The following is a 106,246-nucleotide window of genomic DNA, read 5'->3' as shown; positions in this document are numbered from 1 at the left end:
AAAACAACCAAAAACCCTCTGGCTGACCTCGAACTCCCCAAAGTAGAGTTTTTGGATAGTTACACAGACCTCCCTCTGAAATCCCAACCGGTAACTAGAACCAGAGGTAGGAACCAAGCGATGGACCCAGCAGCCCCAGGTTTCCCAGACGGTGAGAGGATGGAGGCTGAGCGCAGTGTTCTGTAGCTTCAAGCCTAAGTAACCGTTCATAATGAACAGTCTAATGGAAATGGATCAGGATATCCTGGCATAATTGTTGTGTAAATGCAAACTTCTCCTCCCCACGCAATTCCTTACTATTTCCACCTGGAGTCACTGGACATGATCTGGGGATCAGGGTTCTAATTTTACATATGAGAAAGTGGAGATTGCAACCACTGGTTTTTAATGGGGCGCATGGGTGGCTCATCCGGTTGGGTGTCTGCCTTCAGCTTGGTGGCGGTCCTGAGGTCCTGGATCGATCCCCGCCTTGGGCTCCATGTTCAGTGGAGAGGCTGCTTTTTCCCTCTCCCTCTGCCCTTCCCCACCCCCTTGCTCTTGGTCACTCTCTCAAATGAATAAATAAAATCTTAAAAAAGAGCAGCGTCACTGTAACACTCCTATTTGGAGACCAGTGTTAGAATTTCATAAATGAAGAAAATAGGACTGAATGTGCCGTTTTCCCGCGGCAGGATACTGAGTACGAAGGCCTACCTCTAACTCAACCCTGTGCTTTAACTCTTACTCTAACTCCAAATAACTTGGTATAATTCAGGAGCGGAGAGGCAATACTGTAAATTAGATTAATTTAAAAACCATGTTGTGCTTGATTCTCCTCATCCCTGTTCTGATACCTGAAAAAAGCAGGCAGGGTTTCCTCTAGAACTTGCAACCTGAACAAAATCGGTGTTCTTTTGAAAGACTTGACAGAAATAATATTGCAGAGTTGGCCCGTGGGCCGCTTTGGGGCGTGAGACCTATTATAAATCATTAAAATAACTTAGCAAGGAAGTGAAACGGTCCTTCTGTGTTAGTGATTCCCAAGGAGTGTTAGGGTCTTGTGTGGTGCGCTTTACCCAATTCCCTTGTAGCGTTCTTGGTTTCAGTGGCAAGGAAAGGTGTTACTGGAATTTAATGTGCTGGCCCAGGACAGCCCTTCGTAGGAAAGGAACGTCTACCTAAAATGTCACACGTCTCAGGGGCACCTGGGTGGCTCAGTTAAGCTTCTTCCTTTGATTCTGGCCATGATCTTGAGGTCCTGGGATGGACACCGGCCCCACATCAGGCTCCCTGCTCACAGGGGGAGCCGCCTACTCCCTCTCCCTGTGCCCCTCCCCTACTCCCCCCACTGCACACAAGCTCTCTCTCAAATCTTCAAAAAAATAAAATGACATGCATCTGGAGAATTGCTTCCAAGACTGGAGGTTGGGAAGAGGACTACAAACGAGAATACCATAATCCAGGCAGGAGTTGATAACGGGCACCATAAAAGCAATGGCCTTTTGGCTGGCGAGCCTATGGGTGAGATGGAGAGATGTAGGAGGGTCGAATCAACAGGGCCTGACAGCTCATTATCTGTCATGGGAACTTGGTGGAGTGAAGAAGGACATTCTGGGAGACCAGCCTAGGTGTGGAGCTGGGCCATGACATGGGTGGGGCCAGGAGATGATGATCAGTTTGGGAAATGTTCAATTGGGGGGGGGGGCAGGAGCTATGTGAGGGCAAGTACAGATCGGCCTCGGGGTAGGTGGGTCTTGGGAGAGTTGAGAACGAGAGCCAGGGCTTTTCCGTTCTGTGTCCTGGAAGACCCAGAGCCGGGAAATAATGGCCTAAAATCTCACACACAACCTTTGGTCAGGTGATTGAGAAGAGGAAGCTTGCTTGCTTTCCTTTTTTTCCTTCCTTCCTTCCTTTTTTCTTTCTTTCCTTTTTTTTTTTTTTTTTTAAGATTTTTACTTATTTGCCCGAGAGTGACCAGGAGAGCAGGAACACAAGCAGGGGGGGTGGCAGAGGGAGAAGCAGGCTTCCTGCTGAGCAGGGAGCCCAATGCAGGACTTGATCCCAGCACCCTGAGATATGACCCTAGCTGGAGGCAGACGTTTAACGTCGGAGCTCCCCAGGCGCCCAAGAGGCGGCTTTATCGCTTGTCACTACAGTGTCATTTCAGAATCTTCACAAGAGTCTCCTCTCGGGAATGTGCTTTAGGAACTAAGAAAGCAAAACTCGGGTGCCTGAGTGGCTCAGTGGGTTAAAGCCTCTGCCTTCAGCTCAGGTCATGATCCCAGGGTTTCGGGATCGAGCGCCGCATCAGGCGCTCTGCTCAGCGGGGTGCCTGCTTCCTCCTCTCTCTCCACCTGCCTCTACTTGTGATCTCTGCCTGTCAAATAAAGTCTTTAAAAAAAAAAAAAAGCAAAATGCACCACAATGCATTCATATTAGTAATTAGAAGGGAAAGAGAAATAGGTAAATAAATAGAAGAGGAAAAAATAAAGAGAAATACGTAAATAAAGCCGCCTACCAGAGGCCGGGACCGCTGTTGACTGCTGTGTCCTTGAAGATCTTCGTAACCTTCAGAATGACACGGATCTTCCCAAACTGTTACGAAGACCCATCTTACCCACATGCGCTCTTTCTAGAAATGAAACCTCCACTTGGGTGTCATCCACATTTCATTTCTTTCCTCCCCTTTTCCCTTTCGGCTTGGGTGGCCTGCCGCACGACTCTCCAGGGAGGCTTGACAGGGGAGACCCGTTCCATGGGGCGGAGGGCCTGTGGGAGGGGCGGTCCCCGCAGCGTTCTGGGTCCGTCCCCGCTTCCACCCCACGCCGCACCGCGCAGGCTCCGGTCCTCCCGCATTTGTCTACTCACGGGCGTCACTACCTAACTGCAAAGATAAGATTTTTTAGTTTCTTTTCTTTCGCTGACCAAAAAGGACATGGGGGCTGTGTACTTACTTCTCAGGGGTTGTGTGGCCTCAGCCGACCACCTCCGTGCCATTTTGTGTCCTCACCCAGATCCTGGCCCCTTTCCTACGGAGGAAGCTAGGTGGCCTCCCCGAAAACTACTTAGAATATTCGATTACTTTAGCTTTATCCTTTGCCGTGCTCACAGGTTACAGGTGCCTCTGGAAGGAGAGGAGGGAGGTTTAGAATAAAGCCCATTTCTTCCAAGGGCTCCTGTACCAATGTGTACAGATCATATATCTCGTTAAGGAGCACTTTGCCTCAAAGAAAGCAGAATGATAGAAATGTCGCAGGTCTCTGTGTGGCCCAACAGTAGATCCCCTGGTTATTGCAATTCTTTTTTTTTTTAGATTTTATTTATTTATTTGACAGAGAGACATCACAAGTAGGCAGAGAGGCAGAGAGAGAGGAAAGCAGGCTCCCCGCTGAGCAGAGAGCCCGATGCGGGACTCGATCCCAGGACCTTGAGATCATGACCTGAGCCGAAGGCAGCGGCTTAACCCACTGAGCCACCCAGGCGCCTGGTTATTGCAATTCTAAGGAGCAAGTAGAACCGGGGAAGGATAGGAATATAGCAGAAATGATAGAGTAATGCTGTGGTTCTCAAAATGTGGCTCCTGGGAGCACCTGGGTGGCTCGGTTGGTGAAACGTCTGCCTTTGGCCCAGGTCGTGATCCCAGGGTCGTGGGATGGAATCAGCAGGGAGTCTGCTTCTTCCTCTCCCCCTGCTCGTGCTCTCTCTTTTTCCCTCTCAAATAAATAAAAATCTTTTTAAAAAATGTGGCTCCAAGTGGGGGAGGCCTGGGTGGCTCAGTTGGTTGAGCCTCCAGCTCAGGTCATGATCCTGGAGTCCCAGGATGGAGACCCGCAATGGGCTTCCTGCTCAACGGTGGCGGGGGGTGGGGGTGGGGGTGGGTAGGGTGGGGGGGGGGATGGGGGGGTGAGGGGGTGGGGTGTGTGTGTGTGTGTGTGTGTCTGCTTCTCTCTCTGATCTTCCCCCATTCATGCTCGCTCGCTCTATCATTCTCTCTCTCAAATAAATAAAGACTTAAAAAAAAATGTGGCTTCCAGTATCATCGTCATCATCTCATCTGGGAACCTATTAGACGTGCACGTTCTTGGGCCTGACCTCAGAAGGACTGAATCGGAGACTCTGCCAGGCTGAAAGTCTGTTTCATCAAGCCCTCCGGGAGATTCTGATGTGCCTGTTTCAGGACCACTGCCGTAACATAAGGCTATAGAACGGATTCAAGTTAATTGCCTCAGTCGCAGAACAAATAGGTTAGCAGGTGAAAAAGCTTTCCCTTCCCTGCCCCTGGCACCTCTCCCCCAGCAAGTGCTTCTAGTCCACAGAAATGTTTGCACATTTGGGAATACATGTCTTTTCCCGACGCCTAATATAATTTGGACAAACCTAGGTCTGAAACCAGCCTCAAAAAAGTAGGTCAGATGAGCAAGGAAAGCTATGCCTTGTACTTCTTGCTTTTGCTGAATCAAAGGCTTGTCAATTACAGTAATACAGGACTTGCCCATTGCCAAGGGCTGGTCAAAGGTGCTTGTTAGGTGTAAGCATCCCTGGGGGAGGAGAAAGAGCATTGCTTTTTGAGGGAGCCACATGGGGTTTTAAAAGATGACTGTCTCTATTTGGCTGGATAACCTCAAAGAGGTTATTTAATTTCTTTGGGGCTCAGTCTCCTCATTTATAAAAATGGGACACATGCTTGCCAGGATGATTGGGAGTAAATGAAAGCCTCTAACACACAGACACCCTGTTGAGGATCTCACGTACCCCACTCAGCCCTTCTGTTGACAATGCCTTCTTCACAAGCAGCGATGTTCATAATGACCAGGAAATTAGGCAGGGCAGGTGATTACGTATTTTTCAGAGAGCAGCGCCAACTTCAGTCAAGAATAACCATGTTTTATGTTCAGAATTACTTTGATCTGAAGAGAATAAAACCACAGAATATCATTTCATCCTGGTCCATTTATTTTTCACATTGAAGATTCCGAGTCTACTTTTTATTTAGAGAGTTGATAACGGGTTAGCTAATACCCTTCTAGTTGTGTTTAAGGGGCTAGTTCTAGAAGAGGCAGGTTAGTTGATCTGTCTCAAGATACTTCGTTTTATATTTACTCAAAGATTTCTAAGCCTGAATCTTGCTTACCTGCCAATGATGTATGACAATGGTTTGTTCCAGACTAAAATGGAAAATTAAAGCCAAGCAAAATGCAATCTAAGTATTTTGAGGATTCTGAAAATTGTTCTAAAAATGCAGTCAATCTCAAGAACAAGTTTCATTCCATTCCAATAAACTACTCTCCATACAAGTAAGTTTGCCTCAACATTCCTTACTAGTGAATGAGTGAAGAGGGCTCCCCCTCCCCCCACCATAATTCCAACCAAGCCTTAGGGAGTACTCCTCCGCCCCACACACCGTCCTCCCCAACCATCCTCCTAAGTGCCTAGATATTTCTAAACATAGCATGACATAGCATGACCAAGGCGTGAGTGACATTTTGAACTGAAAGTCTCACTCGGCATGCCTCAGCTCTTTCCCTTTCTTGGAGGGAAATTACAAATAAGAATAGTGGCTGGTTTCTCTGACTTTTTTTTTTTTTTTTTTTTTTTTAGATTTTATTTATTTATTTGACAGAGATCACAAGCAGGCAGAGAGGCAGACAGAGAGAGAGAGGGGGAGGCAGGCTCCCTGCTGAGCAGAGAGCCCTATGCAGGGCTCCATCCCAGGACCCTGGGATCATGATCTGAGCCCAAGGCAGAGGTGGCTCAGGCTTTAAACCACTGAGTCACCCAGACGCCCCACAGGTTTCTATGACTTTTTATTTTAAGGATCTTATTTTTAAGTAATCTCTACACCCAACGTGGGGATCGAATTTACAACCCCGAGATCAAGAGCCATATGCTCCACTCACTGAGCCAGCCAGCCGCCCCCGTAATGACTTTAGAAAGGAGAATATTTGAGGTCCACTCTACTCTCCATTCTTCTATCCTTATCCAAAGCAATTTTATATATGTATGTATATATTTTCCAGTTTTATAACTGGAAAAAAATAAATAAAATCTAAAAAAAATAAATAAAAATCTAATATCCCATTACAGCCATATTTCCCAGGGTAAATCCTACACTACTTTACAGATTTTTTTTTAGCTGTATCTGTTTAATGAATGGGTCACTTTTGTTTTCCCTATGAAATGAATGGTAGTACCAGTGGTGTCAATAATGGCTAAAATGTGGAGAGTGACAGCCTAAATTAATGATGCTGGAGCTTGGGTGTTCAGACTGACATTATCAACTGAAACGTCCAAAGCGTGTTTACATTGGTACCATCAAAAATTAAGAATGAAATGTTAACTTTATAACCTCTTGTGATGAAATAGCCAGCGAGCATTCTAGGGTAGGGAGGGACTGGCAGGTCTGTCACAAGAGGAGGAGGTAGCCACAAGCCAGCATTAAGACCTCCTGCCCATAGCGAGCAGCTGACCACAGTTCCCGCTCCACCAAATTGTGGGAAGTGAGCTGGGGCCAGCTGGCATCTTCGCCTCACCCTCTCTCCTCACCCACCAGATCCCTTGGGATTCCTATGACTTTCTGCTCTTTAAGAGCCTCTGGTGTGACCCATGTGCCTTTGAGGATGCCTGGTGTGCTGCGGAGAGCAGCGGGGACCTGCCCGGGTCTCCCCTTCCACAGATACTCAGAGAACTTAATTTGGCACAAGACTCTCATTTAAATTGGGAGATGTTGAATATGATTTTTAAAAAAGATGAAATCAACGGAAAGCTCTCAGTATTTGAGAATCTAAATTTATATAGCGTGACTTCGTGTCATTTTTTTAGGTAAACACCTCTTGGAGTCTTTCCTATAAAACAAAGTTGGGTAGGATGACCTCCAGACCCCTTCCTGGCCAAGCTAGGACTGACCATGGCACCTTCATACTGTTTACTCATTTGTTTCCCACAATCTGATGATCCAGCAGTTATCACTGTCTTCATTTTTTTTTTTTTTTGGTAAGATTTTACTTATTTATTTGACAGAGATCACAAGTAGGCAGGGAGGCAGGCAGAAAGAGAGAGAGGAAGGGAAGCAGGCTTCCTGCTGAGCAGAGAACCCGATGCGGGGCTCGATCCCAGGACCCTGGTATCATGACCTGAGCCGAAGGCAGAAGCTTTAACTCACTGAGCCACCCAGGCGCCCCCACTGTCTTCATTTTATAGATGTAGAAAATGCCACTCAAGTGATGGGGCCTGCCCGAAGTTCTGCAGACAGAAAGGAGGTGCCACAAGGAGATGCCTCCTCGGGCCACGCCCCCCTCCCTGCATCTCTTTAGGTAGACAAAGTAATAACACAGATAGAATAAAATACCCATTTAATTAAATGTTTATTCAATGAAAGTATGTATAAAAACTTACAAATCTGAGAACTCAACTATACATGAAACAGGATGACGGGATATTCAGTTTTAAACATATACGTACGGCACAGCTCTGAACTGTTCTTCCCTTTTCCCTTCGGTCCTTATTTCTGGCTCCTGTTCTGTCCTGTCAGACCCATTCTGTTATTGGCCCAAGGAAAGATTAATGGACACATTTTACTGCTTTCAGGCCAGTGGAGGAAATTTCAGGTATTTAAAGGACAGGAAAAAAAAATGTGGAGATGAAACAACAAAATCGAGTTTTTTTCCCCCAAACAGCAATTAGGTTTTTTGTCGTGATTTTTCTTTGCCATTTTTGATGCTTCAATGAATGTTGCCAGTAAAGTATTAGCATTAACGTTTAAAGTCATTAAAGTTACTACATGCTTTGCCCACAGCCTTGCCTCTGAGATGCACTTTCCTGCATACATACACTGATTTAAAGCAGCTGGTCGGCGCCAAAACAAATTTACCACCGGCAGCTGCTGGAATGGCATGTCGTTTTCTATTCAGAAAGACAATCTACAGAATAACAGTACTCGCAAGTCTGATTTTTAAAACAACCAACAGATTTATCAGAAACTAAAACAGAGAATTTTTTTCTCGTTCAACTTTGAAAGAAGCCAGCAATTGGATAAGGCATGTGCGTTAATACACCTGTTTATCACAAATATCCACACATTTTCTCTTACAAACACACAAACTCACAGCTTTGTCATGTTTTATCCAAAAATTAAGATTGCCATCACATTATTACTTTTTCTCTTTTGTGTTTTTGTTCAAGTAGATTTCCTAACGAATGATTTTTCTTGACTGGACATAATCTCAAAGGACGCATTCTGAAATAAGACACCTGGAGGATAAATACTAAGAACATTTACTTGGGTTTAAAGTTTCCCCACACCTTCTAGATTTTTGCATAGTACAGAGCCCAGCGGAATCTCTAAGAAGCATGCTGTATTTTCTGCTGTTTTCCGAGAAGGAAGACTTATTACCCAGGGAAAGTCATAATTTGAGTTTACCAAATTGCATTCTAGTTGTTTTGTTTTGTTGTATACCCTTCATTAGTTGCAAGTCTGCTTTTAAATAATCTAAAACGTCTCAAAATCTATTTTGAGTTTATAAGTACTACTGCCCATTATCTCTCCAATATCCCCTGACTCGAAGTAAATATGTTCCAGGTTTATAATGCACAAAGCCTCTGCGGAGGAAGGGCTGGGGACAGGGAGGCGGTGGGGAGGACGGAAGGACCGGGGACCTGTTGGTATCATGCCACGGAGAACTACAGTTCTGAACTGGGAGGTGGGGTGGGGGGTGGGGGCAAGGGGGGCGGGAGAGGAGCCGTCTCTGTAAAAATGACAGTTTTTTTTTTTTTTTTTTAAAAAAAAGGTAAGTCACATTCAGTCTAACAACACTGTTTCCTGCTCCTTTTTGATGGAGGCTAACACTGGGTGGTCGGGTTCCGTGACTTCCGAGTCCGCGCTGCCCAGGAGAATGGACCGCCCCTCGTCCAGGGCGAAAACGTCCGAGTTCTGGTTCTGGCACGAGTGTTTCACCACCTCATTGGGAGTCGAGAAGGTTTTGTCGCACAAGTTGCACTTGTAGGGTTTGTTGGTCTGCACCAGCATGTTGTCCATCTGACTGCCCTCCTCGAACGTGCAGAGCTCCAGAGTCTGCTTGTCCACCATGGTGTAGGTGTCCATGCTCTGGTTGAGGCACACGTGCCGCGCCGCCTGGTTGGCCCTGCAGAAGCTCTTGTCGCAGGTGCTGCACTTGAAGGGCTTGCCGGTGTGTATGTACATGTGCTCCCTCCAGTGGCTCTTCTGGATGAACTTGCGGCCGCAGATGGTGCACTCGTACTTGCGCCGCTTCACCTCGCGCTCCTGGTCCGCCTGCTCCAGGTTGTCGATGTCCGCGATGTCGGAGGGCGGCGGCGTCTCCGAGTGCGGCTGCCCGTCGATGATGGGCGAGTCGGAGATGTGCTGCAGCTCGCTGTCGCTGATCATCCCGGCCTCGGGCACCTCCATGGCGTCCTTCCCCAGGTCCGGGGCGTTGCTGCAGAGAGACAGGGGCCCCCGGCTGTCGCCGGGCTGGCCGGACGTGAACGGCACGCCCGTGTGGATCTGGAGGTGCTCCCGCAGGCTGCTGCGCAGCGTGAAGCGCCGGCCGCACAGGTGGCAGGCGTAGTACTTGGGGAAGCTCCCGTTCCTCTTCATGATGCTCGGCTTCACGTGGGCGATGGTGAGGGCCGCCGGCTGTTCGTCCGAGGACGAGGCCTCCAGGTTGGTCTCCTCCCCGGGGGGCGGGGGAGGCACGGGCGTGGAAACGAGTTCCGGGGACAGCGAGGTCTGCAGCGGGTCCGAGGGAGTCAGGTGCGTCCGAGTCACCGGGGCCAGGTTGGAAGGCAGCTGGGACAGCTGGGCGGCCTCCGGCGCCTGCTCCTGGCTCACCCGGGACGGCTGCGGCCGCGCTTCCCGCCCCAGCTTCTCGGGGGCAGAGGCGATCTTGGTGGCTTGTCGCAACTGGTGGTCTGCGATCTGAATACCGTACAGGGAAGAAGCGAGCGGGAAAACTTGGTCGGGGTGAGAAAAGGCGCCCTGGCTGGCCAGGCTGGCTTCCTGGATCAGCGGGTAGGCGTGCAGAAACTTGATCCCCTGTTCCAGTCGAACGGGATCGATGAGCTGGGGTGCCATCTTGCCGGTGTACATCAGATGTAAGAGATAGCTGAAGATATCCGGCTGGATGTCGGTCGGTTTCAAACGGACACACTCACTGCAAGAGACAGGGACAGTCTGTAAGTAAGTGACAGCCCAGGTCTCCAGGGAGCACATGATCTCTGGAGAAAAAAGGGGGCAACTTTTAAAGGCAAACGAAACCAGAGCATTTCCCCTTTCTTAGGGTTAGTGTTTCATGAACAGGAATACTCAGGGGAGATAACTGGAACCCATGTAATTTCATGGTGTTAAGAACAGACAGAGACAATAAATGTATTTGCAAGGATGAGAAGGAAAAAGTTCACGTTAAGCAAATATGGTATCTTAACTCCTAGATTCTTGAAGCAGTTTTTTCTCCTCAGAGTCTACATGAACTTCTATCACATTGTATTTTTAGACAGAACTCTGAGAGTTCTATATAAAAAAACTTTTGTGTTTTGTGCGGAGGATCTATTGCTTCTCCATCTGAAAGTGGCCTGTGACCTGGACATGGTTAAGAGCCGTTGACCTGGCAGAGCTTTGGCTAAAAGTCTATGATTTTCTATTGATCCAATGCCATCCAGAGCTCAGCAGGAGATCTTTTAAGGCAAATCAAACAATCTACCTGGTGAGAAAGTTTCTTCATTTGTAAATGACACGGGGGAGCTGGGTTAATATGAACAAGTGCTAGGAGCCACACGACAAAAGTGAGAGAAAAATAAAACCTAATTCTGTTGGTGCTCTAAACTCTCTGATCTGCACCCCCCGCCCCAGGAAGGTATGTGGGAACATTCTAGCTCTAATGGGGTCAGATCACCTTCCCAGTATTGCTAGACTGCAGTAAAAAGCGGTTCCAGGACAACTCCCTTACTTACCAAATGTAAATACCACCACCACCAGAACTACTACCCCCCCCCCCCTTTACGGGCATTATCTCATTAAACTCTATTCATTCTCATTTTCCAGCTAAGGGATTGAGGCTCAAAGAGATTCATGCCTTGCTCAATATCAGAGTTCGAAGAGGGATGTAAATATTGGTCTCAATCCAAACCCATGACACCAAAATTGTTTAGAGCATGAAAATAATCCTGTGTAGTGGTTCAGGCAGAGGGGACTGTTCCTATCTGACAGATCTGGAAACTGAGAGCCCAAAAAGTTAAGTGATTTATCTGAGGTCCCTAAAGCAGCTAGTGTTTGCCTCATTCAAGAAACATCATTCTGATCAAGCAGCTTTAATCGAAGTCCCAAAAAACTCTCCTTAAACCATCACTAATGACAGCAATTATAATGCATTAAAAGCAACGATTGTATCTATAAAGGATGAGGTGTGTGCTGTATGTCCACTGAGTGAATATATTCTAGAGACGATGCATTTTCAATTTCAAGGACAGCTTCTTTGAATGCCTTTAGAATGTATAATCATTTTTTAAAAATGGAGGAGTTATTTAATCAGGTTCTTACAATGTATAATCATTTTTGATTATACCACTTCTTACTCTTGTAACTCTTTTTGTCTCCTTTAGCTGTTTATCTTATCAATATATGTTTTTCAACATGCTAAAAAAAGTCACAGTATACCTGCTCTTCCAAATTTAACATTTTATTCTATTTTTTAAAAGAGTGATTTAATAGCAATTTGTGACAGACCAGATTTGAGGAATTCCTGTCTTGCCATCAATACGTGTATATTTCAAGATGACTGCATACAAGTAATCATGTGAAAAGTGTCTGCCTACAAAGTATGGAAGTCAAAGAATAAAGATTATGCATAGAAACTAGCAGCACTTTGATGGCAGAAAGAAGAGAGTTTCTGTGACTCTTTTTTTAAAAAGATAGATCACTCATTTTCCTTTGGAGTCTTTTTATAGGTGGTCTTCCTTTCGAGCACAGGGTGAGTGCCGACAATACTGTGTGTACACTAGAATACATTTCAGGGGCTCTAGGGAAGTTCAATATTCAAAACAAAGCTTCAGGGATCATGTGTGGGGAAGAATACTTTAATCAGGTAAACAGCCACCTCCAAAACAGAGAACTGGGAAACCACAGGCCTTCGGAGATGCAAAGTACTCCCAGGAGTTCACAGGGCACCTTTGTTCTGCTGGAAGGGTATGTTCCTCCAGGCAAAAGAGAAAGCAAGCTCCCCTCTGCCTCCCAGAAAGAGAAGAGAAGGGTCTAAGTCCCAAGGAGGGATATGTTTTTTAGCATCTGTGATCGGTAAGTACCAAGTGGGGTCCCTTTCTATACAAGTTTTGTTGTCAGTTTTATGGTTCTCCCTTATTGTTACTATATAGGTTGTCCTCTGTCTACTGTCAGTGATGGGTGGTTACTGAGCAGAGCTCAGGCTTTAAAGAACTGTGTGCAATCTCTGAAGGCAAAGAATAAACTGGGCTGGGAGACCCTGCCAGGCTGGAGGCAGAAGGAATCCGAAGGGACCCCCGGGGCTGGAGAGAAACCACCACGGAGAGGGAGGCCTCTGGGATTCAACGCCAGTGCCTAGGGCCCTGGGAGGTTCCCAGAAACCAATGATCTTGATTTCTCGACTTTATTTTTTTTTCCTTAAAGCAGAAGAACACATGCACACATATACATATAGAAACACTTGAAAAAAAAAATTATTTAAAAAAGTTCCTTAGGTCACATTCCAGCAATTTCCATCCTTGACTGCTTCCCCTCCCAGCTAGACCCCTCTGCTTGCTATGGGCCAGACTTTGGTCATTTCCAAGTCCTTCTGGAAGGACACAGCTCCCCACAAGATAATTACACCTACATGGTTTGGTCTGTAGGTGTCTGCTTGAGACACTTTTACAGGAAAAATAAGGTTTTAGCACAGCCACAAGCCCTTTGTGCAAACTTCCACAGGAATTTGCATTTTTAATCTCTCCTTCACTGGAATCTCAAAGGAAAAAAGGGGCTTAAAGAACCTTAGAAATAATTAATTTTACATAATGTTCTACCTCGCTCAGGAGGTTGTGCTTAGTCAGACCTGCCTCTCTGCAGTCTGGGGAACTCGGTGTTTGCAGTCCTGTGAGATTCACAACCCAGTCACTTCCAGGGCTGCACACCAGACAGAGACATCTAGTGGTTACAGACAACAGAACACTCTTAAACCAAGTGTGAAAAACCTGTATTCTCAGTCCACCTTCTGGGTAATCAGGGGGCAGCTCACAGCACCTGACAAAGAAGGCCCTGGTTTGAAAGGCTGCCTCTGGCCTTTGCCCTCTGTTTGCTTGGTCTCAAAGAGAAAAGAACATTGGGGACTCCGGTCTACACAGGTACCACATTTCCTTTTTTACAAAGGCATTTAAACTGCTCTCCACTTAAGTTTCTTGAATCTATTTAAAATTCATTAAACTGGGGCGCCTGGGTGGCTCAGTGGGTTAAGCCTCTGCCTTTGGCTCAGGTCATGATCGCAGGATCTTGGGATTCAGCCCCACAACATCGGGCTCTCTGCTCAGCAGGGAGCCTGCTTCCGTCTGTCCTCTCTCTGCCTGCCTCTGTGCCTACTTGTGATCTCTGTCAAATAAATAAATAGAAGATCTTAAAACTCATTAAACTGTATTTTTTTACTCCTCAAAATGAAAATCTTTCCCCCTCAAGACAAGTTAACTCATTGTGTTGAAACTTCTAAGCAAGTCTCTGACGATGAGGTAAAAGGGAACGTTCTTAGTGTTGCAGGACAAAGCAACCTCTGCTCCCCATCACCCCTCTTCTTCACCCATTCTGCTCCTCCAGACACTTAACTGGTGGCCATTATGTACGAATACCCAAACTATACACTGGGCATCCACAAAGCTTGGTCAAACCCGGTCTCTGCCCTCAGGAAACTTACAAATGAAGGGGGTGGGGGGAGAGAGAAGTCCATCGAGAACAATACAAGGAAAATGTGCTGATCTTGGAAAGGGGCAGAAAGTGCTGTGAAATGTGAGAGAGGAAGAGGCGGCTTTGGATCACTGTGGGGAGGGGTCGCAGAAGAGGTGAGGGGGAGCTGGGCTCGGGGACTGGGCATGATGGCCAAGCAGGGTGCCCAAGCAGGCTGCAGCCTTCGGGCCTTGAAAGAGAAGCAGGAATCCGTGTGCTGTTTTGATGTGTGACGGACGGCCTCGAGGTTTCTGATCCAAGCAGGACACTCTGGACTAGGTTTCTGATCAAAGGTGTCCTACAGTCACGCGCTCGCTCGCTCTTCAGGAATATTCGTCTGACAGGAGTGATTAGAAATGGGAGGAGGTAGGAAGGGGAAGGAAAGGGCTAATGCAAAAGGGACTGAGAGGGAAATGTGACTGGGGGCAGGACCAAGAAAATGGCGTTTTAGAGCGATTTTAAGTGCGGTTTACTTGGAGATAAATAGGGAAGGACCTGGGAAGGTCTAACTCAGCTTCAGACACGCTGATACTCCATTCGACCCCTTGAGCAGCAGCCTCGCAGCCTTGGGAAGCAGAGTTCTGGACGCAGAGAAAGGTCAAGGCCAGAGTTGTAAACTTGTGGCTTCCACTGGAGGCCAAATCCAGAAGAAACAAGCTCCTCAGGAGAGTGTACAGGGAAAGAAGCATGGAGAGCTCCAGACTAAAACTCAGCAGGACTCTCAGAAGGCTCCTGCCCAGAGGGCAGGAAAACAGGGAACGTTCTGCATTATCAAAGTGCATCAAAGTGCGGCTGATGCAGTGCGGCCAAAGACAAGGACGCCAGAGGCTGAGAAGAGCCGCGGTTTTGATGAAGAGGTGACCTTAGAGAAATGATTTCGGTGGAGATGGAGCACAGACCACAGTGTCCCCAGAGAGGAGAGGTCAAGGGGGTAGGGGGGGAGCACCAGCAAGGCTGTGGCCCACCCTCTGAACACCTTCACCGTGAGATAAAGGAGAAGGTGCCCCACAGCACAGTCAAGGTACCCGGGATGTTGATCCTGCAGCGGCTCAGATACGGGGGCAGTGCACAGAGAAAAGGATAGAACAGAGAGTAAGAGGTCGGATCTGTAGCCTGAGAGTTGGAGGAAGCCCACTTTTCCTTAGAGGGTCCTTTTCTCCAAGATGGGAGAGATGGGAAGGAAAGATCAAACAAAGATGCTGAGACTGAGATGTGTTAAGAGAGAAAAGAAGGGAACTGGGGAATTCATGCCCTGAAGCTTCTCATTAGACTGGCAGATAAGGATAAAAATAGGGAAAGGAGTGGGCGCTGCCGGGGCGGGGCTGGAGGAGTGGGAGCGAGGGAATCAGGCTGCCACTGCCCATCCTGGGGGTCAGGCTCAGCTACCCAGGGTACTGGGCGTGGAGGGGCTGCCGGGGGGCTCCAAGGTCCATGGAAGTGTGAGTAACCAAGATGGGCAAGGGGGCAAGTGAGGTCATGAGGGAAAACTGGGTGCCCAGGGGCCTAGGATTCCAGGGAGAGGAGGTGAGCCCCATGGTCTGGATGGGCTAAGAGCAGGTGCAGAGGGGAAGAGGGCCATGAAGTTCAGCGTCTACAGTCATTAGATTATTATCAACCACGTTAGTTACCTGGTCTGATGGACAAACAACATCTTAAAGTAATTGGAGAATGAAGCAAGAACTGATTTGTGTGCCTTGAAGTACACATCGCCGATGGCAACCGTGCAGTCACACAGGAAACCAAACTCTCGCTGAGCGTTTAACTGTTGCAGAAGAATAAGTCCATGGTTGGCCAAATCCATTTTTTTAAAAATCTGCAAAGCAAACAATTTTTTTTTTTAAGAAAGGTGATTCACAAGTAAGTATGTGTCCGTTATAGTCACCAATAGTAATGACCATAGCTAAAAAGTCATGCTAACAACTTGACACCAGCTCGCTCATTTCACCTCCATGGCCGCCCTGCGAGTCAGCTGTCTTCACTCCCATTTCACAGATGATGGCATTTACAGCGAGGTGGGAGATTACGTGGTCTGCCCAAGTTTACACAGACGTGCGTGGGGGAGCCGAGCCGGGAAATGAACTCGGCTGTCTGCGCTCCAGACAGCAAATGTCCCCAGATCAGTTAGTCTTTTAGTTTACGACTCCAAATGCAAATTCTAAATGACCTGTCTACTAGAACTTGTCAAATCTTCCATAGAGATCAGTAAATTAAGGTGCTGGGCGGGGTGCGGGGGGACGGGGGGACACAGCAGAGTAGGGTGAAGATCTCACCAAACTGGGGCATTTTCCAGCTCCTGCCCTGGGGCCGGTTAGTGCCCTGGACACCTGTGCTCATGGAGGGGGGCGTGGGATGGCATCCTCTTCCCTTTTTTGTGGATGAGGAATTGGGCTTTGAGAGGTGTAAATAAGTTTGCCCAGGCCATCAAGCTAGAAGGCAGGGGAACCAACATTTAAATCCCATTGTTCTGACTCCAAGTTCTACGGTCTTCATGACCACTTCACCCTAGCAAAGCACTGGGTCTGAATCAGCTGTAGAGGAGCAGAGCTGCCTCTAAAGGAGGTAGCTCGGCACATCCGTAGGCTGCTCCTTTCCCGCCAAGAGCATTTCTAACAGCCCGCTACACACAGATCAGCGTTATATTTAACAGTAGACTCAGTGTTACCAAGAGCGAATGCCTTCTAAGATTGCGAACAAGGCAAGGATGCCCACTCTCGTTACCGAACATAGTACTGGAAGTTTGAGTTTGTGCAATAAAGCAAGAAAGGAAATAAAAGTCATACAGAGAGGAAAGAGAGAACCAAAGCTGTCCCTCTTGCCAGATGACATGGTTGTTACCTAGAAAATCCCAAGGAATCTACAAAAACAAAACAAAACAAAACAAAAAAAACCTCCTGGAACTAACAAGCGAGTCTGGCAACACCACGGGGAGGCTACAAGATAAACATGTGAAAGTTAACTATAATTCTGTATACTAAGTTTGAGCCTGTGGACACTGAAATTAGAAATATAACACCATTACAATCACTTAAAATGTTGAAATACATAGGTTGTCGATCTAACCAAACATGTATAGGACATGTATGTTGAAGAGTCTGAAACACTGAAGAAAAAAAATCAAAGAATATTTAAAGAAATGGAAAGATACACTGTATTTATGGTTAGGAAAATCCAACATAGCACAAACAAGTTTTTCCCAAGTCAGCATATCGGTTTGGCAAAATTCTTATCAAAATTCTTGCAAGGGCTTTTTGTTTTTGTTTTTGTTTTTGTAGACATAGATGAGAATATTCTGAAATGTATCATGGAAAGCCAAAGGAACCAGAAGAGCTAAAATAAGTTTTTTAAAGATTTTATTTATTTGACCGAGAGAGAGAGATCACAAGGAGGCAGAGAGGCAGACAGAGAGAGAGAGAGGAGGAAGCAGGCCCCACGCTGAGCAGAGAGCCCGATGTGGGGCTCCATCCCAGGACCCTGGGATCATGACCTGAGCCGAAGGCAGAGGCTTCACCCACTGAGCCACCCAGGTGCCCCACTAAAATAATTTCTAAAAAGAATATTAAAGTGGGACGAATCAGTCTAATTTCAAGATGCGTTGAACAGGTATAGCATTCAAGACAGCAAGGTCCTGTCGAAGGGATAAACATACAGACTAGGAAACAGACTGAGAACCCAGCAGTAGAGCCACATAAATATGCACAACTGATGCGGATGGCCCAAAAAGGGAAAAAAAATATAACTAGACAACAGGCAATGGACTAGAAGATACATTTCACCACAGGACTAGAAGATACATTTCACCACAGAGGCTATACAGATGGTGAACAAAGACTTGAAAAGAGCTTCAGCCTCATTGGTGACTGGGGAAAAGCAAATTAAGACCACGGTGAGGTTTCATTATATATCCATCAAAATGGCCTAAGTAGAAAATAACGGTAACACCAGATGCTCGCAAGGACCAAGCTGGACCGCTCGAACTCGGCGGGGAGAAGGTGAAGGGCTCAGCCACTCTGGAAAAGCGATTTCTTAAAAACTCAGTATGCAAGTACCATCCCACTCAGCAACAGGGCTCGTGGACACATCTGAGAGAACAGAAACCTACGTTCGCACTGAAACCTATGCGTGGACATCCACAGCAGCTTTACTCCTAATAGCCCAAAACTACAAACAGCCCAGATGTCCTTCGGTGGGTGAACAGTGGGTGGTATGCCCACGCCCCAGGAAACCACGCAGCCAGTTAAGGACACATGAACTACTGCTACGTGTACAGAGCAAGGCGGGTGCTTCTGCGGAGTGAAAAAAGCCAATCCCTAAAGGTCACACGCTCTATGATTCCACGGCTGTAACATTCTCGAAAATCAGAGGAGCAGAGAACAGATTAGTGACGGGAGGCGAGGGGAGCAGGAGGGAAATGGGTTTGGCTACAGAAGGGCAACACGAGGGATCCTTCGGACAGGAATGTTCTGCAGCTCAACTGTATCAGCGTCAGCACCCTGGTTGTGATGTGGACTACAGTTTAGCGAGAAGGTTCCATCAGAGGAAACTCGGCAAAGGGCTTATGCGATCTCTCTCACTTCTTGCAATTACATGTGTGTCTGTAGTTATCTCAAAATAAAAAGTAAAAGGAAAAAAAGACAATCCCACCACACATTAACTAATTAGCCAGATTTAAAAAGAAAGGGGTAGTAAACGATGACACCTAAGTGCAGAACTGGGAAAGCTACTGTGAAGGATGCATTATCAGTAAGCTTTAGAGACAAAACAGAACAAAACAAACCAGACCCGTGGCAGTTCTTACTCCTCTGGTACTGAACTCCCCACTCTCCTTCCTGTGCTAGGCATGATCTGGCAGATTCAGAATTAACAAGTGTGACCTAAAAGAAAAGAAGGAAATGGAATAATACTTTGAGAGACCTATCAGGTCACGGAGCAAGGATCAAGGATGTCCAGTGTCACGTTTTCTATCAAGAGCTGTCTCCAAGTAGGAAAGGCAGGCGGGTCCCCCAAGCTCGCAGCAGTCTGGGTACAGAGACCCGGACCGCAGGCTCATTTATATGTCCACGTCCTTGGGATGGATCAGGACCCTCGTTCCCCCAGGATTTTCGGTGCAGATCGGAGAAGTAAGAGCACTCAGAGGAGGAAGGGGAGACAGAATCAAGGTGCGAGGTTCAGGATGAAAACACGAGTCGGTGCCTGCGTGCAGGGTAACAGGGATTACACAAAAACATCACTCTAACCTGACCGCCCCCATGATAGACCATTAGAAGCCTGATGGCTGGAAAGTGCCAGCATACTTCCTTTTTCCATCTTACCAACCAGCCTTTTTCTACAAAGAAGCGTATCACCCCCTGAGAGCACCATGCGTTGAGCTGCTGCTTTTCCTGCGCTTTGTCTCTGAGCCCGTTCCCCTTATGCCTGGGCGGCTCTGGCTCTCCCTTCCCTGACAGCAGCTTTGAGTATGAGAACCCATGACTGTTCATTCCCTGATGATAATGACAAGAATGGTTCTTACTGAGGGAGTGTTTACCACTGACCATTCGTTTCCATACGGTCTTTTTTAATTGCGCACGAACTTATCTGTGGTATTGCTATGCAGATTTTATAAAGGAGGAAACAGGCTGAGAGGTCAGCTGGTCTGCGCCCCTCCCCCCCGCCCGCCCCCAGGATAGACACGGTAGGCGTTAGAAGAGAGATTTAAGCAGGGTTGTCTGGTTTGTTGGTACGCGCTATGCAGGAGTGTGTTTAAAGATCAATCGGAAACATTATTTTTATTGCTGCTTTTGAGCATACATATTTGTGATAAGACATTCGACTATCACAGACGCACAGTTGGGAGCTGTCCAGCCATCCTTCGCCCACCCCCCCAGTTTCTCCACACTCTGCCAGCACGGGGATGGGGGGGTGGGTGGGGGGTGGTAGTACCCCTTCTTAAAGAATCATTGCCAAATCCATTCTCATTTTCTTACCTTCTGTGGATTTAGTGATGAGAGGAAGTATATTTTTATGTTTATCGATCATTTACATTTCCTCTTGTATCTCTTCATGAGCTCTGCTCAGTTTTCTATCAGGTTGTCTTTTTCTTATTGATCTGTAAAACCCTTGGTATATAATAAAAATGAGCCCTTTAAACATGTAAGTCGCCAACATTTCTTGTACTTTCTTTTGATTTTGTTTTAGAGATTTGTGACATACAGTTTTACGTTGTAATGTCATCAAACTTATCTACATTTTATAGGATTTTGAAGTTTTTGTTCTTACAGTGAAAATCTCGATACAGCAAGAGGTAGAGCTCCTTCTCATTCCACAAACAGCCCAAGGTGAGTCTTTTTTTTCAGCCCGTAAGAATGGAAACAATGGAAAAAGAATGAAAAAAACAAACAAACAAACAAACAAAAAAACCAAACCGTGATATGTCTCTTTTTTAAAGGGGGTCTATCAGTTATTTTAGAATCTCAAGGGGCACCTGGGTGGCTCAGTGGGTTAAGCCTCTGCCTTCGGATCAGATCATCTTCTCAGGGTCTTGGAATCGAGCCCTGCATGGGCTCTCTGCTCAGCAGGGAGCCCGTTCCCCCTCTCTCTGCCTCTTTGCCTATTTGCGATCTCTCTCTCTGTGTCAAATAAATAAATAAAATCTTAAAAAAAAAAAATTAGAATCTCAATTTAGAGATTTCCCATTTGACCCAGAACAGGAAACATACTGAACAGGTCTTTCACACAGAGAGGGAAGAACACATGTAGAGGAGTCTCAAGGATGTGAAAAAAGCCAAACGAGAGGAGGAATCATGGAAAGCACGAGTCTTCTGTTCAAAATGTATATAGGGAAGACAAAACTTTGCATAGATAAATTTTTTTTTAAAATCTCACTTTGGACACCCAGAAAAGCTTTCTGAGGAAGAAAAATCAGAACCAACTCAGACCCCCCCTCAAGTCTGGCACATGTGAGTCTGAGAAAATGGGGTGGAGGGGTCCCCAGCCTGGGTTCCATGAGAAGGGCAGCTCGGGCATCGCCGCCTGCCCCTGCCCAGTCGACAGCACTCCCTTGTCCTAAACCTCCTTTTGTCATCACGGCCCCTTCAGAGCTGTTTCCACTCAGCCTGTGCTGCGCAGGCTGAGGCTGCAGCATCTTCATGGGGGGCTCTGCTTGAGGCCACCCCCGCTTGTGGAAATGGAAGTCCGCTCCTTGCTTCCCACCTCCCGTCCACGGCTCACACATGCACCGCTCCTGCCCTGTGCACCGAGACAGCTCAGCAAAGGTCATCGAGGACCCCTGCTCCCCAGCCCCCCAGACTGAGCCTACTCGACCTCTCTGCGGCATTTATACCCTTCCTCCTGCTCCATAAATACTGTCTCGGGCTCCGAGGCTGCTGTGCTCTGGTTTTCTCTCACCTCTGGCTGTTCTATTTTAATCTCCACCAAGGATTCCTCTTTTGCTGATGCTTCTTTGCCTTGACCACAGCCTAATTCTCCTTCTGTGGACTCTCTATGGGGATCCAGTCCACTCCCACTGGGCCATTCCAAATGACTCCTCAATTCAGAATAGGAAAAACAATTCAAATCCCCTTTCCCCTCACCCCCATTCCCTCCAAAGGACACTAAAAGCCGCAAACCCCTTCTTTCCGTACCCCTGCAGAGTGCACGGCACCGCCATCCATCTCTCGTGCAAGCCAGGAGTCTCAGTTCCCCCTTTCTTGGCCCCACTTCCCTCATTCTACAGTCGGTCACTCACGGCCCACCAACTTCAGCTTCTTATCCCACCGCCGAGCTCTGTCTCCCTACATACACATCTCTCCAGCTTCCGGCTCTAGCTCTTGAATCCATCCACACGGAATAGCCAGAAGGCTCTTTCCAAAGGGCAAATCTGATGTTACTATCCCGCTTAAAATCCTCCTGTGATTCCCTACTTCCTTTAGTGTGAAACCCAAAGTTTTCAGCACAGCTTACCAGTCCTCCATGGCCAACCCCTGCCTAACTGCACAACATGGTCTCGTGCTAATGGAAACTAATGGTCTCCAGACTTTTGGATTTTATAGGCCTACTAAAAACCAGCCAACCAACCTTGAAACTAGGGGTCCAAAAGGGTATCATTCTCTACTTTTCAAGAAAAGACATAAAATATTCACACACCCAGGGGCGCCTGGGTGGCTCAGTGGGTTAAGCGGCTGCCTTCGGCTCGGGTCATGATCTCAGGGTCCTGGGATCGAGCCCCGCATCGGGCTCTCTGCTCAGCGGGGAGCCTGCTTCCTCCTCTCTCTCTGCCTGCCTCTCTGCCTACTTGTGATCTCTCTCTGTCAAATAAATAAATAAAATCTTAAAAAAAAAATATTCACACACCCAGTAAGGATGGGGGACTTCTAAGTGTACATGGGCAGGAAGAACACAAGGTCTGAACACCTTTCTAGAGGAAGGGCTGTTGGCAGTCTATTCAGTATATGGAAGAAAAATGTTCTAATGCAAAAAAAAGTACAACATAAAATTTTACTTTATGACATTAAGTTGTGCCTAATTGTTTCCTTGATATAAGATTATCATTTGATGACCTTCATGAAATGATCAAGTAAAACTTGTTCTGAAATGCAAGCATCACTAAAAGCCCAATTTCATCTTGAGTCTATGGATGGTAATGGGGACAAAATGATGTTATTTCACTCACTTTGGAAATGCCGGATGAGCTGAGCTAAGCTGAAGAAGGGCATCTTTCTTTATAACCAGAAGGTCCTGAAGCCCAGGACATTCTTGGGCTCCCAGCCACCTGCAACACTTACTGCTCAGAGCCCGTTCTCTCCAGGCTGAGCCCAGCACGGGATCTCTACTCCCACGGTCAGGACTGGGGGCCTGTTTGAACGGGGCCTCAGAAACTCTACGCTAGACCTTCAAACATGCCACTTCCATTGGGACCCACTACTTACTGCCTCCCCTGTCCCCAACCCTACTTGTCCCCTGCAGAATTTCCCTGACCCTCAAGATTAGGAGCCCCTCCTTGCCTCTGGAACATCGGTGAACATTCTAGTTTACACGGTGTCTGCCTGATGCTTCCCGAAAACACATCACTGGGTCTGATATATCACTTATTACTTTATTTCACATACTAGCATATTGTCTGGTGTTCAGTATTTGTTAAAAAAAAATTAAGAAACTCTAGATTCAGAGAGAAGAATGTTGAGTTCTTGGCCCCCGACTAGCTGGGTGATGTGGGATAAGAGCTGGATTTCTATTTATCTTAGATTAACCTAAAAAGTTCACAGCAATTTAAAGGGAGCTATTTTTGATTTTTAAATGTCATTTTGTGTTTCTTCATGCTAACAATTAAGTTCTGAACAGTGCTTTCTATTTTACGGTAACTCTTTACACTCATCATTTATTTTTTATTTTTATTTTTATTTTTTTAAAGATTTTATTTATTTGTCAGAGAGAGAGCGAGCGAGAGCGAGCACAGGCAGACAGAGTGGAAGGTAGAGTCAGAGGGAGAAGCAGGCTCCCTGCGGAGCAAGGAGCCCGATGTGGGACTCGATCCCAGGACGCTGGGATCATGACCTGAGCCGAAGGCAGCTGCTTAACCAACTGAGCCACCCAGGTGTCCCTACACTCATCATTTAATCCTCAATAACACCACGGTGGATCATTTTGTCACTCTTCAGTATGAATTATGATATGAATAACCACAGCTTTAATAATAAATGACCCCTTACTATGTGCCAAGGACCAACCACCCTCTTTCCAGCAGAAATCTACTGGACTTAGGAAGTTAAGTGACTTGCCCACATGTAGTCCAGCTCTGAAGCTGCAGATCTGGGGAGCAGTCACACATCTGTCAAGCACTTTCAGAGCTGCCAGGTATAGTATTCACAGTGGCATGGAGAGTACAGAGTTCGAGGGTAGACTCAAAGAAGTACACAAATTTACAAAATTAAAATTTATCATGAAACTGGGGTCTAATTTGGGGGCTGGAGATCAGGGAAGGCTTTTGTGAGGAAATGCCAGTTAAGCAGGTATCTGGAGAGTAAGAAGAGTCAACTGGGCAAAGACGGGAGTGTTCCAGGCGGAGGGGAGGCATCTGCAAAGGCCCTGAGACAGGAGGGAGTAAGATGCAGCTGAGGAACTGGGACAAGGTCCCTCTGACTGAAGGTCAAAGAGCCGGCAGCGGAGGAGGTGAGGCGAAGTTGGAGACTCAGGTCCTCTTAAGGGTTTTGGTCCGTATCTAAAAAGCAATGGGAGCCACCGAGGGGCTTTCGCAGGGTGAGTGATCGGATGGCTGCCCTGCAGAGCTAAACCAAATCGGACTGAGGAGTGAAGAGGCAGGTGAGACCTGCGGGAAGTGGTGAGAGGGGAGACCTTTCTGTGGTCTAGAAGAGGTGACAAAAGTAGGTGGTGGCGATGTGGATGGGATTTGAAACGTAGCTGGAAGATCAGAACTCAACAGAGCTGGCGGTAAATTGGATGGAGGAAGGCGGGGGAAACCGATGTGTTCAAGAGAACTCCTACTAGATTTCTCGCTTGTGTAACTAGAAAGATCATGGGGACTCCGGCCAGAAGAGAGAACACGGGCAAAGACCAGCTTTGTCAGGAAGACCGTGAGGTTATGTTGGGAGGAGGTGGGACCGTGGATACTTCTGAGTCAACCAAGTGGAGGTGTGCAGTGTGCACGGTGACTGTACTGGTCTGGAGTCCTGAGTCCCCGCCAGATTTATGTCCGAGTCTTTGGAGAAGCTGGGTGTATCTGACTCCAACCTTGAATCACTACATGACAGTTCACAGAGGTCACAACTGCAAACAGGAGTCAAGTGAATTCTGGTCTAACAGGTGTAAATTTCACACGCTTTTTCCTCTGCACTACTTGGCTCCGGAGGTCAGTCCTCGGAGTTCCTAGTACTCCCAGTCACAGAAGGCTGCCATGAAATCGTGACAAGAAAATGAAGACCTACATAAAGCCCCCGATCATTTAAAACTGTACAAATAACTTAAAAAAAAAAAACAAACAAACTAAATTCAAAAAAATAATTTGTCTTTCTTAAATCAGAATGTGAGCAGAAAGGCACGGAGGGAAAAATAGAGATTGGGGGAGGGGAGGAGGCAATTCTTCTCCTTTTTTAAAGATTTTATTTTTAAGTAATCTCTACACCCAACATGGAGCTGGAACTCATAACCCAGAGAAACAAGAGTCACATGCTCTCTGGAATGAGCCAGCCAGGTGCCCTGAGGGGAAGCAATTCTTAAAAGTGGGTTTTCATTGAATGCTTTCTTTATACATGTATATGTGTACAAAGTTGTTTTTTTTTTTCTTTTTAACTTAAGCAAATTCAGAGACTGCGAGATACAAGTTGAAAACACGTCAAAAGCACTTTTCAGAGCTAAATATAAATGACCACTTGTGTAATTTAATGCTTCACCACTGTTTTCCACACTGATAAAACGGTACTGCCTAGAGGTCAAGGGCTTTTGCCTCCAGCTGGCAGCCCAGGTGGCGCTGATACTTCCGTGCAAGTTACTTATCCTTTGGAGGTGCAGCTGAATGGGACAATATCATCATAGTATATTTTGACAACCCAATTTCCTCCTACATTGTCAGTATAAGAAGAGACCAAAACAGCTTTTGGGAATTGATGACTCACTTTTTAAAGATAATAGCTCTCCTAAGATACTAAATACCACTTAGACTACCCATTTTGAGGGCACTAAAAGGGTCCTTTAAAGTCCTTAATTTTATTTAAGTGAAGCATAAATGAATACTGTAATGCACAGGACACATCAGTAACAGAAAAAGCACTACCCACAAGTAAGATTGATTCTTTCAAGTAGCTCAGACCACTTACCAGGATGAAAAAACTGCTTTTTCAATTAGTATTATTAATAATTAATATTTAGGGCCTATAAAGTAAACCTGAATGAGGCTGGCCATTTGAATTTTAATGTTTTTAAACTGTATCTCAAAGCTAGGAAATGTCTTAATCAGTTGTGGTGACAATTTGATGCATTGTTCCTAACATTAGTCAATCCTCTTCCATTGTGATTAGAAAAAGGTGGGACATAAACTAATCAATAGCACGTATTTTGACTTTGAAAACCACTGGATTTGTAAGAGATTGTCTTTTCAATTACAGGTTGCTGACGTTAACTTTGGAATTAGTTTTTAATTTCTAAGTGAAGGTCAGAAGGAGGCAGTTCCGGGACAGTTTGTGTCAAAGAGAACCAAGTCAGAGGTTTATGGCTAATGGAGTTGATATTAAAGTGAGAATTCTAAAGGCATTATGCTATAATCAACTTTAAGGAAACCTACATATGATCACATAGCAAAATTTAAAAACCTAATCTAATTTGCTATTTTTACAAATCTTTTTAACAGAAGACAATGGGATTCTGCATTTACTCTACTTCTCCATTTAGTTTGTTGTGATAACTGTTTTGGTTGAGTACTCAAGAAAATCCAACCTCACCCACAGATGTAGTTGGCAAAAGAAATATATTAATAGCTTTTCCAGGAAATTGTGGATATTTTTCTTTGATACTACACCAAAACCTGATAAGTCGTAGTTTCTTGAAGGTTAGCAGTTTGATCTAAAAATACATAACGAATGAAAATTTTCCTACTCTCTTACAGTAAAATTCATTGCTCTAGCTTGCACTTTGAACGGATCTTTTAGCCATGCATGGTTTTTGTGAACATCCCCCATGGGTCACTGGAAAATATCAGCTCGGTGAGTTATGCAGTGGATCTTTCCAACGTTGACACATTTTGTCAACAGCTAAAAAGTCCAACAACATCTTACCATTATTATAAAATTGTTTTGACTTTTTTTTTTAATTGTTTTGACTTTATGGAGCCCTGAGGGGGTCCTGGAGATTCAGAAGAGTGTGCAGACCACACTCAGACAACCCCAACCCCTGCTCAGAAGCACTGTGAGGCTCAGAGAATCTAAGAAGACCGGCATGATGTGGAACACAACCACACATTGAAACCTTTCTCAGATGACTCTGAAGGTTCTTCTTTGCTTGCTGCAGAACTTAGGCAGGTGCACAATTTAAAGGAACTGAACCTCTGGCAAAGTAAAAAGGGCAGTTTTACAAGTACTTAGATACCTAAAAATGCTTTATAAATTCCTCTCTTTGCACACTGAGCTTTCTTGAAGTGAGAAAGTCTTAGGATGTGTACCTCATTCATGGGAGCTGGGAATTATGGGTTTGAGCATAAATACAGCCTCTAACTTGGCCTTATAACATAGGAAAAAAATGGTCCTAAACTGTCTTGGACTGCCAACTTTAAGTATTCTGTGGCTACTGATTCCATCTCTTAATGGCATATTAGCGTTGTAAAACACTCTTATTTACTATTGACTGACAAAATTTTTGGTAACAAAATTGTAATTCATATACTTGGGCACAAATAAAGCCTAGAAAATGTTCTCTCTGATGCTTAGAATGTTTACAATTTACATTGTTTACAATTTACAATGTTTACAATTCTTTTTTTCCTCAGGAAAATAAAAATTCTCCATTCCCTTTTGGGTTTTTAGAGTCCTGCTTTGCAACTGCAAGGAGGTAGGAAAAGTGATAAATTCCCATTTCTGCCGTGTGCATTCTGAAATTTATGGCAGTCTCCAGCAGACCAGCAAGCTCTTCTTTCACCATGACAGGCTGGAACCACACCACTTGCTCAACGTTTCAACTTTAACTTCAGGAAAAAGTCAGTGGGACTAGGGATCAAGCACCAAGACAGGTAAGAAGAGAGGGCGGAAAAGTCTCCCAGCTCCAAAGCCATTCCTATGGCAATGCCACTTACGAGCCTTGAAGGCTTCCTTCACTTTCTACCTCCATGTCAGGGCTTCTCAAGCTGGGAACGCGTATCCGCGTACACTGGACATGCAGTGTTCACAAGGAGCATCTATCTTAGAGGATTAAGGTGAATACAATTTTATATTTTATATAATTTTTGTATTACAGAAGAGGAGATCTTTGGGGACAGTGCAAAGTTCGTATTAATCATTATGATAAAGAAGAGAATGTCATCGTGGCAGCTTTTATTCTGTGGCCTAAAAGGTGCCCCCTGTTTACTGTGCTGCTGGAGTATTTCAACGGAAGTTTGCAGAGCACCATTTACTTACACCCTCTTTGAGAGAAGCTTTAAAACTGGCAAGTGGTTGGACTATCCACTACAACAAAGCTTCAAGGGTGATTTATTTGCCACCCTTCAAAGGATTCCTTCACTACTATTTGTGGCACTTACTACCCCTGATATAAATTGTGCTTTGGGATCTTACCATGGTATCAATAAGAGGTCAATTCTTTGGCTAGAAAATAAACTTCTATAAACCACCAATTTATTAAGTGAGAAATGCCCAGCTTAAAGGAATATGGAACTTTTTCTTAATAATTACATTTTAACATTTTGAAAACACCCTGGATATACACCAAGGTTATTTAGAATGCAAAATGAAATCTAGTTTTTTAACAGTTAATGTCGGTTTTTAATAAATCACAGAAATGGGCATTTACGATGTCTTAGTTCTGATTTTCAAGTTCAGGCCTCTCCAACTAAAATGCTAATGCAGGGTTCCCTCGGGGTCTACGTGGAGGTCTGTCCTAAAAAGGACAGGGCAACCCATTTAAGGGAACCCTGAGCACCCCTAAATTCTGTATGAGCCCGTAATTCTGATCTTTTTTATGCTTTATTTTACTGAAACAATAACCTATTAAAATGAATAGAATTGACACTTAAACACTAAGTGGGCCCATTGTATTTGATGGAGAGCAAATAACACTGCAGCGAATGGGGGGGAGGGGGTTAATTCCCTAAGGCATCATTAGTTGAGCAGTTGCAAGTTCTTGCAGTAAATGGCCTAGCATTAACAATCTGCATTTCACCCTGCCCACTTTTTTGCCTGCTCAGCTACCCTTGCTTTCTTATCCCCCCCCTTTCACCACCAGAAAAGGTCCTTGCTTCCTAAGCACCTCTGTATCTTTGCAGCCTGTTTAAAAATCATTGGTTTCGGGCTTCTGTTAAACCGGAAAAACGTCTCGGGCCCGGGAAACAGCCTCCGAGCCCCCAGCCTCCCTTTCTCCGAGCCCTCCGGGGTGGGAGGGCCGTGCGGGCTCGGGGCGCAGCACCGACGCCGGCCCACGCCCCAAGGCAAAGCAGCCAGAAACCACAGCGCAGCGCCGAGCTAACCTCGGCCTCAGCCGAGGCTCACATCGGCAAGGGAGCGGAAGCCGGAGGCTGCCGGCCCAGCGTACCCACACCCGCGGCCCGGGCCGCAGCGGTCCACCCGGGCGGCGCCCAGAGATGCCTACATCTGCCGGGACCGCAGGCGAGCAGCCCAACGGCCGCCCAGTCCTGCCTCGCCCCGCCCCGCCCCGTCCCGGGGGGCGGGGGCCCGGCCGGGGGCGGGGCCGGCCAGACCGGCGGGGGCCCGGCGGGCCCCGGCGCCGCGCACCTCGGCCCCGCCCCCATCCCCGAGGGGCTGGGAGGAGGGGAGGGGAGGGGAAGGGAGGGGCGACGCACTCCGGCCGCGCCGCACGCTCTCCGCTTCCCTCAGTCCCGCGTGCGCGCGCGCGCTCGCCCCAAGTCCCGCGGAGTTTAACACAATGCCGACGCCTACGCCGTGCGCAACGCCCCGGCTGGCGCAACAGCTCCGGCGCCGGGGGCGGGGGGGGGGGGTGGTCGGACAGGGCGAGGGGAAGAGCGCGCGCGAGAGCCGAAGACAGCGCGAGACCCGAGGAGGCCGGAAGCGCGCGTGCGCGCCCCCGCCCGCGAGCGGGGAGGCGGAGCCGCAGCAGTAGCGGCAGCAGCTGTAGGAGCCGCTGCAGCTGGGAGAAGCGCCAGAGAGGCCGGGCCTGCTCCGGTCGGACCGGATCCCTCCCCTCCCCCTCCCTCTCCGCTCCCCTCCCCCAAACCCACTTCCGCAGCTCGCGGCCTTGCCGCCGAAGAAGCAGCAGCGGCAGCAGCAGGAGGCGGCGGCGAGGCGTCGGAAGGATTACGCACCTGACGGGCCCGCCTCTCAGGGCTCCAGCGCGGGACGCTCACCGGCCGCCGCCGCTCGGGACGCGCTTCGCGGTGGCGGCGAGAAGGGAGGGACCGGCAACGGGGAACGGAACGCGAATCGCCCCCCTCCCCTTCCTCCCTCCCTCCCTCCGATCCGCCGCCCGCCCTCTCGGCTTCCGTCCCCTCCCCCTCCCGCAAAGCCCCGGATGGAGCCGCCGCCGACTCGCCGCCGCCTGGCTCCGGGGGATGGTTTTGTCAGGCGGCCAGAGCCCCGGCGCCAGGCGCAGCCGCCACCGCCCCCGCGGGGCGCCCCTGCCCTCGCTTCCCAGAACTGGGTCCCCGTGTGGTCCGGGCCCTCCGCCTGCCTTCACCCGGAGCCCCGGGACGGGGGTCATTCGTCTTCTTTGTTGCCACCGTTGGTGCCGGAACCGTTTGCGAGCTCCGGTGGCCCCCGCCCCCCCTCCGCCTTCCCGGAGCCCGGGTCGGGGGCGGCACGTGGGCACCGGCCCCGGGAGGTGGAGGCGTTGCGCGCTTACCTGTCGCCGGTGCTGCTGCGGCGGGGGGTGTGGAGGAGGCACCGCTGGGCAGCCCTGGCCGTGCTCTCCCCGCCGCCGCCGCCTCTGCCTCTCGCTGCTGCTGCTGCTGCTGCTGCCGCCGCGGTCGGTGTCTCCGGCGCGGCGGCGGCGGCGGCGGCGGGGCTTTTCCTGTCCGGTTACGTTAAGGTCACATGACCGAGAGAGCGGAGCGACTAGTGCAAAGAGGCTGAGAGCGGCTCCCGCCGGGGGGGAGAGGCGGCGAGAGAGCAGTGGCGGCAAGAGCCCCCTCCGCCCCCCCAGCCGCCTCCCCTCCCCCCGCCCGCCTCCGCCTCCTGCTGCTCTGCCGCCGCCGCCGCCGCCGCCTGCAGCACTAACTACACTGCCGCTCCCACCCAGGCTCCGCTCTGCTCCAGCCAAACTTCTGCAAACCATGTGCAGCCGAGGCGAGGAAACTTCTCTCCACCTATTGGGGCTGGAGGCTTGAGTCACAAGCCCCATGTTTACATAAAGTGTTTAGGTAGGACAGTCCTGGAGATGCTCCGGGAAGGGATGCAGAACCGCTCGGATCCGTCTGCAAGCTTCTGCTTGACATCTCTTGGCCATTATCTTTGTCCCTTTATTTCCCGTGTGTTTTTAAGTTTTCATCTTAAGACTTGAAATGAGTGGACTTGAGAGCCAGGGAGAAACTTGGAAGTCACTAATACCTTTCTGTCATCAGTGGAATTGGAAAAGTCATTCCGAAGTAGATATGTCAATTTGTGCTGTGTATAGAGGTACAAGTCCTTCCTTACAGACTAGTTGAATGTAATGACAGACGTTTGTTAGTATTGAACTTGATGCTTATTTCAGTAATTGTGGTTTAGTTTATGAGGCGTTGGTCCAAGAAAAAATCAGTTTGCAAAGCATGTTTGTTACTTAAGCACAATTTACTTTCCTGGTTAAGTTTTGTTCTCTGAGGGACTGTTAGATTGGATTTAGAGTTGGCCATTCTGTTAAATTTGGAAGTCCAGAAACAGGTTCCATGGCGAGCAGGGGACTTGGATTCTCTGGTAGTCATAAACATTTGAAAGTTTATTTTTGTGTTGTTTCCATTTTGCTAGAATTTTATATCTTTGCAAGTACAACTTAATTTTTTGAGAACTGGGTTTAATGATTTTTGTATTTTACATAATCTAGGATTTTGGAGACTTAAAAAGAATGTGGCTTGATTATTAAGGAAATGGAGGTAGCAGGTTCCAGGATTCTCTTTGGTTTTAAAGTATGCAGTTTAGTTATAATTTCCTTAGTTTGATGTTGAACTCATTCTGGTTTACAGGGCCAGACTTTAGCACAGAGCTCTGGCACATAGTTCCCAAAATATTTAAGGCAAGATTAATAACTTAAGATCGTTAATTTGACATGTGTCCCCTCCTAAAAATGTGAGTTTGATTTAGTTATCTAGTTTTACCCAGGGCTACTGATTATTGATTCCTTCTTCGAAGACAAAATAAGCAGCTTTGTCACTTTAGTGGTCCGAAAGTGAGTAATAGATTTCATACATACCTGCCTTGAACTTTCTTATTCTTTGATCAGCTAGATAAATGACTTGAGTGGTTAAATGTCTACCTGCAAAACTAAATTTTGGCCCTGATAGAAGTATTTCTAATGTGCTCTCACTAACACATCAAAGTTGGCCTTCAGACAGGCATGCCAGGTTCCTTGGATTGGCTCTGCAGTTGAAGTCCGTTTCATCTTACTGGGAAACTAAATTGACTGGTTGGTAGACGTAGTTAGAGATCTTTGGGTTCTTAATTCTTTTAAACCTTGACTGTGAACTTTCAGGTTTATGGTCTGATGGACTGCTTACATGGAGAGTGAACTGACTTGAGGGAAACTTAAGGAAAATGTGGGCAAAACTGATGTTAAAGTTTTGGGTTAGTTTTAGTTAGCCATTGTGTCTAGAGTATTGGCCTTGAGTCTCAAAGTAACTGCTTATTTTTAAGACCAGTGAATAGTTTGCCAGTACTCTTAGGTAGTTGTGTAGAAATGAACCAGGGTTATTCCTGAAACTCTGGATCTCATTCCTAGAGAAAGTTGTGCCAGGAGCATCCTGGTCTTGTCTTGAGGAGCTGCTGCTCTTGAGAACAGGGCTGCTTTGCTGCCAGTTTTCTCAAGACTTAGGCATGCGCACTTGAATTTTGCCAAGTATGCAAATTATTTTGATTTTTTAGTCACCATCACAAAATAATAGCATTATAAGGAATTCTATACCAGTTCTGTGTGCTTTCTACAATTCGCTGAAGTGGAAATACTTAGGTGGATACAGATGCAAAGGCTGGGGAGAAAATAGTCATGGCAAAGAAGAACTCGTAGTGTATCTCAGGACTGGGACAAGGAAAGCTGTCAGTCTGGTTGTGGGAGAGCCACAAATGCGGTGAGTTCAGTAGTGAGAAAAATAAGAAGTTAAATCATCTGTTTAGTGCTCATGCACTGATTTATTTTGGTATTTTGAAAATGAATTTGGTAAATTAGGAGTTCAAAAATAGTTTCACACATTTACTTAAAAGAAAATCACACTGTAAGCAAATAATCTAAGTGGATTCATCAAAAGTTGAATTATGCATAAATATTCTACAGTCATGTGCTGATGAAAGTTTTGATGCATGTTGTGCTGAAATAAGAAAAGTATGCATTTGCTTGTGTTCTGAAGAGGATAATTTCCGTGAGACTTGGACATTGGGCAGAAAGCAATTTAGTAGTACTGTACTTACCCTTTTTTGGGGCAAAAATTTGTCGTGCATGTGGGCTGAAGTGGAAGATGGAATTTCCTTTAACACTGATGGTAAAGTAGTAGAGGAAATAATAGACATGGGTAGATCCCAGAGCAGCTTTTTCAGTATATGATTTTATAAGGATGTTCTCCTGGCTGACCTCTTAAATTAGGAAAATGACAAGTTTTTACGTGTTTAAGTCTACCACGTCTTCTGTGTTTTACATGAAGTTTAAAATATAAGTCAGAAAAGATGCATTTTTGAGAGTGTCTTGTATTTCATTGGTTTGGTTATAAAGTGTATAGGAAATGTTTATTTTATAGTTAATTATTGCTCAGTCCATATTCTCTGAAGGATTCCTTATATTTTAGGGAACTTTTTGTTTTAATCCTATTAGTGTTGGCTTTTGGGTTTCATACCTTTTTGGTTATAATTCTAAGATAAACATGAATTAAATGCTACCTGGTTTACACAATATATAAGATTTAAGGAAATAGTACTTGTTATTTTGAGTTATATAATTATTTTTTTCCTAACTTAAGCCTGATTATGGTGGTTTAAATTGATTTCATCAGTCACAAATGAATCAAGGTCCATTTTTTGAAAAACACTGGCAGATTACTTTTCTTGCTATTACAAATTACCCCAACACTTCATGGCTTAAAATAATAAACATTTGCTTATCTTGCATCAGGAATCTGGACTCGTTTAGCTTGGTGGTTCTGGGTCAGGGTCTTTAAGGAGGTTGCAGTCAAGATGCTGACTGGGCTTAGAGGATTTGCTTTCCAAGTGGCTCACACTGCAGGTTAATGTTGGCAATCTGCTGGTCTCAGCTCTCCAGCAGACTGCTTGAGTGTCCTCACAACATGGTGGTAGTTTGTTTCCCTAAGGGCACCACACCACTGCCACATGCTGTTAGTTAAAAGAAAGTCACTTAAGTCCAGCCTGTAGCCAAGGGCATAGGAATTAAGCTTCATGTCTTGAAGGGTGGAGTATCAGAGAATTTATGACGTATTTTAATAACTACCATAGTTTTGTATTTTTCTTGTTTATGGGTGAATTAGGATTGAACCAGAAGTCTTGTTGAAGTCAATCTGTAAGTAATTATCTTAGTTAATTATGTCAGTTTTTCCTCTGAGGGCATCTAGTCTCAAGCCCACAATCTTAAATTTGAGATGGGAGGCTCAAAGAAGTTAAGTAATTAACCAGCTCATGGCCATTCAGTCTAGGAAAACTAAACAGATTTTTCTCTGATTTTTGTTGTGAACAATCTGTGTACTGATGAAGATGTGAAAACTTGTTGGTGATTTTTAAAAATCTGAAGAAGTTCTAGTATAGAACTGTTGTTTCCTAGTCTACTGTTTGCAAACTTCTACATGATAGTAATACTTTCAACTTACTTGACCTACAGATAATGCCTTGATGTCTATGAATTTGCAGACTCCTCATAGGGCACCCCCTCCCTATTGATTTTTAGAGGAAACAAAAGTAGGAATTAAGTTAATCAAACTATGTGACTTGGTGTTAGCTCCAGATGCTGCATATATAGACTTCGAGACTGTACTGTGTAACTCTTCCAGATAGCACATTTTGGGGACCTAAAGGATGTTAAAGATAATCAGTGTTTGTGTATGAAAGAAAACGATTCCACTTTCTGCTCTGAGATTGTCGTGGAAACTTTGGATCTAGTAAGATTTGTTCTGAGAATAGTTTTGGCTCTGCGGTGTAAGAATAAGAAGTAGGATGGAACCCTGAAATGGGTAGTGTGAGTGGAGCCGGGATGAATCTTGAAGGCTTTCATTGATTTTTTTCTTTTAAATCTGGTAGACTTTCCTGAGTAATAGATTGGGTATAGAGTAAATTATCTTACACCTTTGGTATTGCAGAATTGATAATGGCTGCTCTGTTCTTAAACTGCTTTCCAGCTTCTCTTACCATCAGGCCTCCTGTCAGGTGCTGGTCTGCTCTACAGCACACACTGATGTGTTCCCTCCTGTTTACCCATATCTTGTCCCTCCCATCACCTCTCTCAGTTCTTTACAGCGACTTCCCTTTTCTGTGTGTTGCTGGTACTCAAGTGCTTGCAGAATTGAATTGGATTTGTAGTTGAAGGACCCGAGAAGATAATTTTTCCCACTAGAACTGAATGAACAAATGCTTATTATTGTGGAAAGCTTCTGGATATAGGTAGGAGGTGCTGGTGCTGTATATGTTAATATTTGTCTTAAGATGCTCAAAGTCCAGTGGGAAGAAGACAGTCTCCTATTTAATATGCAGTTCTACACTACACATACTCAAAGTGTAGTGGTAGTATAAATGAACTCGGTGTTTACACTGAATCTTGAAGGGTGAATAGGTGTGTGAGAAATAGAGTTTTGTGACATGTTTGGTGGTTGTGCATTTTTTTTTTTTTTTAAAGATTTCATTTATTTATTTGAGAGAGAGTAAGAGCGAGCACAGGGAGGAGCAGAGGGAGAGAGACAGACTCTATACTGAGCTCAGAGCCCGATGTGGGGCTCGATCTCATGATCCTCAGGTCAGGACCTGAGCTGAAATCAAGAGTCGGACTCTTTTTTTTTTTTTTTTTAAAGATTTTATTTATTTATTTGACAGAGAGAGATCACAAGTAGGCAGAGAGGCAGGCAGGCAGAGAGAGGAGGAAGCAGGCTCCCCGCTGAGCAGAGAGCCTGATGCGGGACTCGATCTCAGAACCCTGAGATCATGACCTGAGCCGAAGGCAGCGGCCCAACCCACTGAGCCATCCAGGCGCCCAAGAGTCGGACTCTTAAACAACTGAACCACCCAGGCACCCCAAGTGGTTCTGCATTTCTCAGCCTTACTCTTTCATTATACACATCTACCTTGAGTTGTTTCATTGTTGAGTTGCCTTCCTATTTTGATGTTACTTTTTTCTGTGGCATGTACTTTTTATATTATTTCTTTAGAAGTGTGCTGTCCAATTCAGTCACTGCTAGCCACATGTGGCTATGCAAATTAATGTCATGCCAGCCACATGTGGGTATAGGCTACCGTGTTGGGCAGTACAGGTATAGAACATTTATATTATTGCAGAAGGTTCTGTTGGGCCTTCCTGCTCTAGAATCATGTTTTGCTCATCAGACATTTTCATGTTAGGGTAATGCATTGAGTTAGGAATAGAATAAGTAAACTTAATAGCTTTCTGACATCATTGGAAGAGGCAGAGTGGTTGGTATTTATGAACAGAGGGGAGAGAGTATAGGATATTTACATTAGTGAAGAATACAGGCATTGGAGTCAAATCTAAGTTGGACTCATGTTCTCTCTACCTTAAATTGTTTGGCTTTGGGCATGTACTTCATTTGTGAAGCCTCAGTTTTTCGTTATACTTAATATTCTCAAGATGCTTACAGTCCAGTAGGGGAGGACACAGTCCTATATTATTTTATATATATTAAACATATAAATAAACTTACAGATTTGTGTGCGTATAAAATAAATGTAAGGGGGCTTAACACAATATCTCAGTACATGATAAGATTATTATTTTTTTTAAAGTCACTGATTATTTAAATAAATTTTAAAAATTATACAGTGAATTTTTAAAAAGATTTGATTATTCACTTGCCAGAGAGAGTAAAAGCAGGGGGAGTAGTAGGCAGAGGGAGAAGCCCTCCCAGGACCCTGGGATCCTGACCTGAGCCAAAGGCAGCTGCTTAACCGACCGAGCCACCCAGGTGTCCCGATTTTTTTTCCTTTTGGTGTTTAGTTCTTTGAACTTCGATAAGTATTTGTGTAACCACCGTCACAATTAGAATACAGATCAGTTCTCCCACTTTGAAAAAACTCGGATGCGGTCATTTTAGATACGTAACCTCCTCCCATCCTCATCTCTGCGGCAGCTACTGATCTGTTCTTCGTCATCAGTTCTGTCTGTTAGCATGCTGCGTAAATGGAGTCGTGCGGTATATACCCTTCTGAGACTGCTGCTTTTCTCAGCCAGGTTGGGTGAAGGACTCCTCCAAGGAGTCACGTGTTTCAGTAGTCACAACTGATTTTTTAAGACATTTATTTTAATTTAGAAATAGTTCTTAAAAAAGAAATCTGCATCTGGAATTTTGCTTATAGAATTGTATTTGACTTGGAATTTTTATCTTTGAAAGTGAAATCAGTGATGATTTATAAGAAAAAACTACTTTTCCTTGTATCTGTGTGTCTTTGTATGATACGGACTTGTTTTTCTTGATGAAAATGACTGATCATTGTAGGGGAGAGTCCCATTTTTGCTAGTTTACCCGTAATAGAGATCTGTGGAGTGGCAGCAGTGTCTTCATTTGAAAAAGTTGTCTGTCTAAACATTGATTTCTAAAATGTGGTCTGAAGATAGGATAACCAGCTGGCTGATTTGCACAGGCCTTTCCAGCCTAGCACTGGAAATCTGGCTGCTTCAGGAAACCCCTCAGTGCCAGGAAACCCAGGATCTGAAAGGGCCACATAAAATTCAAGGATTCTAGTTCATCAGATTCCGTTAGTGCCCCATAGGGCAAGTATTCAGACTAATCTTGCTTGCCATCAGAGTGCTTAGAGTCAGAAATCTCTAAGGTAACCAGAGCCCAAACCACATGAGGCTTTTTAGATTAAGATCAGTACTCTGCATTTAAAGACCAGGGTCTGGTGGCTGAGATTTGACCGGAATTACATCATTTTTTGTTTGTTGCCATCTGTAAGTCTTCACGTGATGAGTTCAAGAAGCGGTCTACTACATGCTTTTATATTAGTATTCAGAAAATAAGGTTGTGGTAAGCAAGTTTCTAGGACTCATGGATATTAAAAGTCCAGTTGGATATTAAAAGTCCAGTTCAAACTTAACCAGGATCTCGCCTGTTTTGGGCTTTTCAATTCAAATAGTGCTGTCTAAATCTTGCATACATTTTAGGTTCTTTAGTTGATTTAACTGTTGTGTTCACTCTTCTGATTTTGTTCATACCACCCCTCTACCGGTTCTATAGATTTCTTTGTAGAGCATTTCTGTCTGTAAGCAGATGAGTTGTTTGTTTTCCTCCTGTCTTCATTTGAATGTAAGCTTCAGGAAAGGAGGAGCCCTTTCTGTCCTGCCACTGCAGCTTGCAGTCCAGAGTAACACATCCTAACTACTTAAGTTATTTGTTGTGTTGCATGAAAGAATGAGTATCTCTGTGAGTAGGCTTTACAGTTCTATATGCTTTCCAGCCTGTTTTATCATTACAGTCTAGGACATGTTGAAACGTTTTGCTTTTATTTTTAAATCTTCAGATTTTTATTTTTTATTTTTTAAGATTTATTGTCAGAGAGCAAGCACGTGAGCACAGTCAGAGGGAGAAGGAGAAGCGGGTTTTCAACAGAGCAGGAAGCCCAACGTGGGACTCGATCCCAGAAGCCTGGGATCATGACCTGAGCTGAAGGCAGAGGCTTAACCAACTGAGCCACCCAGACGTCCCTATTTTTAAATTTTTATTTTTTAAAATATTTATTTATTTATTTATTTATTTATTTGGCAGGCAGAGAGGCAGAGGGTGGGGGGGTGGGGAAGCAGGCTCCCTGCCGAGCAGAGAGCGCGATGTGGGGCTCGATCCCAGGACCCTGAGACCACGACCTGAGCCGAAGGTAGAGGCTTTAATCCACTGAGCCACCCAGGCACCCCTATTTTTAAATTTTTAAAAGATTTATTTATCTGAGAAAGTGCACAAACACAAGCCAGGGAAGGGGCAGAGGGAGAGTATCCAAGCAGACTCCGGCTGAGCATGGAGTCTGACACAGGGCTCTGTCCCACAACATGAGGTTAGGACCTGAGCAGAAACCAAGAGTTGGACACTTAACTGACTGAGCTATCCACGTACCCTGAAACATTTTGTTTCTAAAGAACATTTAAATCCTGTGTTTTCAGATTGTGCAGAAGAAGTTTAAAAATGTGGCTTTTAAAAAGAATCCCGTTTTGTTAAGGCCTTGAGGAAAGCTCCCATGAGGAAAGGGAATTTGGAATAGTGACCTTAAATCTTTAAAAAGTGGCGATTCATAAGCAGCGGAGAGAATTGAAAGTTAGTAGATTTGAGGTTTTTGGAAAAACTTCCTTTACTCATCTTTCTCTCTCCCAGCACGGCCGTACACACGCACTTTGTAAAGGCAGGGAGAGGAGAGCACGAGGAGGTTGGGTTGGGGAAAGAAAGAATTCAGCCACCTGAGGTGGTTTAGTACTTAAGTACATTAAATGGAGCAAGAGGGTACTCCTGAATTACTGAAAGTCTGTCTCTGTAAAGTGAGGAGAAGCCAGTAAGTAGTTAACAGGACTCAGCTTGGTGAGCATGCGAATCTCTTGGAGAGTTGTAAGAAACATTCTTTAATTGCTGCCTCATAAATCCTGATTGCAAAACACAGGAATCTGTATAAATCATGGACACCCAGGTGTTTGCTGATGGGGCTGGTTTGAGCACCGCACTTAGGACACACTGCTCTAAGTGATAGACCGGAATAGTTAAAACTAGGTGAATATGATTAAGTTTTGGCAGGGATTCTAGAAATAATATATTGATTTTATATGTAAAAAACATTCCTGCTTCTTACTGTTGTGGATATGTGAGAAGGCACACAGAATGCCAGTGGCGGCTGCCTGGTACATGAAAAATGTGTTGATTTTAAAAGCCATTTCGGGCTTACACTGAATAGCCAACTCATTTTATAGAGTGGAAATACTACTTTAAGTGAACTGCTCCATCCAGTTAGGTGCAAGATTTGCTAACGTCTGTCTTTAAGTTTCCCATGATGTTTCCCAATTGGATTCAAAGTTGGGTGGGGGGTCCTGGTTTGATTGAGCCTCCATTTAATCTCAGAATCCTATGGATTTTTACTCAGATGGATTGTAGCAACAATAAACTCATAGTTTCCATTTTAATTCCATTAATCCTCACAGCAACTCTGTGAACTTGTGTACTGTTGAAACCCATTTTACAGATGAAGAAACAGACCCAGAGAGAGGTTCAGTGATTGGCCCAAGGTGATACAGCTAGTCGCTGGTGGTGAGGAATTCACGTCCAGATTGGTCTTAATCACTGACTCGCATGAGTGACAGAAATTTGATACCACTTTGAGGAGTGCTTCCAGGGCCACTGGTGAATGTACTTAAACTTGGGCTCCCCTCTGTCTTCTGCTAGGATTTCTTGGTCATTTTGATGTTACAGAAGTTGTGATCTTGAACATCTTTCTTCTGTTACATAATTTAAAATTAAAAAGAAAAAAAACCTCTTTCCTATAACTTAAGTTGAAGCTTTTATCATAAAATTTGGTTGAAAAAGATGCAATTTCTGATGAATCACATCTGTCTTTAGTGTATCCAGTGGAATGTAGGGCTGTAATGAGTTGGTGTCTACCATGATTGCTTTAATAAAAATTAACAATTCAAATTTAACATGGTTCCTTTTTTTTTTTCCTGAAGACTTTATTTATTTATTCGACGGGGAAGGAGAGATCACACAAGTAGGCAGAGAAGCAGGCAAGAGGGAGAGGGGTAGGCAGGCTCTCTGCTCAGCCCCATATAGGGCTGGATCCCAGGATCCTGAGATCATGACCCAAGCGGAAGGCAGAGGCTTAACCCCGAGCCACCCAGGCGCCCCAACACTGTTCCTTTTTCCTTCTTGAAAAACTATTACATTTCCCCCACAGAATGTTTACCTAATAAATTTTTATGCTTAGAGTTCTTACTGATCATCCTTATGTTCTTTGCAGCATATTTGTATATAAGTTGAAATGCTGGATTTTGCCATGACCAAAAGATACCAGATGTTCATATTTTGTTGTTAAAATTGTAATTAACACACAGTTGACCCAAACAGCAAATTGTGTATATTGCACTAGGAGTAAAGCTTTATTGGAAATGCCCCTCTTAAGAGGTGGGGGATTATGTGGTTCTCATTAAATTAGAAAGCTTCGTTGACCAGTATTTCAAATTGTGTTCTGGTTGGCTTCCCAACGATTTTTTTTTTTCTTTCTTTCTTTTTTTTTTTTAAGATTTTATTTATTTGACACAGAGCGATCACAAGTAACAGAGAGAAGGGGAGGCAGGCAGAGAGAGAAAGGGAAGCAGGCTCCCTGCAGAGCAGAGAGCCCGACGTGGGGCTCGATCCCAGGACCCTGGGATCATGACCTGAGCTGAAGGCAGAGGCTTTAACCCACTGAGTCTCCCAGGCGCCCCTTCCCAAAGACTTCTAAATGTAGGTTAAGTACATTTATAGGTTTTTAAATACAGGGGACCGAACTAAAATTGAAGATGGGCGAGGAGAGAAGATAGGTAAAGAGAATAGCCCTCGTGCATTGGCTGCAGGTGCATCTACAGGCACAGCAGCTTTGTGTAAGTGGTTCTGTGAACTTGAGCATCTAGAAAGCGTTCCTTGAACTCCATGCCCACATGTTCCTTGGGAAATCTTGGGATATGGGTTCCTTAGCAGACAGCAGTTCTCGAGGAGAACTCCTTGCTGTGTGCTAGAAACCGTACCAGGATGTTCACCTTTGCACTATTAGAGCACTATTTAAAAATAGTAAGGGTATATAGATAGATGTGCATTCTCTAGGGGAAATCCTGTGTGGCACTTAAAGCTGCAAAATTTAAGTATCTCGGTTTAGAACAGTTAATACTGTATTCATAGATAGAAACCTTGAATAACAGGTTTCATTGAACTTCACAGTTCCATTTATATGCGGGTGGGTTCTAGCCATAAATACAGTACATCTAGTATGTAAATGGGTTTTCTCAAATCTTTTCTCTACCTTGCCTTATTGTAAGAATACAGTAAAAAATATAACAAACATGTTAATTGACTTATTGGTAAGGCTTCTGCTCAACAGGCTATTAAGTTTTGGGGGAGTCAAAGATACACAGATCTTCAACTATGGGGGGGTGGATGTATCTAACTCCCCATTTAACTATAATATATGAAAAAAGCAACATTTAAATTCATGGTGGTGGGAAGCACATGGGACAAGTGGGGTTATGCCTAAAAATGAAGATAAAAAGGAATTTACTTTCTAAAGATTTTAGAACATGGGGTGGCGGGGAGAGGGAGAGACTCAAGCATGCTCAATCTCACAACCTGAACCAAAACCCAGCAGTTGGGACACTTAACCGACTGCTCCACCCAGGTGCCCCAAAAGGACTTTGCTTTTTAAAAATGTTTATCAGTTCAAGATGGTAAGCACATAAAGGTCAAGTTCTTTATTCATGCCATTTTTTCATTTTCCCAAAGTATGTGTGAAACTAAAAAAACGTGTGGGAAGAATATTGTTTTTTGTTTTTCTTTTTCCAAGATTTTATTTCTTTATTGGGCAGAGGGAGAGATCACAAGTAGGCAGAGAGAGAGGAGGAAGCAGGCTCCCTCTTGAGCAGAGAGCCCGATTCGGGGCTCGATCTCAGGACCCTGGGATCATGACCCAAGCTGAAGGCAGAGTCTTTAACCCACTGAGCCACCCAGGCGCCCCGGGAAGACTATTTTGACTAGATTGGTAGTAAAGGCGTGGGTAGTACTGATGAATGAAGTGCCAGTGAGCAGCCATACTGAAATTAAACCATCCAAAGTAGGTGTGTAAATTAATTCCTGTCAGCACGAACCTCTCATGTATTTATTTCATGTTTCGTGTATGGTTCTCTTAGGGCTGTGATTGGGATTTCCTGGGGACAGGTGAAGGGATAGTGTCCAAAATTTAAGACTTTTGGCTTTAATAAGTATCTTTGCCTAGTTTTCCTAGGTGTTAAGCTTTCTACAGTTCTTCTAAAATGTCTTCCTTTCAAATTCTCAGTGTTAAAGACTCAAGCACCAGATTCTTCATAATTTTTATTCAAGCAATACATACAGGAGCTGAAAAAGATCATCACATTGATTAAAAAATATTAAATACCAATTAAATAAGAGATTCCCCCAATAGTGAGCATTTATTTTTGATTGTAGAACTTGAATATCTTTTTGCACTGATATTTTCTCTGGTTATCACTTGATGAGAAAAAATACTCGTCCCAATTCAAACATGACCTTAGGGTGATAAGAAATGAGATTTGTTAGTTTCATAGCAAATCACTGATAAAAAACCTAAATAATTTTTCCAAAATTGTGATTATTGAAAATGCTCCTGAAGTTTTTCCCTCGTGGTAAGCTGTCCAGATGTGAGGCAAAGGTTCTTGCTGCTGGGTTGTACGTTACAGATGTGCAGCTAGAATATTCTCTAAATGCTATCTTCATAAAATGCAACGCCTCCAAAAATCACACTTTGCATTTGCGGGATTACCACAGTCCCTTGAAACTTGCCTCACTTCCAAATAGACTTAGTAATTAGAACAAAGCCATGCTCTTTTCCACTGTCATTTTCTGTGTCAAATTATCTTTATTTTCTTTTTTTTTTTTTAGATTTAGAATTTTTTTTTTCTAGTTACACCCCATGTGGGGCTTGAACCCACAGTCCCGAGACCAACAGTGTCCTCCCCCACTGGCTGAGCCAGCCAGGTGCCCCCGCTTTCCTTCTACATGGCCCTGTACCTCGATGGTGATGAGGATGACAATCATCCACTCCAGGCGGAGCGCCCTCTTCTCTGTCAGGTGATTCCGCATTAGATCTGTCAGCTCCATGCAGTGCTGAAGCTTCTCATTCATAACCTGCGTTAGAAAAACCTCAGGAAGCACCTGTATTTATATTCAAACGGGTTTAGGAACTAAGCAACGTCACATTTCAAAACTGTCCAGGTCTGAAATAGGTAAACAATTTATCCTCCAAGTGTCGCTCCGCTCTGTCCCCAAGGCAGTCTGCCCGTGGGAACCTGCCTCCTGGGAGTCCGCATAGAGACACTTTGATTCGCACAGACCTAACGGCAGGAAGTACTTCTTCTATTGAAACTCTTGCATTCTTAAGACTGGATGGAAGGCGTAAAAAAGGTTTTGAGTCCCAGTTTCTGGTTAGCTGCCCTTGGAAGTTTAGCCGTTAAGAAAGGCAAATTTGAAACATGTTGTGGCCAAAATGCCCGAAAAAATAAAAATGATGATTACTTTCTAAAATTGTTCAGGCTCTGTGCAAACCCCCAGACTGTACCATTTGGCTGGGGGCACACTTGCCACTAGTTGGCACTGCTTTTAGTGCTGAACTGCAGAACTTTGGGGTTCTGATGCCCCACCACGTGCTGGTTGGGGCAGGGTCACAGAAAACAGAATCTTTGGCGTGGGGGGCGTGTTTTTCTAAAAGATTTTATTTTTAAGTAACTTCTATACCCAATGTGGGGCTTGAACTCATGACCCTGAGATCAAGAGTCGCATGCTGTACAGAATGAACAGCCAGGCGCCCCAGAAAACCGTCTCTGAATTTAAGACTTGGATGTGACCACTGGTGGTTGGACCTCCTTAATCTCTGTATCTCACCTTCTTTTGAAAATTGGAAAAAGTCTGGAAACTTTTTCTAAGATAGCCTGATTCTCCCTGATTCCTTATGGGTTTGGTCTGGACATTTGAGACCATCATTCACAGATGCGTGTTTGGGGACTGACAGGTGCCGGCGTACCCTATGGACTGCGGCTGTGCACAGAGCCTTAAACTGCCCCAGGAGCGCCTGCGTGGCTCCTCAGTTAAGCATCTGCCTTCCACTCGGGTCATGATCTCAGGGTCCTGGGATCCAGCCCTGCGTCCTGCTCCCTGCTCAGCGGGAGGTCTGCTTCTCCCCCGCCCCCCCCCCCCGCCCTGCCCCCCTTGTGCTCTTTCTCTCCTCCCTCTCTCTCAAATATTAAAAAATAGTAATAATAAACTGCTTCAGTAAGGAGAACACAAGGGACCGCAGTCATAAGCATACATTCACCGTGTTTCCAGCCTTGATGGCCATCCTGTCGCTTCTCCGTCAAATGCTTACACCAGGGCCGCCCCTCCCTCCTCGCCCTCCTTCCCCGCGCGAACGGGCGGCCCCATCTTGCTCTAGAAACATGCTCATCCGCAGGCTTCATTCTCTCTTGCTGGCGACTAAACAGACACGTTCTTCCCCACTTCCTCGTCACCCGCTTTACTCTTTAGCCCTTAGCAACTGCATATTACAACTCTTCTGGATCTTGCAAATGTCTCCGAATTGGTAAATCTTAACAATTTTTCTTGGTTCTAAACCTCAGTGAACTCAGGCATTTGACAGCACCTTGAAAGGCACACTTCCTTTGGCTTTTTCTCCCCTAAGATCTAGGTTCTACCCCGGACGGCCATTTTTCCTGGGTTTTCTCTGCCCCCTCCTGCCTTTAGATGACACTTCCCAAAGTCCTGCTCTTACCCTTCTTGTCTTCTAGCTCTGTGCTCTGTACCGTCTCACCCACTTCGGTTTGTGTAGACGCTCCCGAAACTTCGGTAACCCTGCATCTCACCATCACTGCTTCTGTGAAGTGTATGTGCCACCTGGACTGTTAAGTCATTTCCAAAAGACTGTGCTTAGTATGTTCATTTAAAAGTAAACTGTCGGGGCACCTGGGTGGCTCAGTGGGTTAAAGCCTCTGCCTTCGGCTCGGGTCATGATCCCAGGGTCCTGGGATCAAGCCCCGCATCAGGCTCTCTGCTCACCTTGGAGCCTGCTTCCTCTTTTTCTGCCTCTCTGCCTACTTGTGATCTTTGTCAAATAAATAAATAAAATCTTAAAAAAAAATGCTTTAAAAAAAAAAGTAAACTGTCATCGCCATAAATGGACAACAGCGTGACGTAAAACACTGTTACCTTCAGGAAGCTGAGCCTGACTCCCGGGAAAGAGGGAGGAGCATACATTAGAGGGCCCATCAGGAGCCACTAAACCACCAAAACCAAACTCGTTCAGGGTCCAGGTGTCACCTAAATTCCGCTTTGAACAAGTGTACGAACCCCACACTTTGGGAGAGACTTAAACAATCTCTTATACTCCCAAATATAACTGTGTAATTCTGGTTTCTTCTTTGACTGAATTTCTACCTGCCTCCAGAACATCTTACGGGTTTCCTGACCATACAACTTTTAATGTTTCTCAAACTAAAACTGACATCCTGTCCAAGTCTATCCCTTGTCTTGCGTTCCCTCCTCTGATCAGGTCATGCTGTTCCCAGTCACCTGGGGTAGAGATTATTTCTTCTAAGATTATTTAGGGGCACCTGGGTGGCTCAGTGGGTTAAGCCTCTACCTTTGGCTCAGGTCATGGTCTCAGGGTCCTGGGATCGAGCCCCGCATCGGGCTCTCTGCTCAGAGGGGAGCCTGAGCTCAGAGGGGAGCCACCCCGCCTGCCTCTCTGCCTACTTGTGATCTCTCTGTCAAATAAATAAATAAAATCTTTAAAACAAAGATTATTTATTTGGCAGAGAGAGGAGAGCGCGCACAAGCAGGAGGAGTGGCAGGCAGAGGGAGAGGGAGAAGCAGACTCCTTGCCAAGCATGGAGCGTGATGTGGGACTCTGTCCGTGACCTGAGGGAGGGGAGACGCTTAATGGACCGAGCCACCCAGGCACCCCTGGGGTGGAGATCTTTGATCTCTAATTCCCACTCCCTACAGTTAGGCCCCACGGTGGACAGTCTTGAATCTACCCCTTCTTAGCACTCCTTAATACCACACAGGAGGTCTTCATGAAGTATTACTTGTTAAGAACAGACCCACTCCCCCCGCCCCCCACTGGCATCAAGGTTCTCATTCTAAGCAGCTGGATCAAGTCACTCCTCCATTCAACAGCTTTAAACATTTTAGCATCCACTGCCTTCTCGACAACATGAAACAATCCCAGATCATCTGGTCCAGTCACGCTTCTGAGGATGGCGCCCCGTGCCTTCCCAGCCCGCTCTTTCCTCGGTGCTCCTAAAGCACCGCTTCCTTATTTTAGCGCTTCCTTCATTCTGCCTCCCAGCCATCTGCTGGCTGCCCAGCCCCCCCCCCGCCCCTTTGGGGAGTGACTCTTCCACCTGATTCAGCCAACCATGATCTCAGCACCCACCTGACACCCTCGCCAGCGCTCCCCCCGAACCCCCAGGGTGGAAGGGGTGGCTAGAAGACCCAGGGGCTTAGCCAACCATAGCGCCCACTTCCTCCTCATACGGCTGGTCAAAGATGGACACATGTGCCAGTCCTCTGAAGTTGCCAGGCCGGGTGAAATGTAAACTTGGAAATTCCCTCTTCCCACACCCATTTCTCCCATGCCCACAGAGAAGGCCACAAGGAGGCCAGCTTGGCTCGGAAAGTGGCGAGGAGAGACTGACTTATGTGGATCTGTGCGACAGACATTCCCCACTCCCACACTCTAGCCTGTTCTTCTCAGCCTTTCATGGTGCTAAGTAAGTAAGCTCGTTCAAACTTTTCTGTGGTGTGCAAGCAAGACCGTCCTGGCTTCCTGCTTCATTGAGCTATAGAGTCCTGCGTGTTACCTGCACACACGTGAGGAGCACGAGGAAACAGGGATGGTACCACAGAGGCGGGAATGCGGAGTAGGCGCTCCACAGGGGAGGGGGCCCCTGGGTGGCTCCGTCAGTGCAGCGTCTGCCTTTGGCTCAGCTCATGATCCCAGAGTCCTGCGATGGGGTCCTGGGGTCCTGCACTGGCTCCCTGCTCAGTGGGGAGCCTGCTTCTCCCTCTGTCTCTCCCCATCCCCCTCCCCCACTCATGCTCGCTCGCTCTCTCCCATACACAAAAATAAATAAAATCTTAAAAGAGATAGGCAGGTGCCAGGAAGAAAAGGGTAGGGAGCCAAGGGAAGGGGGGAGCGCCCAAGACAGGAAAAAGCACAGAGGCAAAGCATGCTAGATACTTGGAAGGAAGTACTTGAAAATGAGGTTAAAAAGGTGAGTTAGTGCCAAATTGTGAGTGGAACAGTGTGACTAGGACAATGCAACAGGAATAGGATTCCATATGGAATTAACGTCGGAAATCAGCTGACCTTAAGACAGGGAGCAAAACCTAGATGACTTGGGGGGGTGTCCAGTGGAATCACAGGGGTCCCTCAAAGTGGAACTGGCAGGTACAAGAGCTTAAAGCGTTGCTACGCGAGGAGTCCGGAACTCGCCTCTGTTACAGGGAAGGGGCTGCAGGCCAAGAATTGGGCAGCCCGTAGGAACTGCGAAAGGCAAGGAAAGAGCCTTTCCCTACGCACAGCCTCCAGAAAGGAACGCGGCCCTGCCAACACCTTGATTTTGGCTCAGTGACTGTCAAGTCAGACTGCTGACCTACAGAGCCGTCATATAATACATTCATGCTAAGCCAGTTGGGATAATTTGTTAGAGCAGCAAGAGAAACTTACTGCACCACGCTGTAACACTGGAATTTTATTCTGTCGGTAATGTGGAGACCTTTGCTCAGTCTTCAAATATTGGTTGTGTTGTGACTAGGGCTGGGCAAGGAGATGGAATGGTGAACCAGACAGACACATCCCTGCCTTCCAGCTCAGGGGTGCAGTGGAGAGGTTGGGGGGGCAGTCAAGGTCTGAGAATAGTCTGGGGGAGACAAGAGGGTGAGCGACAGCAGAAGTGTCACAGGCGGGCGTCTGAAGGCAGCGGTCAGTATGGTAATCCCCCCAGTTTTACCAGCCCACAGCCCATCGTACAGACTTTCCATAAATACCTGTCAATGAACAAAGGACCCTGAGGAGAAAATGAAAGGACGGTGTGACTGGACATGGAGGGTGACGGAGGAAGAGGAAACCACGAGGCCTTTCGGCTTTCTAGTTGACGGACAGATGGAGGGACTAATGGTCCTGCCACAAGCTGAAATGGAGACTAGATGTTCAGTGTTTTCTGGGAGACTACCATGGGCTTCATTTTGAAATCTTTTTTTTTTTTTTAAACATTTTATTTATTTGACAGAGAGAGAGAGAGATCACAAGTAGGCAGAGGTAGGCAGAGAGAGAGGTGGAAGCAGGCTCCCTGCTGAGCAGAGAGTCTGATGTGGGGCTCGATCCCAGGACTCTGGGATCATGACCTGAGCCGAAGGCAGAGGCTTTAACCCACTGAGCCACCCAGGCGCCCCTCATTTTGAAATCTTAATCACTGATTAATTGTACAAATATTTACTGAGCCATGTGCTCTGTGTGAGGCCTTGCCAAGAACTGGGAAGATAACAAGGAAGAAAATAATCCTGGTCTCTGATCTCCGGAAGCTGACCTTCTAGTGTGGAGTGACACAGAGCACGGACTCTCAAAGGGACGCTAGGAGATGGGTCACTGCGGAAGGCGTGTGAGATCTGCTAGGGAACGGAAAACACCTGGAAGGCAAGCGGAGACCTGAGGTTAGAGATACTCAGCTGAAAATCATCCGGAAAACACGGGGTCGGAAGTCATGGACCCGAAGAGGAGAGCTGTTGGGGCAGGCAGGAGAAGCAGCCGGGACAGAACTTTGGAGGACACTCCCAGAGAAGGTGCGGCGAGCGACACCCCCCTGCCTGGCTCTTCCGCCCCAACTGCCCTGCTGTGCCTCCGTCTCTCTTTTTTTTTAACAAGTGGATTTTTTTTTTTAAGATTTTATTTATTTATTTGACAGAGAGATCACAAGTAGGGAGAGAGGCAGCCAGAGAGAGAGAGAGAGGGAAGCAGGCTCCCCGCTGAGCAGAGAGCCCGATGCAGGACTCGATCCCAGGACCCTGAGATCATGACCTGAGCTGAAGGCAGCAGCTTAACCCACTGAGCCACCCAGGCGCCTTCCGTCTCTTTTAATTACCAAATGAAATACTTGACCTCCACCCTCAACGTCTCGGGACTCCTTTGAGCATATCTCATGCCTCTTTATTTTTCCAGATTCCTTTCTCTGGGGAAAAAGAAAACCAACCAAATGGAACAAGGAACAGCTTTCTGCTGACATTTCCACTAACCCTCCTTGCTCCGGGCGTCGTCTTGTTAGATGGTAAAGCTTGCCGAAGGGCGGCACCAGCTCTTTTCTTTTGTATCCCCTACAACCCCAGGGTTGTTGTGTTGAGCACCCTGAGGCAGGCTAAATTCTTTTAACTTCTTCTAAATAATCTTGACAAAACCCAACTAGTCTTAACTGCCTTCAGCGTGATAAGAAAATACTCAGAGAGGCGCCTAGGTGGCTCAGTCCTACGACCATCTGCCTTTGGCTTGGGTCACGATCCCAGGGTCCTGGGATTGAGCCCTTCGTCGGGCTCCCTGCTCAGTGGGGAGTCTGCTTCTCCCCCCCGCCCCCGCCGCCCCTGCTTATGCTCTCTCTCGCTCTCAAATAAACAAAATCTTTAAAAAAAAAAAAAAAAAAGGAACATACTCTGAGAAACATAGTCTGGGAACTTCTAAGTATGCTTGGTAACTTGTGGAAGATTTAACACCAAAAAAATGGCTCAGAGTGGGCCTGGGAAATGAAAAACAATTAGCTGTAATGACTCAATCAAGCCACGAAGGTGCCGAGAGTAATGATCATGGGGCACCCTGCTACAGGGGAGGCAGATGCAGGGGGAAGTGAGAGGACTTCCATAAAAACTGTCAGTTACCCAAGGAATTCTGATGACCATAAGTTTGAGTTGCTTTGTAATGAGTTTTCAGAAACAGAATGTCCAAATCCATTAGATAAAGTGAAATGTAGTCTAAACCCATGTGGCCATCATGCCCGGCAGCTGTTTACACGCTACAGGTCCCAATCCGCATCTCTTGCCCTCTGGGCCCATGAGCCAAATAACCCCTCCACTCTGGTGTGCCCATCATATATTTAGATATTTAGGGGGAAAGTAGCTTCTATCCCTTTTGCTGCTGTGTTTTTAGGAAGGAGAGGGGGAAATCCCACGAGTGCAGGTCCAATTTCCTGTAAGTCCCTTTCCCCCTAATACATTGCTACTTCTACTTTTAGCTATCTTGCCCCAGTTCCTAACATAGAATCCAATAAAGATGTGGTAGAAATATATAATTTATAAAGATAATTAAAATCAATCTTGAATTTTAGCTCCGAAAGAAAAAATGAAGTGGAGTTTCAGGGACTGTTGGTATTATGGAATTAAAGTTTGTGTCCCCCTTAAATTCTTACAGTGAAACCCTAATCCCAAAGGTGATAGTATCTGGAGATGGGGCATTTGGGAGGCGATCAGGTGTAGGTGGGGTCATGAGGGCAGGATTAGTGTCCTACAGGAAGGGGAGGGGACACAAGACAGCATTCTTTCTCCTGTCATGCGAGGGCACAGTGAGAAGGTGGCGGTCTACGAACCGGAAGAAAAGGCCCTCACCAGGAACCCGGTCTGCACATGTCATCAGAACACGATGCAGGTTGTAAGCGCTGCATGAGAGGGATATGTACAGAAAGCTCCAGAGGCAGAGGCACAGACCAGAAGGGAAACCTTTCCAAGAACGGGACATTTGGGCTCATCTGGCAAAATGCAACCAGGGATGTCCTGGCCCAAAGGTACCAAGTGAATCGAATCACATCAACTTGAAAGAACATAAGCTACAGATTATCTGTGATGGTGTGAAATTTAAAAAGACCCTTATTTTTATCCTGATTAATGCAATGGATGCATCCTCACGCTGTACTCAGTTGAGGACTGAGGAGCCAGGAGGACTGTCCTTCAATCTAGTTCATATGAGATTTAAAAAAATAAAACTGCCACAGAACTGACTTGTTCTGGGACTTTCCTGATCTGGGGACTGACTGGACCCCACCGCACCGGCTCTTTGGACTGCACAGTCAACCTTCCAATGGCGCCTCAGCTGGAGGTGCCCCTCCTGGGTTAGCAGAGTGATGAGCCTCGGCATGGTCTCCGGTTTCCCTTCCTCCTCAGCAGTTGGTTCCCGTCCCGCTAGCTGATGATTTCATTGACTTCATCTTCACTATTGGTCCTGCTCTGACATGTCTCATCTTCAACTCTGGCTTTCCTGCTGGACGTTGCGCTCCCGTTGAGTAAGTTCTTAAAAGATGTCCTTGTCTTTATACTTCTCCTCTGAACCATACCCTCAGTCCGCCTTCAGAACTGGTCATCGTCATCTTTTATCTCCTTTCTTGTAGTCTTGTCCACGAGGGACAAGCGAAGGGCATCAGCATCATGGAACCATAACTTGAGGGAAGACAGGATGGGCTGGGGAAGCAGCTGGTTATTTGGGTTTCTGCCCAGCCACTTTCATGGACTCGATTAGGCACAGCACGCTGATTATCAGAAGAGGTAGAGAAGGTCTGCTGCTGCGTGGCGGCAATGACTTTGTATCTTGTCACATCGATCATGATTCCATCACAAGTCTCCATTCCATATGAAAAAGAGACATCCAAGAGCAGTAACTCAGAGAGCTCTCCAATCTGCCCCTAGTGAATGTGTCTCATCGACACTGATGTTTTCATTTAGTCTATTACAGAATTCTCACCAGATGCTTTATTTTCAAATTAACGTATTGAGGTGTAGTTTATGCATGATAGAATGCAGCCATTCTAAGCAGACAACTGGAAGACTTTTGACGAACAGATACCCTTGTAGCTGCCCGCAGAACATTCCTCATCATCCCCAAAAGTTCCCTGCTGCTCCATCAGAAACTACAGCCCCATCCACTCACCCCTCTCCAGCTCCAGGGAATCATGGATCTTTCTTTCTTTTTTTTAAGAGATTTTATTTATTTATTTGACAGACAGAGATCACAAGTAGGCAGAGAGGCAGGCAGAGAAGGAGGAAGCAGGCTCCCAGCTGAGCAGAGAGCCCGATGTGGGGCTCGATCCCAGGACCCTGAGATCATGACCTGAGCCGAAGGCAGAGGCTTTAACCCACTGAGCCACCCAGGCGCCCCACAGATCTTTCTGTACCTATAGATGTAATTGCCTTTCTAGATCCCATAAACACAACCGCACGTGTTTTGTGTCTGGATTTTATACCCGGCGTGACTGATATTCTCCGTGTTGAGGCAGGGACCAGTCGGGGCCTTACTGTTGCTGACTGCTAGTCCGCTCTGTGGATATGGCACAGTTCATTTACCCTCCACCTGCTGCTGGGTGCCGCACTGCTTCTCACTCTGGGCGATTTGAATAAAGCTGCTGCGAACATTTGTGTATGAAACACTAGGACATGTGTTTTCATTTCTCCTGGGTAAAACACTTAAGAAGAACTGTTGAGTCTTACAGTAAGACAATGGTTAATTTTATGAGGAACTGCCAAGCTGTGGTACCAAGTTCTAGTCCCACAGGTAATGAAGTTCTAGTGCCTTACTAACCCTTGGCATTAGTCTGTTAATTTCAGCCACTCTAAGGGGTGTGTAGTGAAATCACATTGTAGTTCTAATCGCACTTCCTTGGTGAACAAGGATGTTGAACATCTTTTCATGGTTTTTTGGCCATTTGCATTATTTTCTTTTGCGAGGTATCTGTTCAAATCTTTTGGCCGCTTATGTATTTTTACTTTAAAGATTTTATTTTATTTATTTGAGAGAGAGTACATGTAGGGGAAGGGACAAAGGGAGAAGCAGGCTCCCTGCTAAGCAAGGAGCCCAACATGGGGCTCAATCCCAGGACCCTGGGATCATGACCTGCTTAATCTTCTTTTTTTTAAGATTTTATTTATTTGACACAGAGAGAGAGAGATCACAAGCAGGCAGAGAGGCAGGCAGAGAGAGAGGAGGAAGCAGGCTCCCTGCTGAGCAGAGAGCCAGATGTGGGGCTCGATCCCAGGACTCTGGGATCATGACCCTAGCTGAAGGCAGAGGCTTTAACTCATTAAGCCACCCAGGCACCCCTCTGATCCATTTTAAAATGGTGTGAAGTAAAGGATAGAGTTCAGCTATCCAAGTGTTCCAACACCATTTGTTGAAAATATTATCCCTTCATTACTGAACTGATTTATATTGGTCAAAGATCAATCGCTTGGGGCGCCTGGGTGGCTCGTCGGTTAAGATTAAGCAGGTCAGGGGTGCCTGGGTGGCTCAGCAGGGAGCCTGCTTCCTCCTCTCTCCCTCTCTCTCTCTCTCTGCCTGCCTCTCTGCCTACTTGTGATCTCTGTCAAATAAATAAATAAAATCTTAAAAAAAATGGATCAGAGACCTAAATACTGATGTTAACACCTACTGATTGTCTTTTCTCAGTCACTCCCACCAAGTTAGTACCTCCTGTTTAAAGCTAAAATTTTAAAACTTCAAGAAGAAAATATAGCAGAAAAGTCTCATGACTTTGAGCCAGGTAAAGATTTTTTAGGACAAAGAACAAAAAAAGCATGAACCTTGGAGGAAAAACTTCACAAGTTGAACTTCACCCAAAAGAAAAGCTAATGCTCTTTGAAACAGTGGGGTGCCTGGGTGGCTCAGTCGTTAAGTGTCTGCCTTCCGCTCAGGTCATTATCCCAGGGTCCTGGGATCAAGCCCCGCATCAGCCTTCCTGCTCAGCAGCAGGCCTGCTTCTCCCTTTCCCACCCCCCTGCTTGTGTTCCTTCTCCCGCTGTCTCTCTCTCTGTGTCAAATAAATAAAATCTTTTTTTTTTTTTTTTAAAGATTTTATTTATTTATTTGACAGAGAGAAATCACAAGTAGATGGAGAGGCAGGCAGAGAGAGAGAGAGGGAAGCAGGCTCCCTGCTGAGCAGAGAGCCCGACGCGGGACTCGATCCCAAGACCTGAGATCATGACCTGAGCCGAAGGCAGCGGCTTAACCCACTGAGCCACCCAGGCGCCCCTCAAATAAATAAAATCTTAAAAAAAAAAAAAAAAAAGAAGATGAAAAGGCAAGCCACAGGCTGGGACACATTCTCCGTAGACCTCCCTGATGAAGGACTTCCCCAGCATATACGAAGAACTGTTTCTATTCAATGTTTAAGGAACAGCCGATTTTGTTAATGGGCAAAAGAGGGGCGCCTGCCTGGCTCTGTTGGGTAAGCGCCTGCCTTCGGCTCAGGTCATGATCCTGGGGTCCTGGGACTGAGCCCCGTGTTGGGGTCCTGGCTCAGCCAGAAGGTTGCGTCTCCCTCTCTCTCTGTCTGCTGCTCCCCCTGCTTGTGCTCTCTGTCCAATAAATAAATAAAATCTTTAAAAAAAAAAAAAAGTATTCCTAAGTAATCTGAGGTTTTGATGGTATTATAAATGGCATTTCAAAATTTTCATTTTCCAATTGTTCATTGGCAGTATAAAGAAAAAGAATTATTTTTTATATAGTGACCTTGGATTTTGCAACTTTGGTAAATTCACTAATTTGTTCTAGTAGCTTTTTGGTAGATGTCTTAGGACATTCTCCATACAAGATCCTGTCGTCTGTGAATAAATTTGGTTTAACTTCTTTTCATAGGAGATGTTAAATCTTGGGGCTATGATAAAACCACCTGGAGGGATTAGTGCCTTGTCTAGCTGGCACTGTATGGGGCTTTCTCCCTGGGGCCAGGGTGCCAAAGACTGGGTTAGTTAGCATCTGATTCCCCAGCTGCTGATGGGTGGTAGCGGTTACATGTCAATCCTTTCATGGAGGGACTCAATCTCAAACTGGCCCGGATACTGAAGACAGAGGGTACTCAGCATAGTACACGTGGCAGGGAGGAGCCTACACAGCCCTTTTGTTCTCACCGATGTTTGTCTTCTGTTTGCACTTGATCTTGGCCATGAAGCAGCTGACCATCTGGTCGTCAAGGTATTCTTCACGCAAGGTGTCCTCAGTTGTAGACCTGATGCCAGTAACTCCATCTTGTACAGTGAGGACAGACACATCAAGATGGCCACCTTCCAGGGCAAAGATCAGCTCATTTCTTTGGCATCAACCTTCCTGCCCAAGCCAAGTGGCAGTGGCAGTCGGCTTCCTGATGATTCAGAACACGAGACCAGTGATGCTTGCTGGCAGGGCCTTTGGTGGCGGGAAGCAGGGCGTCACTAACCTAACAGCACTGTGAGAACGACGCAGGGCACGGTGCTGACCAAGGAGGCTCCCAAAAATGTTCTCCACCTTTTTCAAAACCTGAAGTCTGCGTTAGGCAGACGCCTAACCAAGACGCCACCCAAAGGTCCTCGTCTCTGGGCATTCATACCCTTGTGCAATCCCCTCCCTGGGACTGTGGGCTGGGCCCAGTGACTTGTTTCTAACAAAAAGAATACAGCGGAAGTGACAGGCTGTAATTGCTGCGATTAGGTTACAAGAGACTGTGGGTCCATCTTGGTGGTGCTCTGCCCGCCTTCTCTCACTGCTCAGCCCGATGAAACAAGCTGCCATGCTGTGAGGTCCCGCTCCCCAGAGAAGACTATGGGGCAGGGAGCTGAGGGAGGCCTCTCTGGCCAACAGCTCGGGAGGAACTGAGGCTTTAGCCCATCACCCCGAGAGGAACTGAATCTTGTCAACAACACATGAGTGAACTAGGAAGTTCACCTTCCCAGCTGATCCCTGAGACCACAGAGAGAGAGAGAGAGAGAGAGAGAGCGCGCCAGAGGCCCTGGTTGAGCTGGACCCAGGGTCCTGACCCACAGACAGTAAGACAGCAAGTGCTGTTTTAAGCCACTCAGTTTTGGAACAGTCTGTTTCACAGTGAGAGCTAACAACACAACCACAGGGGGTCCCTCAACTCCGTAGCGTGTTTAGCATCCTTTCTAGAGCCTCTGGAACTTCAGCCCAGTCCACAACCACGCAAGTCCAAGTCCCTTCATGTCTGAGCAGATATCTGGATTATCAAACCCTGTCTAGTTAGTCATTTAATATCTAAACTCATTTTGGAAGCCAATGACATTTGAATCTTAAGAGTATCACTGATTAATCCTCTTGCATCAGCTAAAAGCAGCCCAGTTTAGGATGGGCCTCCTTCCCTGACGGCTGGCAATGACCTCTGCTCTCCTGCGCTGGAAACCGCCCATACAGGCAGTGGCGGTAACAAGGTCAGTGACAACTGCAGCGGGTACCATACAGGTCCGAGACAACTAAGGTGACTTCCATGTTGTTATTCAAGGGGAAATGTCTGGGCTGGAGGAAAATATGTAGATACCAGAGCTGCCTGATCATTCAATGAGCCATGGTGGGCTGCTGAAATTGTAAGCCTTTTTTTTTTTTAAAGATTTTATTTATTTATTTGACAGAGAGATATCACAAGTAGGCAGAGAGGCAGGCAGAGAGAGAGAGAGAAGCAGGCTCCCTGCTGAGCAGAGAGCCCGATACGGGACTCAATCCCAGGACCCTGAGATCATGACCTGAGCCGAAGGCAGCGGCTTAACCCACTGAGCCATCCAGGCACCCCTTGTAAGCCATTTTTTAAAAAAGATTTTATTTGTTTGAGAGAGAGTGCACACACTCACCATCTGGGGAAAGGAGACAGCCTCATGCAGGGCTTGATGCCATGACCCTGAGGTCATGACCTGAGCTAAAATCAAGAGGTGGATGCTCAACCAACTGAGCCCTGTAAGTCATTTATGTTTGACGGGGCATGGGATGAATGTGGGGAAACGGGAGGGAGTAAGACTAGAAAAGAGGAAAGAGCATGAAGGTCCTTGAATCGGAAGCAAAAACACTTGAACATAACCCTTGAGGCAATGAGGCAACCGTAGGGACTAACTCGGGTGGGAGCCACTGAGAAAAGACAATCAGTAGGTGTTAACATCACGATAAATCAGATGCTGAAATGATCTGACTGGAATTTTAAAGCAGTCATCATCAAACTGCTTTAATAAGCACATTATGAAAATGCTTGAAACAAATGAAAAGCAAGCAAACAAACAAACAAACAAAAAAACAAACAAACCAAAGTCCCAGCAAAGAGCTAGAAAGCATAAGAAGAATCATGGGAAAATTTTAGAATTTTATCTTTAGACAGATAAAATAAGCAAAATAAAAAACCCAATGATGGGCTCGGCAGCAAAAGAATCTGTAAACTTGAAGAAAGAATGAAGGAAGTTATCCCATATGAACACCACAGTGGAAACAGACCACAGAACAAGTGAACAGAGCCTTACATTACGTGTAAGAAAGGATGTGATGTTCACATTATCCCATCAGAAACCGAGCAGCCCAGAACTAGATGCCACAGCGTTTTTTGGGTGCTGGAAGAGAACGGTCAGCCCAGAATCCTAGAGCTGCCGGGAAGGAAGAGGAAATCAAGAGAGTCTCAGACAAAAGGACAACTAGGAGACTGTGTTTCTATGGATGTATCCTAAAGGAATAACTAAAGAATGTTCTTGAAACAGGAAGGAATCAGTAAAAGATATCATGGAACATCATTAAGGAAAAAAGAATAACAACAAAAAAATATAGGTAAAAACAATAGAATTTCCTTCTCCTCTTGAGTTTTCTAAAATTATATTCGATGGTCAAAGCAAAAATTGTAACCGTGATGGAGTTCTCAATGTTTGCAGAGCACTGTAAATACTGGCGTGTAAAGGCATGTAAAGGGTAACAGATTTTGGTACTTGATTTAACCTGGTAAAATGTCAAAATGAGTAGCCTGTGATCAGCTATGTATGTACAAGAGAATATCTAGGGAAAGCACTAAATATCTATTCAAAGAGGTTTACTAAAGATATACAGATAGATAAATCAAAATGAACTCCAAAAAATGTTTAAGTAATGCACAGGAGGGCAGGGTTGGACACGGACGACAACTTAGATGGATGGCAAGGCTATTACACTCAATGAAAAAAGTCAGTTTTAAAAGTCGCACACTGTATGACTGTATGTACAGAACATTTTATAGAGATGGAGAATAGATTAGTCATTGCCAGGGGTTAAGGATGATGGGGGAGGGGAGGCAAGGTGACTCCAAAGGGGCAGCTCAAGGAGATCTTTGTGGTGACAGAACAGTTCTACATCTCGACCGCGTGGTTACATGGACCTCAACGTAATAAAAGGTCATAGAACTACGTGCACATCATACAGCGTCCATTCTGCTTCCTACCCTACAATGTCCATTGTTTCCCTAACCCCCTATGGTTTACCTCCATCATGACCACCTCCACCCACTTTCATCATTCTCTTCATACCTACGTCACTCTTCACAATTTTGCTTTCATGCTTCTAATGAGTGATGGTTCTCACTGGATGGCTTCTTTTTTTTTTATTTTTAAAGATTTTATTTATTTATTTGACAGAGATCACAAGTAGGCAGAGAGGCAGAGGGAGAGGAGGAAGCAGGCTCCCCGCTGAGCAGAGAGCCCGATGTGGGGCTCGATCCCATGACCCTGAGATCATGACCTGAGCCAAAGGCAGAGGCTCCAACCCACTGAGCCACCCAGGCGCCCCTCAGAATATTCTTTGATGCAATAAAGAAAAGTGTTGAAAACTGTCTGTACCCAGAAGACGGGGAAGGGGAAATCCAGAGATCAGAATCAAAGTCAAACAAGGTATTTCTCCAAAACCAGTTAAACACATTTACTTAAAATTTCTCTTCACATCATCACACAAATTATAAGCAGAGTTGTTATCTTTCTCAGTAAAAGGGCAAAATACGTACCTTAACTCTACGAGTAATGCTAAGGAACTGACAAGTTTTATCATAAAGCTGTTCCAGGTTTTCTCTGTCCCAGTAGAAATCGGGAGTGATCAGGAAGTCTGAACTCAAGTTTATACGGTGTCTTAAAAAAAAAAACAAAAATTATAACTTTTTAAATCTTGAATTAAAAAAATCACAGTCCCTGTTTTATTTCCATTTACAAAGGATTTTATGAAAACATTTGTTAACGCTCTCCTTTGTAATACTTCTGAGAAATATACAAATAAAAAGACTTACATGAGAATTTCAAAATTTGCAACCAAATTAACTCAATCTTTAACATTAATGTTACTTACAAAGTGTTAGGAAAAAAAAAAACCTGTCTCATTTTGCTTTCAATTTCTGACCATTTTCCTGTTTTCATTAACTTTTACAAATAGACATTTTTTGATGGGTAGGTAATCATGTGGCTTAAAAATAAAGAAAAGGTAAAGCGACAAATCTCACTCCTGTCCTTATTCCCGGCTTTCCCTTTGTCCCACCCACCACAGGTCCCCACTGTTCCCTTACTCTGTGTGCAGACACTGGACAAGGAAAGACACACACACATGCACCTTTTTACCGAAGAGCCCTGTGCTTACTTTTAGATGAAAATTTAAGGCACAGAAATAAAACATAAACAGCTTTCACTGTAACAAAGAAATCCCTAGGGAAGAGCTTGGAAAACAGCAGTCAGCTCTCTTACCCTAAAACAGCTTTGGGCCCCGTGAACACTTTAGTGTGTCCTTCCAGACCTGTTCTACGCATACATTCATGTGTGTGCACACACAACACATATGGGGGGTATGCATAGATGGCAGGATAAAGATGAATATTCATTTTTGTCTGTTTACACAAATTGGATCGTACCTACATAATTGGGACTTAATTTCGAAGTCCCACTGTTGCAACTTGCCATGTTATCTATTTGGTTTGCCATGTTCCTTTTAATAACACACAGGTGCTTTTATGATAAAGAGAAGAAAACTTAGGATAAGAACAGTAAGACACTATAGAAACTGTTCATAAGCTATACTTAGTCCTAATCTCTGCATTTTGATATGATTATAATCTGCCATTCTGTTGGCATTACCAAGAGAAGAGGCTGGAGACTGTTTCTCCCCCACTTCTTAGAGAGCTCAAGGCTTCAGATGAGCTGCAGGGCGCTCCCGGGGAATGGGTTTTTACTTTGATGGCAACCTGAATCAGGCCCCTGGCCTATGAGGAATGCACAGGTAAAGAAATCCCGGACCACTTCTCTCCGGGCCAGTCTCTAAGGGGAATGTGGGACAACCACTCTCACACTATCTACAGCAATCCCTAGTAGCTTGTGCCACACACTTGGAGGGACAAGACGCTGAACGATCCTGTCCTGTGAAATTGTGCCAAGATTCAGGATGTTTCATCCCATAAATCCTGGGAAAATGACAAAAATGAAAGAAACTGAACACCTTTCCAGAAACTTCTTTAAAATGACACAGCGATGTACTTCGTCAGTCTTAAGACACCGTTCCCTCCCATCTCTGAAAATGGCCGGCATGATGTCGCACAGGTGGCGGCTGTCGCTTAGTTGTCATTGCCCTCCTCTCCCTCTTGCTTTTCTTTTCTGTGCGCCCAAGACGGAATGGGATGGCATGCACACCCGACAAAGCTCAAGGAGTCATTTCAGTGTAAGAGGTTCATTCTGTGATAAAAGAGCACTGTCTCAGAGCTCCACTGGCAGCGTCCGTCTCTGCTGTGGCTTCTTATAGTGTGTCTCCGAGTGGACGACACACGGTATGTAACATTTCCGTAGCACTGGCTTCCACTTAGCAATATCATGCAGTATATATATATATACACATAAATATATATATATACAGTTTTTATTTTAATTCCGATGTAGTTTACGTGTTATATTAGTTCTACTAGGTTACGATACGGTGATTCATCAATTAGATACACTGCTCAGTGCTCGTTAGGATAAGTACTCTCAATACCCTTCTCCTACTAACACAACCCCCCACACCCCCCAAACCATCTGCATCTGCTCTCTACAGCTAACAGTCTGTCTTTTTGGTTTGTCTCCTTTTTCTTTGTTGTTTTGTTTCGTAAATGCCACCTATGAATGAAATCACATGGTATTTGTCTTTCTCTGACTGGCTTATTTCGCTGAGCAGTACGTTCTCCAGATGTGAGGAGATCTTTTTACCAAGAATTCCCATTACCCAAATTCTAGAATATATCTTTCTACCTACCAAGAACATCTACTGGGTTCCCTTATGTAGGTTTAACGTAGATTAGTTATGATCTCTGGGCGCACACAGAATGTCTTGCAGTGCAGTCCTAGTACAGCCCAAGTTCTTCTAACGGGAATGAGCTCCCCGGGCTCCATGTCTGTGGGGCGAGAGAGACCGCCCTTCCCATCAAGGCCCACGTTGGCTTTTTACTAGACAAGGACAGCAACATCTTCTTCACACTGTTACATACATACGTTAATCTTATTTACAGAGAACATTCTACCTCAGGGCAAAGAGTTCACCCATTTTCTGCATCACTTCTTCATGAGATAGTTTCACTTTCTTCCCAGCTTTTAAAGCCTATTTGGGAGGGAAAAAACACAGACATACATACATGTGTCCACACAAACGTATCTCCGACAAGTAACAGGACCATAAAGCACATTCTAGAGCAGATGTAAACGACACCTTGGATGATGTCTCAGTCTCTCTCTTCAAAATTTCAACATCTTAATGGATAGAAATTCTATATTCCCTTGTTGCATTTCCCTTCTCAATGGCATTTTCTAGGATCTACAGTCCTAATCTCTTATTGAAAAAACAGGGCCTCTTTTCCCAAGTATAATTCTGTGATTTTTTCACAGTAAAAACAAAATTACAGTCAACAATAAGTTTTGGTGCATTCTGATAGAACTATTACTTTTCAAGCCACCATTTGTCTCATAATTTGGCAAAACAGTTTTCAGTCAAGAACACTGGTCATAATCCTCTTCCTTAGAGAGGAAACAGCTCACTTTTTAAAAAAGGATAGTTATATTAAAAATACTACACCATCAGAAGAAAGTAATTAGAATTCTAAGTTTTCAAAAGTAAAAAAATATATATATAAAATTTTTTATTTTAGGTATAATGAATGTTCTGTTTTTGCTTAAATTCAGTACAGCTTCTCTAGCATTTATTACTTACTCCTAAGTATATTGTTAGGGTGGGAAATTTGTATTTCTCCCAAATAGAAACCAACCCTTGAAAACAAGCATAAAATTGGTATAATTACCTCTGGAATTGACTGAATAGACTCAACAAATTTATCCAGTGATGCCTCCCAAATAGCCAGTTTCACTGGGGAAAAAAAAAAAAAGGAGTAACAATGGAACATTTTTTCATCCTCATAGTCATGTTTATACAGAATGCACAATTACTTGCCCGGTACCTTCACCACCATTTCAGTAAGAGTTTAAGGAGCAAATGTGCTAACAATGTGCAACTGAAACCTGAGAATAGCTCGTTCTCATGATCAAGTTCAGCACTGAAGTGAAAAAGAGGGAGGAAAGAGTACACATCCAAGCCCAGCTGGCAGACCGCAACGACACTGGGTCGAATTCCTAATTTTCTACCGCTGCATCTCAGAAAGCCAGAGAGCACCAGGTACACCCCGAAGGGAAGCGTGGCTTGTCGATGGGGCAGGAACCAGGCCTTCCCTGCCCTCCCTCCTACTCCTTACATTCCTCGGGGCTGTGTGTATGGCTCACGAGCCCCCCAAAGCCTCCCGGGCAGACCACATTCTCCACAGCGGAGTGTAGGGGACCGCCACACAATTCTTAGAGAACGTCTGAAGTATTTTTTTTTTTTTTAAGGTTTTATTTATTTATTTGAGAGAAAGTACAAGTTGGGGAGAGAGGCAGAGGGAGAGGGAGAAGCAGACTCCCGGCTGAGCAGGGAGCCCGATGCAGGACTGGATCCCAGGACCCGGAGATCATGACCTGAGCCAAAGGCAGAGGCTTAACTGACTGAGCTCCCCAGGTGCCCTGAATGTCTGGAGTTCTATTTAGCACACGGATCTCTGTCCCATTGCTGCGAGGAACCGGGGTACACTTTTACCCAGAGGCCTGCGTCCAGTCACACTGGGCTTCCTCTGCCTGGATTAGAGACGACCTGAGAGCCACCACCATGCAGCAGAAGACAGGAAAACAAAGGGGATAATACTACAAAAATATCTGGAGAGGGGAAGCTTTACTGATACAGTTAATAAAGAATGAATACCTTCGCACAGACACTCTATTCTGTTTTTTCTTTTGCAAAGCAATGTTAAGGCTTTGCTGAATAATCTGTGAAAACATGCCTAACTCTTTACTGAACGCTTAAACTTCCCTGATGAAATGAAAACCATGTAACTCTTTCTCTGACAAGTAGCATTAACTTACCTGAAAGACAAAGAGCATTCGAGAAAGCAAATTTCTCTAGAATGGCGTCATCTATATCTAGCTCTGAATTTAATCTGATTTCCCCTCTGTGAAGTTTCGACTGTCCCCTGTGAAAAGGAGAAAAAAAATTATCTTCTAAATCTTAAAAAGCACTTTTTCTTTAAAAAATTTTTTTTTCTTTTGAAGTAGTCACCTTATACTCTTTCTAGAGGTCATTTGGCAATTTGTACCAAGACTCTCCTAAATGTTCTTATACCCTTTGATCTGAATAATGCCACTTCTAGGAATTTATCCTAAGGAAATAATCAAAGGTGCAAAGAAAGATCTGTGCAGGAAAACTTTTTTATGGTGAACTAACAGTAAAAAATCAAGAAACTAGGTGTTCAGTAGGAGAATGGTTCATTTATAGGAAATCCACACAGCAAAAATTGACAAGTGTGTTTTAATATTTTGTAGAAAGGGAAAATGATCCCAATAAATTGCTAATGGATGGTGAATGGTGAAAAAAATATATATAATATATATAATGGTTAATATAATATATTCCTATTGTCGATGGTGGATAATATAATAATGGTGAATATAAAGCTATCTACACAGTCACCTACAGTCACACTGTCCTCTAAAGTCACACTGTCTTCTACAGTCACACTGTCCTCTACAGTCACACTGTCATCTACAGTCACACCGATGCAGTGGGAACCGGGAGGGAGACGGGAAGCGGTGAACAGTGAGGGGCACATGTGAGGCCTTTGCGAGGACTCGGAGAGAGGGAATGGGAGGGAACCTGGGGACAGAAACGTCACAAGCAAACAGGCAACATACAGGGTAAACCATCACAGAAGATGTGAGGCAAGAGATGGGCAAAGCTGTGGACCCAGCGGGAGGCTGCGAGGCAGAATGCTGACACCCTCATGTGGAAGGAAAAAGAAAAGACCCGACAGCAGAGGTGCCAGATGCTTTAATGACGGAGCTGTTGGCCGCAGAGCCGCCCGAGGCATCAAGAGCCGGGATCCGCGGCAGGACTGATGTGTCAGCCACGGCGCTGCAGCTGGGCTGGGCTTTCTTTCTTTCTTTTTTTTTTTTAAGATTTTATTTATTTATTTGACAGACAGAGATCACAAGCAGGCAGAGAGGCAGGCAGAGAGGGGTAAGCAGGCTCCCTGCTGAGCAGAGAGCCCGATGCGGGGCTTGATCTCAGGACCCTGAGATCATGACCCGAGTCGAAGGCAGAGGCTTAACCCACTGAGCCACCCAGGCACCCCTGGGATGGGCTTTCTGATGAAGCCAAACATGGGATCTGGGAGCCAAAGACACCCCAGCTAGGGACTTTACTCCTCCAGAGACTGTAAGGTACTGGGTGAGCGTGCGTGTGTGCGTGTCTGTGGGTGTCTAGCAACAGTCTGCTCTGGAAATAGAGCACAGAAAGGAGGTTCATGGGAAGCAGAGCCACAAGGTTGAGTGCTTAATAAAAAAATTAATAAAACTCCACCAGCTCTTCTTCTGTTGTGTCTCTCAGGTTCACGTCTTCACTTTCAAGTGCATATCCACTCTGGGCCCAGGCCCTCACCCCTGGTCAGGTACCCTTAGGTAGGACGAAATATCTCTGAACCTTGTCCGAAAAGCTGGTTCACGCCATTTGTAGGGTTATTTTGTCAGGACCAGATAAAAGAATGCCTGGAAAGTACCTAGAACAGTACCTGGCACAAGGCAAGTACTTTATCTTTGTTGGCTATTAGTCCTTAGCTCTGACCCCATCTCGTCTTTCTACAGCTGGCGTCTCTTCCAAATTTTCCTCAAGTTCTGCTTCTAACCCTTCCTTTAATAGAAAGAATTCTTTTTCTCGTATTCCACTAGCCAGGTAACTCCCTGAGGAAAAGGGCCTCTCGATCTTGTTTGCACTGCCGTCTGTCTCCATCTTCCCCTGCTCGCTGAGACAAGAAAATCAACCGGGGGCTGCCCACCCACACGTCTTCCCTGGGGATGCTATGTCGGGCCCCCACTTCCTGCGGGCCCCCCATTTCTACCAGTGGTTCTCTTACATCTCACCCACACTCAAAACCAATAGGGGGAAAATGGGCTTATGAGAAACCTTTACTAGAATAACTTGATAGGTTCATTCTGATGAAGGCACAGCATTTACTGGTTTAGACTGCTTAGTTAGAACACTTACCATTTTGGGGTTATATATCGATTTACTGTAATTTATGGGTAGCCTGACAAGTCCAAACCATTATGTTTACCTACTAACATGTATTATATTGTTTAGGCTTTATATCTGCACCAATAACTTTTTTTAAAAAAAGATGTTATTTATTTGAAAGAGCAAGAGAGATCACAAGAATGCAGAGAGGCAGGCGGGGGCAGGTGGGGGGTGGGGAAGCAGGCTCCCTGCTGAGCAGAGAGCCCGATGCAGGGCTCGATCCCAGGACCCTGAGATCATGTCCTGAGCTGAAGGCAGAGGCTTAACCCACTGAGCCATCCAGGTACCCCTGCACCAATAACTTCTGTCTTAAAATTAGTTTCCAAGTGCCCAAGCTGTTTATTGCCTTCACTGCTTGCGGCTCTTTTTGTAAACTTGATAAAATGCTGCTTACTCTGTTTTTACGTAGTTAAGCTCTTCGTTTTCCCAGTGCACCAGAGCGATTTCATAGGGCTGGATTTCATGCTTTTCTAAGACCCGCATCACGTGTTTCATCTGGAAGAGAAGCAAGAACCCAGAATTGCACTGACTCTCTCAGTACAAAACTATGGTTCAGAGTTAACGCGTTTAGCATTTTTCATTACATTTGCTGATGTTTCCTCTGTTTAGTTTTTAATTAGCAATACTCGTGCCTCGGAGAAACCTCACTGGCTATGATCCTGCCACTGTGAAAAGCTCTTCTGCTTAATTTTGAAGGAAAAGGCAAATTCTTTGTGATAGTAAACTCAGCAGGAGATTACATAGTTTTTATATTTAGGAAACAGAGAGTGGCATAAAGAAGAAAATTAAAATGACCCTAATTCCACAACCCAAAGAAAACCAACTAGTTTAACATTATGGTTTGTAGCCTTTAAATCTTTTAAAAATATGTAAGCTACAAAACTGTAAAAATTTAAACAATATCAAGGTACAGAAAGTGACAGTCTCTGCTCTGAGTTCTTTTTTTAAAAAGATTTTACTTATTTATTTGAGAGAGAGTGTGTGCACAGGTGAGCACACAAGTGGGGGGAGGGGCAGACGGGGAAGGAGAAGCAGACTCCCCACTGAGCTTGGATCCCAGGACTCCAGGATCATGACCTGAACTGAGGGTAGACGCTTAACGGGCTGAGCCATGCAGGACCCCCAAACACAATCGTTATAAAAGGCAAAAGTGCTAGGATAAATACCACGTAACACAGAGCGAGTAAGTTGTGGATTATCTGTTAATTTATCTTCCATGACTCAGATTATTGAGGGATAATTACTACTTTTTTTCTCAGAAAACTAGATTTTTACACTTTTATACTTTATATATACTTACAGTTTTATCTTTCACATTCCAGAACACAGCAGCTCCTTCTCTGATTTAAAAGAATAAAAGAACCAACAAAGTTAATGCCAGAATATATTCTTTAGGGCTATACATAAAGTCATGCTTAAGTAACTTCTAGGAAAGATCCAGAAGGCAATTTTTTAGATGGAGTTGTGAAAACAAGAACTATTATTGAACTCTTGATAAAACCTGAGCTCCCCCAAGTTCATGATTTCTCACATGGCTTGCAGAATAAATATTATTGTAATGCTATATAACTTCATGTATCTAGACTGTTTCATATCTGGTTCAATTCTGATGTACAGAATAAGGAAAATGTGGGGACCCGTCTTAGCTCTCATTAAGAATCTATAGCAGATTCTGCTACAGAAAAAGAATAAAGGATCATGCTTTTAATAGTTATGGAATAAAAAGACTGAGATAAATTAAAGCCAAAGATGGCTAAAAGCACCCAGGGAATAATGCCGCCCATCCCTACAGTGCTTGGAGCAGTACGATGAAGCCACAGGAGGGCCCTGAATCTAGTTCTGGCTTTGAAAAAATGTGAGGTCTAAAAACCATAGATGAACTTGCTTTAATATTCTCAAGTTTGACATGCTATGCAGTTTTTGATGGTAAATTAAAAAAAAAAAAAAAAAAAAAAAAAAAAACGAGAAAGAGGGAGAAATTATGGCTCTGGGTTATTGCACCAGAGGAAAGAAAGGTAGAAATGAAGAAGAGGTAAAAATTCAGTAGTCTCTATGGTTCTTCAAATGTGTCTTAAGCACTTGCTCGTTAGCATATGTGTGGGTCAGCACTTTGCATTGGATACAAGATGAGTTTGGTCTCGTTCTCTCAAGGAACTCCTGGTTTAGAAAAGACTGATGACAGACACACCTGCAACTGCAGGTCCAGAGTGGTGACAACTTAGAGAATTACGCAGTATGTACTCTGGAATGTCCCTGGGAGGACCTGCGTTCCCCTAGGACATGTAGGGCTAGGCCAAAGGAGAAAAAGCGAGGTGGCAGCACGGCAGAGGGAACGCCGTGGGCTCAGGGAGGAGGGGTGAGGGAGCACGGCGCATCTCGGACTAAACAGCTCGTTGTCTGCAAGGCTGTGGATGTGAGCAAGCAGCAGGCGGTCAGGCCGGAGAGGCAGCGACATGGAGTTTGGTCAGGTTCCACGGAACCTGAAGCCAGAGGGTGTGGGGATCAGAAGCGCCTGCTGAGCACGGCTCCGGTCTGTGTCGGCCAGACAGACTGGCAGTGGCGAGAAGAGAGGCGGGGGGACCGGCAGCCGGCTGCGGGAACCCACCGGTGTAGGGTCTCGGTGGTCGCGGTTGGTATCCACAGCCATGCAAGAGGAGTAATTAGTTCAGAGGGTCCCTTGTGGGCAGACGAGAGATCTTGGGATCATGCTCCCTCCGTTCAGGAAGCTGTGCTGTGCGCTGGGGCACTTGGAGGCCATGGGGGCTCGGAGCCCTTGAATGGGTCTGGTCCACACCAAGTGACACTAGTGACATAAGCCACACAGTGGGTTTTGAAGACTTGGTGTGAAAAGAAGAGTGGAAAAATCTCATTAATTATTGACTGATTATATGTTGAAGTGATAGCCTTGCAGATATGTTGGGTTAAATAAAACACATTATTAAAATCCGTTTCAGGTGACACATATTATTATTGGGGTTCAAATTTAAATCTTTTTTTAACTTTTAAAAATGTGGCTACTAGAAAATGTATCTTTACATACGAGCCTTGCATTATATTTCTACTGGATGCTCTCCTAGTTTTCATCTAGAGGCCCACAGAAATTCAAATTCCTCCAAACCAAAGGGGACGCTATTCTACTTGGGCCAAGTGTTGAGCTCTCGATTATCTCCAAAGTTCTGTCAAAAGGAAGGTAAGGCATTGAAAGGAACCAAGCTGGAGCTTCCAGGAATCATCAACCATAGACACTGATATCAAAAGATTTTTATCAAAGTTGGGGTTCTTACAAACACTCTATGTGTTTCTGTTCTGTCATAGAAAATCCCATGACTATGGACACTTCCCTTAGTCTCTCTCCCCCTGAGTTTCCCCAGCTGCAAAAAGGGAATAATAGGCCTCCTGAAGAGCTGTGAGGATAACATGAAATTATTTTAAGTGGTTTCTATTATCATAACCATTCTCAGGGTTCCAGTCTGATGTCTCTGGAGAGGTAAGGTGGTGTAAAACTAAAGCAAAAGAGTTACAGAAGGAAAAAAAAAAAGAAAAGGAAGAAGAGATAACAGGATGGGAGCATGAGTCTGGTGGGGAGTCCTGAAGATGAATGGAAAAGTAGGATGCTGTACTTACTCTCAGAATCAAGAATCTGGATTGATAAATGAAGGACAAGCCATGGAAAAATTATTTGTTTTCAAAATTATTTGCGTTATCAGGATTGACTAGAAAATTCCTAAAACTGACGAAGCCTCCTAGATCAAATAAGTATCAAAGGAGAAATTTAAATCACAAGTATATTTGGACACATTTACTATTAAGGGAGGAGGTACTCTTCAAATTTAAGGACCATGTTATCGGGACAGCAACATGCAGAAGAATGAAACTGGACCACTTTCTTATACCACACACAAAAATTAATTCAAAATGGATGAAAGACCTATTGTGAGACAGGAAACTATCAAAATGCTAGAGGAGAACACAGGCAGCAACCTCTTTGACTTAGGCTGTAGCAACTTCTTTCGAGACATGTTACGGGAGGCAAGGGGAACAAAAGTAAAAATAAACCACTGGGATTCCATCAAGGTAAAAAGCTTCTGTACAGTGAAGGAAACAGTCAACAAAACTAACGCAGCCTACAGAATGGGAGCAGATATTTGCAAACGACTTATCAGAAAAAGGGCTAGTATCCAAAATCTACGAAGAACTTACCAACCTCAACACCCGAAAAACTAATCCAGTTAAGAAATGGATGAAAGACATGAAAAGACTTTTCTCCAAAGAATACACACAGATGGAAAACAGGCATATGAAAGGATGCTCGACATCACTCAGCATCAGAGAAATACAAGTCAAAATCATGATGAGATACCACCTCATACCTGTCAGAATGGATAAAATTAGCAACACAGAAAACAACAGATGTTGGTGAGGTTGTGGAGATAGGGGAACCATCTTGTTGGGGGGAATGCAAGCTCATATACAGCCACTCTAGAAAACAGTATGAAGTTTCCTCAAAAAGTTGAAAACAGAACTATCCCATGATCCAGCAACTGCACTACTGGGGATTTACCCAAAGGACACAAAAATCCTGATCTGAAGGGCCACATGCACTCTGATGTTTATAGCAGCATTACCAACAATAGCCAAACTGTGGAAAGAGCCCAGAGGTCCATCGACAGACGAATGGATAAAGAAGTGGTATATAATGGAATGTTACTCAGCCACCGAAAGAATGAAATCCTGCCATTTTCATCGACATGGATGGAGCCTGAGCACATTATGCTATGTGAAATAAGTCAAAGAAAGACAAATACTATATGATCTTACTCATATGTGGAATTTAAGAAATAAAACAGATGAACATATGGGAACAGGGGAAAAGAGAGAGAGAGAGTGATGGCAACAAACCATGGGAGACACTTAACAATAGAGAACAGAGGGTTGATGGGAAGTGGGTTGGGGGATGGGCTAGATGGGTAATGGGTATTAAGGAGGGCATGTGTTATGATGAGCACTGGGTGTTTTATAAATAAGGGAGGAATCACCAAATTCTACTCCTAAAACCAATTATTACACTATATGTTACTAACTAGAATTTGAATAAAAATTTGAAAAAGAAAGAAAATTACAATGTAGAAAAGGTATAAAATGCAGAGAGATAAAAATATACTATCTGTGGTTCTTACCACTTGGAGGAAAAAAAAAGACCACGTTATCTGACCACAGGCCCATTTCCCAGAAGGGCTGCCCACTTGTCTTACCTGAAGAAGAATATTGTTCCAGGATCACCTTCTTTAGCAGAGTGTTCCACACCCATCACCAAAATGTTTGCTGCATCTGTGATTTGAAATTGAGGCGTGAAAAACTACCACCATATAGTGACTCAAGGTTTACGAGTCACCTATGAACTTTTATTGAAGTCCTTACGATCAACCCATTGTAGATCAATAAGTGCTCTGTAACATTCTGTCCATTTTTAGGTTTCTGAAAGTATTCAACATATGAAAATGAAAGACTATAAGAAATTACTTTCACAAAACACTGAAACACCTGTGACACTATTATTAGTACTATTTAAAACCACTCACGGACACCCATCTTCATTCACAGTAATCACTAGTCCAGTTAATAATGATTAAAGTCTTAGTTTTAATGCAACTAAGATTCAAGAATTAAAATTTCTACAAAATTCTCTTCTTTTCAATACCATTTTGTTAATAAAATGATTTTAATATTTTCAAACTATTCATTTTGATGCTTTTTAAAATATATATAGTATGAGACAACAGAAAATATACAGAAACAAAGATACTGACCACTTCAAAACCTATCTGAATTCAAAGTTAATTATGAGAACCAACACTGTGGCCACCTGTAACTATTTAAATATTTATAATCTTTTAAATATTATTAAATATGTATTAATATACATATTAATATACACATTCATCAACAAGTAGTTGCTTTATTAGCATAATTAATAACTGCTGAGTACAAAATATTCTATAACATAAATTATAAATATACGTGAACATGTCAATTAATATATTAATGTTAAGTGCAACACCTAAAATTACCTAAACCTAAAATTAGAACCAACGAAATTTCAGAGCTCCTAGTAGAGGCTGGGGAATGGGGCATTCAGGTAACGACCAAATCCTACACTACCTTTTTTGGGTGAGGTTAAACTTCCCTAAGCACTACATCCTACAGAGGGCAAAGTTCACCTGTGCACCCAAGAGCCACATAAATTAAATGGAAAAGACCCAGGGCAATGGGGCTGGTACTAGAAGCTAGCCCGGCTGTTGTGCACACGGTCAGCCCGCTGACAGCCTAGCCTTTGTAATCAGCCAAGGATACACCTGGAAAAAAAAATTTTTTTTTTTTAAATTTTTGTTTATTTGACAGACAGAGATCACAAGTAGACAGAGAGGCAGGCAGAGAGAGAGAGGGAAGCAGGCTCCCTGCTGAGCAGAGAGCCCGATGCGGGACTCGATCCCAGGACCCTGAGATCATGACCTGAGCCGAAGGCAGCGGCTTAACCCACTGAGCCACCCAGGTGCCCCACACCTGGAAAATTTTTTATCATCATGGTTCTGGACATAGCTCTGGTTTTCTCATTAATTATGCTTGCTTCTACCATCAAATGGCACAAGGAGTCTGTACCAGGCACCAAGGGTGAAAGAGCACAGTGACATTTCATGTGTTTCTTATGGGGTCAATGACCCTTTGAAGAATTTTCTAGGTAGCAGGGAGGTTTTCAACCTGCTGTTTTTGCTACTCGGTGGTAAATTCATTAATTTCCATCAGAGTGTTCCAAGTTACTTATTTTTAAATACAAAACAGGCTCTTTTTTCAAGAATCCTTCCTGATACTGTCCTAAAATCCTGTTAAGTTTATTTTAATTCTTTTTTTCAATATTCTTTGTATTCCTCATTTCATTAATTTTGTTAGTTTTAAAGTATCGGATTGTGCTGGTAAATTTTTCTATAAAGGCTCTCCCTACATTTCTGTTAATGGCATGGTTCTTCTGTAACACTAAAACAACTTTTTTTTTTTTAAAGATTTTATTTATTTATTTGACACAGAGAGAGATCACAAGTAGGCAGAGCAGCAGGCGGAGATAGAGGAGGAAGCAGGCTCCTCGCTGAGCAGAGAGCCCGACGTGGGGCTCAATCCCAGGACCCTGAGATCATGACCTGAGCTGAAGGCAGAGGCTTAACCCACTGAGCCACCTAAAACAACTTTTTAATGCAACAGAAATGAAGTGTCACAGCCTTTGATCATCCCAAGTCATGGTGATCCTACAAATAAAGCTTAATAAACCATACTGATTTTAATCTGAGAGCTAAGTTCTCTGTAAATACATTTTAATTTCTTATCTTTGCCATTTGTATAAGGAGACTCAACATCATTTTCGTGATACAATCCTTTTTTTTTTTTAAAGATTTTTTTTTAAAGATTTGAGAGAGAAAGCGAGAATGTGCGTATGAGAGCGTGCAGTGGGGGGTGGGGGGGTAAAGGGAGAGGGAGAGAGTCCCAAGCAGACTCCCCACCAATCGCGGAGCCCAATGTGGGGCTTGATCTTATGACCTTGATCAGGACCTGAGCAGAAACCTAGAGTTGGATGCTTAACTAAATGTGCTACCCAGGCACTCCTGATAGAATCTTCTAAATAGAAAACGGAAAGTAAACAAATGCATATTTGCATATTATTTTCCAATACATTTTAACATACTTGGCCCCAGGTTCAAGAAGATGTACCTCTAGGCAAACTGGTTACTTCGACGTATCCATGGGAGGCCAGATCTTGAGAGAGAGTCCCGAGATGGTATTCATCTGCGGTCGCGAATGCTGTGCAGTGCATCAGGTCCTATTTGGGCGACATCAGCATGACGCGGGTTACCAAGAGGTTAAACTGACGGTGACCACCTCCCAGGACTCCATTAGGCAAAGGAGGCGCTTGAGAGTTTTCATCAAAGCTCTCAAAGGCTCATACAGGGAACACGATGAGGGTGAAGAGAAAGGGACAGGGAGATGGATTTCAGCCCAGTCTATGAGGACCTTCTCCTGCCAGCCCCCAAAGTGATGTTACGGGCTATCCCGAAAACAGAGCTGCTCCCCCAGTGGTGGTGGTGTAAGCGCAGATTGAACAAAAGATAAGGAGAGGGTTAAGGCATCATATGGCCCTGGGTGGGGTCCGTATGACACCCGGGTGAGCCCATCATAGCAGCATTATTATTTGAGGCCATGTGATAATTTGTCACTAGTCTTGTACATCAGAGAGGGCTTTACATCTACGAAGGAAGTACAGAACTCTTACTCTGGTTATTATTAAACAAAAAGTTGTGTTTATCTGATGATGTGTCCAGGTTTCGTTAGTGCATGGAGTCTTGTCTGTGTACATACATGTACATCTGTGCTGTGTGTGTGTGCAGCACACAGAGGTAAGGGGCGTGGCACAGCACATTGGTCTGTCTCACTGTAAGTCACAACCCATCCGTGGGACCTGCTACCGATCTACTTGGTCCAAACCAGCTTTTAAAAAGAATTAAAGGGGTGCCTGGGTGACTCAGAGGGTTAAGCCTCTGCCTTTGGCTCAGGCATGATCTCAGGGTCCTGGGATTGAGCCCCGCATTGGGGCTCTCTGCTCAGCAGGGAGCCTGTTTCCCCCTCTCCCTCTGCCTTCCTCTCTGCCGGTTTGTGGTCTCTCCCTCTCTGTCAAGTAAATAAATAAAATCTTTAAAAAAATAAAAAGAATTAAATACAACAAAATAGAAAATATTACATCATTCAGAGCATAGGTAAATGTTATTTTATGAATTTTTTTTGGTCACATATGCATATCTAAGTATGTATAATATAAAATATATCTCTCACTAGAGGATGAAGTCCATTAAGTTCAAAAGCTACTGGCAAAGGTTTCATGAGTTTGGTACAGAATCTGAACAGATTTTAAGAAAAAAATCAGGGGGCACCTGGGTGGCTCAGTGGGTTAAGCCACTGCCTTCGGCTCAGGTTGTGATCTCAGGGTCCTGGGATCGAATCCCACATCGGGCTCTCTGCTCGGCAGAGAGCCTGCTTCCTCCTCTCTCTCTCTCTCTGCCTGCCTTTCTGCCTACTTGTGATCTTTCTCTGCCAAGTAAATAAATTCTTTAAAAAAAAAAAAAGAAAAAAATCAGGATGACAAAATACCTACTTATAGCATTGTTGTGAAATTGAATTGAATTGAATTTTTTAAAAAGATTTTATTTATTTATTTGACAGACGGAGATTACAAGTAGGCAGAGAAGCAGGCAGAGAGAGAGGAGGAAGCAGGCTCTCCCTGCTGAGCAGAGAGCCCAATGCGGGGCTTAATCCCAGGACCCTAAGACCATGACCTGAGCCAAAGGCAGAGGGTTTAACCCACTGAGCCACCCAGGTGCCCCAAGACTGTTGTGAAATTTAAAAAAGCAGATGAATGTCCATTACTCAGAATCACAGCTAGCACAAATGGTCAATATGTGAGAATGTAGTTATCACTATTACGGGTATGGGTATGTTTAAACCATCGAGATTTATGGGAGGCGAAAAAGTTTGCCAAGTAATTTAAATCTGAATTTTCGTATGTTCATAATTTTGTATTTCCGCCAGAACATGAGTGATTCTATGGTCATGTGATACCTATGCTGCTTTGGCCCACCACTGGTTAAAAGAGGTTTATGAGTCACTGAATCAAAATTTACTCCTAGGAGTTACTCATCTCAGCATTAAGCCCTTTCCCTTTCTGTTATATTCCTAGCACAGTTTCAGAAAAGTAGTATACTAATTCCTTCCCCTCTCCCACGTTTGTTACCTAACTCCCAGCCCTATCACAAGAAATGGTCTAACCCTGCCTAACCCTTTTCCTTAACCCGTTATGCTGTTTTCATATGTGGTTTAAAAAGTAGCAGAGGGGGATGCCTGGGTGGCTCAGTTGGTTAAGCAGCTGCCTTCGGCTCAGGTCATGATCCCAGGGTCCTGGGATCGAGCCCCACATCGGGCTCCTTGCTCGGCAGGGAGCCTGCTTCTCCCTCTGCCTCTGCCTGCCTCTTTGTCTGCCTGTGCTCGCTTGCTCTCTCTCCCTCTGTCTCTTACAAATAAATAAATAAAATCTTTAAAAAAAAAAAAAAGTAGCAGAGGAATAAAGAGGACCTGAGGATACACACAAACTGAAAAACCTAACATCAATCAAATACCCAGTCATCACCAAAATGATTTTAACTTGATTAGAAAAAAAAAAAAAAAAAAAAAAAAAGGAAAGTCAGACAAGTGGAAATTGCTCTTGGATGTGAGGATAAATGAATGTAGGCTGCCCTCCTTTTGCAGGAAGGTATCTGATAAGCTGATTCCCAGACTCACTGGGAATCAACCTGCGGATAAACCATACGGATCCATACAGCCAGAGTATAGATAATATAGAGAGTTACAGAGGAATCAAGTACATGCTTAAGGTTTAGACCTGTTAACACTATCTGTTCTTTTCAGGCTCCGTGGAGTTAAGAAGAGCTGACCGGACATGTGATTTAAGCTGGAGGAAAGAGAGGAATCCTGGTAACAGGCATCAGGAAAGGCCGCAGTGGGCAAGCTCCGCTCTGCAGGAGACCCAACGAATTTACTGAGGCTTGCCAAGCAAAAGCACAGTAGGTTCGGCTGGACGTGAGAATTACTTCTGTGACTACTACAGTTGACACGCTTTGTCTGGGCCGGAGGTAGAAGAGCAGGAAGCACAAAAAAGATAAGAGATAAGCAGAGGGGTGCCCGGGTGGCTCAGTCAATTAAGTGTCCAACTCTTAATCTCAGCTCAGGTCTTGATCTCTGGGGCATGAGTTCAAGGACCCGTACTCGGTTCCAGGCTGAGTATGGAGCCTACCTAAAAAAAATGGGGTACCTGGGTGGCTCGGTCGGTTAACCGTCTGCCATGGGCTCAGGTCATGATCCCAGATCTTAGGTCATGAACCAAAAAAACATCTGGTTTCTGCTCAGTCCTGGGAAAGAGCTCTGAATCGGGCTCCCTGCTCAGTGCGGAGCCACTTCTCCCTCTCCCTCTGCTGCTCCCCCTGCTGTGTTCTAGCTCTCTGTCAAATAAATAAATAAAATCTTTTTTTAAAAAAAGGACCCTTTGAAAAAAATTTTAAAAAAGAGAGAGAGAGAGAGATGAGGAGATAAGAGGGCCCCAGCCCTAGAACTATTCCCGTGAATGATCTTCCCATAACTGCACCGAAAGCGGCAGAGGACAACTGTCTCTAGAATCAGAATTGTAACCTGGCAGCTCAGAGAACGGTCCAACTCAAAGGTGACCCATCTAGCGTTGTTTTCTTAAAAAAGATTTTATTTATTTATTTGTCAGAGAGAGAGAGAGAGAGAACACAAGTAGGGAAGCGGCAGGCAGAGGGAGAAGCAGGCTCCCCGCTGAGCAAGGAGCCAGATGTGGAAATTGATCCCAGAACCCTGGGATCATGACCTGAGCTGAAGGCAGATGCTTAACCCACTGAGCCCCCCAGACACCCCTCATCTAGTATTTTTAAGATTTGAATTCACCATAACAACAATTGAGATTTCACACAAAGCCCAGATTTCCACCAACTTCTGATCAAGCAGAAGGTCTGGCAATGATCAAATGAGGTTGAGGCAGGGGTCGCCGTTCCCCAGCACATCCAAGCCCCCCTACTCCTCCTGGCTGTCTCCTGTCTGCCCCACCATCATGTGTTACTGACCAGACTCATCCATGCACTACTGTGCACCCTTAAGGACGGGACAAGGCAAGGCATTCAGTCACCGCTTCCATGAGAAAACACACGGAGTTCCAAAGAGATTAAAAATGAATCTCGAAACACAATCTGTGTTTACTTAGCCAAGGATTTTTACAGACTTTCTAGAGATTGTCACCTTTCCTTCTCTCGCTGGTCTCCTGTTTGGTTTGGCTCCCGGTTCTGGCCAGCATCACACAGCTGACCTGGCGGTGCCACACTACTCCTCTCTGTATCCTCCTCAAGCATCTCGGATCACGGTCTCTCTTTAACTTACCGCTTCTTCTATTAATAAATGATTCACAAAGTTCTTCAGTTTGATTTGTTAGTTTTTTTTTTTTTTTTTTAGTTTTATATCCCTCAAGTTTCAAGACTGTACTCAAATCCATTTGGTAAAGGGAAAGAGAGACCCACGGAGTATGCTGCATTCACATCCCCCCCCCCCCCCCCCCGCCGTTAATGATATTGTTACACTGTGAAAAGCTTTTGTTTTCATACAAGTTTTTTTTCTGGGTTTTTATAAGGAATCACATATCTATATGGAGAGAGAACAAATTTCTGGGTTTACGATGGGATCAACAACTTGTTCTTAAATAAACGTGCCAAATTAACCTAAAATAGTTACTGAATTTAACACCTAAGCTTGGGCCTTTCTATTTTAAAGTGTTAAAAAAACAAAAACAAAACCCTAAAACCCAAAGCCAAGAAAGCCACAACATGTAATTCATTTTTCTGGCCACAGAAAACATGTTCCAGCAGATGGGGCTAGAAATCTATATATGATTCTTGTTTTAGCGCATCACACACTCTAGATGGAACACTTTTCTTGAAAAAGAAAGTTTGTTTTTATTCACATTCTAGTACTGAAGAAAATTAATGCATTACTGCAATGTTGTTTCTGTATCACAGAAAGAAAAATGCATGTTTTTCCTGTTATATATAGACTGCGGATGAAAGTTATAAAACACAAATACATTTTCCATTACTAGTACAACACTTTGGCTCTCCAGTTTTTTGACTACCCTCTGTGGCAAGAAAGCCTTTTGAATACACAGTACACATAGGCATATAGATCAGTAGCTGACACAAAAAATTCACAAAATAGTATTAGCTCTACCATGAGTAATACATTCTGATGCTTTCTATTCTATTTCACTGAAAAATCCCCCAAGAACAGACAGACAACTATGAACAACGCACTAGTGAACTTTGCAGCACACAATGGTGCTCCTCTGAACACCACCAGCAGCCCCCGGCCGCTTCCCTATCGTGCCCATCTGCGCGCTGCTTGGGGCCGTGGCTGTCATCCTCCACCGTCCTGAGACACAGGACCCATGACCACGAGGCACTGTTGTCCTGGTAAACCAGGAGCCAATGGCACATGGGCTGAACATCTTAGTAGGTTAACCTCCGCCAATGACACCAGATAAAGATTTGATTCCAGGAGAGCGAGCGAGCTCAGGAGCCCGTGTGGGGGTCCACACAAAGCACACATGCTCTCTGGAACAAGGGGGAGTCCTTCCTGTCTCAGTCCAGAGCAGGAGAAAAGGCTCTACCGCCACAAAGCATTCGCCAGCCCCACGATGCCCACGTGGCAACGGGGTGCCCCTCCAGCTGGGGCAGATAAAAGCCAGTCTTCTGCTTTCGGGGTACAGTACCTAATCACACCTTCCTTCACTGAAGGAAGTCAACTATGCAGTCAGAAAAAAACAAAACAAATCAACACTAATTAGACATGCTCAAGGTCTACTTCTCAGAATCTAGATTTTAAGACAGACCTTCTAACCTGTTTTCTGATAGATTCAGAAGGCCTGATCAAGTTCTAAATATTTACATTCCCACTTTTAATGTGGATGACCACGGACACCAAAGACCCCTTTGCCTCCCTTCTCTCTTTTCCAACTTAATAAACATTTATTAAGTATTTGGCACAGTTCTAGGTATTAGCAAGATACAAAAGCAGGCAAAGGGCTTGATCTGAACCTTAAACATTATTGATCATTTAGAATGGAAATGCAATTGTAGCTGAGAAATTCCCATAAACCTCTTAACAGTGAATAAAAAAAACCCTTTGACCCTCAAAGGCTAAAGAAGCAAAACCTCTCACTTTTTTCTGACTGTACCTTGCCATGTCATTTTACTACTCGATCTCACACAGTTACCACAGGCTAATGAGTGCTTACCTGTCTGCACAGCTACTAAAAAAAGATTTTTTAAATCTGATGACAAATTTCTACAGTCCGAATTTTTCTTTTTTAAAAATTTATTTGACAGACAGAGATCACAAGTCGGCAGAGAGGCAGGCAGAGACAGAGGAAGGGAAGCAGGGTCCCTGCCAAGCAGAGAGCCTGATGTGGGGCTCGATCCCAGGACCCTGGGATCATGACCTGAGCCGAAGGCAGAGGCTTTAACCCACTGAGCCACCTAGGCGCCCCAAAATGGGCTTTTTTTTACAGTACCATTCCAACACTGGACTTAACACTATTCTTCCTCAAAGTTTCCTTAAGTCAATAACTAATCTTTTCATAAACTGTATTTTTATATTTAATTGCTTAAACTTTGTTTTTATACATACTATTAATTCTTAAAACTTAGATGTTGACTCCTTAGGGCACCAGTGTAGTTCAGTTAAGTGTCTGAATCTTGATTTCAGCTCAGGTCACGATCTCAGGGTAGTGAGATCGGGCCCCACTTTGGGCGCTGCGCTCAGAAGGGAGTCTGCTGGGGATTCTCTCTCTTCCCACCCGCCCTCCCTCTGTCCCTTCCCCTACTCACATGAGTGTGTGCTCTCTCTCAAATAAATCTTAAAAAAAAAAAAAAAAGAAAAGATGGTGGTTGCTTTTGGATATCACAGATTTTACTATTAGGCTTCAAAGGTCTTGCGGCCAGCTCTCTTAGGTTCACAGTAAGGCTATGTTCCATGGACACCAGTGACAGTGCAAGCGATGATTACAAAACAGAACGCCACCACCACACGTTTTTACCTCATTCACAGACAGAACTGGAAGGTTGGTCCTGGATGGCTGCCTGGTCCTTGATGCTTTTAGTGGTCTCTTGATTTGCGGAAGGTCTTGTTTAGGAACTAGTGTTTCCGTTGATGGAGATGAGTAATGTCGCTCTAATATTTTTATAAACCACTTAGAACCTAAGAGATTTGGTCTGTGAGTCACTTTCCTGTGAGTACCAAAAGATCTCCTGGTTGGAAGGTGCATTTTTTCATCCTGGCAATGCGCAGCATTTAATGGAGAGAGTATGCTTGTATTTGAGATTTTCGGACTCATTTCCAGGACCGGGGACTTACTCAAACCACCAGCTGCTGTCTCAGCAAAGAACAACTCCAAGTTCTGACTTCTCATCACGGTGCTGCATGTTGTAGTCTCAAATTCTTTCCGTGGCCTTAATGTTCGATGGACAAGTCTTTGGCACTGACGTATTTTTGATAAAATACAGTGAGATCCGGCCAGGGCTCTGAACAGTCTGGTTGACATTACCACATCCCAGGCTAAAAGAAAAAGAATTCTAAGTTCAAAGTGTTGTTTTTTTTTTCTACATGTTTTCAAATATATACAATATTTTCCTAGATACTAAAAATATTTCTGTAAAAACATTTGTAAAACAAATGCACCTTAACCTAAGTCTAGTAAAAGAATGAGGTTAAAAAAGTAAATACAAGTGTAATGACAGCCTAGGCTTGTCACAGTCATGTTTAGAAGCTACTGCCTCTAAAATATCTCAAAAGCTGGAATTCCATGTTTAGTTCTAGTCCAAGGAGCTATTACAGTTCACCTTTAATTAGTACTACTCCTTGCCAGCTGAGCCAGTGGGTTTTGAAGAAACTAATTATAAAAAATTTTAGAAATTTGTATACACTGGTTCTCCCCTATTCTCTTCTATGAAATTCTTACCTTGGAAACTAAAGACTGCCTTCATACAGGCCACGCAAAGCGCGAAGACAAACAACGCAAAAGGAACAGGACGAACAAGTGTGTTTTCTGTCTTTATAGAGGAAGAGAGATGTAGCATTTAAGGTGTCTGACACACACACACACACACACACACACACACACACACACACACAATTTAGGTTTTGTTAAAAATTGGGCCACATCTCAGGAAAGTGAAATTTTAACTGCACAAACTACACTTAACGGTTAAAAGTCGATTAGATTGTTAATTACTCTAAAAGCTCTCCATAAGCATTGTGTGTTATCACCAACTACAACCTCATATGCTCACTCCGAACTCCACGTCTGGTCTTTAAAAGCGCACTCCTCTTCCACATTTCCCACAAGGCTTCAACCCCAACAGGACCAAACAACTCAATGATCTGGACAGCCTGTTAGTGCCCCTCGTTCCCACTCCTCACTTCCGCCACACTCAGTATACATTCTGGGGTCTCCCGCCTCTTTCCCCCACATACCTCGAATCGCTCGCATCCCTTTCTCTCCCACATGCCTATGTGACATCGCATCCACCATATATTTAATTTATATAATTCACCTAACATGTGCCTGCCTCTGAACGTGGCCACAGACAACCAACCAACTAACCAACCAAGCCAACCGGTCTCACTTTAAGATCATGGCCGCCTCCTTCAGGAACGCCTTTCACAGTGCTCAACACCCATAACCCATTTCCCCACCACAGTCTACTCTGTGCTCTCTCCTCATACCTCCACTGCCTCCCCTTCCCTTCTCATTCTTGAATGACCTTGCTTCCTCTTTCATGGACAGAACAGAAGAGAATTTCCACAAGCTCTCACCATGATCCACCTGCCCAATGACTGCTTCTGTGCCTATGTATTTGGTCTTCCCTTCCGCTGCCACAGACGAGCTGCCCGTGGTCCCACCAGGAACCAGGTCCTCCATGTGCACACCAAGTCTCAGCCCTTCCTGCCTCTAGCAGGAATGGTTAAACCCTCCTTTCCTCTTTTGTGCTATTTGTTTTTCCTTCTTTCCAGCATATATATATGCTGGAAAGAAGTCTTAATATATGTATGTATATATATGTAAATATGTATATATATTAAGACTTTATATACAAAGTCTTTTATATATATATAGTGTATATGTGTATATATAGTCTTTATATATAAAGTCTTAATATATATACATATGTATATAAAATATATATACATAAAGTCTTAAAATACATATGTTTTAAGACTTTATCTATCCCAGAGAGAAAGAGAGCAGAAGGAAGAGCAGAGGGAGAGAGACAAGCAGACTCCAGGCTGAGCACAGAGCCTGATGCAGGGCTTGATCTCAGGACCCTGAGCTGAAACCAAGAGTCAGACGCTTAACTAACCGAGCCACTCAGGTGCCTCTTTCCAGAATATTCTTATTAGCATATGATTCTGCTTTAATTTCTATCTTATAAAAACAACTCTCCCTGATCCCATCTTTCCCTCCATACACTCTATCTTTGCTCTCAGTTCCTTTCCTTTAGAAGTTTTATTAACTATCTCTAACTCCCCTGATTTTCTTGAATCCACTTCAATCAGGCTATCATCCCTACCTCTTCGCCAAAACTCCCTTGGCAAGGCCACCAATGAGTTCCATATTTCTAAGCCCAGTGGTCACTTCCGTCTTCGTTTTAACGGACTTATCTATCGGCACTGCACCTTCCTTCTTCCCTTGGCTTCCGGGATAGGGCACTGGCCATTTTCCTCCTACCTCATTGGTTGTACCTTCCATCTCTTTTGTGTTTTCCTATCCCCTCAACAATCACAAGCACCACGGCTCAGTACTTGGGCCACTTTTCTTCTCTATTCTCAGCTGCTTATATGCAACCTACACATTGATGAATAGCAAATATTTATTCCTAAGTCAATATGATGAATAGCAAATATTTATTCTTAAACCACTCTGATAAGCATGAAAAACACAACATGCTTAAAACTGAGCTTCTGAAATCTTCCCACAAGATCTGTTCTTCCCACAGTCTTCCCCACTCACAAAATAGCAATTATATTCTTATCTTTGCTAAAGGCAAAACCCTACAATCCACCTTGCCTTTTCATTCCTCATACCCAACATGTCAGCAAATCCCACTGGCTTTATTTGCACCAGGTCTCAACCAACACTGCTACCACCCTGGTCTAAGCTGCTGTATTTCCCATGATTATTGTAACAGCCACTTAACAGGTCTCCCTGCCTCTATTCTTTGTCTCCTGCAGATTCTTCACAACACAGCAACAAAAATAATCCTTCGAAGACCTATGCCAGATCACATCTTTCTTGTTGCACCAAATTTCATGCTGCCCTCTCCTCTTACTTGAAATAAAAGCCAAAAACCTTAAAATGGATGCATGGTCCTACATTCCCGGACCCTTTATCTCCACCTTAACACCTTAACACCTGCCACCACTCTATGCCTTGCTCGTGTTGTTCCAGTCACTCTGGATCTTAGTACTTCTTGTACTGGTTGTTCCTTACGCTCTTCTGAGAATCTGTAAGGCTCATTTTCTCACCACCTTCAGATCTTTGCTCCAACAGATCCCACCCAGTGAAGTCTTCCCAAACAACTTCATTTTAAATGCACAACTATCTTCCTCTCCTGTTTATTTTTCTACTGCACTGAACATCACTTGAATGCCTTGTATTTCTAATTTATCAACTCATACAACAAAGATGAACTGAGTTCCTGCCATGTGCCAGACTTTTTCCCAACTAATACACACGAAAATAAAACAGACAAAAATCCTTGACTTTTAAAACTTACATCACATTGGAGATGACAGAGCATAAACTGGGTGAGTAAGATATATGTTAAGCAGTGACAAGGCTAGGGGCGCCTGGATGGCTCAGTCAGTGGAGCCTGGGGATCTTGATCTCCAGGCTGTGAGTTTGAGCCCCAGGTTCGGTGTAAAGATTATAAATAAATAAATACTTTAAAAAAACAGTGACAAAGCTAAAGGAGAAAACATAAGAGAAAAGAACAGATTTCGCTCTCCCCTCCGTAGAATGTAACTTTCTTGAGGACAAGACTGGTCTTCCTTCCATGTTGTGGCTTCTGTGATCACAGAAGTGCGCAGTATACAGCAGGTATTCAATCCTATTTTCTGAATGAGATACAAGGCAGCTACTCAGTTACTGGGCACATTTCCTACTTCCTAACAGTAATATTAAATAAGAAAACAGTATCAGCCAGGTTACGATTCAACGGATAAGGGGCGCTAATCTTTGGGAGCATGCCTTCCAATTCCGTAAACTCATTTTTTTTTTTTTAAATCTTTGCGGTAAGCGTTATGCACTGGCTCAGAAAAAGGTTCAGTAGGGGTTTATGGATTGCATGCTTTTCCACTCCCAGCTAAGTCGACCAAAGAACACCGCAGCGGTTCCGGTGAAACCTGTGACCCGAGCGGTTCAGCGTGACCGGGATCAAAGGTGAGGACCGCTGTGAGGGCCCGTACAAGCTGGCTAGGGAAAGGCCATGCACTAACCTCTCGACGGAAAAGAAGAGGGACGTGCCAGGCGCACAAGCTTCCGCGACCCGGCTGCAGGTCAGATACAACAGCCGTCCCCGAACCTCCCGCTTCCCACAGACCGCACTGCAGCTCCGGCGACCCTCCCAGCGCCCGCACTGCGCAGGCGCGCAGCACCCCAGGCCCGGCAGAGCTTGAGCCGCCGGGTGCACGTGACTGACGGACCACGTGACCCGCGTCGCCGCGACCATTTCCGCTCCCTAGTGCCTGGTACCTCCCGGTCCCTGCTTGCTTCCGCCTCCGCCGGCTTCCTGATTCCGCTGCTGTCGTCGCCCTCAGCTATCCCCGCCCTCGTCCCCGGAAGATGTCGCTCTCCAGCCCTGCCAGACGTTGTTTGTCTCTTGCACGGGCACCAAATAAAGTTTCTTCATTCAAACGCATTTTTTTAACCCATGCCCCGCCCTTTCTCAGCCCCTCCTTGGCGCCGGAACCGCCTCTCTCGCCGCCGCGGGTGCGACGTGAGCGTCGGAGTCGGCGCCGGCAGCGGCGCGGTGGCGGTGATGGCCGGGACTCCGGCGTCTCTCTCGGGACGGGACGAAGGGTTCGTGTCTCTTTCCTCGCCCAGTCCCTCCGCTGCTCCTCCTCTCCCCGCTTCTGCGGAAAGCTGGGCCTCGTCGGGAACGTCTGGGTAGCCATCAGGGGAGTTGCGGCGGCCCGGGGGCGCCCGGTCCGGTCTTTGGGCCCCGCTCCCTGACGTCTTGGCTCGGCTTCCTCCTCCCGGCGGGGAGCGAGGCGGCCCGGGCAGGGGGCCGACCCCTCTGGCTGAGGCTGCCCGCCGGCCTCCAGGCTCCGGGCTCGGATCGGCTTCCAGCCTTCTCCCTGACTGCTGGGAGCGGACGACGCACCCCGCCGAAATCCTCGGGTCACCCCGCTTCTGTCTCCTGTCCTTGTTCAGGCCTTTTAGTAGGCTTATGTTATAATTTATGGCGAACAGTTAACTTGTCTTTCAAGTGATCGGATGCTGCTGTTTTGTTTTGTTTTACTCGTGACCGTCGTGAGAGTTGGTGCCTCTTCTCTCCCCCGTTTCAGGGTGTTACAGCATCTTTTCTTTATTTCCTTTAATAAACCCACTTTCGGAGGCCTCCTTTTTCTACAGAAGTTAGGAATCTCGGATTTACTGAGAAATGTTTCTTCCTATTGCCGTTGAAATTAATTCGTGATCTCGCGATCAGCGCCTGGAGGTTCTCGCTTTTTACGTGTCTTATCACGGATTTCTAGATAAAAGTTGTGGGCGACCATAAAAAAGAAGTATTTGTAGACATTGGATGGCGAAATTTGTATTTGGAGATGCGTCTTGCAAAATAAGTGCCCCCCAAAAAGGGAGGAGGGGGGTAACCAGAGGAAATTGACCTTAACGGGAGCAGGTTGAGGCTGGAGAGGCACTCATTCAGTCGTGCAAAATATAAGGGAGTGTGTGGAACCTTAAATTTTGAGCTCTAGGTTCCTCTGGCTTTGCCTTTGTCCTGGCCTCGGACTTTACCCTCCCAGATGCAGTTCTTTGAGGAAACCTTGAGGAGATTTAGTACTGTTGACCCTTAAACAAGGTGGGGGTGGGTGGAGGTTAGGGGCCCCGACACCCTTCCTTTCCTCTTTTTTTTTTGAAAATCTGCGTATAACTTCTGACTCCCCCAGAACCCAACTACTTACTATATTTTGTGTCTGGTGATCTGAAGATACAAATGAACTGATTAAGTTTTGTGCCTAAAAATGCACAGAATTTCATCATTTCCTGAAGTCTTTTTTCTAGCTGAATAATATGCATTTGCTTAAAAATTAATTATCTATAAAATGATAATCTATAAATCTTGATTTTTGTATGCCTAACATCCAGAGTACTTGTAGTTTTTTTTGTTGTTGTTGTTTTGTTTTGTTTTGTTTTGTTTTGTTTTTTAATGCAAGTATGCTGAAGTTTTTCCTCCAGATTTTTTCATTCTTTGACACTTCTGGAAACTCTTCTGATTTTTTGGTTGGGAGAGTGCGATAGTAACATGTCTTAATTTTGGGGGGGGCAGAGTAGGATGGATGGAGTCATTTTGCAGGTAGGGAAGGCAGGAGAGAAAAACTTTAAAGAGAAGTAAAATTGGCTAAGAATATAGACTAAGAGAAAAACTGGTTTATAAATATCTTTTATTCCTCATGTTGTAGCACATTAGAGGCTTTCACACATTGTTACATCTGTTGCCTCATTCATCTAAGTATGTGAAGTCACTTAGTAAGTAATAAACCTGGAACAAGAGCCTGTTTGAAGTTTAGTATAAATTATTTTATCCTATTTTTTTTTAAGGATAAATCCTTTTTCTGTCCTATCACATTGTTAAGTCAGTTTCTGATTCAAGAAAATAAAAGGAAGAGAATGGGAAAGATAAGAATCGTGGAACAGTCTGAAGGGGAGAATCTGGGACTAGAAGCACCAAGAATGTTTAGCTTTCATGACATTTAACACTAGAGAAGTTTTCGGATTTTCCTGTCTTAATATAATAGTCAGACAATGGTGGCTTACTTTATAATGCTTGTAAGAAAAGGAATTTTAATTCAAATGAAACTGGAAGATGGCCAGTCTGCTGGTATTAACACTAAGTAATATACTGTGTATGTGACTCTCTTTTCTAGATCGTTTGCGTATCTTACAATTAAAGACAGAATACCACAGATCCTAACCAAGGCTATTGATACATTGCATCGACATAAAAATGAATTTTTTGAAAAACATGGAGAGGTAATACTGTGTTTTCACTTTAATTTTTTGTTAACTCTAATAGAAACACAATAGTAGTTTTCCATCTTTGGTAAGGATCATTCCTCTCCTAGAGAAGAGTCTGATTCCTTAGAAGGACCTTAAACAAACAAAAAAGGCAGAATAAGTAGGGCAGGATCATGTGTGTGTTCTTTGATTTTCAACTTAAGAATTCTGAATTTCAGTGTTTATAATTGTTTGTAAAAGACTTAAAATGTAGCTTTGAAATCTAGTATTTTTTTCTTTCTTTAGTTTAAGACCTTAAAAATGTGTTATCCTAGAGAACTTATTTCTATATAAATTAACTGTTTACCTATGTAAATTCTATATTTAGATTATTCACATATTTTTAAGCATTTAAAAATTTTTTCATGTTTCTGCAGAAAGGCACAGAAGCTGAAAAGAAAGCAATTTCTCTTCTTTCTAAATTACGAAATGAATTGCAAACAGATAAACCAATAATCCCTTTTGTTGAGAAGTTTGTTGATACTGACATATGGAATCAGTACCTAGAATATCAACAGAGTCTTTTAAATGAAAATGATGGAAAACCCAGGTGGTTTTACTCACCTTGGTTGTTTGTAGAATGCTACATGTATCGTAGAATTCATGAAGCAATTATCCAGAGGTAAGTATATAACAAATAATAAATATTTAGATGACTTGATGTTTTTTTGAAATTATAAAATGATATGTTTAAAAATAAAAACCAGTGGAAGCCGGAATTCAGTTCAGCAGATATTAACGGCAATATCAGATGTTTCTGCAAATGTTGCTAGATTCTTGACAGTTATAACCCAAATTGCCAGAATTGACGTAGGGTGAAGTATCGGAGGGTCCCTGGTCAGCTCAGTCAGTACAGCAGGCCACTCTTGATCTCAGGGTTGTAAGTTCTACCCCCCACATCTGGTATTGAGATTATTAAAAATATTATAAAAAATACAATATCTGAAGTGGGAACTTAAGATTAAACACTTTAATTTTAAGAATCAAAGACTTAACTTTTAGAGTAAAAGACTTAAAGAGTCTTAGAGTAAAAGAAGACTTACTTTTAGAGTAAAAAATTGTATTGAGCAAAAAGTGTTAATTTGAAAAAATTATTTTGGTGAAACAAGATAGGACAAAGGGAGCATATTTTGTTTATAAAAAAGATAATATGTTAGTTTGGGGTAAGGAGTTAACAGAACAGTGAATCATGACTGTTTTTTGCACTATCTTCATTAATTTTTAGCCCTTTTTTGATGGTTAGAATGGAGACAGACTTTAAAAATTAAACACATATCAAAATCACTTTTTATAGGCTTGTTTATACTAATTTAATTTTTCCTAGGAAAATTCTGATACGGAATTGATTTAGAGAGTAGAAGAAAATGTAATGTGGATCATCCTTTTAGGTCACTGGTTACAAAACTACAGGTTGCTAGATAAGAGGAGTTCTTTGGAAGCTGTCCCTAAAAGTAGGAAAGAATAATTAAAAGCAATTGATCAAACCAGCACTAATAGTAAAATAAAAAAATTATTTGGGGAAACAACTTGAGTGTATTCGTTAGCTTTTTCTGTTTTAATCTTTAGAAATTATTTTTTAAATTAAAATTATTTTTTAAGATTTTAATTTAGCTTTAGAGAGAAACAGTGCAAATGTGAGGGGCAGAGTTAGAGGGAGAGAATCTCAAGCCGACTCCGTGCTCAGCAGGGGCCTGACGCAGGGCTTGATTCCAGGGTCCTGGGATCATGACCTGAGCCAAAACGAAGAGTCAGATGCTCAACTAACTGCACCACCCAGGCACCCCTAGAATTTATTTTTTAAAGTCCCAACTTATTTTTGCTGAATAAGTGTATTTAATTAAATAATTGATTGTGTCTCACCCTGCACCCACTGTTGAATAAACAAACATATTTTAAGACTTTTGCCCTGAAAGCAAAATACGCTCTCAAGTATCTGGCACATGGGAGGCATCTGAGCGAGACGATAGTCACTACCGGAGCTGTCGTGTGTTGAACACCAGCTGGGTTCCAGTGACTGCAGCCCAGTGAAGTGTAGCATTCTATGGTTTCCGCCGAGGAAATCGAGGTCTGATGCTGCTAATCAGTTGCCCAGGGTTACATGGCTAGTCAGTGGTGTAGCCAGTACTTGACCCTGGTCTATGTAAATCAGCTTAGAGCCCTCATTAAACCATCTTTTTCCAAGTAGTAGATTTGGATGTCTGTCAAGGACTAAGGTGAGTGAAATTCTGGCTGATGTTTTCATAATTCTGGAAAACACCCATGGTATGAACCAAAGCTGCTGAAGTGTTGAAACATGGGGTGGCTCCCTGCACGGGGTTGGAGGGGTTTGAGAGTTAGAAAGGTAAAAGGAATATGTTTCTGAGTTTGATTTTAGAGGTAGCTTGGTTTCAGAATTAAAAAATACTAGGGTGGAAGTTTATAAACCTGGTTACACATTTATAACCCAGTTGGGGAGGACATTTTTTTTTTTAACATGAAGGGTTTGAAATCCCTGTGGTGGGGCCTGGGCAGCAGTTTTTCTTTCCATGCCTCAGAGAGATTCTGCACATCCTGCCTGGATTGATAGGCACAGGTTTGGGGACAGCTTGTTAAAAGGGGTCAAGGGACCATTTAGCTTTAAGTTGCAGGAACAAGGATGTTAGTCATGAATGTGGAACTCTCCTCAGGTGATCCCTGTGGCAGACACTCAAAGTCAGGGAATTTTTTTTTTTTTTTAAGATTTTTTTATTTATTTGAGAGAGAGAGAGAGTGCACAAGCAGGCAGAGAGAGAGGGGAAGCAGGCTCCCTGTGGAGCAGAGAGCTCAATGTTGGGCTCGATCCCAGGACCCCGAGGTCATGACCTGAGCCCAAGGCAGAGGCTTAACCCACTGAGCCATCCAGGCGCTGCAGGGAATTTTTATCAGAACTCGGGTTTTAGGTCAGTGTAAGGAAGAAATATCTTATAGTAGAACTAGTACTGAAGGTTTTTACATGTCCATTTCCTTCCTTTTTTTTTTTTTTTAAAGATTTTTTTTTATTTATTTGTCAGAGATCATAAGTAGGCAGAGAGGCAGGCAGAGAGAGGGGAAAGCAGGCTCCCTGCTGAGCAGAGAACCCAATGTGGGACTCGATCCCAGGACCCTGAGACCATGACCTGAGCTGAAAGCAGAGGCTTTAGCCCACTGAGCCACCCAGGCACCCCTAAATGTCCATTTCATAGGTAGATTTCCTGTGCTGGGCCAGTGGTAGCTCCAGTGACTAAGAAGGGTCTTGACTTTTCTAGAATCACAAAGCACTATTATCTTTAAGACAAGTTTATGTTGATTTTGTCCCTTATGCAGAAATATACTTAAAATTTTCTTTGTCAAGGTGTATATTTTAGTTTTTATCAGTGTTAAATGGTTGAGTAATCTAAATTAAGACTCAAAATGTCAGCCATATACAAAATTTAAATATAGTAAGTAAATATGCCTCAGATATTGAAAAATGAAAGTATGGAGAAAACAGACATTTTACGACTTTTATTAAAGTATAGTATGCATCCAGAACATATCTTAAGTGTTCGGCAGTCTTTACCAGAACGCGCTTATGTCCCAAGCACCCAGACCAAGAGGCAGAATCCTCGCATATGGCCCATTTGGTCCTGCCATTCCTGCCCCTCAAGGATAACACTATCCTGACCTGCGTTAGTTTTGCCTGTTTTTAAACTGCATTTAAATGAAATTATATTGGATATAATTTTATGTCTGTTTTTTTCATTCAGTGTTATGTTGGCGAGATTCATCCATATTGCTCCATATAAACAAATCCTTTCCATTGCTGTATTGTATTGTGTTATATGAATATTGTGTTATATGAATATATCACAGTCTGCTTATTCTGTTTATTCTATTGATGGATATTTGAGTAGTTCCCAGTTTGGGGTTTATGAAGAATGCTGCTACAAACCTTCGAACACATGTTTTTCGTGAGCAGACTCCTGTATTTCTTTCGGGTGCGCATCTAGGAGTGAATAACTGGGTCAGAGATTACGCACATGTACAGCTTTAGTAGATTCTAAAATAGCAAACATTTTAAAAGTCAGAAATCATATATATGAGTTTACTCTTAAATACAAGGAATAAGACTCGCTCTTTCTTTCTTTTTTTTTTAAGATTGTATTTATTTGACAGAGAAAAATGTAGCGAGAGAGGGAACACAAGCAAGGGGATAAGGAGAGGGAGAAGCAGGCTTCCCACTGAGCAGGAGTCAGGTGGGCGGGGCTCGATCCCAGTACCCTGGGATCAGGACCTGAGCCAAGGGCAGATGCTTAATGACTGAGCCACCCAGGTGCCCCAAGGCTCATTCTTAATAAGAGGTGTGGCTTTAATGATTTTATTAATAAGACATTAGGACAAGGATTGGCAAACTTTTCCTGTAAAGGGCAGGATAGTAAACATTTTAGACTGTGGGGGCCACATGGTCTTTTTGCGGCTGCTCAGCTCTGTCCTTGCCATGCAAACCAGCCACAGGCAGTACGTTAAAGTGTGGCTGTGCTCCAATAACATGTTATTTGTGGACACGGAAATTTAAATTTCATATTTCATAAAATACTCTTTTTTCAACCACTCAGCTATAGAAAAATTGTTCTTAGCTTACAGGTCATATAGAACAGGTGGTGGGCCACGCTGAGTCTGCGAGGTGGTTTGCTGACCCTACACTTGAACCAGTGCTTCCAAATAATTTTTATCGTTTTAAGTCACCTTGAGAGACTGATTTGTTTCAGCAATGCCTTCATTGTCAAAAACATCTTTTAATTCTTTGGAACCTCTTTCAGAGCCAGTGTGCAGCCTAAAAAAAATTAGCCTCACTATTTTTTAGTTGTTACTCATTTTTGATTAAAAATAATCTAGGGCACCTGGGTGGCTCAGTGGGTTAGGGCCTCTGCCTTCAGCTCAGGTCATGATCTCAGGGTCCTGGGATCGAGCCCCACATCGGGCTCTCTGCTCTGCGGGAAACCTTCTCCCTCTGCTTGTGTTCCCTCTCTCACCGTGTTTCTCTCTGTCAAATAAGTAAATAAAATCTTAAAAAAAAAATCTATTACTTCATTTGGTTTACACACATCATTCTGCTGAAATCGCTCTGAGTGACTTTGGCTCCAAACTCCAAAGGATAAGGATGTGCTCTCACTGATAGGACATTCAATAATGTGCCACAAGTTCTAAAGAAAATTCAGAAGTGCTTTGAGGAATAGCAGCATCCTTGGAATAAGGATGTAGCTTCCCAGGGAGACTGGAAGGAGACAGCAATCCAGAGGATGTATAAATTCTGGTATGTGTTTGTTTTTTAAGTCAGTCCCACATCAGTCACATTGTTTTTGTTATAAGGCAGATGACCCTTGGAAAAAGTTGCTATTCAAGAAGATCAGGGGATCTGAATGTCTTTTGTGTTTGGTTCTATAAAGTGTTTAATGTTCTTATTTATACCTTGCTAGTTATGTTGTTCTTAGGCCAGTATTAATATTATTTGATCTCATAGGATAGCGTAAAGCCCCAACACATACATCACCATTGGTCAAAACCCAAAAAACTATATATATGTGGTCAAAATTTGTTATAATTAAATTGACATTAATATTTTCTGATTTCTCTCAAGTAGTTGGGTTCCCATAGTACTTTGTTTGACTCGATTGGTAATTGCCATATTGTGTTCAAATATTGATCTCCGTATGTTTGTTTCATGGAACCCCGCCACACTTAACACCCAAGAAAATGTTTGTTCAACTAAAGCAATTATCTTGAAGAGTTGTTTCTTTCTACTTTTTCTCTGGAAACCCTAACTGTATAAATAATTATTGATACAGCACTATAATTTCAAATTCCAGTAAAATATTGGATTAGGGAGCTCCTGACAGTTAACTAAAATGACTTTGGAGATTTGTGTAATTTGATCAAATTGATTTATGTAATTTGATAATTATTCATTTTTCCGTAACTTGATTTATGTTTCATACAGTATCTGTTACCAGTGATTTTTGAGATTAGATGCTTCTACTCTCTTTTCTTTAACTAAACTGCAATTACCCAAATGTTTAAAAAAAAAAAGAAGATACAGAGTTCTATAAATGTTTCTCCTATATGTTTTTCTCCTCCTATAGTCCACCAATTGATGACTTTGATGTATTTAAAGAATCAAAAGACCAAAATTTCTTTGAGTCACGGGAATCTATCATTGCTTTGTGTACTCACCTACAAGAGGTGGTAAGAGCCATCGAAGACCTAGATGAAAATCAGCTGAAAGACGAATTTTTCAGACTTCTTCAGGTAAACATGATAATTAATCTCCTGAGTATATTTGTGTGTTTAAACAGCTAAAAAATAAAGTGGCCTTGGTTTAACAACAGAGCACGTGTATATATTGTCATTGAACTTATAATCCTTCTTTATCATTTTAGCAATAGTTTACTCAGGAGCTGAAAATCCACTTAAAATCTGAGAACGAGTTTTGAAATCTCTTCAGCTGGAGGTGATTTTAGTGGCACACGAGTCCTCTGGCTTCCTAGCCTCGGTCATTCTTGAGAGAGCACTTCACAGTCATTTGGTCGGCCTAGGTTGGCTTGGACTTGAAGGCTGGTTCTGTCACTTATTTGTGTTGGACCTGAGGCAAGTGACCTCATGTCTCTGAGCTACAGTTTCCTCATCTGTTAGATGAGGACGGCACTGTATACCTCGTGAGGATGGAAGCAGATGCCGTCGCGTCAGCCTGGAGCACAGAGGCTAGGACAGCCGGCCGGCTGTCACCGTCAGGTGGAAACACTCAGGTGGTCCGTGGCCTGTTTAATACGGTTTTATTACATTTCTTCATCAGTCTTGCATTAAGTTTAGTTTTGCATTCTCATTCGAACACATCCGTAAGATGTGTTATTAGAATCGGAACTGTTTGAAAATGTGGGGTTTTACACCGCAGTATCCCCAGCCCTCATCCCCCAGAAAAAGTCAGAAACATTTCCAGTAAGGTGCTCTTAGGAAGTGCCACGCAGAGCGATAAAGCAGGGCGGGAGGATGGGGATGTTGGGGGAGAAGCAGGGGTGCAGCTGCCAGGGGAGGGCCTGAGAAGGTGACGGGAACGTTGCAAAGCAGGTGAGGGGAGTGGGTCACATGCAGGTCTGGGGGAGCGTTCCTGCCAGGGGCCTGAGGTGGGAACCTGGCGGGGGGTGAGGGGAGTTGCACGGGGGGATTTTGCAGGACGCGATCGAGCTGACGGGCCTGGAAGGGCCTCGTAAGCAAAGGTAAGATTTCGGTTTTTACTTACATGCTTTACTTAAACGCTGTTAGAGGGTTTTCATCAAAGGAGTAACAAGGATTGATTTGTTACAAGGATTACTTCTCAGGACACACTGAAGGGGTTCAGGGCTAGACGGGGAAGTCTGTTATTTAAATTTTTTTTTTAAAGATTTTATTTATTTGACAGAGTTGACAAGCAGGCAGAGAGGCAGGCAGAGAGAGAGGGGGAAGTAGGCTCCCCACTGAGCAGAGAGCCGGACGTGGGGCTGGATCCCAGGACCCCGGGATCATGACCTGAGCTGAAGGCAGAGGCTTTAACCCACTGAGCCACCCAGGCGCCCCAAGGCGAAGTCTGTTATTAACGTGACTCAGGGAGGGATGACTAGACCAAGAAGAGGTGTTAAATGTCCCCAGTATTCTGGAAATACCTTGAAAGTAGAGACGGCAGAATCCTGATAAAACTTTGAGGGCAAGCAGAGTAAGCTGCGCGATGATGAAGAGGGAAAGGCTTATTTAGAGTTCGGGAGAAAAGTTGCCGGGGTATTATTAATAAGCCTGGTTATTTCCCCCAGTTGGAATTGTCCTTTCTGCTTAGTTTAGATTAAGAAAGAAGAAAAGTAGTAATATGTCCGTCCTTACCCGTAGCTGGCCCATTGTGTCAGGGGACAGTCTTTGAGGATGGATGTCTTTGTCCCATGGGTATATTAAATTATGAAGAAGAAGGAATAGCACTCTGTTTTCTGTCATTGAATGTGGCCAAGTAAAGGAGGCCAGAGTCACCTTCCGTTAGTACTCATGGTGACCAGCAAGTTCACCTCCTGCAAGAAACCATGGTATTTTAGTTTGCAGGGAAGGTCGATCTGTTTTTAGAAGCCCACCGTCCCCACGAACATTTCAACGCCTGCTGTGTTGAACTGGATGCTGGGCCTGTGAAGGGGAGAAAAACAGACAGTCCTTGCTATGGTAGAACTTGTAATCTCAAGGACTCTGACAGTCAAGTAATGGCAGGACTCAACGTGGAATTGCAAACTGGAAGGTGGTGTGAAGGAAACGTGGGTGGCGGACAGAGACCCTGACGTCGGCTGAGGGGTGCCGCCGCCCACAGGTTGGGTTTCTGCGTCATATGGACACTTACTATGTAAGCCTCGCACTTAAAAACATCCATCCATCCGTCTTTTTTTAAAAAATATTCTTAGAATGTGCATTTTCGTCTTTGAATCACACAAGAGTAGAGTCTGTTTTGGCTCGTATTTATGGAGTATTGGGTGTGTTAGTTAAACATACAATTAGTATCATGTCACCTCATGTCACAGTACCTCTACCAGGTAAGTGCTGCTATGTCATTTTTCCACTGTGGGACCTGAGTCTTCAGGAGCATAGGTACTTTACCAATGGCGGTTAACTGGAAATGCTGGGATTTGAACCCATGTCTATTTGATTCTAGAGCATGTACTCCTAAACATGTCATTTAATGACAGCTTAAAGGGGCTCTGTACCATGTTCTATAAAATAAGCTTGAGTATTATTTCAATTTAAAATGGAGTAATAGATGATTGGAATTGGATGGGTCTTCAGTAGACATCAGCTTGCCCAATTTCTTTTTCAAGTAAGAGACCTAAATCCCAGAGAGTTTGCCTGGTCCCAAGGTTATACAACTAGTAAAAGAAACAGCAGTTTGGGGAGGAATGTGAGGGAACAGGGAACTTACTTTTCTCTTGACTTTGGATTTTTAAATACACTTTGTAACCTCTTTTTACAGTGTGATCATATTCTAATATCTGCAAGATGAAAATCATTCTGATTTAAGCTGTACAAAGCCATACAGATCGTTAACATCATTCAAACTAGTTTTTTTAAATTATTACATGGTGACCAATTAAATGTTTCATTGTCTTAACCTTGTTTGTACATCATGATGGGAACAGAATCTTTGTGTTATTAGAGAAGTTGTAGATCTGATGGATATTTTATGTTAAGCATGTTGTAGAAATAAATTTTATGAATAGATCTAGCAGCCCCCCTTCCCCCAACATTTTATACAACAGAATTTTTGTTGGTTATTCAAAAGAAAAGTGAAAGTTTTGTACTTTTTCTTTTTCAGATTTCACTGTGGGGGAATAAGTGTGATCTGTCTCTATCAGGCGGGGACACCAGTTCTCAGAAAACCAATATAATTAATTCTTTGGAGGAACTAAAACCTTTGATTTTAGTGAATGACACGGAACATCTTTGGTCACTGCTTACCAACTGCAAGAAAACAAGAGAAAAAGCGTCTATTACCAGAGTAGATATTGTCTTGGATAATTCTGGGTTTGAACTTGTTACAGATTTAGTTTTAGCTGACTTTTTGTTGTCCTCTCAACTGGCTACTGAGATCCATTTTTATGGAAAAATGATTCCGTGGTTTGTGTCTGATACAACTATCCATGATTTTAACTGGTTAATTGAACAAATGAAAGAGTCTGATGATAAGTGCATGTCCCAGTGTGGGGCTGCCTGGGAAACCTATATTAACATGGGCAGGTGGGTTTACCAGGATCATATATTTTGGACTCTGCCTCATGAATTCTGCGTCATGTCTCAGGTCGCTCCTGGCCTGTACGCTGAACTACAGAAGGCACATTTAATTTTATTCAAGGGTGATTTGAACTATAGGAAGTTGACAGGCGATAGGAAGTGGGAATTTACTGTTCCCTTTCATCAGGCTTTGAATGGCTTCCACCCTGCCCCTCTCTGCAGCATACGGACATTAAAAGCTGAGATCCAGGTGGGGCTGCGGCCGGGGCAGGCCGAACAGTACATGACCTCTGAGCCCAACTGGCTGACCACCGGCAAGTATGGGGTATTGCAGTTCGATGGTCCACTCTGACTTGCTTTAAGAACTCTTAGGTTGTGTAGGGAGAGACGACAGACACTTAGCGTCGCCCAGAGGAGCGTGTGAATTTAGTCCCAAGGCTGCTGTGCATCGGCTCTGGGGAGCGTGGCTTCTCAGTGTTCATTTCCATGCACTCTGGATGCTCTTCTGTTTGGGCTTTTAGCCCCACTCATTGGGCAGTAGAGGGATTGAGCTACTTACAGGTATTTATGTTCATGTTGGAATTTTAGTAACTTATTTCCAGTTAAATGCATAATTTCAAGTGATTTTAATGAACTTATTTTTAATTGGTCAGAAAGTAAAATATAAGACAGCTCTGCCGGGGCGCCTGGGTGGCTCAGTGGGTTAAGCCGCTGCCTTCGGCTCAGGTCATGATCTCAGGGTCCTGAGATCGAGTCCCGCATCGGGCTCTCTGCTCAGCAGGGAGCCTGCTTCCCTCTCTTTCTCTCTCTCTGCCTGCCTCTCCATCTACTTGTGATTTCTCTGTCAAATAAATAAATAAAATATTTAAAAAAAAAAAAAAAGACAGCTCTGCCTTTAAAGTTAGTTAACATTCTTTTAATGCTATGCTGCATGGTACTTAATATTCTAGGAAGCATGGGATTTTATTTAACTTGTTTTGGAGCTCTAGAACTAAGGGCTCTGTGAAGACAAACATCTTCAATGAAATAGGCTTTGAAAAGAGAGGCGTTTCTTAGAGCTGTGATACTTGAAAAATGGAAGTAAAGATTACCTCATAAGTTAATTCTAAGTTTTGTTCTCCTTGAACTTTATTTCATTTTAAATAACCTGTTTAATTTGCACGCATTTGTATTTTGAGTGACCTGTGGGATGGATAGCGGGAAACCCAAAATTGAACAGAATGTAACAAATGGTATTGGAGAACTGATACCTTTTATGTTCTATTTGTGATATCCATAACCAACTGAAATATATTATTTTAAAACACAAGTGCTCTAAATGAACAGGTTTTTAGATTGTTCTGCAGTTTTTTTAAAAAAATGCTTTAGATAGAAGAGATTCTTGTGCATTGAATTTGGAGTACTAAGTTAATTGTTTATATGCTTACCCATTTTTTTGATGACCACTAGATAGTAAAGACTCTTAAGTTTCAGTCAGTTTGTTTTGAAACTGAGATCGGTAATAAACCTGGAAATGTTTTCTTGATGATATAATAAAATGAATTATACTAAAAATCTTTTTGGTTTCATTTTCCAGTGGGAGAAAGTCAAGAAGGGAAGGTTAAATATGAGATCTATGTAATAAAGAAACGGAATGTGTATTATACATGTTGCCAAAGCAGTTCTTAAATTCACTTATAAATGAGGTTATCATCAATGTCCTTGCTAAGTGTTTTTAAAACTTTGTAAAATGTTTATATAAAGCTGAACATTTTGAATTTACTCTTATCTACATATGTTCCTGTTTTAAACATTAAGTTATTAAAATACTGAGCATATTCGAATTGTTTGTAGACACTTGACGTAAGTTAGAACACGACTGTATACGTTTATTGACTTAATAACCACAGTGTGAGCTATGGTGTAATATATTACAGTTTGCAGAGCAATGGATTTCTATCTGTTTTCATCATGTTTGATAAAGAACATGAAATTAGGATTTGTGAAGAAATAGTTCACCCCCTCCCATAAGAACATGGAAGCACATGAGGAAGCAAGAAAAGTGGCGCCATGGGAGAGGAAGTCGGTTCAAGATGGACTTCTTAGAAAATGCTTAGCAGGGTTTGGACCCACTTGTAGTTTACCCAGTTGACTTTTTAAAAAAGATTTTATTAACTTATCTGACAGGGAAATCACAAGTAGGCAGAGCAGCAGGCAGAGAGAGGGGGAAGCAGGCTTCCTGCTGAGCAGAGAGCCTGATGCGGGGCTCGATTCCAGGACCCTGGGATCATGACCTGAGCCGAAGGGAGAGGCTTAACCCACTGAGCCCCCCTGGGTGCCTCGACCTTTTTTTTTTTTCAGTTGAAGTTTAGCTGGCATGCAGTATTACATTCGCTTCCAGTGTACAGCATAGTGACTGGACAAGTCCGTACGTTATGCTGTGCTCAGCACGGGTATAGCTACCGTCGGTCACCAGATGAGGCCATCACAACACCTCTCATCCTGGTGACTTGTTCATTCCCAAATGGAAGCCTGTATCTCCCACTCTGCTTCACCCAATTTACCCATCCTCCTGCCCCTCTCCCCTCTGGGGAACAAACCACCAGTTCGTTCTCTGTATTTGAGAATAATTTTTGTTGTTGTTGGTTGGTTTTTAGATTCCACACATAAGTGAAATCCTGTGGTATTTGTCTTTCTCTGAATTTCACTTAGTGTAATACCACTCAGGTCCATCTCTGTTGTTGCCGATGGCAAGATCTTATTTATTTTTCTTTTTTTATGGCTAATGCTGTGTGTGTGCATGTGCGTTTATCGCACCCTGGTCCAGTCATCCGTCCAGTGGACACTTGGGTTGTTTCCATATCTTGGTTATTGTAGATAATGCTGCAGTAAACAGGGGTGCATATATATACCTTTTTGAGTTTATGTTCCTTATTCTTTGGATAAATACCTAGTAGTGGGATTACTGGATGTATTCTATTTCTATTTTTTTAATTGTTTGAGGAACGTCCATACTGAACTGGCCGTGCCAGTTCACATTCCCACCATAGCACACGAGAGTTCCTTTTTCTTGTTTTTGAATTGTTTAAAAACCAGCTTTCTTGAGATAAAAATTCACATATAATTCATCCACTTATTTTTTTAAAATTTTATGTATTTATTTGAGAGCAGAGAGAGAGAGAGAGAAGCAGGCTCCCCGCTGAGCAGAGAGCCGGTTGCAGGGCTCAATCCCAGGACCCTGAGATCATGACCTGAGCCGGGGGCAGATGCTTAACCCATTCAGCCCTCCAGGCACCCCCAACTCATCCCTTTAAAGCGTATGGTACTTCGGTATAATCACAGTTGTGAAGCCATCACCACCATCTAATTTCAAAACCTGTTTGTCACCCCTAAGGTCGACCCTGTGCCCCTCAGCAGGCGGTCCTCAGTTCCCTCTTCTCAACACTTGGCAACCAGTGGTTGACTTTCCGTCTATGCATTTGCCTGTTCTCGATATTCTATGAAGAAGACAAATCAAATATGTGGGCTTTGTGGCTGGCTTCTTTCCGAGGCCATCAGCTGCAGCAGGCAGCCCCCCATCTTCCGTAACCTCACTGGATGGACAGAACACGTGGAAATGCCCTTTCTATCCATTCATCTTGATGGACACTGGAGGTGCTTCCACTTTCTGACTATTACGGGTCCTGCCGCTGTGAACATTCATTGACCGGTGTTTGTGGGGCTGTTCGTTCTCAGACTCCTCGGGCATGTACCTGGGCATACAGTGCAAGAGCGCTTGGCAAGGGTGCTCAACCTTTGGAGGAACCGCCAAACATTTCCAAAGAGTTTGCGATGTTTTATGTTCCCACCAGCCATACACGAGGGCTCCAGTTTCTCCATATCCTTGCCAGCACTTTTTATTATCTGTGTTTTCTATTACAGTGTGCTCTTGGGTGGGAAGTGGTAGCTCGTGTTTGGATTTGTATGTCCCTAATGACTCAGGGTGAGCATATTTGCACGTGCTGATTGGCCGTTTGTAAATCTTCTTTGGAGAAATGTCTTTAATTCTTTTGCCCATTTAAAAACTAGTTTTTCTTTCTATTATTAAGTTGTAAGAGTGTCTGTATATTCTGCATACATCTCATCAGATACATAATCTGCAAATACTCTGTCCCATCCTGTGGCTCGGCTTTTTTCTTCTCTTTTCCGTTCTTCCTTCCTTCCTTCATTTCTTCTTTTCTAACTTTCTTTCTTTAAAAAGATTTTATTTATATGACAGACAGATCACAAGTAGGCAGAGAGGCAGGCAGAGAAAGAGGAGGGAGGAAGCAGGCTCCCTGCTGAGCACAGAGCCTGATGCGGGACTTGATCCCAGGACCCTGAGATCATGGCCTGAGCTGAAGGCAGAGGCTTAATCCACTGAGCCACTCAGGTGCCCCTCTTTTTACTTTCTTGATGGCATTATTTACAGCACTAAGGTCTTCTATTTTGATGAAATCCTTTTACCTATTTTTTCTTTCTTGCAAAGCCTTGGTTTTTAAACTACTTAACATCCCCTTCAGGCCACTGAAGTGAGAGAAACACCCAATGGTTAAGGCTCTGCCTACAGCTTCTGCTCTCCCCTTGTTTCAACCCAGCAGCTTTGGCCCTTCTTTGTTTGGCAGAGCTCCGGCGCAGGAGAATGGGGAAAGCTGAGGCTCTGGGGTCCATTGGGCGTGGGGTTGAGTGATATCAGGAAACTTTTCCCAAATTAGCGCCTGCAATGATTTCAACTGCTGAAACCATACTTGCTGAAGGATGAGGTAACTCCTGGATAAAGCAGCCATTACATTTCATGTAATACATTTTTATCAAGACATAGACCCAGTATCTTATACATATTGTATATATATATATTTATATTTTAAGATTTTTTAAAAAGATTTTATTTATTTATTTGACAGACAGAAATTACAAGTAGGCAGAGAGGCAGGCAGAGGGAGATGGGGAAGCAGGCTCCCCACTGAGCAGAGAGCCCGATGCGGGGCTCTATCCCAGGACCCTGAGATCATGACCTGAGCCGAAGGCAGCGGCTTAACCTACTGGGTCACCCAGGTGCCCCTATATTTTAAGATTTTATTTATTTATTTGACAAAGACACAACGAGAGAAGGAACACAAGCAGGGGGAGTGGGAGAGGGAGAAGCAGGCTCTCCACAGAGCAGGGAGCCCCATGTGGCGCTCGATCTCAGAACCCTAAGATCGTGACTTGAGCCGAAGGCAGACGCTTAACAACGGAGCCACCCAGGCACCCCGTGTATCTTATATATATCAAGATGGAAATATGGATGATGAGCAAGTAAAATTAGGGGAGGGTGTTGGTTTATACTTTATGTGTTTATGTTACTTTCTAATTAAACAGCAAATGGACAAGATTTTTTGGGGGTGATGCAGCTTTTAATCCTACAATTTGAGGCAGTATTTTGTGTTGGATAAAATGCAGTAATGTTTTTGAATCTTTATCAAGCCCAAACCCGTGTTGTTCAACCTCAAGGTCATGTTTCGATAAAAGAAATCCCACAACAAAATACAATCTTAACATAGTCCGAACTCTTACATTTTAAGAAAACTTCAGAGTGGATCAAAGATGTAATTCAATGCTATACTAAAAATTAAAATTCCTTCTGCCACCCATTTTTCTAACAGTTCTTTCTGCCCAAAAGCCCACTGAGTCTTGTTTGGGAGCCTCTCCCTCCATAAAATTTTCTTCTTCCCTCTACCTTTCCCCCCCTTTCCTGACCTGGGGGTAGGGCTTGGGGAGACTGAATACTTCTAAACCTGCATGTCTTATTACCTGAATAAAGCATTAATGTGGGGCACCTGGGTGGCTCTGTTGTTAAGCATCTGCCTTCTGCTCAGGTCACAATCCCAGGGTCCTGGAATTGAGTCATACATCAGGCTCCCTGCTCCGAGGGAAGCCTGCTTCTCCCTCTGTCACTAACCCCCTGCTTGTATTCCCTCTCTCGCTGTTTCTCTCTCTGTGTCAAAAAAAATAAATAAAATCTTTAAATAAAAAAGTATTAATGTAATGTCTACCATGGTAAGTAGTCAGTAATACCTTGAAATTAGCCTGGGTGGCTCAGTGGGTTGAGCCGCTGCCTTCGGCTCGGGTCATGGTCTCGGGGTCCTGGGATCGAGTCCCGCGTCGAGCTCTCTGCTCAGCAGGGGGCCTGCTTCCCTCTCTCTCTCTCTCTCTCTGCCTGCCTCTCCGTCTACTTGTGATTTCTCTCTGTCAAATAAATAAATACATAAAATCTTAAAAAAAAAATGAATAAAGCAGAGGGGGAAAAATGGGAAAAACAAGAACACAATCTTAGCAACTTCAAATACCCTTACTGATTTTTATGTACATATTTCTTTTTTATTAACATATAATGTATTATTTGTATGTATGTACTTCTAAGTTTTTCTCCATATTTAGACATGTTTTACATATCTAAGATAAAAAAGGATCATACTGTCTGAAAAAAAATTTTTTTTTAATTGTGAAGTATTTTTCCAACTCCTGAAGTTTTTATCCGGTTAATTGGTTTTGTTGTTATTGTTGTCATTTTACTTTTTTCTAATTTGCTCATTAGTTCCTGCTGGAAGGATAGAAGTTATGTCGAAGGTTTTGTTTTTTCCCTTGGAAAGCGGTGTGGCCTGGGGCTCAGTAATGGCATGGGACTAATAAATACTGCATTTCTAATCTCTGGTCGTCTGTAAATCATGTGACCTGTCACATTCTCACCATTTTACTGGAAAAAGAAAAGTTATTTCTGGTCAACTTGAAGTTACATTCAATCTCAAATCCAGAGTCCCCAAGGAAAAGGAGTCTTGCAGGGATATTAGCGTTCTAGCACCCCCTAGTGGCCACCTGGTGTTCTGTAAAACCTGATATTTTCCCTTGGTAATCTGTAGACAGGTAGACGCTGTTGTGAGTGGAGCATCAGGTTAAGCTAAACCTTCCCTTAGAGACCACATTCACATTGTTCTGCCTTTCTGATTTTCTTTGGTGGGTCACGTTCCCTCTTTCCAGTTTCTTTGCATCCACTCCATTTTCATACCTTTTAGAAAATAAGAGGAAAAATCATTAATACAGAAGTCTTTTCTAAATTGTTGAATCCCATTAATTGAACATTTCTTGGGGCAGCTACCCAGTCTGGCTTCTGCATATCTGTCCCACACATGGTTGGGGCAATGAATGACTGATTGATAGGGGATGAAGTTTAGCATTGCAAATAATTGTTTAAACCTCTGAAGTAATGCTATTTACATTGAAGTCTAAAGGATGAAATGGGTGTTAGCCCGGTCATTTAGATCAAATAGTACTTGTTGAATGAATAAAAAAGTATATATTATGTAACTGGGAGTTTTCCATTAATATATGCATCTTTGAATACTGCTTTATTCCTTCAGTATTATATTGCGGTCAATTTCTCATTGTTAAAAATTCTTCAATAATGTGATTTTTAGGGACGCCTGGGTGGCTCAGTTGGTTAAGCAGCTGCCTTCGGCTCAGGTCATGATCCCAGCGTCCTGGGATCGAGTCCCACATCGGGCTCCTTGCTCAGCAGGGAGCCTACTTCTCCCTCTGCCTCTGCCTGCCATTCTGTCTGCCTGTGCTCGCTCTCTCCCCCCACCCTCTCTGATAAAAAAAAAAATAATGTGATTTTTACAATTTTTATTTACATGCATAGTAAACATGTATTGTTAGTTGGAAGGGTAGAATTTAGTGATTCATTGTTTGCATATAATACCCAGTGCCCACTACATCAAGTGCCCTCCTTAATACCCATCACCCAGTTGCCCCATTCTCCACCCTCCTCCCCTCCGGGAACCTCAGTGTGTTTCCCAGAGTCCAGTGTCTCTTATGGTTTGCCTCCCTCTATTTTCAACTTATTTTATTTTTCCTTTCCTTCCCCTATGTTCATCTGTCTTGTTTCTTAAATTCCATACGTAAGTGAAATTGTATGGTATTTATCTTTCTTTGACGTATCTCGCTTAGTGTCATACCTCTAATTCCATCTGTGTTGTTGCGAATGGCGTGATTTCATCCTTTCTGATGGCCGAGTAATAGCTCATTGCATATATGTATCTGTTCGTCTGTTGATGGACATCTGGGCTCTTTCCATATCTGGCTATTATGGTTATTGCCCCTATAAACATTGGGGTGCATGTGCTCCTTGAATCACTGTGCTTGTATCCTTTGGATAAATGTCTTGTAGTTCAGTGGCTGGATCATAGAGTATTTCTATTTTTAACTTTCTGAGGAAGCTCCATACTGTTTTCCAGAGTGGCTGTACCAGTTTGCATTCCCCCCAACAGTTTAAAGAAGCTTCCCCTTCTCCACATCCTCACCAACGTCTGTCATTTCCTGAATTGTTAATTTTAGCCATTCTGACAGTTGTGAGGT

At 44.1% G+C, this 106,246-nt stretch overlaps 4 protein-coding genes and 1 pseudogene across 13 annotated transcripts; 2 read left to right on the top strand and 3 right to left on the bottom strand.

The window, feature by feature from the left end:
- Window positions 1–7,290: 7,290 nt before the first annotated feature.
- ZBTB2 (zinc finger and BTB domain containing 2) lies at window positions 7,291–30,507 on the bottom strand. 4 transcript variants are annotated; one of them, XM_032338735.1, is made up of 4 exons: window positions 30,428–30,507; window positions 18,704–18,795; window positions 15,553–15,737; window positions 7,291–10,145 (listed from the first exon to the last, which is right to left on the bottom strand). In XM_032338735.1, exons 3-4 carry the CDS (start codon window positions 15,723–15,725, stop codon window positions 8,774–8,776), a joined length of 1,545 nt encoding a protein of 514 aa, XP_032194626.1. In that variant the 5' UTR covers window positions 15,726–15,737; window positions 18,704–18,795; window positions 30,428–30,507; the 3' UTR covers window positions 7,291–8,773. The 4 variants fall into 4 exon arrangements, with proteins under 4 accessions (XP_032194626.1, XP_032194627.1, XP_032194624.1 ...); XM_032338736.1 differs by having other exon boundaries at window positions 18,720–18,795; XM_032338733.1 differs by lacking the exon at window positions 18,704–18,795 and having other exon boundaries at window positions 30,428–30,504.
- Window positions 29,495–32,284, top strand: LOC116589285 (basic salivary proline-rich protein 1-like). Its single transcript, XM_032341318.1, has 3 exons — window positions 29,495–29,659; window positions 29,816–30,454; window positions 32,249–32,284. The coding sequence occupies exons 1-3, from the start codon at window positions 29,495–29,497 to the stop codon at window positions 32,282–32,284; spliced, it is 840 nt and encodes a 279-aa protein (XP_032197209.1).
- Window positions 32,285–42,997: 10,713 nt separating this feature from the next.
- On the bottom strand, window positions 42,998–85,527 carry RMND1 (required for meiotic nuclear division 1 homolog). 7 transcript variants are annotated; one of them, XM_032338727.1, is made up of 12 exons: window positions 85,315–85,522; window positions 80,855–81,372; window positions 73,867–73,975; window positions 71,364–71,439; window positions 67,412–67,451; window positions 66,506–66,606; window positions 63,909–64,015; window positions 62,762–62,826; window positions 61,991–62,067; window positions 59,471–59,591; window positions 43,707–43,823; window positions 42,998–43,205 (listed from the first exon to the last, which is right to left on the bottom strand). In XM_032338727.1, exons 2-12 carry the CDS (start codon window positions 81,356–81,358, stop codon window positions 43,164–43,166), a joined length of 1,359 nt encoding a protein of 452 aa, XP_032194618.1. In that variant the 5' UTR covers window positions 81,359–81,372; window positions 85,315–85,522; the 3' UTR covers window positions 42,998–43,163. The 7 variants fall into 7 exon arrangements, 5 of the variants coding, with proteins under 5 accessions (XP_032194618.1, XP_032194622.1, XP_032194621.1 ...); XR_004284762.1 differs by lacking the exons at window positions 42,998–43,205; window positions 43,707–43,823 and adding exons at window positions 60,940–61,172; window positions 61,726–61,864 and having other exon boundaries at window positions 59,505–59,591; window positions 85,315–85,526; XM_032338728.1 differs by lacking the exons at window positions 42,998–43,205; window positions 43,707–43,823 and adding an exon at window positions 54,754–55,849 and having other exon boundaries at window positions 85,315–85,527.
- Window positions 66,603–66,788, bottom strand: LOC116589517 (annotated as a pseudogene).
- Window positions 85,528–85,745: 218 nt separating the features above from the next.
- Window positions 85,746–98,246, top strand: ARMT1 (acidic residue methyltransferase 1). The gene is made up of 5 exons (XM_032338726.1): window positions 85,746–85,897; window positions 87,967–88,072; window positions 88,474–88,718; window positions 94,213–94,378; window positions 97,440–98,246. Exons 1-5 carry the CDS (start codon window positions 85,749–85,751, stop codon window positions 98,205–98,207), a joined length of 1,434 nt encoding a protein of 477 aa, XP_032194617.1. The 5' UTR covers window positions 85,746–85,748; the 3' UTR covers window positions 98,208–98,246.
- The last annotated feature ends 8,000 nt before the right edge of the window (window positions 98,247–106,246 follow it).

The sequence above is a fragment of the Mustela erminea genome, chromosome 4, assembly GCF_009829155.1.
Source record: "Mustela erminea isolate mMusErm1 chromosome 4, mMusErm1.Pri, whole genome shotgun sequence".
NCBI lineage: Eukaryota > Metazoa > Chordata > Mammalia > Carnivora > Mustelidae > Mustela > Mustela erminea.
This window is presented reverse-complemented; position numbering and strand designations above follow the sequence as displayed.

Bases quoted from the DNA above. Each gene is read 5' to 3' on its own strand.
- ARMT1 (XM_032338726.1), top strand. From the start codon at position 85,749: ATGCCCCGCCCTTTCTCAGCCCCTCCTTGGCGCCGGAACCGCCTCTCT. The intron at 88,073-88,473 runs GTAATACTGTGT...ATGTTTCTGCAG, and splicing joins TTTTTGAAAAACATGGAGAG to AAAGGCACAGAAGCTGAAAA. The intron at 94,379-97,439 runs GTAAACATGATA...TTTCTTTTTCAG, and splicing joins AATTTTTCAGACTTCTTCAG to ATTTCACTGTGGGGGAATAA.
- ZBTB2 (XM_032338735.1), bottom strand. From the start codon at position 15,725: ATGGATTTGGCCAACCATGGACTTATTCTTCTGCAACAGTTAAACGCT. The intron at 10,146-15,552 runs GTAACTAACGTG...TGTCTCTTGCAG, and splicing joins TTGTTTGTCCATCAGACCAG to TGAGTGTGTCCGTTTGAAAC.
- RMND1 (XM_032338727.1), bottom strand. From the start codon at position 81,358: ATGTCAACCAGACTGTTCAGAGCCCTGGCCGGATCTCACTGTATTTTA. The intron at 62,068-62,761 runs GTAATTATACCA...CCTCCCAAATAG, and splicing joins CTATTCAGTCAATTCCAGAG to GCTTTAAAAGCTGGGAAGAA. The intron at 43,206-43,706 runs GTACAGGGCCAT...TATCACCCTAAG, and splicing joins TCATCCTCATCACCATCGAG to GTCATGTTTGAATTGGGACG.
- LOC116589285 (XM_032341318.1), top strand. From the start codon at position 29,495: ATGCCGACGCCTACGCCGTGCGCAACGCCCCGGCTGGCGCAACAGCTC. The intron at 29,660-29,815 runs GCGAGCGGGGAG...CCACTTCCGCAG, and splicing joins GCGCGTGCGCGCCCCCGCCC to CTCGCGGCCTTGCCGCCGAA. The intron at 30,455-32,248 runs GTGTGGAGGAGG...GTGAACTTTCAG, and splicing joins CGGTGCTGCTGCGGCGGGGG to GTTTATGGTCTGATGGACTG.